Below are 121,896 nucleotides of genomic sequence, written 5' to 3'. Positions count from 1 at the left end.
CACAGCTATCAGTTAATTGTTAGATAATTGTCTGATTAATTGATAATGAAAATAATTGTTCGCTGAAGCCCTATAATTCTCATCCCTGGCCTAAAATCCCCTTACCATTTTCAGTGGTGAAATGTAACTAAGTACATTTACTCAAAATTGAAGTACATTGATTATTTCCATTCATACCACTTAAGGCTTCTACTCCACTACATTTTCAAAGCCAATATTGTGCTTTTTTCTCCACTACTTTTATCTAACATTAGTTACTGATTTTTGCTGCTGAATACTGTTCATATTATCAATACAAAATATAACCTATTATGGATTAAGCTACCATACAGTATATAAAGTGGTAAAAATAAGCTCTGCCTTTTCCAGTTGCAACATTATTGATGCTCACACATCTATCTATCTACCTATCTACCTATCTATCTGTCTCTACGAAAAGACGACACATTCATATGGAAGTTGTGAGTTTATTGATGTGTATCCCCCTGTAACCATAAATCCGTTTCCTTTTGTGTCAATCAATTTTTTTCAAATCACTAATATGCATATTATATTAGTTCCCAGTCCCTTCCCACAATCAAGCAGGCAGTTACAAGATTGAAGCCGTTTGGGTGCATAGTGAGACAGTCACATACAGAGATACTGTCACAGGAAGAGGAAAAAAAATAGAAAACAAAGAAAACAAACTTAAAAATATATATCATATCATTTCATATAAGAACAATGCACACCACAGGTAATCCTCCGGAAAAAAGCCATGATTGCAACATCAACTATACAGGCATACAAAGACAATACTAAGAGAGAGAGAGAGAGAAAAGAGGATTCAAGGATTCAGTTTACTTGTTTGTGTCATTCTCTACCTGTAAAAATACACAAGTTAGCTTCTTTTTTTTTCTCAGAAACCAGCTCTCCAAGCCTTGTCTTTCTGTGTGTCTCTGTCTGCCTGCACAGCCCTCCAGCTCCAAGTTGTCTTCAATTGGCTTTGATCCAGGGCCGGCCCAAGCCTTTGCAGGTACCCAAATCCCAAAATCCAGATTACAAAATTTGTTATGGTTTCCCCATATCCTAAAAAAAGTTTTAAAACCCACCCAAATTATCCCTTACAATCCCCCAATTTGGTATATTCAGATTAAGAAAAAAATGTAATTTTTTGGCATTTGTTGTGATCCAAGAAATAAATAAAGCACCCCTAAAATTTGTACATTTTCACTTCAAATGGGGGGCCCCTGATGGCAAATGGGCCCGAAGCAGCTGCTTATGTTGGTGCCTCTGTGCCGGCCCTGATTTGCTTTATCAAACTGTTCTACGCTTTATGACCAGCAAAGCCAACAGTTGCTCCAAAAGCGTGTGTTACATCATCCCCAAAATTTGTTTCAAAGTTTATGGTACTTGGTTTTTGCTTCAGATAATTTGTGCAAAAAACAATAAACACAAACAAAACAAAAAAAAACAAACACGAAACTTCACTTGTTTGTCAGTTTGTAGCGTGTCATCACCCCTGTCACATTGTTTGTGACAGTGCATTAAAAAAAAAGCCACACAGGAACCTGTCAGGTACATAGTATGGAAAAAAAGCTTCCATGATACATTCAACTANCAAACAAAACAAAAAAAAAACAAACACGAAACTTCACTTGTTTGTCAGTTTGTAGCGTGTCATCACCCCTGTCACAATGTTTGTGACAGTGCATTTAAAAAAAAGCCACATAGGAACCTGTCAGGTACATAGTATGGAAAAAAAGCTTCCATGATACATTCAACTATGTAACACATGTCAATAGGTATATTTAATCTATTGATTTATGCTGTTTCCCTATTGATAAAAAGTTGTGTTTGTGTGTGTAGGAGGGGATATATTATCACATTCACCTTGTAAGTAAGGGTTCAGAGCAGGTTTTGTGTAATGTGTTTGAGCTGGGGGTCTGTGCACACCTTCACCTTCCCGACTTTTTCTGACAGTGTGCTTGCAAACACAACTCATGACCACTAAGCTAAGAACCTTAAGCCGACTCATAACCTCTTCCCTGGGAAAAAAAGGTGGAATAAAAACATCTATTCTTATATATATTTAAACTGTATATGTATATTTTGTCTGTTATCATAACAAAGAACAAAAAGTAAATAATCCATGATTTCATTTTTTTCTCATTTGTTGTTTCACTATACATTTTAATTGGTACAAATAACCTTCATATACAAGCAATCTATTGAGAGGAAAAAGAACAAAATAAAACACCAATTCTTTTTGAGGAAACCATCAGAAACTGCATGAGTGACACTTGGATGATGGAAAAGTGAAGTGTAGTCAGGTATGCCGGTTCGATGATGGCCACTCAAAGACATTTAAATTTTGCTTGATTTGCCTTGCACTTTCAAAAAAATAAAAAGAAAATGTCTGAAGAAATGTTATACATCTTGATCTGAGATAGCTGTATTGATAATTACAGAGAAATCTGCAGAATCACATTTTCCATAATGCAAAATGGCAGATACATCACCTTTTCAAAAGAAACATGATCAAAAAGAGCTCTATAGTACAATAGTAGCAGTAGTAGAAGTAGTAGCATTATTTAAGGATTGTTTTGAACAAACCAGTAAATGGAGTTTGGATGTATGCAAATGATTTTAACAATAGCATATGTTATTGGTCAGTAGTATGTTCCCCCTCGGTTGCTGTCCTCTGTCAGACTCCACAGCGCCCCTGTAGGCTCTGGTTAGATCTGCATCTGCTCCAGGTATTTGTAGGTGGGGTTTTCGTAGCCATGGTTCTGCATCTTGCTGAGGTGGCGTTCCTCTGGTGTCAGCATGGGGTCAACCTGTGAGTCAGACACACAACACTCTTAATGGCTGACCTTAACAAGGGCAGAACACACTGACAACATGCTGTGTGTGTCGTATGCAAATGCTGCCAAGACAATAATCTAATTTGCCTTGCATTTACCCATGCCCCATTTACATAACCCCTGATAATTTAATCTAAATCTGACTCTTGGAATGAGATAGACAGCAGTTCATTGAGAGCACTAGTGTGTGTGGTTCACACCCTCTGCCCAAATCTCCACACTCTGCTCTAAATAACAGGTGGCTTACCTCCACGATGCCATGACTGATGGTGCCGTATTGCCTCTTCCTCAAAAGCACCAGACTGATCACAATCACAGTTGCTATGGCCACCGCGATCACCAGCAAGCCAATCAGTGCACTGCTCCCGAAGCTGAAGTCCTCTCCCAGGGGGCGGTAGGTCTCCTAAAAGGGAGATAGGATGAGAGGAAGACAGAGAGAGCAAAAGTAAGGAGACAATACATGCACAGCTGACTACTGAAGCAATAAAAAGTTGCTGTAATAATAATTATTTTCTTAAGCTGAATAGACGTACAAATTATTGTTATCATGCGGTTATATGATTATTTTAAATGAAGCTCCCATCCAGCCATCTAAAAAATTATCTGAACACTTATTCTCATATTTTTGATTCGCCTTTGGATTAATTAATATTTTGATCATGACCAGTGATCATGATAACAGTAAAGGTCCAGTGTATAAGATTTAGGGGGATTTAATGGCATCGAGCAGTGAGGATTGCAGGTTGCAAGTGTTCATTGTTCAGGAGGTTTTAACCGGTAGCCGAATTATCAGCAGTGGTCTCTTCCTCTCCAAGACAAACGGACCAAGTGATTATAACCAGAATATAACTGAATAAAGCAGTTTGACTTAAAACAAATCATTTTTTTCAACGTTGCTCGTCGCAGAGGGGCTTCTAACTACTGTGGCTGATGCAAAAACACTAATGGCCCTATCTAGAGCCGGTGTTAAGTTTGTCCATTCTGGACTTCTGTGGAAACATGGCGATGTGACATGGTGGAATCCATGGACGAGGACCTGCTCCCTATATAGATATAAACGGCTCATTATCAGGTAAAAAACACAATGATTCTTATTTTCAGTTGATTATACACTAAAGAAGACATACTTATTATATTATGTTCCATTTCTGTCAATATATCCTCCTAAATCCTACACACTGGACCTTTAATAACCACATTTAACTTTTTCTATTTGAAAATGTGCTGACACAAACGATCTTCTGGTGTTTCCTGCTAATTCTGTAACATGCATGAAGTGGATCTGCTATGCAAGGCTGTTCACTTAAACAGCTGCAGGGATTTCCAAGGCACAACCATCTGGGTTTTCTTTCAGTCAGACTCAAACTGTGAGTGGAACTGTTTGCAATGATTTCTGTTAATTTGCTGATTTTAGTTTCTTTTGAAAAGCTGTGGTAGGCTCACATTCCTTGCACAGATCAAAACTGTTCTTGCTAGAATCCATGTTCCCAAATATCTACAGCTGAGGCAATAAGTAAATTGTTATCAAGATCAACAATCATGATGGAAAGACATAAAATTAGCACCCAGGTCGACACATTATCTTATTTACAAGAAAAAATAAGCATTTGTGAAAAATGAAATTGAATTTTTATGCTCTGCAGGTAAATTGATTTTAACTTTGCCAGGCCTGGATGGTAAAAATATCCCTTTCAGAGATTAATCTTTCTCAAAGTAGCTCTGAAATGGGGAGATGAAGTAAATGAGAATTAACCCTTTATTCTCACATTATTTGATAAAACCACAGTGAAACAGGGACAACAACCCTTTTTTGGCAGAGGATCTGTAAGACGTGATTGACTTGTGAATAGTGTGTACACATGCATGAAATGTGTCTTTGTGGAAGATTGTGTAATATCTTGGCCAATTCAGTATATACACACAACCACAGTCACCTACACTCATCTTCACAATGTAGTCTGGCACATATGACACAAACTAATCATATGTAGACAGCCTCTGGGGAATTTCTTTTTGCTGCTGATTTTCACACATAAACTGAATACACTCAGTTTGTGTGGATTCACATTCATCATATCATAATCACTGAGATTTCCAATGTGTACATTCAGATACAATCACATAACAATCATGCACCCATGCAGAAATCATCAAAACATATTAGCCTCAACAGAAAACTTAAAAAAAAAAACAAGAGAGGGGATTCGGGATCTGTTCCAAAGCTGTGTTTTTTTTGTTGTTTTTTTAATTCAGCTGCAGAACTAGTATCTTTGCACACTCCCACACTCCCTCCTTCTTTTTCATCTTCTCCCCACTACTTATAACTACAGTTCCCCAAAGAGCCCTGTGGAGGGCACCGCTATACTCACCAGCTCATCATCATGCATAACGCTGACTCTCTCTGCACTGTAAACCACTTCTTTAACATCCAGAGACTCATCAATCACCTGTCAACACAGACAGGGGAGCCCAGGTTACTCTCACCACAATGTGTGTGTGCGATGGAGTGTGTGTGTGTGTGTGTGTGTGTGTGTGGGATAGATAGGGAGAGAAAGAGAGAGATAGGCAGGTGGAAAGCAAGAGGGTGTGAATGTGCAGCAAAGTAAACTGTAAAGATTATCTGTGTTTGGGTGATGATACACTTGGAACTGTCTTGTACAAACTGGAAGGAGAGAGGGAGGGGGTTTGCAAGCATCAACAACAGACTCTCTTCTAGGCACACAGTTAGCATGTCTTTCTAAACAGACTGTCAGCCACTCATTACTGAGAGCTCTAATCTAAAGAAGAAGCACTGTGAGTGGAAGTGGGTGTGTTCAGGAGGCAGAAACAAAATCTACTGTTTGTAGAGACAGAGCAGTCCAGAGTCTATTTCCCACGAAAAAGTAATCCCAACAGGCATTTTAGGTATCACCATCATTTGTTATTTTTAACCTCAGATTGCTCCGTCTTGGAAGACTCCAAAAAAGAAACATGCATGCATTCAAAAACTTGCATGACTCATATTCACACACACAAATACACAGCTTTGCAGTTGGTGTTGTTGGATTAGCATGCAAAACACAGCACACATTCAGCGGCCAAGCATCGTTTGAAAATCCATGAGGAGGAATGGTGTGTCTGGCAAAAAAAATTAGCATGCGATGACTGCTGAACAAAGTGTGGAGCTGATCTGAATGAGGGTCGATTGGCAGAGACCGGAGAGAGACACGCAAATAGCCCAGTGTGAGATAGTTGTAACTATGACAACATAGTTACTGGAATAATCTGACTCATTAAAAGCTGAACTTAAGAGAGCTATGTGAAAGCGCTGTATATCAGTTTCAATCATCAGCTCAACTGCTTTGGACCGAGGTCGTGGTGATAAAATTAAGCTGTCAAGTCAGTTGTCTGCTGTAAGATATTTAACGCAGATAATACAGTTAAATATCTTTACACAATTTTTCTCGCTTTAACAATGCTGCTCTCAGTTCACGTGTTGAGCAAGTTAGAAAAGCTTTGAGGCACAAACAGAATGATAAAGTGACAGTGAAGCTCTTACCACATTGTCGCTGATCTTGGGTTTGCTGTTGATGATTCTCTCCTCGGCCCCTATCAGACCGTCTAAACCAGACATGGCGGAGCCTGCAGGAGGTGAATGGGCACAGTCAATAACAGCAGAGCAGCACAAACAAACAAACAAACTAACAGGGATGGTGATATTGATGGTGAACAGCTGCACATAGGTATCCAGCTCTTTTCCTCACAGCGTCAGTCTCCTTAGTGCACTGGTGACAACAAAGCCCTTTCTTCCATTCAGCACAGTGTGAGCACTGTGACGCCAACATGACACTGACCGCTTATTTTCTACAAAGGCCCCTCTCAATGTGCTCTGTAAACATCCATTGACTGATTAAATAAAACCCTTTTTAACAATTAGGAGTCATCCTGGCATTTTGCATCCCTCATTTATCTACAATTTCATGGACCAAACTCTGCATCACTGTAGTTTCTCATCTACAAATCCTTCATAGTTCCTTGAGATTTTATTAGATGATAATTTCAAAAAACCTAAGTTTTCACTAAGTGGCTAAACCAAAAACTGGACCAGAGTGTCAGATACGCATCTTAGACTGATGGTTTTGGAATAGGCATAGGATCTATTAATATACACACACCAGATATGCCATGAATAAATCAAGAGTTGAGAGATGAGAGAGCGAGCAGGGCAGTGAGGGCATGGTCCTGAGCGATGTGCAGCAGCAATGAGTCTGGCATCGGCTCATTGTCTAGTAAGCCAATGCCAAATGCTTAAGATTAGCACAACTGCCTTTAGATTGAGCGTGGAACAATGATGTGTGTTTACAAGCCTCACTCAAGCAGGAGTGACATCATAAACCCTGGCAGGTTGTCAGATGGTACTGCAGGGTGCAAATAGTGTTGCAGCCAGCCACAATAACACACAGCACAATGGGAGTGACCTCTATGGGAGTAATGTGACCTCTCATCTGCATGGATTTGAAAAAGTGCTGAAACAACTAGTCCATTAATAGATGCTTGACGACTGATGGCTTGGGTCATTCCTCAGGCAAATGTGCCAAATATTAGCTGGGTCAGAATATTGAAAATATGAGGGTTTTTTTGTTGCTGATTTTCTCTTTTTTTCTATAACTCTGAGGTTGGACTAAAAGCAACAGCAAATTCAAAGGAACACATAATACAAAGTTCTAAGGAAAAAACAGCAGGTAAGGTTGCACATCCATTTTCAAAGAATCAATATATAATTTAGATTCAACAATTAGTGGAAGGTTACTTTGTGTTCAATGAGTAAGATCACAAGGTTAAGCCCAGATCAGACCAAACAGGTGACGTAACCACATCCCTGTCTCAGGTCTTGGAGGACAAATTGGGCCAATTTAGATTGGGCTGTGGGTCAGCAGCGGAAACACTGTGCCTAAGACAGGGCCACTAAATCACACAGCTCCTGTCAGGACAAGGGCGACTGATGAGGGGAATGAGTGTGCAGGAGGAGGAATAATTAAGCAGGTAGTTTGACAAATGTACAGAGGACGGGATGACAATGAACACACGCCTGTAGAGTCTCTGAGAGGGGAGCTGGCTGGGACCTATCTCTACCAGACTTAGAAGCCACTGCTTTGCTATTCAGCATGAGGTGATAATCCTAGTATGATGAAAAGCACGAGAGCAACTAAAACCCAACCACGCAGCCCATGTGAGTCATCCAAAAAAAGTAGAAAATCAACCACCAGATGGCTTTTGATAAAATAGAAATGGTGGGAGAGAGGATCCCAGATTGCACCAATGGAAAGGAGGACAGTGGAACAAAATGGGAGATGAGGAGCAGGGGTGTAGTGGGAGTGGAAAAACAAGATGCAACAGAGGCACCAACCTTTCTTGAAGGCACGTGGGGAGTCTGATAGATCGCCTTGGCGTTAGAAATGAGCAACAGAAAAAAAAAAAAAATAGAAAAGGGGGAAGGAGAGAAGAGAGTTAACTTAGGTGAGAAGAAAAAGGCAGGATTATCAAGATGTGTTAATTGATTAGGAAAAGAGTCCAGAAGGGAAAAGTCCGAAAATAAATTTAACCAAACACAAAAAAAGGGAGCCATTTCAAAACTGGCTTGCTCTGTCTAAGCCCTCTGGGGTGTTGGCATGTATATTAAATGTTCCTTGGGGATTTACTTGTAATTTGCCTTCCATCTTGCTGGAAGCGTTCCATCCATTACTTTTTTCTCCCCTTGAGGAGTCAATCTTTTGTTTGGTACAAATGTGACAAAGTAGAGAGCCATAACTGCTCATTTTTTCCCTAAGCTTTTGGCTGCAGCTCAGCACCAAAGCCTGAGGCTTTGTGCATTTATCTGAACTTCAGTAGTGCTGCGTTGAAGGGTAGGCCGCAGGAAACTGTGCGGCACAGATAAGTCCAAACCCATGGCTCCACAGCACATTTGCATCGGCATAAAATACATTGTAAACCTATTCTCCCTAACTGTGGAACAATTCTGGCATGCTTCGTCACCAATGCCCTTCAGAGAGACTTGTGTGTATGGCCTGTTGTTCTCCACACAGCCAAAGTGTTGTTCATGATGCTGCTTGTGACTGTGTCTGAGGCTGGAGCTGCTCACCCTCTGGCTCTGTACGGGACCCCAAGGATGTGACCTGGAAAGGCCGGTAGGGTTTGCCCTCAGACACAGGGACTTCTACGCTCTCCTCTGACGACACGGTGACATCTGGCTGTGATTCAGAGATAGACGACAGGAACTGGTCCATGTCAGCTTTCTGCTCCTGGAGTAACTCGTCTGCAGAAAAGAGCAAATGACAGAGTATTAGACAGCCTGGCATGTGCTAACACCTGTCAGCCTGGGACATGGCAGCAACGTGCAGACTGAGAGGTTCACCAATTATTGTTAACAGAGCTGCTGCTGCAAGAGACGTCTGTTCCCGTTTCTGCTAACTACCAATTAGTATTTTTCTGAGAGCTATTTTCCGTGTAAATCTGCACATCTCCCAACAGGATGCTGCATGGTGAAAGCTGTGACCCAGTTCTGTCACTGCACCCGCTCCACTTTAATCTGTGCTGCAACACCATGCTGGGGTTCCTTTAATGAACCAAAGGAAACAAAAGGAAATAATAAAACATGTTGGACATTGCCTGTCTTAAATTGTACCACTGGAGATGAATACAGCCCAAATACAGTTTCCAGTTTTAGATCTGATTGTAAAAATGAGAGCTGGTGAGCAGAGACCCTTAAAAACAGAGAGTAGTAACTGCATGAAATCCCGTTGCACAAATTCATACTGAGAAAAAGACAATACTTTTCGTGGTGTCTCTGATAATTGGTTTACAGACAGTGCTTAAGCCTGTCTGCCAGTGTCCTCCAATATTTGTGTTTCTTTTTGTACAAAGAGAAGACAGTTTTTTGTCAGTTTGCATCAAATTTAAGCAAAACAATTCACTGAGGGTCAGAGGGAATGTGATGTATTGGCTTTATCTGTCTGACACATGCAAACTCCATCACTGTTTTCATTTCACTTCATTCTTATTCAGCACTCCTTTCCTCCTTCAAGCTGCCTAGGGGCTTTTGACTGAAAACAACTCACCAATTTCATCTTGAATCTCTTCAGCCACATAAGGTACTTTGTAGAGCAGTGATAGACTCTGGTTCATCCTCTCTTCGATCACACGCAGGTGGGTCATCACCTGGTGTTGGAAGAACAGACAAACAAGGTGAACTACAACGAAAAACCTGTTTTATGATGACATCACTAATTGTCTGTACAGAAATTATGTTTTTTATTCCCAGGATCTTGGAAATTTTCATACAAAAGGACAAAATGATCAAGATTTTGATGCACAATGTTACCATTTATATCCAGGACTGTAGCTATTTATTGCCATTTCTGATAAAACTATTCATTTCATTTAAATGCTAAAAACAAGGACAAATGCCCTTATAAGTTCCCAAAGCTTAGGGATTTGTCTTCCAGATGCTTATTTTGTCTGAACAACAATGTAAAACATAACTGAATTATGTTTATAATGATATAAGATTGAGAGAAGCTGAAAATCATTACATGGGAGAGGCATTTTTTTTTTTTTTTTTTGGATGAATTATACATCATTTATTTTACAACATATGACAAATCCATTAAGTGAATAATTGCTTCAACACTAATCTAGTAACAGCTAATCACAGAGTGATTTGCCAACTATTAGTATAAAATGTTCATCCCAACAGTATTTATTCAAAAGCTAATATTAATGAACCAGAAAATACACTCTTATCCTGGAAAATCCCCCTGAAACTCTCTCGAGTTTACTGGTTTATTGGTGAGGTTACAAGTTTTGTCATCTAATAGAATCACAGCTTACAGTCTTGGCTTTCCTGTTTGGAGATTTGCACAGAGAAGCGATGTTCAGCAGAAAAAACACAGTGGTGCGATGAGATAATGCATATAAGAAGATTGAAATTTATCTTCAGAAACATGTCAGCAGGAAGAGAAAATACAAACCAAACCAAAAGATAACAATGAAGAACACAATAAAGAAGACAGAAGATGATAAGGAAGCAGAAGAAGTTGTTATATGTAGAAGAACCTTAATTTAATTACCAACATCAAACATTACCCCAATGTCACATGTGCAAATAGAAACAACTACAAATCAGTACATATATATATGATTAATCTGTGCAGCCAAGACACAGTAAAAATTCATAAATGTAATAAATGACTATACACTGCAAATGAGACTACAGACAGCTAGCTGTTCTCCACCCAGAATATAAATGTTCTGAGGGGAGAGAGTTGTTCATGTTCACAGATGTAAACAGAACTGTCAGAAATGTGCTTTCTGCTAGAGAGCATATTTTCTTAAGATGAGCTCAGACTAGCTCACAGTCAGCCAACTTGCAGACATAAAACAAGTTGCTGCATGTAATATTCAAATCAGTCGTGAAGCTCTGAACCGACTTGACAGGATCTACTGCCTGTCAGCCCCAATGATCACCACTGGGTAAAACAACAAACTCTTTTGATCAAACACACATACAAAACTTTTGTGTGTTCCAAAAAATCTCCATTCGCTTTCATGGTTTCTACCAGCAATATGATGTTTAGAGAGGAGGAATATTTCCACATTTCAGCTGCCAAAGTGGTTGGCAGAATATAAAAAAATACCAGCTACTGACAAAGCTGACCAGCTCTTGGCAGGTAACTGGTGTTTTTTTCCCAATATGATGATCGACTGTTTTAATCTTCCAACACATGGCTGCAGTGCATCAGAGCCAGCAACAGATGGCAATGACGCACCTTTCCCATTAAAGGCAAGATGCAGCGCCTGTGGCACCTTTTTGTCCATGTTTGAAAAACAATCCTCATTAAGAAAATGACATGTCCCAGTGTTGGAGTAGAGATGTCAATTCATCAGGAAATCTCTACTAAACTAGAGAGATGAAATTTACAAAAAAAGCAAAGAATAATCTTGATCCTAATTAAGTCACATAACAAAGTTACATAGGGCGGCACGGTGGTGTGGTGGTTAGCACTCTCGCCTCACAGCAAGAGGGTTGCCGGTTCGATCCCGGGCGTGGGAGCCCTTCTGTGCGAAGTTTGCATGTTCTCCCCGTGTCAGTATGTACCTACGTGTCCGTAGGTGTGAATGTGAGCGTGAATGGTTGTTTGTCTCTATGTGTCAGCCCTGCGATAGTCTGGCAACCTGTCCAGGGTGTCCCCTGCCTCTCGCCCGATGTCAGCTGGGATAGGCTCCAGCCCCCCCGCGACCCTCAAGAGGATGAAGCGGTTAGAAGATGAATGAATGAATGAACAAAGTTACATAAAGCCCAGGAAGCCTTCTATTTACAAAGAATTCTTTTGTAACACACACACACCCACACACACACACACACACACACGTCAAATCCACAAACAGTTGCAAAAACTGAAAATGCAAATTTGAACATGCCGGATTGGCTGAGTAAAGAAGTACACAGGCTTGACAAATAAAACACAGTGAGAGCACAACAATACAGATTGGCTTCCCATGACTGAGCACAGAAGCTCGCCGCCTCCCAGATCCCATGATTCATCTAAATAGTAACCCTCCGGTCCTTTCCCCTCCTCACTATATTATTTCATCCATCTGCTGTGTTATCTGTAATGGTGGAGGATCACTATAAATGGTGTCGAAGGGCACTGACACAAACAGGCGAGTATATCTAACAGAGGAGCTTCCAGCCAAATCCCTGTGCAGTGGCTCAGAGTCCAGCATTACACAAGACCTGCGCAATGTTAATCTTCGGCTGAGGCTTAAGTGAATGAAACACCCGCCCTCCCTCCGTTAGACGAGCCTACTCAGCCCTCCTGGGCTTCAACTCAGAGAAACACACTCTTTCTACCTCCTACACACTTAGAAACAGGGCAGAGAGGAGCAGGCTGAGACATCATTATCCCTCCTCTGTCTGAGCGGGAATAGGAGAAGTGTGAGATCTTGGGTAGGCTCTGCATGAGGTTTCAGATGTACTGACACAGGCTCTAATACAATACATCAGAAGTGACTCAGGAAGGATGCAAAACTCTTACTATTGGCAGGACCTATTGACCAAACTGATGAATCAAAGGGACTCCACAGTTGATAATCAATTAATGTATGAATCTTAGATAATCAATTCTAACAAAAATGCCAATCATTTGTTAGTTCCAGCAACTCAAATGTGGGTTGATTGGACAAAACAAGCAACATCCAGACATCATCTTGGGCCATAGGCACTTGCGATGGGTATTTTTCCCCTAAAGTTAAATCAGGTGATCATTAGTCTTGCTCATCAGGACTAAAACACTGACCTGTGACTTCATCTGAGCAGCCTTCTCAGGATCCACAGCCAGGACGTGCTGGTAGTGGCGGATGGTGTGCTGGCGGTCCTTGTTCTCGGCACGGACGTACCTTCTCAGAGCTTGCAGGATGCGGTGGGGCTGAGGGGGACATGGAGTGGGAAGAAGAGAGTGTTGGGTAAATGAAACACAGCCATATAACCGATTCTGTGTAATACTGCAAATATTACAACATTCCTGTCTGCGTGGATATAAGTGACATGACAGCTATTTCTTTTATTAAGTCATATTAACAATCAATTGTTTTCTAAAGTAATGTTTATTGTTCTCGTTCCCTTTAAATGTTTTCATTCAAAGTATCCAGATTTCATCAGATTCAGGTCTATTTGATTTTATTTGATAACCCGCAAAATGATGAAATAATATGACCCACATACCCAATTAGCAGTGAGCTTGTCATCAGACATGAGCACATTTTGTGCGACTAAAGATGAAAAATAATGTTAAATTATTCTCTCCTCTGCACATCTTTTATATATCTGAGCAGAAGGATGACAAGAACGGTGTCAAATGTGAGGTGCAAAAAATCCATTGCTTATGACATGACATTAAATCTTCTGCAGCACCTACTGAAATAGCATCACACCACAGATGATGCAACTACCAATTTTTGAGGTGTAACAGAAGCAGGATTAGACATTACTGCTCTCAGGTCAGGCAGCATGATTACATTCGAAAAGAGTACAAAACAGAAATATTTAAGTCTTTCCTTTTCAGGTTATAAGTCCAACTCTGGTGGTTAGAGAGGCAACCAGCACCCTGCAACAGAGTGCCAAACTGTGTGCTGGCAAAAGGATCAAAAGTCTATTAGATAAGAGAAATTAAAAATAAAAAAACACAGGGATTATAGCAGTGGGTTCAAATGTGATTGACTTTGTGCTCATGGAGGATTTTGGGATGTGTGTTTTTTTTGGCTGCAATAATCCATTTTCCTCATGATGAATTGCAAGTTGGCAGAGAGTCTTTTGACAGGATATGAGATTAGCCAGAGGCCATAAGTAGTGTCAGGTGTTAGTGTGGTCTGACATAAGTGCGTGTGTGTGTGTGTGTGTGTGTGTGTGTGTGTGTGTCTGTGTGATTCTGTTTGCACATCGACTGAGGAAAGGAAAAAGCAATAGACAGATGGAGAGAGGTGAGGGGAGGATAAAAGATGCTCTCAGAGGCCAGTGTCTGGTGTTTACCCTGGGGGGGTCAGCCTGCAGGGCAGCCAGGTAGTTCTCCAGGGCCAGACGGCGTCGGTCATTCAGCATGGCCTCCACCCGGGCCAGGTGAGTCTCCACCAGCTGCTGCTTCTCGCTGGCTGCCTCCTCCTCCAGGGACTCCACCATGGCTTGGAAGTGCTACAAACAAAATCATAAACACAGATAAATATGTATATGCACCTTAAACAGTTTGGCACCACAGAGCTATTTTGACTTCTACTTAAAAAAACAGCTCTCAGTTTCACTCATGTCGCCTCTCAGGCTTGTCAAGGGAGTTAGGGACTCATTTAGAAGTCTCCCCATTCAGACAGTGCCCCAATTTAGCCTTAGAGTGATAAAGATAGAGCAGCCAGGGAAAAGGGATCTTTAATGGCACAGGCAGTGAGGGACCCAGGGCCTGTAAGCCATCATATCCCACCCAAACAAAGGGACAAAGGGGGACTCCCAGGGGGAAGGATCAGTGTCTTACCTGCATCAATGTCTGCCTCTCAGCCTTGGGCAGGTTCTTAGCCTGGCGATCAGCCTCTTCCCACTCTTTTCTTACCTGGAATGAAAGAGATGGAAATGAAGCGAGATGCAAGGTGGTCCTACTGCACTCGTTCACTCAAAGTGAGTACAACAGTAATATTTGTAAATGTAGATGGGAAAGAAAGCCTTTTGTTGCACATAGGCAAGAAACCCTTAAGGTCTTTGCACACCAATTCTGTATGTTTCATACGCATTTTTTTTAATCCGTCATTATATGAAAATTGTTTTGCAGAGAAACCTTGCATGATGAGTCTGATCCGCTTCATTGTTATAATGTTGTGAAAACTGGCATCACAAGACTAAATGGAAAGACGTTTTTCCTCCCTTGCTTCTCTCCACCGGAGGTACTCTCCTGGCTGTTTCCACTGTCTGCCCGCGTCTTGCAATTGGCACAGCGACTACCTGAAGTGGCTGACCTGTCCTTACTCTCTATCTCCACACTGTTGTTTTCTCTCTCTCTCTCTCTCTGTCTGTGTGCAGTTGTCATCCTCTATTAAATCCTCCTTCTCGTCATCATCATCATCCATATGAATATTGCTATCTGACTGGTTAAAAGTGGGCTATATCAGTTATGAAATGATACTGTGAGCCAGGTTCCTTTCTCTCATTGCAGAGGTGTGTGTCCAGCAGGTCAGTCCTGAGTTTCTTTACTGCTTCCTCTGAAAACATCAATGACGAACGAAAGTTTTGGAGTCAGTGTGTGAAACTGACTGACACAAAATGAGGTCGTATTTAGTTTTACATGTTCAGCAGATTCAGACAAAAAATATGGACTTGGTGTGCAAAGGCCTTTAAAGTATGACTTTGGTCCTTAGCATATTCTTGGATTTAAAATTTCAAATTCTGGGAAAACTTGGCAAGCAAACCAACTGGCACATTTTGTGGCCCTGAATTCTCAACAGCTACTCTCAGCTGCATCCCAACAAGCTCAAGATAAATTTTAGTCAAATCTTTCAACTTTCTTCCTCTTATTAATCCCATTGCAAAATAACAGCAAAAACAGGTCACAACCAGCATAACAGTTGCTGAGAAACACTGATGCAAAACTAATCCTCATTTTACAGTTCAGTCAAACAAACCAATCTGCCTGTTTTTATCTATGACTCCTCCTTAATTAGGAAAATCAGTGAAGGACAATAGCTTTCACCTCATCAGTGCCATGTTCTGTTCATTCTGTAAATGTAACTGCTTTTGTTTTGTACTTTCTGGCTCAAAAGGGCTGTTATTGGGCAACTACTGCAGATTTTGGTAGATTAGAAACAGATTCTGTTTTAAAAGCCAGAATATTATTTAATTAGCTGGTATTGATCAACACCACAGATCATGTACATTATGTTCATATTGTGCAATTAAGCAGTAAAACCTGTCTGTGACCTGTCTTCATCTGGTAACTCACCCTCTCCATGCGGTTGCGGTGCCTGATCTCCAGCTGCTCCTTGGCCCTCTGGAAACGACTGTGCTCCTTGTCGTCGGCTGGGGTCTCAAAGTAGATGTCCACATCATCGGTGGGCTGAGGAGTAGGTGGCATGGCTGCAAATTCATAACAGATGGTGAGCGGGCAGGGCTGCAAACTGACAACCAGGCAGACAGACAGACAGACAGACAGATAGACAGACAGACAGGCAGACAGGCAGACAGGCACACACACACACACACACACACACACACACAGAAAGACAGAAAGACAGAAAGGCGCACTGGCTGATCCAGGCAGACACAGGTAGGCAGAAACACAAAGACAGACAGACAACTGGGCACAGAGAGGAAAAGAGAGTCGAAAGTGGAATACAGATTGAAGTTGGACAAAAATCCTCACAGAAGCACTCTCATCAGCGTTCTTCCACCCTCAGTAACTCTGATAAATTTAAAAGAATCTGACAGTCTTTCCTTTTGAATTCCTTTCATCTTCCCATTGGCTTTCTGCTGACAGGTCGCGTCTCCAACACTAATGGAAATATCTCTGTGTTTGACGGCTGGGTCATCTGGGGCGAGGCCAGAGGGCTGTGTTCTGGGTTCCTCTCTATACAGTCACGCAGGACTCACTCCCTGCGCCGCTGTTACTCCCAAAAACAATAACGCTTCAGGCTCGCAAACCGGAAGAGACCTCATCGTTTCACTTCACCATCAAAAACAAGAGGCACGGGTTAACGGATAAACGCATAGTTCCTGTTTTGAACATTACTGCTTCAGCTCCTAAGGTCATTTTATTTCCTGAAATAATAACGAAAAATCCAATTGGTTATGACCATGAATATCATTTGAATTGATGAAAAGTGAGCCACTGAAAGGTGCAAAAAAAGGTGCCTGCTGACATATGCTGGTGGGATTCTAGCAAAAGTAGTGGAAGTGCTCTGTGAGCAGACAGACAGACAGGTTGTTTAAAGACAGACAGAAACAAAACAAATGGCAGATGTTAACACTGACAGGACAACAGAGAAGAAAGAAAAACTCTAAAAAGTGTGTTTGAAGTTGCATGCATATGAATGAACACTAAATTAAGAGGGAAGAAGAATGTCATGTTTTTTGATTTGGTATTTTTGGAGTTTTTACTTAAATTCTAATTCGTATCCCAATTAAAATTTTACTTGGAAGTCTTCACTTGTAGTGACAGCTAAGCTGGGTATTATTTGAAATTCTTCATTATTACCTCCAGTATGATAGTTTTGGTACTGATGCCAAAATCATACTTTTTTGATGCATTACTTTGAGTAAAATAAACATGTTTTTCTACAGAACCCTTCCCATTTAAAAAAAAAACAAAGCCAATTTACATAAATGTTTAACACCATCTAAATATTGGCAACTGTACAAGACACTGACTAAAAGAAATAATGTCCTAAAATTGGCAAAAGTATGATTATTCTGATCAAAGTAAAAAAAAAAAGAGCATGAATCTGAGCAAGCATTCAATGGACCACTGGAGTTAACAACCTGATCTCTTTTAGATAGTGTCCTATATTCTATTTAAGTAATTTAATTATTTAAATAAAGCCTATATTTATATATGCCTAGTTTCTTTATGTCTGACATAGTAAATATTGAATATTTTAACAGTTCCATTTTAGTAGAGAATCAACCAAAACTAATGGGCCAATGTTTGTCCAAAAAAAAAAAAAAAAAAAAAAAAGAATGAAAACATTAAGATCTACTTATGAAGAACTGGATTTTAAAGTGGCATTTTATTTAGGGATACAGTGATGAAACCATTAATTATATAATCTATTGGTAGAAAATGAATAAGCAACAGTTTGGATAAATTGTTTAAAGAAACAGTGTGTAGGATTTAGTGGCATCTGGCGGTGAGGGCTGCGGATTGCAACCAGCTGAAATTTCTCCAATGTATCTGAACACTTATTCTTATATTCTTAATTTGCCTTTGGATTGGTTTCTCCTATGCTGTTCAGCTCATACCTGATGGGCTGCTAGCCCAGCATCTGCTCATGTGTGCTCACCTTTTATGTCTGATAACTTAAGTTCAGGAGGTTTTTAACAGGGAGCCAAATTATTCGCAGAGGTCCCTGCCTCTCCAAAACAAATGGAACAGGTGATTTTAATTGGTAAAACACTGACTGAAGCAGTCTCGTGTGTATATATACATATATATACATATATATATATATATATATATCTATGTATATACATATATATATATATGTATATATAAAAAACATGCTAACCATGTGAACTGTGGTGGCCGATGCAAAAACGTAAATGGCCTTGTCTAGAGCCATTGTTAGTTTGTCCATTCTGGGCTACTGTAGAAACACGAAAGTGCAACATGGCGGACTCCGTGGACAAGGACCTGGTCCCTATGTAGATATAAATGGTTCATACTGTGCTAATAAAAACACAACAATTCTTGTATTCAGGTGATTATACACTTAAGAAAATATACTTATTATACTATACTCAATTTCTGCTAATATAACCCCTAAATCCTACACACTGGACGTTAAAGTTGTGAGGCAAATACCAAACAAAATCTGCTCCCAGCTTGTTAAATGTGAAGATTCTGTACTTCGTTTCAAATCACTGTAAATTAGATATATTTAGCTTTTGAAGCGTTGCCCTGACAAAATAAGCAACAAGCAATATTTTCCAGCCAAAACAATTAATTCAAAATAAAATGACACATAACAATCATTGGTTGCAGCACTTGTTATATAAGTTGAATAATAAAGGAAAAGAGTATGATGTTGTGACTGTTGTGGTGAAGGTGACATGGTAATAACAGCTGTAGAAATTTGATGAACGACAGCTGAAGACTGCAGAGCAGATGTTCTGCTTATAAGTCAGTGACAGACTAAACCTATATTATCCTACAGAGTTTTCAGCAGAGAGTCTGCAGCAAAGACACAAACAGAGAGAGAGAGAGGGGTGTTGTCAAACCGGCCTCTGTCTGGTGAGACTTACTCAGGCGCTTGCACACGGCCATGCAGTACTCCTCTGAGTCGAAATTGTTGCGGTTGCCGGCACAGCCCCCGTATATGAAGCGCACACACTTCCTCTGGCTCATGTCGAAGTGCCAGCGGGGCATGGAGGCACGGCAGGGGCCGGTCTCAGCCTCCAGGGTGCACACCGCTGCCAGGGGACAGCTTGTTAGATCATCCCGCCTCTGGGGGCAGCACTTAATTCCAGTCTCAATTACAAACACTCTGAAAACTAACACTCCTTACCTCTGCTACATCAAAAAAATATGATTAATTAAAACTAAACTAAACTCCTTTACATGAGCAGAATTTTGGCAACATATAAGGCAGGATGATTTGTCCTTGTACTCTTATAAAGCAGAACAGTATATCATAGTCTGCTCTGAGCTGAAGAAAAGGGTATTGCTGATGCATTCAGTTATCTAATTACAGTCTGGCAGAGATTTAAGCATAACTGCAGATAGTTTAAAAGTTAAAAAGGTTTGATTATATTTAATAGATAATATTTAAGTGGCAGGCAAAGTGCCAATAAGGGAGAGAGAGAGAGAAAGAGAGAGAGATAGAAAGGATGATAGCACATTATAATTTAAAACAACTCATTACAAACCTTTGACTTCCTGCAGAGTCTTGTCCTCATCTTGGCTCTCTGACATTTTGCTGCTCTCTTTCTTCTCATACTCGTCCTCCTTATCTGCTTCTTCGTCCTCGTAGACGTAGTGGTACTCCTCCTCATCTTCCTCGTCCTCGTCTTCGTCCTCGTGCACTGGCTCCTCCTTTGGTGTGGGCCGCTCATCAGTTGGCGTCTCACTGAGGAAGGGGAGGAGGCAGTGGTGATTGAGCGAAGGGGTGGGAGCCAGGAAGAGGGGTGATTTATCAAACAAGGCAGAACAGCTGCCATAGGTCAATGTCACAACACTTTAATTCATCCAGATGGCCAGTATTACCTGCCCTTCGCAAGAGAGCGGATACTACCCTCATAATATTTCAAAGACATGTCATGATCATGAACACAGCCACATGCAGCCACAGACTGCTCACCTGTCCTCCACGGCATCCTCATCATCCAGGTCGGTCTCGTCAATCTCCTCATCCTCTACCTCCTCCTCTTCGTCGTCCTCCTGGGAGGGCAGGGAAGGTGGAGCGGACTCCCCAGCGCGAGAGGCGGGGCAGCACACGTACTCGGTGCCATGGAACTTGTCAATGCCACAGGGCAGCAGCATGCCATAGCTGTGCAGCATCATGGAGCTCTTTGCACAGGCCTGACAGGGCAGAAGGAGTAATGATGTTATCGACTGAACACAGGGCTCCAGATTAATGAATCTGCTGTGGTTTCTAGGCCTCTTACTACTTTAAAGTATCAACTTTAGCTTTGACAAGGTGACATTGGTTTAACCTTTATTCATCAAGGGGAAGTGAAAGGACTACATCAACAATGATGTCCATGCCAGATGGAGAAGCGTATGAGTCACGGTGGGAGGAAACTGGAGGTTTAGTTAATTTAGTCACATGGGGGGTGTTGGTGGCTTAGTGGTAGAGCAGGCGCCCCATGTACAAGGCTGTTGCTGCAGCGGCCCGGGTTCGAGTCCAGCCTGTGGCCCTTTGCTGCATGTCATCCCCTCTCTCTCTCTCCCCCCCTTTCACACTTAACTGTCCTGTCCATTAAAGGCAAAAAATGCCCCAAAAAATATCTTTAAAAAAATAATAATAATAATAATTTAGTCACATGGTAGTGTTGACATGCTGCAGTAAGGCTCCTGTTTTTTTTTGCTTGTTTGTTTTGTTTTCAAAATATCTCAGATTTAAAGCTCCAGTGTGTAGGGTTTAGGGGGATATATTGACAGAAATGGAATATAATATAATAAGTATGTTTCCTTTCCTCCTGCATACAGTCACACACACACTTACACACATCACATTAGCCACAACTAGACTGGACTGTGGAATGGGCAATTTTATCTTAATCTAATTTCTATTTATGCACTTATTTTAATCTATATTGTATTATGTCTATTTTAATAGCACTGTGTTGTTGTTGATGAGGGGAAGTGTGGTTGTTGTTTTTTGTCTTTTATGAGCTGCTGGACAGCTGCATTTCTCTTCGGGGATGAATAAAGTTTTTTCTATTCTATTCCTTTAGTGTATAAGCAGATTCTCGTCCACGGAGTCCACTATGTTTCTACAGTGGCTCTAGATAGGCCCGTTCACATTTTTGCATCGGCCACTGTAGTTAGCAGCACTTCCGGGATGAGTGTCATCAGAAAAATACTGAACATGATAACCTGGTTTAAATCACCTGGTCAGTTTGTTTTGAAGAGGAAGAGACCTCTGTGAATAATTATAAAAACCTCCTGAAGAATGAACAATGAATGAAGAAATCCTAAGCGGGAGTTCACGCAGGGCACATGGGAGAAGTCCTTACCACTAGATGTCACTAAATCCTACGCACTGGTCCTTTAAAATTAATTGAAGTGATTTTCACAAATTGAACTTTTAGCTGCAAAAAGACGCTATTCATTTTTCATTAAATTTTTTAGTTATTTTAAAAATACAATTTTAAAGAATACACTTGAATTCTAAGATATTTCAAGAAAGAATAAACAAATAAATCAATCCAACAAATGAGGCTTAATGAATACTTCAGTTTGTCTAGTCAGCCTGTGCATTGCTGCAATTAACATAACATGTGCATGTTAGTTTTAAGAGAAACTTGTCATTTTATTTTCAAGCCCACAAAAACAGTTAAGTACATTCAAGGCCACCTTTATGTGACTGAGCTCATGGAGGTCTAGTAAAAAGTAAAATCAGAGCGAATCCCTGTTTGTAATCCACTGTCCTTATTCTTTATTATACGTGTGTACATGACTTCTTCCAAGGTATTTTGATAATATCATATAATTATAATATGGCCCAATTTGATCTCTAGTGGGCACTCTGGCAGGCAGGTTCTGGCTTGTGGGTCATATGTTTGATGCTCCTGATATCCTGTATGTCTTACGAAACTCTTATGCTATGGCAGGATTTGGTATAATAATAATAATAATAATAATGATAATAATGATAATAATAATGATAATAAATTGGATTTATATAGCGCTTTTCAGGATACTCAAAGATGCTTTACAGAAAACAACAACAGCAATAAAATAAAGGTGTATAGTAGCTATCTAGCCTCAGTGACTGTGTTTACAAGGTCTTTAGTATCCCGGTTTTGATTGGGTTTTTTAAGTATCCCGTTTTTGTGTTTGTGCATGTAAACACCATATCCTGAATTCAGAAACCGGGTTATGCCCTTTTCCCGGTTTCAAGAAACCCGGTTTTGCCACCTGGAGTACTCCGATAGAAGCCGGGATACTGGAGCATGTATACGCCTTATCCCGGTTTCATGAATGGTTCAACTACGTCACACAGCCGGCTGAAGGATGCCCTACTCATTCTGAAGTTTTCTCTCCACTCTGAATCTGTAAACTCCATGAGAACGATCCTATCCCACCAGTCACGGCTACGTATTTTCATCCACTGTTGCCTTGTACTGCGTGGTGGCAGTGACAGCCGAATACCTATCAAAGTTGGTGACGTATTCAATATTTGTTGTCGCTCTCTCCTCCCATTGCTGAAGATGAAGTGGATGAGCCATAGCTGTAATGCGACGTGAGTATTTACTAACGCTAAGCCCGCTAGAAGCCACAGAGGTCTCATTTTTGTCTTACTTCTAAATATAATAAATATATCACATTTCCCGCTCAATCTGTTGTAAACAAAAGACGTAAAAGACGTAACACACGCCTGCGCAGATAGGATGCAGTGATCAGAAAACGGGTTACTGGTATTTATCATGTATACAGGGATATGAATAACCGGGTTTCTCTGTGTTCCATGTAAACATCATATCCCGGATATGCTCAAAGCCGGGATAAGCCTCAAAACCGGGATACTAAAGACCTTGTAAACACAGTCAGTGATGCAACCAGCTTTTCATTTTATGACTTCTAGTATAGTGTTAGTCCTTGACATAGTAACAGCTCTACCCACCTATGGTGTATAGACATACTGATTTTAGATCTACAGTTGTTCTCTTGGCAGATGCTGACTAAAGTGATTAATGGGCCACACTTCCAAAAAGTCATGCAGTCTTTTAACTGATGTGCTATTTGTCAACAACACTATGCTTCATATATCAGCTAGGAGCTACTGAGTACAACTTCAGTCTAATGACTGCTGAGAAACTCCACTGGAGCAGTGGAGGATTAGCTGCCCTGCTTAAGAACATCTCAGTGGCAGTTGGTGAGCAAGCTGAGATTGGTTTTGAGTCATTTTTCTTACCCATATTTTCCCGCTGGTAAGATTTATTACTGCTTGGCTGTAGCAAATTTGTTATTGAATGTAGGTCGCTTGTGCCTCTGGATGTCACATTATCTGAAGCTGCAGATGATATTCGGATTCATGTATTAGTGTTACGGAAGAGTAACTGTCCGGAAGCACGAGGCAAGGAGAGACAAGAGCAGACGTTTGATGGGTTTTGTGAGCTGCTGCTCCTACTGTTGTGGTCAGAGTGGCCCCCAAGGGCCGTCTCTGGAGCTGCCCAGGGGGGGATTAGCTGCATTACAGCCACAACACTAATCTGATTAGGAGCTGAAATGTGAGGGCTCCTAGCCAGCCTGTGATCAGAGGGCCTCAGAGACTCACAAAGACAGGTGGAAAGATATCAGGGAAGAGAGAGGAAAGATTGGAAAGTAATAAAAGTCTAACCAGTATGACAGGGAGAAGGCGTAAAACATTTGTTTAGTTTTATTTCTAAAGGTTAAAGGTAAACAATGCAGGTATTGTCACCTACTGTTTGTAAACAGTAGCAGCGAAAATAAATCCCAGATCTGCTATTTGTGCTTTTTTGTCGTTGTGTCCACGATTTTCATGGCTTTCTTGAATGCGTGCTACTCACGGTCTGACACCTGGTCGCTACCTTTTTATTAAGTCCTGACCTCACCTGCAGAGGGCAGGGTCTCTGTGGATAAATACATCGCCACACACTTCTGGTGGGTCATACTGTAAGTGATAATTGAGAGGGATTATATTTGTATCAGTCTATACATTGTTCAAACTTTCTTTTCCATTGCTCTGCTATCTTTGGGATGCAGCCTCCCACTGTTTCCTATTAAGTAATTCCGTCCTTACCTCTTTGGCCACGCCGTGCCACTGCTGATGGCTGACGCACATGTCCTTACGCTCCTTGTGGAAGAACTTGCACTTCTCTGGAACCAGAAGCACGTCACTCACGAACTCGCCCACTGTAACAGCAAATCACACGGACCAATACGCCTGTTAGTCACACCACCAATCTGTCAAAAAAACAACAACAACAAAAAAAAACAACAAAAAACCCTTTTCCCTGCCAGGTCACTGCTCAACAATGCTGCTAGGCTTAGAAACAATAAATCGCCAAGAGGACCTATAAAAGGAATACCAGATGAGATGAGTGGAAAAATGGCATGTTTCAATAATTCATAGTTGCCTGGTACTTTACATTTCATTACGGTGGTATGACAGAAAGGGCATTTGACACTTGAACATCTGCCTGTGCACCTGAAGCTGAGAGGGATTCATCCCTCCTCTATAGCCACAGCTGCAACTCTGCAATCAAAATGGCAGTGGAGAAAATCCGGTTTTATGCTGTGACTCTTTTAAGGTAGTCCAGACTCTTTCTGCAGGTCAATGATATCATTTTCTTGATGAATTAAATTCAGTGATGTTTTATTCATAGAACGAGCTGATAGAATGCAGATCTGGGAAAAAAATACATGACATGAAAGGCATCTTGTGAGTTCCTATGAATAGTTGCAGGTTGAAAACCATGTGCATGTAAGCATATGGTGCAGGGGTCATAAGAAAGATTATAAAGGACAGCGACTGCTGATTGGCTGGCAGTGTGATGAGGCGCTCAGGTAGAAACACTGCCATCAGAAACAGATGGAAAGCCAGGCGGAGAGAGAAAGGATGAATAGAAGGTTTAGGGCAAAGTCCAGATCTGAGTGGCTGAGGAATGGGCGGACTGAAAACACACAAATGAGGGTCTGGAGGTTTCACAACCAGGGCTGGGAGCCGTCCTATAACGGCTCATTTAGCGGTTCACCGTGACCTCGGCCTGAGGCAGTGCTGCTGGAGCACTTCATATGAGCCAGACGAAGCAGGCAGGCAGAGGGTGAAAAAGCAGTGTTTTGGAAAATGAGAGGGTAGGATAGGAAGAGGAGAGAGCTGGAAATAGCAAAGGACTCAGCAGCTGCTTCTCATCTCCGCCCAGGAGATACAGTAACAGCCCCTCATACAACGCCCCCTCATCCCTCCAGACCCTCGTTCTCCTGCGTCTCCAGTTTGTGCCCAACACCGGTGAAAAGTAACTCGAAACATTTTCTCAAGTACTTTACTTAAATAGAGGTTTGCATGTTATCATGCCATTGAAAATTCTAAACATTGTCTGGTTCCAGCTTTTAAATGAGAAATTTTACTATTTTTTTTCTGTTTCATATTGTTTCAACTAGAATATTTTTGGACTAAAACAACAAATTTGAGAAACTCCTCTTTGGAAATCTAGGAAACTGTGGTGGATTTTCTTGTCTGACATTTTAAAGACTAAACACTCTTCTATCACTACTTTTAATTCACTACATTTTAGAGGGTAATATTGTGTTTTTATTCCATTCACTAGACAACTACAGTTGCTTTACAGATTAAGATTTTGAGATATGATACACTAATAGAATATGATGCATTGTTATAGCCTGCCTAAACTACCCCACAGTATATTAAGTAGTTAAACTAACCACCATCTCGACTAGCTGTGGCATCAAAATAGGATAATATATCTAAAATAACACTCTGGAAGTGGCCATTCTGCACAAGTGCTTTTGCTCTTGATATTTTAGTGCATATTGCTGATAATACTTCTCTACTGTATTTTTACATAAGCAAAATTTGAAAGCATGACTTACTTTGTAATGGAGTATTTTTACATTGTTTTATTGCTACATTTGCTCAAGTAAAACGATCCTAATATGTCTTCTTGTGCTCATCTCTCTCCCGCTAAATCCCTCCTCTCTTCACATCCAGAGAAAGAAACTGAGAGTGAGACCGACCTCCAGTAACCTTCAGCTCCACATCCTGCAAATCGGGTGCTAACTGATTCATTCACTCACACACTCTCCTCATTTCATCTTTCTCTCTCTGTCTCGTTCTCTCACATTCACAGGTTACTTTGGTTGTGAGGTAGAGTGGGTTTCAAGCAGACGCCATACGCAGTCACACTGCAGTGGGTGATGGATGGTGGTGTTTGGAGAGCAGCTGTGCCTCGCAAGCACCCCTGCTCTGTGTGTTTCTGTGTGTGTGTGTAGTTGTGCAAGTGTGTGTATGAGAGCATATAGTCCTCCTTCTCTGTGACCTCCTCTCCGCCTACTCTATTCATCTGCCTTTCCTTTAACCTTCTGTCTATCAGGAACCTTCACTAACAGTCTCCAGTCCCCAGACTGGCAGCACTACAGGCATCTAGGGAGTGTGAAGGTAAAAAAAAATACACACAGTACAGTACGAATGATACCCTCAGTACTGTGAGGTGGTGAATTATATTAAGCACCAACCAAGATCTGCTCATTGATAACACGGCTATTGTGTTTCAAGGACTTTCCAAAAGAAGCCTGCTGTTGGGAAATTTATTGTAAACAGTATGAAATCCGCATTTAATGATTCCATCTGTAATGTCTTACATTAAATCCATACTATGTGTTTCTCATCTTATAATCATTCAAAATGTTGAGGTTTTCTACCTCTGACAAAAATTAAAGCTGTAAGAAAATATTAAACAGCCTCATTGAACATTATTAAAATCTAAATAAGTTCAATGTAGTTGTTGTCTAGTGTTAGTTCTTGCCATACAGTTTGAGAATATCAAGTTCCAGTCTTGTGTTTTGATTTTTTGGCACTGCCCTTCTGTTTACATTTACATTATGTATTGTGCCCTTTAAGTGGAAGAAATCTGATCCGCCACCATGAAAGGATTACATGGGGGAGACATGACCAAAACCAGGAGGAAGCTGGAGGCTGATGTTACATAATGGAAAGAGCATTTGCATTAAACTCCTGGGTTCCAGCTCATGTTAAGAACGTTCCAATTTCAGCAAAGATTTATAGTTTTTAACAACAGACAGCACCTTTGCTTTAACCAGTGCTTTTGCCTAAGTCTAAGCATTAGCTAACCTTTCACATACTGTAGGTTAAATCTGTGATACTGTGCCACACTGTGTTTCAAAGTTCAGCCTCAGTTCAAAAACACTTCCAGAGGCAAAGGAGTGAATGGAGCCAGAGGTGTGGTGCTCTGAAACAAGCCTGGGTTTGTATCTATTATCAGCTTATTCACAATCATGAGACTCGGCCTATATCTGATGATATCAGTAGTTGTGACTGTATGCCCTGCCCTTCTATAAATCCACAGGATTAGTCAACAGGAAAGGCAAAGTATGTGTCATGTCTGTAAATGTTACTAATTCAGTTCCACTTCTCACCAAAACACAGCCTTAAACTACTTTGTTCCTGAAAAGTCCACATGGTAGAAAGTAGCTCAAAAGCCAAAATAAAGCTATAATATGCCTGACATAAATGTAATTTATTACTGATAGCTCCCAACAGCAACAGAAAATAAATATAAATTTGCTTTTTAATGGATCCTTATTTCCCTGAAAATGCTTTCTTTGCATGGATGTTCTTTTCTGCTGCAGTCTGTGTTGTCCCAGCAAATTTCCCCCCACAATTTAATCATTGTGTAACAGATAGTCTGCCATGTACACTAACCAACACCCCAGTCACACATCGACCACTGACTCTTCTCACTATACCAGACATAATAATAAAAAAGTCTCTAAAATAATCCTCTGCTGTTTGACAAAGACATCATGCTGCAGGGATTAGAGTGCCATGGAACAAAAATCACATTCATTTGCAGAGCCATTGTTTGGGGACAGGAAACACGGAGGGATTGTGGCTCTGTGACTGAGCCTTTGCATGGAGAGATGGGATACAGCATAACCCATCTCTCTTTTTTACACTGAGCTCCTTCCTTTGCACTTGCATTATTCATATAAACCTATTAACTTGACACGGGTGCTAGTCTGGCCCTTTTAATCACATACTTCAAGCTATAGCCCACCTCTCTTTGGTCTATTTCATTTCTTTTTGATTCAACTGTAATTAATGTACACTGATGAAAATAAGGCAGGATCTCTGATGTCCAACACTATGTGAACATAACAAATAATGAATAATTCAAAAGTAATCTTCATTGCTTTTAATGTGATAGAGAGGCCTGACAAATACTGGGCTGGAGAGGTGTGGTGCGATGAGGTGGCAGAGGCATGCCATGGCTCGTAGCATATGATCAGAGCCCTCCAATTAAGCCCCTAACATGCTCCATTACATAATTAAGCAGAAACCCTCTCAATAGCTTCCTTCTCGCCAACACCTTATGTTTATCTCTCCTTCTCCATCTGTCTTCTCTGTTCTCTCTGTTCAGAATCCTCATTTGCAACCCAGCAGAGCAGCAGAGGAGGCCTTTGTAATTTGATGAGGCATGAGTGCGCAGACCTTTAACAATGATGACAAAAAAAAATGTGCAAGAACAAGCAATGAAGCTATTTAATTATTCCAGGAGAGGTAATGGGATTGTTTCAATCAAATGGCACAGTTGCTGAATCATAATGAGAGGTCAGTTGGGTTGTTGAGGGATGCAACAGCCGAGCACAGTGAAGACAGGAGGACAGATGCGTCGAGGTGTGGCAGGTAGTCAGAGTGAGACAGCTTCAGGATGTAAGATGAGAGCAAACTGGAGGAATTTTGGAAATGGATTCTGCAAGTGAACCTCCCTCATTTGTATTCCTGTCTCACCCACAGAGTAGCCACTCCAGTTGTGGTGTTTGCTGTCCCATGAATTTCCCAAAAGCCTCCTCTCTGCGTTTGCCAAAAATGCTCTTGAATGGTAGCCCATTTCACAGTCCAGTGCAACTGCTAATGGCTTTTTTCATCCCGGAAAGCGGCACAACTCAATCAGCAAGAGGCTCTCGGACAGAGGAAGGGTGCCGGGAAGTGTTTGCAGCATAGAGGAAGATGTTTTTTTTTTTCCTGACATAGCCGGACAAGTACTGAGAGGAGTCTTGTTTCAGAACTGTATTTCTCTGTTATTGCAATCCTCAGAGGCAGCAGGAGTGTGCTGTGTTTTTGCAAGTTAGGGAGCACAGAGAAATGTGGCCTGCAAAGTCTGAGGCTGTATCTAACATTTAATAAACCAGAATATAGCCATGTTGCCACTGCTGATTACAGTGATGCTGCAGGAGACAAAGGAGGGAGAGAGGTGTGTATGACGGCACAGGCGAATGAAGAAATGGGAAGTAATAAAGCAGGCCTCCTCACAGACCTCCCTCTCACTGACCCTGTGTGTCTGTGTGAGTTTATGGCCACTGTCTGAGGGGGGAAATAAGATTGTGCTTTATTGCTCAACAAGCCTCACCAGCAATAATAGCCCTCCCTCCCCCTTAGCCATCCTTTCTGAGAGACATTAGCTCCCATCCAGCCTGGATCTGCTCAATCTGCAGCTCAAGGCCAGGATTAGTCAACTGAATCAGGCTCCAATATTGCTCCATGTCACCTCTGCCTATAGCTAAGATATATTATAATCTCTTCCTATTCTACATTGAATGAAGGACCTATATAGAAGGGTGGGAGGGTCAATGGAGAACACCTAACATGAAGGGTCATTTAAAGCCCTCGAAGCGGTTCCCCCAGCCCTTGAACTACTTATTAGTGTACAAGCTTACCTAAGCATTTGTAAGGCACCACAATGTGGGCATGTCCTTTGCACACCTTCTTCTCCTTCTTGCACCAGTTCTCAATACGAATTGGCTGGTTGGCTTCCACCACGTTTGTGATTTGGAGCTCGGGATACATCTGTTGGAAAAAGAGGCAGAGAACGTATACTAAATAATGACAGATGTATTTTGTATGTATGTTTATGTGTGCAAGAGAGAGGAGGTGTGATAAGTGGAGCTTGAACAGGATCCTTTAATCCACGCTCTATACTCTCTAGATGCCATCTACTCAACCATGAAAGAGCGCGCAATTTACACTTTCCCCAAATGCCATCAAAATGTCATCAATAAATGAAACTGAAGCTTGCGGAGGGGGCTTCTTGAAAATGTACAGCCCTACTTTGTTTCTTGGCCAGCTGCATAATAAACCATGACAGTAGTACCAGCATCTTCTTAGGTTAGGAGATACAGTAGTAGGAACAAGTAAATAAGAGCCAGGATATCCATGTCATGGAAAAAAGTGTCCTTAATTTTAGTGACCGCTAGTGAAAATGACAGTTGCAGGGTCTGCTAATTGAAATGCCACCCACTACACTGTAAATAATGTCTGTCTTACAGGAACAGCTCAATAGTCTCTCTGATGACTAATCACAGTAAAATGAAAACTGAATTTTTCCACCTTAGTAGCCAATTCCCCTCAATATAATCTGTGCGTTAAATCTGAAGCTACTGCCAGTTAATTTATCTTAGCAAAAGAATTGAAAACAGGGAAAACAGCTTGCCTGCCATGTAACAAAATCTGTCTACCAGCACCTCTCAAGTCAACCCATTAATATGCTATATCTTGCTCAATTTATCCAGTGATCACTGCAGGGGAGCGTGGATGTCCAGCAAGAAGAATGTTGAGCAGACCTAAAGTTGTTTGAATATGATTCATGTGGTGACATTAAAAAAATCAACATGATAATCTTTATTTCATTTATTTCAGCTTGGCTTGTTTTGGCATGACAGAAATAGTTTGAGAACCACTGATTTGATCTGATGATCTGTCATTTCGTTGCTTGTACCTAAATGACAACACACTTTCTGCCCTTTTCTAACTGACCTTGGTGCTTGAATTTCACCCCTTCTCTTAAATTGATAGCATGCATGGACATCAGAAATGTGTCTGTGTTGCAGTGACTCACCTCCTGGCAGTACTGCAGCACACCCTCTTTGGTTCCTACGCAGCTCTTAGTTCCTGATGGGTCGGGTTCCCAGCGGCCGGTCTGAATGTTGACATGCATGTTGAGTTTTCCGCAGAACATCGCCACCTGTGGCTCTGCCACGGCAAACCCTGTGCCTGCATTGGCTGCTAGCGCCTGTGGAAAGACGAAAAGAGAAAGAGAAATTGGGGTTAATGCAGTCAATCATTATAAAGCTTATAAAGACTGGGGAGTATTGTGGCTGAATTCACTTGAAACACTGTCTGCCCCACTTGCTTTTCTCATAAACCTCGTTATGAGGCTGACACAGAAGTCTGAACACAGCTTCTGTACTGCAATGGATAACTGCACTAGGTGTGATGGAGCAACATCAAAACTGCCTGTCAACGCTTGGCTGCTACTGCGATTCAAAGCTGCAGTGCTGAGAGAGCAGAGGGGCTCAGACGGGAGACAAATTAAATGCACCTCGGGAATGTTTGGCTAGGTTGATGGTTAAATGAGTAGGGGTTTGATTGGATTTGTGCACAAGGTTTTTGCTCTGTTGCCCATTGAGTGACTGAGAGGCTGCACGCAGAGAGCATGGGAGAAGACAAAAAAACTTGCAGTCCGTCATGCCTCACAAACCAGGACATTCCTAGTTGTGGGCAGAGTTCTGCTCATCCAGGCCTCCTGGGATCAATGTCTTTCCACAAAGGATGGATCATTTATTCTTCTAGGTAAACAATGATGGTTCTTCATCCAACATATGTGTCCTGTGCAGAGACATATAAAAAACAGTATATTTGAGGGAATGAAAATGTGTTCTCAGTTACTACAGGGAAAAAAAGATTTTGTGATTTCCTACCAGAATTTACCATCTTTGTTTACCTCCCAACCCTCTGAACATGAGAGGAAATCTGCTATCTTCCCCCCCGCTGTCCTTCCTGTCATCATTTACTGAGCCCTGCAGTTCCTTTAGCAAGCAGGAAGCAGGAACGCCTAGCCGCCCCTTCCTTTACTCAATATAACTGCACACCACTCCATTGAAAATGGACATCAATTGTCCAAAACAACTGTGTAATCAGTTTTTACACGATTGCCTTTCAAAGGACACAGTGTAGTGCTTGCATCAGTCAACAGCTCCTCATTGAGACTATAAGTCATGGCCTGCTAACACTTGTCTGATGCTAAGGGTGTCACAACACTGGAAACTCTAATGAATCAGTGAGGCGATGTAGCTCTGCATGCCAAACTATCCCAAAACACACACCAGGGAGCTTCCAGACAGGAAGTGGAATGGAACTGATCCCCTCTTGATTGTCATAATGTCATTGGGCTGAGCAAACAGGCTTCAGCCCCAGAGAGAGATCAAGGGAATGAGTGAGGAGTGTTGCACTCAAATGTCTGACTATTGCTGGGTCCTCAGCAGTGCGTAGTGGAGGGTATATGCAGGTATATGGGGTATACTCACTTCTTTTTCTGGCTGTTTACAGTATAGCCACCTATAAGCTAAAAAGGCCTCTGGAATGTATAAATTAGGAGAGTAAACCCACTTCCTTCTCAGTAACCGAACCATCTACCTAGTAGTACACCCACCTCATCAACTACCACTACATTACTATTTCTCAGCCTTGCGGAGACAGCAGCAAAGGTGTCCTCTGCAGCGCAGAGCCAAGGAGAAAACAGCTGAAGAGGGAGACTTGAGTAACTGTGTGTTAGACAAAGCTCTCCATCTAATTCTGCGCAGGCTCCCAGGCTGATAATACGCGCAGAACAGAGTAGAGCGAGGACAAAACAAGTGCTGTGTAATCAGCAGTTGGCTGTAGCGTGTGATGAGCCGCAGAGCCAGCCAGAGCTGAGTATGCACGCATACACACACATAAAACTGAATACAGCTCCAGCCACATGCATATATTTCAGCCGCACAAGCACATTGGTGCCCATGCAAACACATATAACACACCATCATAAAACACACCAAAAAAACATGCATACAGCCACATAGTCACGTGCTTATCCACGCTGGCACACACTGGACTATCTTGATTTGGTCCTAGAGGCACAACAGCCTCAGATTCAACCTCATTTCCCCTCCTTCCTCCATCTCCATGTCTTTGTGCTCCACTCCTCCCTCTCTGCACCACCACAGGCTTATTTGCTCTCCTCCTTCTCATTCCTTTGTGAGACTGGCTCGGGGTGTATGAGAAGCAAAGAGGTGGGGAGGAAATGAGGGACACAGAGAAGCACGTTAGGGAGAAAGACAAGGGAGGTAGTGACAGCCTGACCACAACTAGACTCTGCGGCTGCAGAAAAACAAGTGTTGGTGCTTTCTCTACGCCCCTTCGACTATTCTAAAGAGATAAAGTCTCAGTGTGTCTTTAATTCTTCAGGTGCAACAATCTCAGTAGAGGCAAAGTGGAGACGGTTTATACCACTGTCTTAACTCGCAGTCACATGCCTTTTAGCACTTAAGAAAAGAGCTGCTCTGGGTCAGACTTTGCACAAAGAGAAGTGTCATGGGGGGCAGCAGAGAGCATGAACAGTGACACAGACACAGAGGGCTTAGGTGGAGACAGCAGGGCAGAAGAAGAAATGTATCTCTTTTGTGGTCCCTATCTTATCAACAGTAATCCCTGGACCAGGATGACTGGCCTTTTTAAAAACAGACTGGACAGTCATTTCTGCTGGCTGTGACATCTTTTAACACAGACTCATACTACTGTACGACAGATAGTCTTTGTTCTTAAGACAACATGTTGAGAGATTTGGTCTCATCTTGAAACAGTTTTGTGACTCAGTTTTGAAAAGCTGTGACATGGAAATTTATTTCGATGAGTCAAGCGCACAACTGAAGTGTCACAGTCACAATTTTTTACATCATCTCAGACTGATTTGTTACGTTCGCCAGCGAAGACCAGTGAAATGGAATCGGAGGAAGAAAAATAAGAAGAAATAGAAGTTACTCTCAGATTCAGAGGAAAGCTGCGGATGAATACAAACTACCAGCCGAAATTGGCTGATCTAATTTTTCTTCTTACTGGGATTTGATGTTACTGAACTTCTCCTTAAAGATCACATGAAATAACTCTGACAGTAATTTGCTTCCGCAGTTTGTCGTGTTTCCACATGTAACAGAGGTCGGGCGCAGGACTTGATGCCAAGAGTGATTTCACTTTTGAGATCCAAAGTGGAGAGACATAGACACTGTTGGTAGCCATCAAGGATGGCTTGTCTTCTAGTTTAGTTGGTTAATCTAATTCTAGTGCAGAAAGCTGATCATGGTGTAAACCAACACCCAGATACACACCTTAAGACTCATGTACCCGCTAGTGCTAATCAAGCTTGAAGGTTTTATATGATGGGAAGGGTTGGCTGGATTGCGCCAAGATCTGTAATCACATGTAACTGAATGGGATCAAAAAGATGAGTCATCATCATTTTGACAGCTTACAGGAAGAGAAAATATTGGAATGTGGACATTAAAATACACAAAAAATGTTCTTTTGAGATTTATTCAAAAGATAATGCCAGTTTTCAGAGACATAGGGTATTTTCATTGTTTTCTCCTTTCATGAGACCCCTCTATCATGTATTAATCATCATCGCGTTAAACTGTATAATACTAAATATTAAAAGCTTTAGCAAATAAATCTACCATTGACTGTTGTGTTTTCTCTTGATTTCCAACTGGGAAAAGCTGGAAAAATATGCCACCACACCTAACAAACGTGAGCCATCGAGCATCCATCTCTCATTACTGACTCACCATGAGATGTTATATCATGTGTAAGTGTGAACACCTGCCACTATGTGGAGGTTTTGCAAGTCAGAGGGAGAGACAAAAGAGGGTGAGAGGGATTGAAAGTTGGGAAAAGGGAGAGGCAGCGAGACAGAGGAAACCACTAACAAAAAGGGTAAATAGACAACGGCAAGCAGGGAACGTGTGCTGATTGGCTTATATCCCAGCCTGACATATTATTCTCAAATGAACGCAGACTGTAATGTAATAAAGAATGGCGTGAGGCTATGTGAACGCAGGAGAGACAGGCCTGCCACCACAGACGCTTGTCAAAAGCTATGTGGGCTGAGGATCATTTAGCTCGTTTTCACTCTTTACGGCAAACACACACCAGTCTGTCACTGCTTTCCCAGTCTGCCTCCAGCACACAAACATGTTTTATTAGCCTGCTCTGTGTTCTGAGCCAAGTTTCACATAAAACAAGCTAAGACACGACAGTGCTAGTTGTGAAAAAACGCACGGAACATCTCATGCACACACAAACAAACACTCCTTTTCATCCTTATAACAGATAAATATACCTTATGAGTCTGGATCTCTAATGAGCAACCTGCACACACACACACACACACACACACACACACACACACACACACACACACACACACACACACACACACACACACACACACACTATAAAGGGAAATCTGTCTTCCTTTCCAGTGGAAAGCATTATCCCATAACACTTAAAGCAGAAGAGTGATGTTATTTTGAGTTACAGCTCGTTCACTGTCTATATCTAGTCTACATCGCACCGTCAATCATTTTGTGATGCATATATACTGTATATTTAACTTGGTTTTTATTGTTGCAATACAACCTTGACGGTGTTGCACCTGCATTCAAAATAATTTGAAAAATATTCATGTGAGAGGAAGGTTTCATTTTTTGCAGGATAATTTTCCACTACCTTTCATTTCTTGCTGTAGGTGATTGACAGTGAGCAGAGTGTAAATGGATACATTCATATGAGAATGCTGAATGTTGGAACAATGAAATAACAATAAATCAGAGGCTAACTAAGGCTTTACATTAACTGTGACAGATTATTTAGCTCAGGCAATTGTCGAGTCTGTGGAGGCAGTTTTTTTTTTTTTTTTTTGAGAATAAAAAGTAGAAAAGGGTCTCTTCTAAAAGATCCGAAAGGACAGTATTACTTAATGGGGTTTTAGAAAACTCCTCTTGGACTGGTATGGGTCAATTATTACATGACCTACCACACAGCATCTGGGCAAGATCCAAAGAAGCTAATCCAATCTGTGTGTTTGTGTGTGTGGGAACATGTGAGTGTGTGTGTGTTTGTGTGTGTGTGGTCTCAGGTCAACCACACAGGGCAACAGTGTGTGAGCTAAGGACACACTACAAGAGGATAGCGGGAAATGGGAAATAAATAAATCAGGGCCATAACGTTAAAAACACCAGGTTTTGAGCCTCTGTGATGATCCTCCAACACAAACACAGAAGCTCTGAAATAGCCAAAACAAACTGTGGACAAAATTCCTCAGTGACAGTCTAATGAACAGGTTAGGTGGTTCTGCCAGGCTGACATTTCTGACAAACACAATTTCTGGTAAATTTCCCACGTTGCATACAAAAGCAGCTCCACTGTCAACTTGTCTACAGAGTTTGAAGGCCTCACTGAGCAGTGGCAACTAGTCTAATTTTGGCAGAGGTATGGTGAAGCCATCCTCACAGTCTGGCCCTTAAAAAAGCAGCTCCAGAATGAGGCACTGGTTAGGACACGTGGGTTCCCAGAATGCTTAGTGTCCATGTGACTGTGCAGAGAAATGCCTGGCATTGTTAATCCACCTAATCCTTCCCTGTGGTGACTTAATACTTAAACAAGATAGGCAGTGGTGAGAAAGCAACACACTCACTTGTACTCCTGTATATGAACTGTATATACAATATATTAGGAAAAAATAACATTGATTTCCTTTCCTTATTAGTTGCAATAAAAAGTGTTGATGTGTTTGAGGGAGCGGTGCTCACTACAATTACGGTGTTGTTCTAATGTGTGGAGGAAAGTAATTAAAGCATTTTTATTTCTTTATAAGCTTCTATTATAGTGTTTATACCACAGCTTTTAGAATTACTGCATTGATTGTAGTGACAGGTTTGACATGATAAAAGCTGATATATTGCTGCAAAGAAATGAGCTGTTTTCCACCAACAGTATTCATGCCACCATTTATGAAACAAAGCATTGCATTTGATTCTCTTTGTGCTGATTAAGGCACAGACTAGAATCACTGAAACAGTCAAGGATCTGTACTTGCAAAGAGTAATTTGAAATATGGATGAGCATTCAAGCTCTAATCAACTTTTTAATGTAAGTAAGACAACCCTGGTTAAGATGTTTACATGAACTGACAGTGTTATACATCTTCCTAACAGGACACTATGTGAACAAGCAAACATCACATTGTTTTAGTTTTTCCCATTGAAAATGTCCTAACCTGCTCTCTGAGTCAGTGACCTAACAGGCTAAGTGACACAGGGAGAGCGTCAAACCTTTTCCTAAAATTTAATAAGCGAGAAAACTCTGGCGGATGGAGTGAGAAAATTGTCAGGATATACTACATGAGACAACATTCAGGGAGCCTATTGAGCAGTTGCTCTCATGTGTTAGAGCTGTGTGGGTATCACAATACTAAGATTTAATGTAAAATTTCTCTCTCTCTCAAATACTATCACTATCATTTTCATCATTGATTAATCTGCCAAATATCTTAACAGATGAACCCATTTTTCTTACTATGGACTGTTTTCTGACCAACAATCCAAAAACGAAAGATTTTGTAAAAAAGACAACAGTTAATCCTCTCATTTGAGAAGCTATATCCAGAAAATATTTGGCATTTTTTTCACAAGATTTGCTTGAACAATGACAGAAAAATCCAGGTTGATAAACCAATCATTTAATATAACCAGACTTAACAACAAGCGCAGAAAAAAAGAATAAAATAAAAACATAAAAGAAGCAGAGGGATTTACTTTGACAAAATTAAAGAGTAACGCCATAAGTTGATGCATAAAATGCACAAATTGGTGCATAAAAATTTACCAGAAATCAGAATTAAGTAGGGCTGGGCGATATGGACAAAATTTCATATCCCGGTATTTTCAGGCTGAATGGCGATGGACGATATATATGCCGGTATTTTCTACAAAGTGGGCTACATGATCAGTTGCAAGTTGAACCACTGCTGAAGTCCCCTGTAATTTTTGCTGCATGTGTTTTTCCACAGCAGGGCAGGTAAAAGAAGTTTACCTGTTGGAGGTGAGCTGTTTGCAGAGGTGCAGATAGAGCCTGTTGTCAGCAGCTCTTCAATCAACATCTCAGTGTGTCTGTTTCTGCTTATACTCTTCCTCCCTGCTGTATTATTAGACTTGTCTCAATTGAAGAAAAGCCGCTTATAAAGCTTCGCTTATTTGGTAATAAACATATTTTAATTCCTGTAGAGTCTTAGAAATAAAATTACCCCGTTATATTGTTATGTAAAAACTTTTATTGTGAAGCAGCAAAATAAGGAAATGTCGAAATTTTCCAGCAGAAACGATGTACCACCCAGCCCTAAAATTAAGCACTCAAGATTTCTTGGTGGAGGATCCCAACCCCCTTTTTTATCCCCCACACGTTGAAATGAAACCTTCACCGTTCAATAACGTTCAATAACGGTCCTAAAAGAGCTAATGCCCTTTTAACTATTATCAGGTTCGATGCACACACGCACACATGCAAAATGAGGTTGTGTGACATTGGTGTGATTTCCTCCCAGAGGTGAAGCCCATGGGAAAGCCAAGGCCTGAGCCACTGACACCATCACTACAACAACAGCTCACACATAACAAATGAGGGGAAGGGGAGGGGAGGGGGCATTCTGCGACAGAGGCACAGTGACATTTTCCTACTGACCAAACACCTCCACCACCTTCCACCCACAAAAGGGCAGACAGTAAAAACAGAATAATAAAAAGGAAAAAGGTGTCATGTTCCTAGACTCTGAATCAAAAGGGCAACCCCTCACTGCAATGCAAATGAGCTCCTCTGTCTCAGTTAAAGTGGCCTTTGTCTTCACCATTTGAAGTGTCCTGAGACTACTCTGGAATTGCCCTATGAGTCACTGCTCCCACAGTTAAGGAAACAGTGGAATCCTGTCAGTCTCACTTCCCTCCTAAGAAAACAACCTAAATCTGTGAAATTTACAGTAGCACGTAAACTCTCTGTGGGATTCCTCCTCTTCCTCTTTTAAGAGAGAAATCACTCACTCTTTCAGCTTCTTCTTTGAAACCCAGTCTCCTCTCTTAAAATTGAGAATTGAAGGCTAATTGGCACATTTATTTAAAAAAATTATGTCAATAGTCTTATACTTTGTTATAATATCAAACATTCTCCTACAGTTTTAACATGTAAAATGTGTGAAAAACAATTTACTAACTGTGTCAAAGGAAACCATGAGATTAATTTGTAAGCTTCTCTTTGTGAGTCTTGTGTTTATTAGAGTTTGAGGTGACAGGGAGATGCTCCACAGAGAGCTGAACATAATGTTCCTGTTCACTAGCGGTCACCTCTGCTTGGCTCATTAACCTCCCATCATTCATAGCCAGACGGGACCGGACAGGAGAGGAAAGTCTGCTGTTATTTCTGCCCCAAGCTGTCACAGGAGAGCGGAAAAACACTGTCACCGCACGTCCAACGCCCACCATGGAAGACAATGGCACGGCCATGACACGCCGGTACCAGCCCCTGTTCAGACAGTAAGCCTATTTGTAATCCTTTCCGCTCAACCTGTGCTTGATTGAACATGCCTTTGTTAATGAGACTGTGTGGAGCTGTTCCAAAGTGCAAAACACTGGAGATCCCAATGACGCAGCAGTGTCCTATATTTCCTTTAATGTCTCAAGCCACAAAAATTATTCAGAGGGGAAAAGGAGTTGATCGAGCTCAGAGAGTTCAAAGTGATGAAGGATCTGAAGGAGGCTCAATAAGCACATTTCTAGAAATTGACTGCTGGTGCCAGTGCTATTAGATTAGCCTGCTTCCTTTTCAGTAACTCATTTTGAGTTATTATGAGGTATTATTTGATTTTAACTGTACTGCTCTCAAGTGCAAGTTGCACTCCCTTAAAGAGATTAGACTGAAGAGGACCTGAACTGAGCCGAACGTGGTACTTGTTGTTTGTGTTGCTGCCACTACTGCAACAGATACTAGAATCACCACCATATTTACAATAAAAATAACTAATATTATTACCATTATTAACTCTTAGAATAAGGCAATACATTTAAAAGAGAAATGCATTGGAGACAGGGCCCCGTTCATTCCTATGAAAGTTGCTTAGTGGAACATGAAGTGAATAAAAGCTTGATTTTGGGGGTATGAAATTACCCAGATCTTCCACATCATTGGGTCCACAGAGCAAGCACAAAGAGACTTCTGCCAGCCGAGCGGCTAACATCCAGTTTAGCCCTTGGCTAACTTGAATGGAGATAAATTATTTAATCATGCTATAGACTAATGGAATGTTATTGGACCAAACTGATCACATCACGATAGTGACACAAGTCATTTCGAGGGGGTTGTGACGCTCAGAATAATTTATAATGTAGAAAGTGACTCACACCGAGGGCTGTAGGTGCCGATCATTGGCAGTAGACAAGTATAGGAAACTGTAGTGTTGCACACTCTGGCTTCTTATGCATTTCTTTTATATTCAGATGACATTTTGGCTCTCAGGCCTTTTTTAAGATCAACTATCATCAAAAATAAAATTGTCCATTGATTTATAGACATCTCTTTCAAAATGGAAGTACACTTTTTAGATCCCATGGCATCACACGACAGGCCCAGACGTTATAATTCCACGTTTGGCCACTATGTAAAATTGGCTCTGAGAGCCCAGCACATTTCCTAGGGGCTTGGTTACAACTCCAATGTCTGAATATACACATAAGTATAAAACATGAATACACAAACATATCTAAAATGGTAAAATGGAGGGAAATAAAATGACCCTAATGTTTCTCATAAATTTCTTTCATTCCTTTTTCAAAGAGGATGTTGGTATTTGTGACTGTCTTTGCAAATCTGGGTGTTTTCGAGAGCAAGAAGAAGCATGAAAGTTATCACTAGTTCTTGTTAGCAGTCCTTGTTTAAACTATTTGTAATTAGACTAGGTACATGTAAATGAAGAAGAGTTGTGTATTAACTGCAAAGTAAATGTACATCCTGTTTTGTGGTAATTATTTACTAGCGTTAATATTCTACATGCTCCTCCTTAAAATGAACCTGACTAACAGTTTCCAAGGCAAATTATGATTGAGTTGCAACTTGGTCTCACAGAGCGTCGCCCAAACGTCACTCCGCTCAGCGAAAGGAGATGAACAGAAGCAAGACGTGCTCGTAATTAAGCTCCAGCTAGGAGATGCGTTGCAGCTCGCTGGTTGCAGGGTAACAGTCGTGGTGATTGAGTGGCGTAGGTCTGACTGTGTGTCAGGGGGAGATAACATGGCCTCTCTCTAGCTTACAGGGAAACAGACGTGAATGACAACTTGTTCAAATGGCCTGTCACTATGGAAACCTTCTACAAAAGCATCCCAGCTATTCACACAGAGGAACATTGAGGCTGCAGAAGAAAGAGAGGCAGAGGGAAACCGAGAGAGAGAGGAGGGAAAAGGCGAGGGCAAAAGAGAGAAACAGATTGAAGAAGTGGAGCAGGGGAGAACGAGGGGAGGAGGGAGAAGAAAGCAGGGAGATAGATAATCAGAAGCTCACAACGACAGAGCAAGAAGACAGGAAGGAGGAAGGGGGGGGGTCAATAAAGAGAAAAAAATGATGGAGAAAGAGGGAATGAGGCCACAGTTGTGAGAGACTGGCATATGAGACAGAGAGGGAGAAGAGATGGGAGGTGTAGTGACAAAGGCTGTATGAATGGCACAGAGGACAACACTCACAATAACAGCTGCTGTACCCTTTTGGTGTATTCAGCAACACCATGTCCTTGTGTGCAAAAGGACCCTCAGCTCCATAGGTTTGCACTTATCTTCCCTGACACAGACATATAACAGACATACAGTACACAAAGCTATGTCTGTGCTCAGTCCCCTCCTGAACAAAAACTGTGCCCATTGCCATGGCAGTGTGCATCAGTGTGTTCAGCAATGTCGCTCCCCATGACGAGTAGACACTGCACCAACTGCCACTTGTTTCTTTTAAAATATTTACAAGACAGTAAGTCACAGCTTGACTTCTGGGAGGAATCCTGATCAGGGAAAATAAAACGCGCTAGTGTTTTTTAGAATGCTACTGCTCATAGAAAAGGTGAAACACCAGGAATCTGGGTGACAGCCAGTGTGCACCCAAGTTCATGGCAGGGTAACGGCTTCTGCAATTTTATGTGAGCAGGTTTAGAGCAGAAGGATGTCAGGAAGAAGGGGAGCAACGAAATTACATGCACTCACAGATACACCATTTTAAGTTGAAATTTCACCATTCACATAAAGTGCTCTTGCTTAAAGGAATAAATAACCTTGTTTTTCAATTAGATCCTAATCGTCATTAAACAAAATTTAAGAATTAAAAGTGTCCAGATGAAAACATCATTATTAAAGTGCAAACATTCAACTTCTTTATTTTTTTCCCCTTTGTGTTTCCATCTGGTATTATTGTTGATGCTGCTTTCAGGACAACCTGAAAGCTTTCTGTTTTCCTCAGAACCTTGCATCTACTACAGCTTCCACAGTTTGGTTGTTCCGCTGTCTGCCATTTTTCCTACTGGGGATAATAATCACAAATAATTTACATAAATACTCTTACGGCCAAAATACATGGACATGGTTGCAGCATGGCAAATGTGCTGCAGCATGCCCATAGCAGAGAATAACCCTAATAGTGAATCCCAGCACAGCGCTGTTCAACGTTAACTTTATGTGGCTGGTCTAATTATTTCTCGCTGTGCATGGCTTCACAGCCCCCCAACAGATAAAACTACATAGAACTATGTAAAGATGATTGCAATCTCTCTAAAAATGATATAAATGAAAACATCATTGTACCAGAGGCAATGTGAAGCAGCACAGCAACCCTGTGTGTGTTTACATTTCACATTAAAATATATCAATCAAATCAGTGCATCCTGTTGTTAAAATGATCCAGTTAATTAATTCAGTACCAGTTGATATAGCCTATATGCTTCCAAACCCTCCATAACTAATAGCATTATCACTTGCCAAAACTCAATGCACACACAGTGAAGCTGGCAGCAACTCTCAGTCTCAGTTCCGTCTCAGTACAGAGACGGAATCTGTGTAGCAGGTAAAAAACCCCTGGAGATCCAGGGGGACGGACGGAGGCAGGGACACCCCGCGTCCGTGCCTCATGTATTTCAGCTGTTAGGTAACTGAGCTACTGATAGCTACAGAGGAAAAAAAAAAAAGCGCTATCCTCGTTCTGTTTTGGTTGCGCACTGGCTGACACACCTCCTCATTTTCCCAGGAGATCGTACCCGGTGGCAGACAGAATTGCATAGTTAACATGGGTTGGTAGGGAACCAATCTAAACAAAAGATGGTGTCATTTTGTAGCTGTTACATTGCACGATCAAGTATTTATTATTATTATTATTATTATTATTTTTATTTATAATGATAAGTTAATGCAAAAAAACAAAAAACAAAAACATGTCTATACACACTTTGAGATATATAACTAATGTCTAATCTTGACTGAACCTATGCAATAACCATAGCTGGTTACAAGTGCGGTGAATGCTGCGATTCTGTTGCATCATTAGACTTGAAACGATATTTGGAATCAACATGAATGAAAGTTAAGAGACCATCACACAATGGAAATCACACAAGCTGCAATACAGCAGTCTGCGAATTGAAGTGGGTGTGAAGTGCGAGGGCCAATGGCCCCTTCCCTATTCCCAGTGCCCTGCACACAGAAGACGAGGCGCAGAATTACACAAAACTCTTACCTGAGCTGAAAATGTTTTGACTTAAATGAAATGAAAAGAAATGTAGCTATCATGAGGTGTATTATTGCATGACAGGAGCAGAACTGAGATGATCTGGATGAAAAAAGTGAAAATGGAGTTCCTGGTAACATCTGTAAGGTCAGTCAGGACATTTTGTACTTTTTATAGCCAGAAGCAATGGACTAAAAACCCCTCCAGCTGTCAAAGTGGAACAAAATTCGAATTCTCAATGTATCTGAATGCACTTTGCTTTTGGTAGGGGGTTACAGAGAACACAATTAGTTCAACTAACAAAAAAGCGGCTTCACAATGATTCCTCCACAAGCCAGGTTTACTTGATATTTGGGCCCATTTTTCAGTTCCACAATACACATTGTGATACTGTGAAAATCATGCATCAACTTATTGTTGCAATTCTATTTGGAAGGTGAGGTATGAGGGTATAAGACTATCAAGTGTTGCAACGAGAGGGGGGCACAATGTGAAGAGCTCAAGTTTGCTCTTTGAAAACTGTTCCACTTGTCCAGAGCAAACACTGCACAACAACATGTATGCATTTTTTACAAGAGTTTACTTTGGAGTATATCTCCCCTTACCAAATTTACTCAGAGCTTTTAGAGAGAGTGTAGCTCGTCAAGCAGCAGGGGCCCTGTTAGTGGGCCTCCACAGTCACTCCACAATTTCTGTCAAAGAATGAAAAAAAAATCATCTCTTCAAGAAGAACCTCACGTCAGCCTTTCACTGCTCAATCATATCCTCTCTCTCTAATCTTTCCTCTCTGCTTGCTATAAATTGCTCTTAGAAAGAATGAAACCTTCGATGTCTCTCCTTGGCTCGTTTTTTTATTCTTCTTTCCCCTACACCCTCTCTGTGAGGATCACTGCATTACCACAAGAATAATGTCGGGGCGCTGTCACTCTCACCCCTGCACTCTTTACTGTAGGCCGCCCGTAATCGACGTTGTGATCTCGTAATTATTCTATGAGTTCATTTTAAGTGGCTGTGGACAAGAGTGTCAACTGAAAGCCTGCCATGTAAATGTAAATGCAGTGAAGTGGAGAGATACTAGGCCAAGAGAAGAGAAAAACACTGTTAATTAGAGCAAAGTACTTTTTTTTCATGCTGTGGCACACTGCCTTTTCACTAGGGAGAAGGTGTGTCTGGGCTATTTATAAGCTACAGTTGGTGGGCCAGTGGGGTCTTGTCTTCAAGGCCTGCCCTCACCAGTGGAGCTTGTTCAGAGAGAGATAAATAAACATTTAAAAACACGAGGACAATGCTACTTTGTTTTGGTTAAGTGGTACCGTCCTAATTAGGACCATAATTCATCTTAAGAAGTATGGTAAATGAGCACTCAGAGGGAATTTTAAGGCAATACAGATCTAAAGGTAATACACTCTATTCTTTTAAAGGAAGAATTCTGTCTGATTAAAAAAAAGGTAATAACCTGCTTGTGCGGCATTAATTTCTTTTTAGTGTCAAATTAGGGATTCAAAGTGATTCTGATGAACAATGGTATGCTGTCACAATGGGTTCATACTGCGAGTATCGTGGTTTTATGGTGGGTAGCGCACAAGTTTGGTATAATCTATGTTGGTATTTCATGCAATTATTTTTTTTAAAGAAATATCAGCAATGTATTAATACAGAGCACTCATATTAGGAGATATTGTCCTTTATTTGACATACTTTTAGAGAGTTAAAAAGTTAAAGTCATCAACTGTTATGCAACCACTGTTTTGGATATATTTTGTGTTGAAATAAATCTCTACTGTAGGCCAGGGGTTGTGTGTGCTACCACCGTGACACATGGTATTGACAGCAACTTCTTTTCACCTGCCAGTGATGAGCTTTAGGAGGCATTCACACCAAACACAGGTTGTCAAACAAAGCAGGGGCTGCGTGTGGCTGGTGAAGGTGTGTGGCTTCAGGTACTCTTGGGACAAAATATGATCCAAGAAGTCTAGTTAAAACAATAGAGTCATAGGTTTATCATATGTCAAAGCACTGCACAGCAATTTATAATACTCTAAGACCAGGTTTTACAATTCTGTAAAGGTAGTACTTGTGCATTATTTTCTCTTTGCTGTTATAATCACATGGGAAAAATAAAAATGTGGTGCAGTTCCTTGTTGGATGATGATGTCATGTTGCAGTCCAGCAGACGTTGAGCTTGGTTCAACTTTTTTGCAGGACCAACCCTACATTTTTTAATCCCCTGTGTTGGTGAACCACCAGCATTCAAAAACGTAAAGGGGCTGCTTATTTTCATGCAGGGCTTAAGTTGGTCTGAACACCTAATGAGTTACAAGTACAGCAGCAACGACAAGACCCCCTTCACCCTTTTCCCACCTGTGAACAAAATCAATTGCATTTGCTGGATAGCACAACCAGGGCAGAGGTACAACTACTGTGAGGGAGGTTGGGAGCTTAGCTGATGATTATGAAAAGTTCAAGTGTGTAAACTTGTTCACAAACCACAAATCAGCCAACTTTCTTTGGTCACTGAGCTCTAATAGAAGGAAAGAAAGTGATTTCAGGGTTCTTGTTTTCCGTGTTTTACTTGCACTGCGAATGCACAGTAAAATGAATCAGTGAAAGTCTTTGTGGGAGACATGCTAGAAAAATTTTATGTTCCTGGGATTTTCACAAGTGAGCTTTTACTGCATGATTCTTTACAGAGACATAAACCAATGAACCCATTAACTCATGCAAAGTGCAGCTTTGATATTTATATTGTAGGTCCAAGTGACCGAAGGACAGCCAATCATTGGCACAGATAGCCAAGCTACTATCTGTCATTACAGGGCAAAGTTTCTCACTGCTCCTCATTTCCTTTCCCTCACTTCACACAGTTTTTCCCACTGACACATTTCCTCAGACACCCAGTGCTGTCAATGCCGTGTGGTCTTGCCATCTTTGTCTCTGCCGTTATCTGCAGCACGTCAGACAGACACACAGCACTGCTGTTCAGATGCCTGCTTGTGAACTGAGTGCCTGACAGCCGACATCAGGATGCGTGCTGCATCTTGTGTATCATTACTCTTTTATTCTGAGGACCGGGGCTGCCAGTGAAGTGAGGAGAGCAGGGCAGAGCAGGAGGGGACCGAAGAGCCATTTCCCCTACGGCCCCTCTTGACACAGATCTCAGGCTGCATGCATCTCCCTGGAATATTACTCCTCCCTGTCCACCTCTCCAGCCCCATCAAACACAGCCTCGAGGGTCATCCACAGCCATCATAATATTACATTTGGTTTTCCCTGCCTACCTGGTTAGATAAGGTAGATACAGAGCAGGTTTCTAGCTGGCTGAGAAGCAGGAGGCAGAGAGGACAGGGGATGAAGAGAGGAGGAGGAGCAAGCAAGGGAGCATATTTGTTTCGATTCTGCTGGGGGTGTACTATTTGCAGTATATGCTGCCGAATTTGGGAAGAGACATGTCAAGTGAAAGCAAGGGCTTGACTTCAGCCTTCTCGTTAGTCCAATCACTGTCAAGTCGTGTTGGAAAAGAGGCAAAGAAAGCAGGAATAAAGATGGACTGAAGGGGAGAGGCAGAGAAGGCAAGTGTGACTAATACCCAATAAAACATGGACTCTCCTATCTATCGCTGCACTATCTCAATAATTATCCATCATGAAAAATGTATCTGCTTCCCCCTGTGTTGGCTTGTACAAAACTGCTTTAAAAAGAGAAAGAAAAACTGGGCAAAGCTCTATAAAATGTTTAATAGCTACTTAATTGTTGCAGTTCTGACTAAGGGGTTTATTAGAGGGGTAATTTAATTTGAGCCAATATCATCAAATGTCTGATATGCAAATACAGCTAAACAAGCCAAAATCTGAAGTCTAAGGTGTGTACTTTGCAGAGAAGGTTGGTATATACACACTAAAGTCAGTCAACAGAGAAATAACTGATAACTGTGTACTGTGGCGATAAAGAGATAATTACACCAAGGGTTTTACCCAGAGCTTGTTGTTCAGTTGCTAAGCTACGCAGGTGCATGATCGCATAAATAGGGCGCTGGAGTGTAAAAACTCTTTCTTGCAGGAAGAAGATAATTGCTTTTCATTTTGTGTTAATGACTCGAGGACTGTGATGATTGAGGTCCATTTTCAGGTGAATTTTTTGCAGCATCCACACAGCTGCATGGTGTGCTGACAATAGGTTTGAGCATGCCTGCCTCTTCTGCAGAGCTCCTGTCACTACAATCACCCATTCTCCCCTTCTGCCCGCTAAAAGCTCTCTGCATGAGCAACCCCTCCAATCCTCCATCTCCCTCCTTTCATCTCTATTCACTTTGAGCACTCAGGACAACTCTTTGTGCACCCATCTCCTCTTGCCTCAACGATGTCTATACATTTACCTCTCCACCTGCCTCTTTCTCAGTCTGTCTCTCTTTCTCTCTCTCTCACTCCCTCTGTCTCAGAGCCATGTGAGCTGGCGACCCTCACAGCCCTCTCTATCCAGGCTTACCGTCCACGTGGCCTAGAGCGGATTACATTCTTGACATCACTGTGCCAGATGTTTATGACTAAAATAGACAGTACAACTAGCCTCACCAATAAGTCAAACAATGCATTTAGCCGAAACTTGACACCACATTTATGCTTGAGCAGGTTTCTCTGTTTTAATAGGAGAGATTCACTTTTTTCTAATGACCTCCCCTGTTTCCTTTGTCTCTAACATCTCTCTCTTCAATTGGAATCAGAGCTGCTATCCTCATTACCTTGTTCAGGAGACTAAATTGACTAGCTTTCTCTTGTTTTCACTTCATTGCTTCCTTCCCCCCAAAGCTTGGGTCTCTCCATTCTTCCTCCTGCAGCTTCTGCTCCTAGCTCCCTCCAGCAAGCTGGTATGGAGATCAAATAGCCGATAAGCCGCCCACTGTAACATACACATTAGCATGATTAAATTGGCCATTGCCTGTCCATTTATTAAAAGCCTCTCTGTGCTGGGTGGGAGGTCTTTGTAGACGGCTGGAGTAAGAGAGGGACTATGTGTGTGTGTGTGTGTGTGTGTGTGAGAGTGTACGTAGCGTGTGTCACTGTCGTGTGTGTCTAAGCCTAACATCACCAAGGTAGAAAAGTTAATGAGGGTTGCAGGGGTATTTCTAACACAGCACAGGCTTTTTGTGGGGAAATTTCAGGTGATGGAATAAGAGCCTGTTGAGAAGCGATAGCTGGGCGGGAAAAAGTCAGCGGTGGGCTCGGCTCTGGCAGTGGCTACACAGGAGATTTAGGGCTTAGGGAATTGTTAGACGGGGCTCAGTTTGTTTTGAACTATGGGCCTGTGTTTTCCACGGGCCGCTTTATGTGGACGCTGACTCTTTCCCCACTTTGTACTGCAGTCTCAGCAGTTTAAAAGAGGAGGATTAGACACAGGAGTGTGCCTCTCTCTCGTCTGCCGGAGAGCACAGCCGCCTAATCTCTCGCGCTGAGGAGAGGGGATTTGGAAGAAATGACCTGTGCTCACTTCACTTTCTCTTGCTTCTCTTCCTCTCATACCCTCCAAGTTGAGTGAAAAAACAGTGCCGCATCCTTCCTTCTGTCACTCCCACTCCCGCTTTTTCATTTTCCTGCTGGATGACTCTACGCTCATCAGCATGCAGCACCACGCTGCTGCTCCTCAGGACAAGGCAGGCTGGCAGACAGGCAGACAGCCTTGTCAATAAAGGAACAACAGTAACAGGGCACCTTAGCGAAGCCTCCAGCCCTGTCACTGACGTCTCTCTCAGCTGCCTGGACTCCCTCAGTTAATGAGCACGTAATTGTTGAGCAAGCAAAAGAGAAATTAGGGAAGCAAGGAGGGAAAAGAGGCCATGAGGTGAGAGGTGTAAAAAGATAGTAGAGCAAGAGAAGAGAGGGGTGAGGGAAGCACAAGGACAGAATGTTCCAGTGAACAAAGTAAGACATAAAATAGCCAATTTGTCCTAAAATGTGTGGTGCAGTACAGTCAGCGTCGAGAGAAGAGGGGAGGAAGAACACTGTGTCTAAATCAGAGGGACTGTGTGGGGGAATGCTGCTCAGTGGGAGCTGACATTGAGAGCAGGCGGGGAAAAGCAGTTTCAAGGACAACATGGAAATATCACATTCAGTCGCTACAAGGCAGCCATGAGATGTGGTGAGGCCACGCTGGAGCAGGAGACCAGCCAAAGAACTGCAGGAGAAAGAACCAGATCAAGGACATGCAATGTTTCCAAAAGATCTGACAACATGAAATGATACTGGGTGACAGATGTACTGCGTGGGAATGCTGAAAGAGAGGAGGAGGTTATTGACCTTACTAGTACTGGCATGATACCAGAGTTTTGACTTTGATGCCGTAACTAATTTTAACATCTTTGGATTCAATGCTACAAAAACACAGTAAAAAAGTGCAAACATCAACTGCTGCCTCACTACAAAAAAATTAATGGACAAGAAATTTACCAACAACAGTTATTTATTTAGGTTATGTATCAGGCAACAAAAAAACACCAAATGGTTCTCTGTTTCTCAAATGTGAAGCACTGAAGCACTGAAGCACTGAGGCACGTGAAGCCATGAACTCTGAGAGCCTGTTCCTACCTGGTATTAACATGTGTCTCTGGTGGTCCGACCACAAAAGCTCTATATCTGTCTGTTCACACCTGGCGTTAGAATGCATCTCCACATGCATCTCCAGTGACAACTTGTGATAGGATCTCAATTCACTTTTTATATGCAAATAAACAAATCATTTGTGTTTGCAAAGAACAAATGCATTGTCAGATTGTCATGCTATAGGCACACTTACATCCTTTTGTATGTAAAATGAGTAAGATTTCATTGAATTGTTGGGTTGCATACAGCGTATTGATTCACAGCCCCTCCCTGCTCCCCTCTCTCTTTCTCTCTCTGTTTATCAAGCACACAGAGGACAAGCACTCCTAGGAGACCACTGGGTTGGTGTGAGCTCCGTGCTGGGGACAGTTGGTAAGCGTCCACTCAGCCACACATACATACAGAACTAACATTACGAATCACACGGCTAACGTTACCTAGCGGTTATTGGGGACTTTAACAACAAAGCTGAGCAGTTTCAGCGTTGGTGTGAGTTTGTTGAGACCATTAAACAGCTGCTGCTGCAGTGTTTGCTTGTGCTAACTGGGCAGATGTGGAACTGACTGTTAGCTAGGAGTACAGTGGCTCCCGAGACAATCCTTCAGCTCTGTGTCTGTGCAACTGTACCAGCAACAGTTTTCTGATAAGCAAGGATGTCAGCTGAGTAGGTGGTCCTTCAATGTGGCCCATGAAACATTAGCATACAAACTGCTGAAACAACATGGTCACATGCAGCCACCTCCAAATGTGGTCTGAGCAACTGGAAAACAAGACACACTGAGGATGCAGTTGGTGCACTCACACCTGCACTTCGACCAGACATAGGGACCTATATCTTTTGCTGAATGTTACCTGCGAGATGGTTTTTATCATTCAGATATTTCAAATTCATACTTGAAGCCCTGTGGAGATGATGTGAAAATGTTTTTCACCTCAGAGAACATACTGTCAAGAACATATTGAATTTTCAAAACTGTCAGTTTCAAGAAATTGTATTGCCATCATCTGAGGTTGCATTACAATTTTCAGTCATAGTGATGACACTCAACCTGACTTGGGAGTAAGTTATGGACAGCAGCCGGGTTTGACTCTGGTGCCTGCATGCAGTGCCATTCTCGCACGACCACCCAAGCTGATTTTAAATGAATCTATACTCTGATTGCAGAGCTCCCTGCTTCTTTTTCCCTCCTGCAGACGCAGAGCAGTGAAGCAGAGACACAAGCCACGTGTGTGCATTAGCCTGTGAGGCTCCGGGCAATGAAAGGGAGGCCATCTTTACCAGGGGAAAATGATGGATGTAATGTAGATATGCTTATCTGTCATTAAGCCCTGCTTTGCCCTCCCTCAGCCTGTCCTCTGGGGAGGGGGCGGAGGGATTTCAATCAGACTAGTGAAGAGTATAACTCTAGTGAGACATGCTGAGGCCAACAGCTAATCAGTCATGTCTCTATGGAAAAGACACAGACTTCACAGCAGGAGCATCCATCTCTGAGCCTGTCTACTACACTCGCTTTTTGTCAATCGATTGACCTTGCTCCCCCCACCTCCTGCGTCTTTCCCTACAGTCCACAGCTCAAGACTGACCCCTCTGCTGCATCCTATTACCCCTCTGGGGGGGAGAGATCCCAAATCCAAACCAGCACCATGACAGCGACTATAAGGCAGACAAATCCCTGAGCCCTCGCATGACTGGGCCACCTCTTAGCTCCCAGCACCTCAATAATAGCGCAGTGACGCTAAATAGGCTCCTGAAACATAAGGAGGGGATGTGATGAACACTGAAGGGAGCGGTTGGAGGGTAGGTGGGGAATGGAGGGGGTGGAGTCCGGTGAAGAAGGCTAGCTGCTCAGAAGGCTCTATAATTAGCTGCAGAAGATCAAATGACTTTTAATGGGTTTGTCTGAAAACAGCAGACTATTTCAGATTTGCGCTCGGAGCTATATTCATATCTCATCAAACTAATGGAATTCTCTAGAGTGCTTGATTGGTTTTTATCTCAGATCAAAATGGCTGATAGAGGTGCACGGCTACAGTATTCCTGAGGTGCAGCTTTGTGATGAAAAAAGTGCCATTTCAGGGCACTATTACGCAAAGTGGAAATGGTTGTAACAAAAAATGTACACGTGATGTCAAATGACGAGTACTCCTTCAGCTCACGATCTGACAGCCCTCAGAATTCATGCTTTGATGCACAATCCTTGTTGCTATAGGAGTCATTTCCCATGGATGTTTCAGTGCGAATGGTCTTATAATAAGTTTTTGTGACAGATAATGGAATCCTCTACTGGTCATTAGTTAGAGAATTAATAAGAAAGATACAAGGATAATAGGGTCATAGCTCAGCCACTGCCTGATCTGGCTGGAAGGAGGTCTGGTGGAGAATGCTAAATATGCTGCCTACAATTAGGCCTTGAGCATGCAGTAACACACAGCACACACACAGATACACACACCATGCAATGGGACACGCTTAGGGAACTGTGCGATGCAGAAACAATAATTCCTAGCTCACACTACATGACTGAAGCCCTGATTTTCCACTCGCTGACAGTTTTTGGAGCTCCCCAACAAAGCCCTGGACCTGAGGCAAATCGGCATTGGCTCTGCAAAACAGTGCTTGGGCGCTATGTGTGAACCGTTTTAAGATGCGAGCAAGGCTAACCAATGCACAGCAGACACATCCTAGATATCACAAAGACTAAATATCTGGACCTGTCAGGGACATTACTGACTAGACCTAGAGGATGTGTGGGATTCGGTGACAAAATGTAGTAAAGAGACCAGACATACTCATTAGGTATTCCTCCTGGTGAAAGATATTACGGTGTGTGAACCCACTGTTGCTGGTCAGTCAACAGGTTTTCACATTACAAGTGTGGAAACCTCAACGACTAGAAGACTCCCGATTGCAAGACAACAGCGCATCATGTGAACTTAGTCTTAAGCCTAGTTCATACTACACAATTTTCACGGCGATTCTGACGTCGCAGAGGATCTTGAGAGCCACCTTGGGTCGGAGGTGAGTCGGCAGATAGTCTGCCACGATGAGTCCTCATGTGTGAACAAGCCTACGAGCAAGTCGCCCCCTCGTCTGTGACTGGGACTGGATATCTGGCATGCTAGAAAACTGGAGAAGTCTGACACGACTGACAAAGAGCATCAGCCAATGAGAGGCGGGATATGTCCCACGTCAGCACGCACGAGGATGGGAGAAATGTGAGGAGGACAAGCGCAGGGTTGCCAGGTCCACTAATTAGTCGCGACTTTGGGCTAATAAGTGAAAGTGGAGTTGTTTATTTGGGCTAGCTCTCTAAACGTCACCTTTCTCTCTATATATCCATCTAATAAGTTATTTAAACGCATGATAGTCGCTTCTTTTGGGCTTGTTTCCATAGCCCTGCTTGTTTGTTTCTCTCCCAAGATCTGGCAACACTAACAAGCCAGCGAGCAACAACAACAATGGCAGCGTCCACAGGATCACGGGGAGCGCGTTGTGTTTGGACCCAGGCCCTGGATGCAGATCTGATTTAACACTAGGAAGAATATCCATGCCTTTACGATGTGTCGTGTCCAAGTTAAAAAATGGAGTTTGGTGACGTCACCGCGTTATCTGGGGCTCTGTCAGCGAGGGCTCGGTGGAGAAATCTTGTGGTGTGCACACACAGGTCGTAACGCAGTTGGTGAGACTCCTGCTGACAGAAACGCACGTCGCCAGGTATGAACACTCAAAAGATTATGATAGTCTCTGCGACGCAAAATCAGGGTGAAAATCATGTAATGTGAACTAGCCTTTAGTTGATGAATAAATTAGTCAATTAACTGATCATTTTCATAAATAATTAATCTGTCAAGTCGTTTTGAAAGCAAAAATGCCAAACATTCCTAGTTCAAGTATTCAAGGCTTATCAAATATGAGGATTTGCTTTTTTCTTTCTTTTGCATCATTACAAACTGTATACCTCTGGGTTTTAAACTGTTGATTGGACAAAACAAGCCACCACAGCTCGGGCTCTAGGGCCTTGTGATAAGCATTTTTCACAGTATTGTGAGTTTGCAATTCATTGAAACAAACAAATAAACAAACATAAATCAGTGGTGAAAATAATTGTTACTTTTAGTCTTTCAACTGTCTGTTCTATGCTTTTGACTCCTGCAAAGTTATTCTTTCTGCATAATAAATCTGTATTCCTTAAAATGTATGTACAGTTGATGCAAGGGAAATAACGGGAATTACAGACTGAGGCAGAATAGGGAGTTGCTGCATATGCTCTCAGTCAAATTATATGTCACAGTCTGTTTGTGTGTCTTTGAGTGTCCTTTATTTCCCAGGGTTTCCTGCTAGCATTCAAGCTACATTAATTTCCCCCACTCAGTCATCTGGGTTTTCCTATTTTAGACTGAGGAAATTATGTCCAATGAATTCCAGCCGGGTTTAATTCTCATTTACGTTTCGCCTTCTCCTTAAATTATACAATACACAAACCTCCTCCTTTTTATTGCTTCTATGAGGGCAGGGAGGGGATTGCAGGCTTCGACTCTTCATCATGCATGAACACCTCTGATTGAATTAATTACAGTCCATGAAGGCAGGAGCTTATACATTAGTAGGAGGAAAACTCAAAGAAAAAAAAATCATATAACTTTTATTACAGGAAAAAAATATTGCTGTGCCTCAGAAGTTTAAGGTAGAACGCTAGTGTATCCCTTTGTCTCTTCCCTCCCACATAGGTGAAATCTCCCCTTGTTCTGTCTGAGTCTCAAGTGGACCATCCTACAGAGCTGCTGTTTGTCCTTGGCCACCTTCTCCTTGAGAAAGTGCTGTATCAGACAGCCTGCTAACAGGGCCGTCACATAGCTTGAGTACCAGCAGCAGCAGCAGCAGCAGCAGCAGCAGCAGCAGCACAGCCCTCTCTCTGGGGGTATACAGTTACACTGCACTGCTTCTATCTCTTACCATTCTGACATTTTCATTTCCCCCCACTCTCCTGGGGAAAAAAAAGGATAAACTTCAGAAAAAAAGAACCAGGATGGACTCCACACCACTGTTGGTTCCAGTCTGGATGATACCATTTCCACTACTGGCACGGGGGTAAAGACAGGAGGGATATGAAGGAAGCTCGGTGAGCAGGAAGATGGAAAGGGAGGGAGCTGGAATTAACATGCTCTGTTTTCCCTGGCAATGGATGGTGTATTTGTGCAGCGTTGCTCAGCAAAACAGAGCACTATAGCAGCCAGGCAGCCTGCCAGTCATCCATCCAGCTTATCAAGGCAAGAGCAAAACCTCCTCCCCCCATTTTCCTTCAGCAATAAAACTGTGGCACTGTGTTTGTACCTGGGCATGCAGACAAGTTAAAAGAGGGACTTCTCGTGGCTCTCAAATCACCTCGAAACTACTAAAAAATAGAAGCCGTGGGTATGACAGTCCTCAATCATGACCCTGAAGACCGCTGAAAGTGATACCAAGACACAAAACATCAAAAAATGGCCTCCCGGTGTGCTGCACGCACACCCAGAGAAAAGGAAAGGCGGAGACATATGATGCACAAAGACAGACAGACCCATCCACACGCTCGAGCTTTCACAGAGAAAGAGACAAAGACACAAAATAAACAACGTGCTAAGAAAAGACACATCAATGATAACTGGAGTTTGGAAAACTGGGTCTGATTTGAATGCTCTTGTTTGACAAGTGAGGCAAAATTCAGTTGAAGATGGGTTCAAACACGAGTAAAAACAGCCCTTGAGTAATTTATGCTCTTACCACAATTTCTGGTGCAGTTGAGCATGGAAACAGCAGGAACCAGTGCCTGGCACACAGTTACACTGGCTCTTTGATTGTTTAGCTGCCTGCCTCTATTCTATTTTTTTTTTTTTTTTTTTTTTACAGCCAGACAAATCAGTGCACATGCCTTGCTAGAGCCTACGTATGACTCACTGATCTTACAAAAATGAGAGCTGCACACATGAATAAGACAGGGAGGGGGAAAGCAAACAAAGCCTCCCTCATATATGGACAGACAGGGACTGAGGAAGAGATAGGCGGGGCCATAAGAAGAGGTGCAAGTGCACTATAACTCATAGATAGCACATCAGATATTTTATTCATGGGAAGAAAAACCCAAGCAGCAAGAGTGACTCACTGAGCCACAGGGACACACACACACACAGACTGAGTAGGGGGTGACAGGGTTTAACCCACCTACGTTGAATGTCTTCTCATTCTCAAACAGAAAATGCATTAAAAAATAAAGTCTAGAATGGCAGGACTCCTTTCAAAGGGATTTAAGAGGATGTTTTTGTCTACTGAACTAGTCAGAGTGTATAGTCACTCTCTCACTCTCATAGCGCTATCACAGGAAGAGAGTCGCTTGCTGCACAATACAGCGAGCCGTTTGCACTTCAGGCTATGCATTCCTGAGCACTCTGGCATATAAACTGACAAAAGGAATTCTCATGCAGCCATGCTGAGCCAAGCTATTGTCGAAAACACACAGACTCAGGTGTAATGGCGCTTACGTTGGCTGCGTATACATGGGGAGGACTGTCGAGGCTGTGCAGATTGGCCTACATATGGCAGGAGGCCTAGTGCAACTTAAGCGATGTGCAGTCAGGAGTGTGCCGTTTTGAACCCACTCACTCCGCGCCAAGTCCCCGCCGCCCAGGATCTTTCACTGAGAAAAACTGACTAAATATGTGATGAGCTGAGCGGTAAGAGGATTCAGGCATACAAAAACACACACACATATTTCAGAGGCATACACAGATGCACAAGCATGCATTTCCAGTTGCAAAAAAAGGAGGCAACTCCGCTCACGTGGGATAATTAGAGCGCACGCAGAGCCCCGGAGACAAAGCCTGGCACCGTGAGAACAAGGCTCGCCTGATGAGGCCTCTCTATTTAAATCCCCAGGATGAGCTGAGAGTGTGTCTGTCGATGGAATCGCTCCAGGAGACATGCATGGGCATGGAAGAAGAAACAGCCAAGGCGGTGAAAAGAAAACAGAGACAGAAAACTGTAGATGAACCGAGTGGCAGGAAGGCCTCTTTGAGGAAATTTAAGGACGGAGATTAAGGGCTCAGATTCAATCAGACATCCCTTCCCACTGTTAGTCACAGAGCACAGATCAAACTTCAATGTTGAGCGAACACCACTGATATTATATTACACGCAGGTGACTCACATTGTTCTGTGCTACTTCAAAGTCAGTTTTCCTCTGCAGAGCTTAGAAATGAGGGTTTGACTGAATGAGTGGGTGAGTGGGGGAGTGAACTGAGTGAGCGTATGAGTGTGTGTATGAGCAGACAGAGAAGGGTAGGGCTCTGGGATTAGTACCTTTCCCTTTGCAGATCTATAAGCACCCAGTGTTTCTTGTCACTAAGAGGATTCACAGGGATACGGGGCTGTCCCAACAATTGAAAGCAAGGTTTTAGGTGCTAATCTACAAATTCAAGGGCGAGTGAGGCTGATTCTCGCCTGATGGAGCACATGCCGCTGCCTTCAACTTGACTGACACAGCAGAACATGGAAGTCAAAGAGACAATCTTTACAGCTTAGAGACAAGAAGAGACAGCCTACAGAAGGCTGTGCTCCACCACCCACAACGATCTATTGAGAGATCATTATCAAATGCAAGTGCTACTGATTGTTGTTCTGTTTTTTTTTCCAGGCGTGAAACATCACCAACAGTCTGCCTTTGCCTCCGACTCTGTTTGGTATCTTGATCACCTCTGTATTGTAGCGACACCCTGGGTTGTCCTAGCTTTTCAGGGGGCACACAAAAGGCCCTCATAGGGAATCATTCAGCCCTGCTAACAGATGGCTCCATAGCACCCGCCCCGACAATCACAGCCAACTGGGGGCATTCATTCACATGCAATTGTTCACTATCAGCCCATATCCAGAGCAAATACACACATGGAGGCACACAGGAGCACACTTTAATATCAATGCTCGCCTACAAGAACACACAGTCAAGCACGCATTAAGACTTAAGATGATAAGAGGAAAACTGCTGCTGCAAGAGGGCTGCAACCAAAGAGCAATAAGCACAGCGCCACAGTCATTTTTGTCTTCCTCTTGCTATGCAAAAAGTATCCAGCATTTCTGCACTTCTGTTGATTGGACCTGCTTGTCCACTCCTCTGGGGCCACTCTGACTAGTCTATGTTTGCAAACAGACCCTAAAAAGCCAAAGTCACTCCACCAGAATGAGTTAATGCTGCCATTTTTAAACAAGTCTTTTCCATACAAGCTCAATCTTGCCCTGAATTTAGACACATGTTGATATATGTGACACCAACATTTTTTTTATGATTCTGTGTTGCATAACATCATTTTTACACTGTGTGTCATAATCTCTGCTTGCTTAAGTCAGCAGAGAATAAAATGTACCGAATGTATTAACTGTTCCAGATATTCTGTATTCCATTAATCCAGTGGGAGTTATATCAGTGAATGCCTCAGTGTGATGCAATTCTCTGGGTAAACCTGCTATGTGGTTGTAGCCTGCACCCTATTTCTGAATTAGCTCCAGAAAAGACACAGCTGCTCACCCTACATTCTCCACGAGCGAGTGAAACTGAAAAAAAAAATGCTGCTTGTTTACAAAAAGGAATGTGAAATTATAAGTCAAGACACAGAGTAAAGAGGTGAAAATCACCAGGGCAAAACCTCTTTTGAAGCCACTGCAGACTGTAAAGCCTGCGACACAGAGATGCTCAGATGAGAGGGGGGGAAACACAGCTGAAGAAACAAAAAGCTCACAATCTGGCACTCTCGCAGGTATCTGACAAAACAAAAACTGTTTACACAGCTGAAGTAGCTGGCTTATCCCGAAATGCTTGAAAAAAGGAGGAATTGCGAAACAAGACAGCGGCTCCGATCCGATGACACCCCGACAATCGCAGTACACAAAGAGATGAGGAACAATGGAAGGAGAGAGGTGGAGTGGAGGGAATAAACCACCCCTGACCAACAGTGAGTGCGTCTCTGAGGAGCTCTCACCGGCTCGTAAATTCAAGCTCAAGGTCCAGGGGAGTGCAGTCAGCATGTCAACACAGCAATATCTACCTCAGCTGTGTGTCCACAAGCTCATCAGCAGGGCCCAGTCCGCACACACCAGCAGCTACACTGACAAATAACAGCAACAGCAGGCAGTTTGTTTATGACTGTAGAGCCCTGACATGGTTCAAACAATTGAGAAATAGGCAGGAAAGGGCAACACAGCTTTGGCTTCATTAGTGCCCACTGAGAAAAGGACATGTTGATTTTTAACTTGATGCACTGTGAATCTGTAATCTGTTATTTTGTTACAAGTCCAGTGTGTAGGATTTAGGGGGTTATATTAGTAGAAATTAAATATAATAAGTATGTTTCCTTTAGTGTATAAGCACCTGAGAAAAAGAATCACTTTCTCATTACCTTAAAGTTGCTGTTTATATCTATATAAGAAGCAGGTCCTCATCCACAGAGACCACCATATTGCACCAGCATGCTACAGGAGCCCAGAACAGACATACTTAACACTGGCTCTGGATAGGGCCAATTATGTTTTCACTTTGGCCACCGTAGTTAGTAGCCCTTCAGCAACATCCAGCATCAGAAAAAAACTGATTCATTGTAACATGAAACTGCTGTAGTCAGTGCTTGATTTGAATCACGGAGTCAGTTTTTTTTTGTAGAGGAGGAGACCTCTGCGGAAAATTCCGCACCTGCTTAAAACCTCTTGAACATCTGGATCTTAAGCTATCAGAGAAAAAAGGTGAGCACTCATTAGCAGGTGCCGGGCTAGCAGCCCTTCTGCAGCGTAGGAGAAACACTGATTTGTACATGTAACTTAAAACTGTTTTATTCAGTGGTTTTACCAGTTTTAATTACCTTGTCTGTTTGTTTTGGAGAGGAGGAGAACTCTGCAAATATTTTAGCTTCCAGTAAAAACCTCCTGAACAATGAACACTGACAGAATCCTAACAAGGTGCTCATGCTTGGCACATGGGAGAAGTTTCTGCTGGCTGTGATCTGCAACCCTCACTGTTAGGTACCACTGCATCCTACACATGTTTCCTTTAAGTAAAGATGTAACCTGTCATAAATCTTCTAAATGTAAACAGCCATCTTTTAGGATTTGCTCTCTTCTATCTCAACTGTTCATATATGTGTTCATCCCTACAGGTGTATATTCAGGTATTTCCACTTCAAGTTTTCCTGTAGATAGAGTGCTACGTATTCGTATTTGACACATGTGATGTTTTACTGCAAATACAAATGTCAAATCAAACAAAGAAAAAAGCCTCGTCCTTCAGGACAGCCATTGATTAAACCGCAGGAATCCTCAGCATGCGCTTTTAAGTCAAAGCGCCCAACAGCCCCCATAAATTTCTCAATTTAATCTGGGTGACTGATCAGGAAAATTCATTGATTTCATCCATTAATCATCTCAGGAGAGTCTGTCCAGTATCGACCAGCACGTCTGTGTGGTTAGGAAGGCTGACTGAGGAGGCAATCATTGCAGAGGGGACAGGTCTTTGTAGAGAGAGTGCAGCAGCATAGATTTTGTTGGGGACATAATAACCATTATTTCCCCTCCACACAATGCCAGCCAATACTGCCTCAAAATGGCCGAGGTTTTTGTCGCAAATGCGGGAGAGAGGGGAACATTCTCTGATAACCACTTTGCACAGCAGTGCCAGGAGGAGACGTCTTGTTAAAATGTTTTGTCATGGTCGCTTCAGCAGTGAGCAGTGAGCAGGAGCACTTGCGTTTACCCTCTGAGGGGGAGGGTGGGTGGAGGGGTGGGGTGTTTGCTCTGAAAACGGGTGCATTGTTATCCGATGACACACAAGTCTGACACTGCAGGCGTCAGTGTCCAGAGACAACTGGTGATCCAGCAGGAAAATAGGACAGGTGAGGAGTGTGTGCATGTGTGTGAGTGGGTGTGTTTGTAAAGGAGGTCCTACATGTCTAACAAATGGACTCATGTGCAGTGTTTTCACAGATTAATTTATAATGACAACAAAGACATATAATACTCTAAGTATTATTACTAGTGAGTATGTGGGGTATACCCACTTCTCTTTCTGGGTGTTCACAGTATAGCCACCATCAGCCAAAAAGAAACTGGAACATATAGGACAGTATACCCACTTCCTCATCTGAAACCTACCCATCTAGTAGCACACCAACCACCACTACACCACTGATCCAGTGTCTGGTGTGAGAGGGGGACCAACCTGTTGACACAGGAAAAGCTGGAGTTTGAATACCTAGATAAAGGATTTCCTCCTCTCTGTTTAGAATACATAATACAGGCCACAGGCTACACATGATGGACACTAGCTGTTACACAGCAGGAAGTATCCTGTTTGTGATCCATTGCAGAGGTCCTGCGTGTCCCCAAAGGCCTGACAAAGCGCCTGCTGTCTTTCATTTGATCTCTGCAGCAAACCCTGCTGTAATTCTTGTTACAGCACCTTCCTTTCGGCCAGCACATTGTTCAAGTCACACACACACACACACACACACACACACACACACATAAAAAAAACTGCAATCAGTGCTCAAGAGGGAGGTGAAGAATGACCTGAAAACAAGCTCATTAATATTTAACTAGATCCGATTTTATATCAGCCTCCATGAACAAGGTTAAAGCCTTTAAAACTATAAAACAAAACTATTATGTAAATCCTTGCATTATTAACAGAATCAGTCTGATCAATTCCGCTACGTGTGTGAACCTTGTCGGGAAGAAGTACAAAACAAAAATATACTGTAACCTTAAGATGGATAACAAAGTGTATTCTTTAGGAGACCAGCAGCTCTTAGTCACAAATGCCTCATGTGTATGGAGGATACATGTACGGGCCCAAAAGATTTGCTTTTACATGTGGAAAACACACTGGTGTTTAGATCCGAGTCAGACTAACCATGGCACAGCATAAATCAGAGAACACCTCAGATTACATACCTCAATGTAGCCGGCCAGCGCTGGAACCACAATGCCCAAAATAAGGACAGATATCGCCGGGACTGAACCCATCTTCCAGGATCTCCGCTTGTGCTACGGTAAATAACTTATATATCCTGTGAGCTCTATGTGTCAGGTGACGTCCTGGAGAATAAAGGGCAAACCACGTCCTGGGAATAATCTGATAATCTAATATCCCGGAGAGCGGGACGAGTCCGGCTCCGCTTGTTTTGTTACCCGAGCTCGACAGAGAATGTTGGTGGGAGACAGAGTGTCGGTCTCCTCTGGAAATGTGGACTGTGAGTCTGTGGCGCGGCTGCTCTGCCTCTGCTGCCTCCTCCCTCCTCTGCTCCATCTGAGCCACACTGAGCAGGACGCACTGCGCCACCAGGCGGCCGGCTGCAGGAACAGCCATGAGACACAATGCACACTGGACTCCTCCTGTGATACACATTATTATAATAAATATAGGGGAGACTGGGAATGCTTGCAACAGCATCACTTCCACCATGAAGGGATGACCTATGAGTAATGTCTGACCACTTCCTTTCTTATCTGCATGTGACATTTCGTGGCTGTGTGAATAAGGATGCAGCTCATACAGCCAAAACACTGATTTTCACATATGAAAGTAACTTTCTGGACTGTGTCTATATTTTTGATGACTAGTGATACTGTTGAAATTAAAATTATATATGTGGCAGTACATTAGAGCAGAGGTGTCAAACTCATTTTAGTTCAGGGGCCACAGGGGCTAATTTGATCTAAAGTGGGCCGGACCACTGAAACCACTGCATAATAACCTATAAATATCAATTTCATCATTCATCAATTTCATTCTGAAAACAGTCATCTATTTGCCAACAAAGAAGAAAGAAAAATGATGTGCAAATTCAACAGTATGTCTTTGTTTCTCCACATTCAATCAGTCTGCTACTCACTGTCATTACATGTGACTTTTTTCTTACAATCTGAAGTTTTGTCAGTTCCTCAGCAGCAGGGCTCCACTGATATTGTTTTAATACAGAAGTCTGACACAGATTCTTTTGGATTGAAGCTGCTGGTTGACAATATGTTGCACACTGTTCAATATATAAGAGAGCTGTACTCTGATCAGAGTGGAAAAACCTCTAAGGTAGTATATTACATCAAATATCTGCTCACTGTTTAAACTGCTCCTGAAACCTCTCAGCCTTCACATGTGCATCAACATTTAGGTGTGCAAAGTCATCTAGAGGGCCAGATTGGACCCCCGGCCCCAGGCCGTATGTTTGATACCCTGCATTAGAGAGAAGTCTCTTGGATGAAATGTGAGGCATTTCATTTTCACTCATTTCAAATCACCATTTTGTTACAGTTAGCTAAACAATGGCTCACAGGGATGAAGATGGTTGTAACACCTTTTCAAAAGGTGTTACAACTAACCCCACTGACAACTGAACACATTATCTATCTATCTTAGTCCTTTTTTTCCACAAGTACTAAAATCTGCATCAGATGAGGTGAGGCAGGGAACGACAGTAAGGTCTGTGCCTGAGTAATACTCTATCTGCCCTGTGTCAATGAGCAGATGAGACAAACCTCAGAGAAAGTGGATCAACACAGCTGCAAAATGGTGTTTTGACTGGTTACTTGACTGAGGCAGTATTTTAGACTCACTCCATGAGAGGTTAGCATCTGACAGGTAGAGGTTAGTGAGTTAAACCTTAGTATGAATTGGTTATTAGTGTATATATCAGTTTGTTATGTGTATTATTTGACATCAATTAATGGATTCTGTGTTATAGTATATAGAGAAGTTGAAATTTGTAGTAGACAAATCAGGATTTGTCTACTACAAATTGTAAGGTCTGTGTCAAAATCTGAGTGTTCTAACATATAATTTAGTAAGTTATAGGTTATGACCTGGAGCACACATACATTCAGTCAACGTGCTTTTAGTATAAATATGTAAATACAAGTATTTCCATTCTTTATTCATTACATTTAAAGTTGTATTTATTTGTTGAGTTGTTTGGTATATTTGTTATATATTTGTCACATACTCTCAAATCTCTACATCGTGCTGTGAATGCTTTCTACTGCGCTTGACATAAATAACAATAAAATACTGTATCATATAGCCCACATCAAAAGATAAAGTAGAAACAAAGAATAAAGTACAAGTGGTGCAGGTAAATATATTTCAAAAGTTGACTGAACTATTTTAAGGCTGTTGTTTGATACTTTGCAGGTTAGTAACAAAATATTAATGTGAGGTCAGCCTACTTGTGCTTAACTTACAAGTATTTTCATTTGATGCTACTTTATACTTTTACTTTCATAAATTGAAGGTATGTAGCAATTCTTTCAGTGTTGATGTGAAATTGTTGTTTCAAATTATTTGAGATAATCAAGAGGTACTTTATAATGTGAAAAATGTATTTTGTATTTTATTCTTTTGTGTGTGTTTTTTTTTTTTTTGTATTATCAAAAGATGAATATAAAATAATAATAGTGATAATGGTAAAATAGTGGTGTCTTGTTCTCCCATGTGGGATGGCCCAGGTGTTTGGCATGACAGAGAAATAGAAATGAATTAACTCTATGCATTCTGTGACTCTGAACAGGACACAGTGCTAAATAAATACAGAACAGGTTGTTATTCATGTGCAGGTGTTTGTTAAACAGAGAAAACACTGCTGCTCTGCCACTGATAACTGAATCTTTATCATATATCTGTTCTGTTTGTGTGTGTATAATTATTCAAAACCTAAAGCAAATTAAGTGCTACTTCACCTTGTCTTTAGCTATATTAGACATTCACTTCATACTTAATATTTACTTTGTTTATTTGAAGTATTTGTATTTGAAGAAATATCTTGAGAAGATGTACATTTACCCTTAAAACACACACACACACACACACACACACACACACACACACACACACACACACACACACACACACACAAAACCAATGAACAGTAATGGTGAACATAATGGTGTCCACATTATTTACTATAAGGATGTGTGATAGAAACTTACCATAATCATGTAGTTAAGAAGACTCAAGTCTGAAGGGGGTTTTCTGAATTTCTAAATTATTTTTTCTTCACAATGATCTAAAAAACGACCTAAAACTGTTTATAAATATATATCTTGAGAGAATTATACGGAATAATTTCAAGAAACAATAAACAAAAATGTATATTATATTATATATTATATTATATTGTATTATAGCATTGTTTATTTGTTATTGTGTTTATATTTTTTATTTATCTTATATGACAGACTAATATGAACTATTCTGTCTGATTTAGTAATATTTGGTCATGGAGGGAAATCCCTTTACTCCAATCATGAGTTTACACTGCCCTCCTGTGGTCATAGTGCGTAACTACAACGTTTATCGTTTTATTTTGAAGGATAAAAACAGGAAATACTGTTATACGGTTATGTCTAACTTGACGCTTGACGTCATTGTAGTTACTCACTGTGACCAGTAGAGGGCAGAAAACCTAATGAGTACAACGGGAGACTGCAGAGCGCCCACTAACCGGCGCGGTATTATGTTTTTTAAACAGTTTTAATTTAAATTAAAATTACACAAAAAGAGAAACAGTTGTTGGTAGCTTTGCTAGCTAGACTAATGTGCCGTGTACTACAAGAAGGTAATCAGTAACTGTGGGAAAGTGGGAAAGGAAGAATGTGGAGTCGTTATCTCTGATTAACGCGTTTGAAGAACTTGTATTTTACTTGAGCATTGCCATTTCCTGCTACTTTATAAATGACTACTCTGACATTGCAGGGGTAAATATTGTATTTCTTTTACTCAGAAACATTCATATAACTTAAGTTGCTTTGCACGCTTAGAATAATAATAAAAATTATAAATAAAAAAGAAGTTTATGTATTATGGGGTTAAGATATGATAAGAAGGGAAATGCATCTTACATTTAAGCTGTGTACAAAATAATGCATCAATAATCACGAGTAAATTAATGATATAATGTGCATTGGCGCTAGTGGAGCTCAAAAATGGACTGTTCTATATAATTTGCACTTTTAGTTTTACTTACTGTCTTTAAGTATATACCACTGCAAGGTGCACGACTTCATATCGTTTGATTACAAAATGTACACTACTTATGTTGGAGTTAATTTTATTTGCATTAATAATTATTCTTATTGATATAACTAGATATGAATATTTAAAAAAAATACATACAATTAATCAGTGTTAGGGTCGGTATTATTCCTACTGGGGAATGTGGAGTTATGGTGTATAAATTGTGATCTCCGTAGAACAATTTCTCGATCATTTCATGGCCGTTTGTACTAGTTTGGTCTGATTGCTTTAGTTTGGCAACTGTATTTTGAAAGGAATAACCGGAAAGGCACTGTGATGGTTGACGCTACCTTGATCAATTAAATGTTGCAGTTCCTCCCTGTGACCACCGGAGGGCAGTAGAGTAGCGTGCTTTTTGTATCACCGTCATTTTAACCTTTTTTGTTTATTTTTTTACGGGGAAAAAATAATTATTTTTTAGATATACGGGAAAAAAATATTTTGACAGTAGTCCAAGCCAGCAGTGCCACCTTTAAAATGGAATAACATATAAGAGTAGATCAAATAACATTTTTGGACACAGCTTTAATTCAATTGGACGATGTCGGTGTTTATTTTTTCTGATTGGCTGTACTAAAATTGATTATTAAGTTGTCTTTAAATTGTAAAGACGATTAATAGACACATTCGCAGTAAAATCGGTAACATTGCTATATTATTAATATTTAATCCAGACGGCTGTTTAGACTGTTTCGTGAAAGTAGTGTTTTAAAATAGCCTAAATTGCTTTTGCTCCAGAGTAAATAACCACCAATCAGAAGCCACGCTCCTGCGTGTTGCTAGGCAGATTATGTTAATATATGCAATGCAGCCATCTCTGCAGCTACCATTCTGAGGTAAGAACAACTACGCTTTCCACTAAATGTAAGAAAACCAGGGATTTCTTCACGACTATTTGTATAACTTGACTGTTCCGTTGCCTTTCTGTTGATATATATTAAGTGTGCGGATTGTTTGAGCGCTTATGTACCGGTAGAAAATACGTATTTTTTTCTTTAGGTCTCTCTTCGGATGTGGTTGTTGTTGTTAGTCCCACCCAAAATGGAGCCCGTTCTTCCTTGTTCACAGCAGACTTGAAGGGCTGGGCTCAACTAGAATCGGGGCACGGGTGGGTCTACTCTAATAATCCGGCCTGTTGCCGCTTCAAAATCACTTTTGTTAAATATCGCAGATTGCGGTCTACGTCCTGGGACCTGACAAGTTATGTTTAGCTCCAAGGTCGGCCTTACACTGGGACTATATGGCCGTAATGCTAATGTTGCGGTGCAGTAAATGCCCGGGTTTCTATAGCGCTGGTTTGTGTGGTATGGTCCAGTTGGGACTGAGAACCTGCGGGGTTAAAATAGGGGGGAATTGAATTTATTATTGATTATACCAACTGGATTTCTGAATGAATTCACAGAGTCGTGATTTTTCACGGTGGCTTTTGTGCCGACATGCGGTTGTATTTAGACACCGTTTCCCGGGCGGCCTCGTCAGCAAACGTTAACCGCATTTTCCCTCGTACCCCCGCTGAGAGTCCTGTGTGACCGCTCTGCACACCGAGTGACATGCTGCTTTATTTTGGCGTGCATGTCGTGTCAGCCGAGCAAAACCGTGTCTGGAGACCCAAAAATCTGTGTTGCAGATTGCACGTGGGGTTGAACTCAGTGCCACTTTGCTCAGAGATGGCTGCTGCAGTGCCTTGTTGTTGCAGCCAACCAGCTTTCTTGTGTCCAGTGTGATAAAGCTGTTACAGTAGAGACTCCATCACCCGTTCAGGAGATTGCTCCAGCCCATACACACATAGAAATACACCTTTGTTTAAGATCTCATAATGTTGTGCCATGATTGTTAAAATGATGCATAACCATGCAGTCACAAATTCACATTAAAACCCAACCCCATCATTCAGTTTTACCTTGCATTAGCTACTAACACCATGATGCATTATTATAATTAATATCACCCTCAATGCTATTGTCTGTGTGCATTACAGGCTGTCTCAAGAGTGAAGAGATAGGTGACGTTGCTGGCAACAGGCTTGGCACCGTGCTACCATGGAGACCAAGCAGGAACCCTCAGCTGTGTGGAGTCAGACTTCTAATAATGATTCAGGCAATGGCGCACAGGTCTGAACTGTCCCTTAAGTGCTATATTAGAGTCATAAGCAATAGAAAAGAAGTGCAGCACATTTGATACATCACAGGACAATCTAAGCATCTTATAATTTGTCTTTCCAACACACTCACATACAGAGAAACTCCCCTCTGTCCACTGACCCAAGTTGCTGCCAAATCCTAAAATTTACCATCCACTTAGCTGAGACTATATAGTGGGATTTTCCAAGTCGTCATTCCTTACCCTCCAGAAGGACTTGAGAAGGACATAAACTCACCATCATTTGTTCAGCACTCACATATACTAAGTTAAAGGAGGACTAACAGGGGGGAGACACATACAGAGAGTGTAATGATGTTGCAGCTGGTTCAAAGCCTTTGTGTCTTGTGCACACGTGTTGCAGGTGCATTTTGAAGGTGGCACGGTGGCCCAGATTGTCTACAGTGGTGATCAGGAGGACCGGGGACAGCAGCAGGTGGTTTATACAGCAGATGGGAACTCCTATACCTCTGTAGAGTCTGCAGAGCACACACTGGTTTACATACACCCTGCAGATGGCACTCAGGTAAGAAGGGCTTTTATCAAGTGCAGAGACATCTTAGCTGATATTTAAGCATTTAGATGACACAAGATTTTGCTTTGATGGGCAGGTGGGGTCGAAACTAAGACCCTGCCTTTTTTGGGAGAGTCGTTCTTGACCACCTATTTTGACATTTTTACAAAAACCCAAGAGTTCCAAGAGTTTAATACACTTTCACACTCTTGTTTCAAATGTACAAAGATTGCATGAATTAATATATAAAATAACCTGCACACGGCCATGCAAGATTTGCTCATAGTGCTGTACTACATTTGCTTTCAGACTGTATTTGCTGATCAGCCACAAGTGGCTTATATTCAGCAGGATGGTACAACGCAACAGGTAAGTTTACCAGATACTGTCAGCCATTACCTTGCTATGTACCACCTGTTTTTATTGAACCTTAAAGCATTGTAATCTCATTCATAGGTCACAGTTTTACTGCCCAGTGGACAGAACATGAATGCTGCCAATCTGCATGTTCTCAGTAATGTAGCAGAGGCTCCCCAAGCCATCCTGGAGCCAGTTTCCCAGGTGAGGGCACAGTGTTTTACAAACAAGTGAACTGTATTTATTTATTCTCATTTTAACACACATATGGCATATAGTAGGGAATCATAAGCAAACGTGTGCAAATTGTTTCATGATGTGTTAACCCAATGATAGCAGAAACATCGTCGTGTTGTTATTCCACCACGTAAGCGGTCTAACTTGGGCCGTATACTCTGGCTTGAATAAATATGGCTGAATATCTTAGTCAGCCAAAACATTAAACAATAAAAATATCCTCGTCCAAAACATTCTCTGAACTCATTTTGTTTTATTATTGAAATGCCCTTATAAAAGACCATGAACAAATACTGATACTGAAATTGCCTGCAGTTCTTCCTTGCCTCCAACTCGTACTCGTCGTCCTCGTCGTCCTCCGCTTATCCGGGTCCAGGTCGCGGGGGCAGCAGCCTCAGCAAAGAAGCCAGACAGTCCTCTCCCCAGCCACTTCCGTCAGCTCTTCCGAGGGAACCCTGAGGCGTTCCTAGGCCAGCCGGGCAATGTAATCCCTCCAGCGTGTCCTGGGGTGGCCCCGAGGTCTCCTCCTGGTTGGACATGCCCAAAACACCTCCCAAGGGAGGCGTCCGGAAGGCATCCTTACCAGATGCCTGAACCACCTCAACTGGCTCCTCTCGATGTGGAGGAGCAGTGGCTCTACTCCGAGTCCCTCCCGGATGTCCGAGCTCCTCAACCTATCCTCATCCTATCTCTAAGGCTGAGCCCAGCCACCCTGCGGAGGAAACTAATTTCGGCCGCTTGTACTCGCGATCTCGTTCTTTCGGTGCCTCCAACTCATCACATCAAATGACGGAAGGAAGAACAGCAGATTATGCAGCTATGATTTCAGCTTTCTTAGTCAGTATAGCATGCACAGAGGAAATTATCACTTCAAACGACTACATTTACATTAAACACTGATTGGACAAACACTCAAAGATAAGGTGGCGATTTTTCCCGAATAAGATTTTGATGTCCCTCAGAAGTAAACAATAACTGAACGTTACTTGACTCAACCACAAATAAGTTTTTGCATGCACAGAAGATAATTAATAAATGGCATCTAGTTTTGTAAAACTATTTAAGGATACATTTATTCATCCTTTATATACATTTTTTTTGTTGAATTGTTGTATGTGAACAAGTCAGTCCTGAAGATGTTAACCTGTTGGTGATTCTCACACAAGGATAAACAGAAGAGTTGAGTGAGTATTAACTCTGTTAAATGATCAAACACACAGGAGCAGCTGTCTGCGTCCAATTCGCTCCCTTCCATGGCTGACATGGCGGACCCCCCCAGCAGTCCCCTTGGGGCCACCGACTCCACAGATGATTCTGATGAAGACGAGGATGAAGACTCTGAGATGGATGACTGGGAACCTCGTCAGCCTCAGTCATTCAACCCTCACAATCTGTGTGAGTGACATTCTCCTCAGTCGTAACAAACTTGTTTGGTCTGTCAGGAGTCACACATTCAGAGCAGACAGCAGAGGATGTTGAGTCTTTTTCTGTGTCTCAACTGCTGAAATGAAGCTCTGCTTCATACACTCATCTCAGTGGCTTGGCCTTGACTTACCAGTAGTGTTTTTTGCGGCATTTTTCTAAAAACATACTGTCAAGTCATGATATACATTCAAACAAACTAAAAACAAAGATGCCTAAAAACTATTCCTGTCTTGTGGCTGATATCCTGATTTAATTTTGCACTACAAAAATGTCTTACTCTTTTGTTAAACAAATGAAAATTCATTCAGAACAAGGCAAATGATTAGACCTCATTGAAATCACGGATGTTATGTCATTTGCCTTTGGACCTTTTTAAAGGGATAGTTCAGAATTTTTGAAGTGCAGTTGTATGAAGTACTTATCCACAGTCTGTATATTACATACAGTAGACGTCAGCCGGCACGGCCCCAGTTTGGAGAAGCAGCAGGAATACCGACATGGAAGCTAAGCAATGAGCTGCTGTGGATGGGGGGCAGTAACAAAACAAATTTTAGCCACCTACAAAAAGTCCCATCTAAAATAAAGTTTAAGTGTACACTATATAAAAAAATATTTCTGTCGCTACACCTTTTCGTTAGACAGCTTGTTCCTGACAGAGAAGCTGTTACAGTTCTCGAGCTATGCTCTCGTCAAAGCCACCAGACTCCATTGACAAAAACAGTCATATTGACTCTCAGAACACAGGAGCTGCCGGTCTATTGCTGCCTCTGTCAGTTAGTTAGTTTGTATTATTGTGTGACTTTGGTGTATCCGAACTAACTCTTTTGAATGCCAAAATCACAAAATAACACAAACAAAATAACTGATTGAGGCAGCATTAGTCCAGCAGCTCCTGTGTTCAGTGATGTTAAATCACTGTTTTTCTCAATGGAGTCTGGCTTAGGAGAGAGCGATATAAAGGCTTCAGTTCCCAGTCGGAAATCACTGTTTGACAGCAAGGTTAAGCGCTGAAAATATTGTTAATATAGCATACACATAAACTGATACTGATTTTTTAAGTGGGACTTTTTTTAGGTGGCTAAAATATGTTTTAATGTTGCCCCCATCCAGAGCCTTACATTGCTTAGCTTCCATGTCAGTACCCCAGCCTGCTTCTCCAAACTGGGGGCGTGCCAACTGACATCTACTATATGTAATACACTGACTATGGATAAGCACCTCACAACTTCATTTCAAAAGATCTCAACTATCCCTTTCAGTAGAACAACACAAAGTAGAGCAATAAAATAATAAAGTCATACATTTTTATATGTTTGTTGTAATGGTTTGTGTTTTATTGATTTTTCCCTTTTGTGGCCTCTCAGGGTGTGAGGAGTGCAATAATGCCAACTCCTCTGTATGCCTAAAGCATGGCTCCCTGCACCCCATCCCCAACCGGCCTGTGATGTCCAAGGCCAGAGCCAGTCTGCCTCTGGTCCTCTACATCGATCGCTTCCTGGGTGGGGTGTTCTCCAAGAGACGCATCCCAAAGCGTACACAGTTTGGTCCTGTGGAGGGACCCCTGGTTCCTCAGAGTGAACTGCATGACCACTACATTCATCTGAAAGTAAATCAGCACTCTGCATGACTACAGTTTTTATTTTGGTATTTAGCCACACACAGATTTGTGAAATTATTGCTTCACAAACAGTCAGAAGCAAAGAGGACAAAATGTGAAATTATAGCGTGGATACCAAGAAACAACAAAAGAAGTCTATTTTTTAAGATTAAGTTTATAAGAAAGAGCTGCAAAAACTTAATATGCGCAAGAATGTATAATCTAAGGTTCTTACTCTTACAGTGTGATTTTAATGTGTTTTTTGCCTCTTGTATTAGCTATGCATGCTTGATGCAGAGAAAGATGGAGAGAAGTCTGACGACATGTGGTTGGACCTGTCTGATGAGGACAGCTGTAACTGGATGATGTTTGTGAGACCTGCTCAGAACCACCTGGAGCAGAACCTGGTGGCCTATCAGTATGGCTCAGAGATATTTTACACAACCATCAAGAACATCCAACCCAAACAAGAGCTCAAGGTCAGTCCCATGTAGTGCAGTTTGTGTGCTCTTGCATATACAGTGTGCTCATTTGTCCTGCTTTATGAATGAAACAAAGTTTTCACTCCTACATGCTACGTGCCCTGCACCAGAAAGCAGACAGGCAAAATTAGCGACTAGCTGGTGAGGAAATTCAGTTCAGTTAAGGCTCTCTCTACATGTGAAAAGATATTTTTAAAAACAATTTATTTATACTATATATATTTTGGAGATTTCATCACCCTTGATTCCCCCTCAATAAAAGGATAACAGAGCTCATTCAAAATCCTATTCTCAAAATTGTTGCACCACCTGCTGGCTCAACCTGATCCAGCGCCGACATTTCTGGTGAACTTCACGCTGACTACATAACATGTGGTGCAGCAGACGGCTCCGTTCATCCGTGAAGTGGTGCAGCAATACTAAGTTTAAGTGCAAAGAAATCATTAGACCAAGCAGCGCTAACAAAACATAAATAAATCAGTAAGTTAGTCCATTGTTGTTGGAGGATATGATGTCATCATTTCCCAAACACTCTTGTTTTACATTTCCACACAGGTGAACAGAAATGTGCATTTTGAAAAAACATTTTCCTTATCCGCTGCGAGGGTCATAAGGACAGAGGGATGTCGTATGCTGTAAAGCCCTGTGAGGCAAATTGTGATTTGTGATATTGGGCTTTATAAATAAAATTGATTGATTGATAGAAGATGTTTTGAAAAATGTCACTTTTATTGACTTTAAACCCTGTTTGCATGTGAGGAATGCAGAAAACGTAGAGGAAAACATTTGTTTACAAAAACATCTGTATACGTGTAGACAGGGCTACAGTCAAATGTCAAATATCAAGTAACTTAAGAGCCAGATATTTTTCTCAGGAGATGGTGGACACAGGCCAGAGCTGAAAGGAACATTTATCTGTCCCAGTAAAACAAAAAAAAGAGTATCTGAACAGGCTGTACTAGTTAGTGTTTGTAATGATATATGTTTATTTGCAGGTGTGGTATGCAGCATCATATGCAGATTTTGTCAATCAGAAGATCCACAATGTTACAGAAGAAGAGAGAAAAGGTGAGCTGCACATAATACTTATCTAGCTTAATATCAACATATGTCTCGGCCCACCACCACAATTACAAACTATCACAACAGTAGTAGTGATTATTCCTGGTACTCACTTTTTGTTGTTCAGTGCTCCGGGAGCAAGAGAAGAACTGGCCTTGTTACGAGTGTAACCGGCGCTTTGTGAGCTCCGAACAACTGCAGCAACATCTTAACATGCATGATGACAAGTTAAACTCTGTGACAAGGTAAAACCTGTTTTCATCACTTTCTATTATGTTTTCTCTTTCATTTCTATCTCATAAAAGTCTAAATGAAGTCTTCATTGTTTCTTTGGTCTCAGATCCAGAGGTCGGGGCCGAGGAAGAGGCAGGAGGAGATTTGGGACGGGAAGGAGACCAGGACGCCCACCTAAATTTATACGTTTGGATCCACCAGGAGACACCAGTGGGGACAAGACAACAGTAAGGGACACATTAATATGTGCTGTATTGATTAATCGATTACTTAAGTGGCTTTGGTGTGACTGACCTTTTTACGTTTTTAATCAGGAAATGCTGGAATTGACAGAGAAGCCGCTGGAGGAGCGAGTGGATGGAGTACAGAATGGGCTGAAGGTGGTGGAGATGGAGTCAGAGACAGAGGCTGGGACCGAGACAGAGGGCCAGCTTATACCACCTGCAGGGGAACCAGTTCCAGAGTCTGTCACCCCGCCCTCCACCACAGATCTGCAAGTTCCACTAAAGGAGGACCCGGCACAGAGCAGCCAATCAGACGCCCACCTCACATCTCAGGACATGCGGCGTGCCAAGAGGATACGGGTATGACTGCTGTGTTTACTGAACTGGAAGTGTTTTAGATTTTATTTGGTGTCATAGTGGCCATGATTTGCTTTACAACAGTGTGTCTCTCTTCCTCAATGCGTGCTTCCCTCAAAGATGGATGTGCAGGTAGGTAGGACCTGGAGGATGGCAGAAAAAACATTTGGTTCAAAGATTTGTCATTTTGTCATGTTGTTAATGTTCATGTGACATTTCTGGATATGTCCCCTCCTGCACAATCCATTGCATCTATCAGCCTCTTCCTGTGTCAGAGCAGATCAATGTCAGTCTACACTGGTGGGGTTTTCTGCTAGTAGTTCTTCTCTCTCTTTTTTTAATCTCAGAATGCAGCGCTGCAGCACCTTTTCATCAGGAAGAGTTTCCGTCCTTTTAAATGCACCCATTGTGGCAAGGCCTTTCGGGATAAAGACAAGCTGGATCAGCACCTGCGGGTGCATGGCCGGGACGCCTATGCCTTTTCTTGCCACATTTGCAGCAAGAGCTTTATGAGTGACTCGGCCCTTGAGGACCATCTGTTAGTGCACACGGAGAACCGCTCCTACTCTTGTCTCTTATGCCAAGAAACCTTTGAAAGGCTGGACCTGCTCAAAGACCACGTAGCAGTGCATGCTGTGGACGGCTGCTTCACCTGTCCTTCCTGCAAGAAGACATTTACTGATTTTATCCAAGTTAGTACTAAATGTCTTACAGTGATTTGGCCAGAGCTGAGCAGAAGTCTGGTTTAAATTAGTAAATCGGCCCAATTACTCCATTTTTAGACTGCAAAATGTTCTCTTCCTTAGGTGAAGAAGCATATCCGCTGCTTCCATTCAGAAAAGATCTTCCAGTGCCCAGACTGTGAAAAGGCTTTCTGCCGGCCAGACAAGCTGCGTTTGCACATGTTACGCCACTCTGACCGCAAGGACTTCCTGTGCTCAACATGTGGCAAACAATTCAAGGTAAGATGAAAAGATAAAGCATGACAAAAAAAAACAGTTGGTAATGTTAGTGTATAGATATGTGAGCTCTTGTGAGATAATTGATTTCCTTTGTCATTAAGAGGAAAGATAAGCTGCGGGAGCACATGCAGCGAATGCACAATCCTGACAGAGAGGCCAAGAAGGCTGACAGAATCCACCGCTCCAAAACCCTTAAACTGAAGGTGCCCACCACCGACTTCGAGAGCTTCATGTTCAAATGCAGAGTATGCATGATGGGATTCAGGCGCAGAGGAATGCTGGTGAGCAAAAACTCACAGATAGATTTTTGTTTGTTGATAATGAATTCCAGTACACTCAGCTTTATTTTTTTGGTTTCAGGTCAATCATCTGTCCAAGCGTCATCCAGAGATGCGTATTGATGATGTGCCTGAGCTAACGCTGCCTATTATCAAGCCCAACAGGGACTACTTCTGCCAGTATTGTGACAAGGTTTGTTTTTCCCATCCTATAATGTGAACTTGTAGTTTTGGAGACAACTTGTCATTCATATTTTTTTTTGTTATTTATTAATTAATTAAATATTTATTTAAAGTTCCTGCCTTGAATAAAACATGCAAACATCTGCTTGACCTCAAACTCTGATCCTGAACTTTCAGGATGAAATTCATGAATCAATCTAATGGACTGATTTCTACAGGTTTATAAGAGTGCCAGTAAGAGGAAAGCACACATACTGAAGAACCACCCTGGGGCAGAATTGCCTCCCAGCATCCGGAAGTTGCGTCCGGCTGCTCCTGGTGAGCCAGACCCCATGTTGAGCACACACACACAACTGACAGGCACCATCGCCACTGCACCGGTCTGTTGCCCACACTGTGCCAAACAATACAGCAGCAAGGTTAGTATAACGCTCTGTCAAAGATATTATAAATATTTATACAGGAATTGACTCTAGCTCTGTGTTTGCAGTAATTTACAAATCTGTGCGGCACCTTAGACAGTCCCAGACCAGATCCACACTGATAACTCTCTGTGTGCTTGTATCTTAGACTAAGATGGTTCAGCACATCAGGAAGAAGCATCCAGAGTTTGCCCAGCTTGCCAACACCATCCAGACTCCTCTGACTACAGCTGTTATCAGTAGTACTCCTGCAGTCATCAGTGCAGATGGTACCACAGCTGAGGCTGTAGTGGTAAGAACAAATTATGAACATTCATGTTGAGTGCCAACGCTCAGTGAATATTTTAAATTAAATATTACAGAAACATAAAAGTCGTATTTGCCAATATAGAGGCTAGACGGTGCAAATAAACGTAAATATTAAAGAAGGAGCAAGAAAGAAACTAAGATATACACCAGATATTATAACTGTATGATTTGTTTTCTCCACAGACCACAGATTTGCTGACCCAGGCCATGACAGAGCTTTCTCAGACACTAACCACGGACTATCGCACAGCGCAGGGAGACTACCAGAGGATCCAGTACATCCCAGTGTCTCAGGCAGGAGGCAACCTGTCTCAGCCGCAACACATTCAGCTGCAAGTGGTGCAGGTGGCTCCGGTAAGATCCAGGATCTGATCTGGGACCTAAGTTTTTTTTGTTTGTTTTTTAAACTTCATGTATCCCAGGAAAGCTGACTAAACAACTTAACAACATCCTGCTGCACAATCACAGTAGTTCACATTTGGGAGCTGCCTGATATAAACACAGCTCCCAGTAACTATTTTGACAATAGATTGTTTAAAGGTATATGATGCAGGAATAGTTGGCTACTGTTAGTAAACTGTATTGACAGTCAAAGTGGAAGCCAATCCTCAGCTATATTTGCAATCTGTTGCCACTGTATCTGCAATTTTGTAACTTCTTTTTGCATGCTGCCTGTGGTCTGGTACCTCTTAGCTACCTTTTTATCAAGTGCACTGTGCACTGTGCCGAGGAACGTCTCAAACATAGCAAAATACAGACAGAGGGCAGAGTCTCTGCAGATAAAACACACTGTCACAGACTTCTAGTGGGTCATGAGTAGGGGTGTAACGGTACACAAAAATCTCGGTTCGGTACGTACCTCGGTACACAAGTCACGGTTCGTTTTTTTTGGGTACAGTAATGAAAAAAAATAGACAACTATTAAATATCTTTTACTTATTGGTAACCTTATTAAAACATACCACCACAGCAGTTAACTCTTTTTACACAATTTTTGAATGAAACAAATATATATAAAATCCTGCTTTTTCACATTGTTTGAATGAAAATAGAAATATAAAAGTGAAAAATAAAATCCTGCTGTTTTTTTAACACATTTTTTGAATGAAAAATATAAATATACATTTCTGCTTTAACAGTTTTACTCAATTAAAATAAAAAGTATAGTGCAGCTGGTCAGCTTTAAAGCCTGCTCAGATTCAGTTTTACTAGGAACTTACTTAGCTTTCCCACTTTGTTAAAGTGCAGTAAACAAAACATGCTTATATCTAAAGTGCAGCTTAAACAATTTTACTCAACTCCAATGGCGTTGGTTATTTCTTTAGCGCGATGGTCAGGGAAACGCTCTTTCTTTTTAAACGACGACGATATCGTAGTTTGCACCAGATTGCTTTTTCTAGTCGTGCCGGTTAACGTTCAAACTCGGGTGGTGTCGCTTTAGATGCGTTAGCATGTTAGACGTGTTTCCAAGTACATACCCGACCGCTGTTCTGCAGTGTCGGCACACTGCTTTTGTCTTGTCCACTTGTTTATTTCCATCTTCGTATTTTACCCTGAAACCAAAGTGTTCCCAAACGGAGGACTTAAGGTTTGCGGGTGGGTCTTCAGGTTCGTCAGGCTCACTTGCCATGTTGTCAAAATGCGAGAATGCGCTGCACAAAGTGAAAGCGGAGATTTACGGTCGGACTCGGTCCGTCACTCAGTTATGTCCGTCGGGGAACTAGATATTTTAAATGATTCGGCTCGCAAAAACGGAATTAAAATAAAACAAAATAAAACCGGCTCGCAAAAACGGAATTAAAATAAAACAAAATAAAACAAAATAATATCCTGCGCCCAATAATTTGGTACAGGGTCATGCCAAACCGAAAGTCGTGTACCGAACGGTTCGACACAAATACATGTACTGTTACGGCCCTAGTCATGAGTGATCTATACATTGATTTTAAGGAAAATCCTGCATAGTTTAGCTTTAGTCAATATCTTTGAGTTTGTGGCTGCTAGTCAGATAAAAGAAACTGAATGTGTCACCTTGTGCTTGTGGGAATTTTGTTATGTTTTTCCACAGTTTTTTTATTCTCAAAAGAACCACCAGCCGCCATGAAAATTCTGGCAATTACTGCTTTGACATGTAGGCTTTAAACATTTCAGCAGACAAACTATGTCTGTTTTGGCCTGTTGTATTTTTAAAATGTGGTTTGGAGGCAAAATAGTTAAAGTAACTTGTTTGTTTTCCAGCAATATTCATGGAAATGTGTCCAGTGGTTGATTGAGGTGAATGTAAGAGACAATATCAAGTAGTTACTTTCATTGTGTTTTACAGGCTTCCTCCCCACATTCCCAGCACCCCACAGTAGATGTTAGCCAGCTGCATGACCCTCATGGCTACAGCCAGCACTCCATCCAGGTACAACACATCCAGGTCAATGAGCCCTCAGGCACTGGACAAGGTGCCACCCAGGTAAATCCTCAATACTAAAGTTTAAGTCAGGTCAAGTTAATGAGTAATGTATAAAATATAATAACACACATTGCTCGCTCCATAACTTTAAGCTTCATAACAGACTACTTATATTTCTTTACTCTCTTTCAGGTCACCGGTCAGCCTCTAAGCCCCACCTCCCAGCAGCCCAATCAGGAGCTGAGCCCCACACAGCTGACACCTGTGACCTTAGCTCAGAGTCACACCCTGCAGACCAGCAGCACCCAGCAGCAGCAGCAGCAGCAGCAGGGGACTGTGCAGCATGCTTACATACCTGGGAACTGGAACTACAGAGGCTACTGTGAGTCACACACTTGCTCCTATATCATCCCGTCACTCTGTATGTTTTGACAGCTCTATACTGTAGGATTGCCTGTCAGGTTAATGTGTTAACTTTTTACTATGGCAGCGTCTGAGATCCAGATGATGGCCCTACCTCACGCACAATATGTGATAGCCGAGGCCAGCACGCCTGTATCTGGAGTGAACAGCAACCAGGTGAAAACGGTGAGTGAATGCTGTCTGATACCTGTTAGATTAAAGTGACGTGTACATTTTGCTGTGGTTTGGGAAATTACTGTGTTGCGGTTTCATTTTGTACATGCATGTCCTTATAGGCAAGGCTAACAGTGCAGTTGAAAGAATCACGCCCTGTTCAAAAAATCAAAAGGTCTAAAAAAAAGAAGGGAAAAAAAATGGGGAAATCCAACAATGGCTTTCACGCCACATGGATATGTAGTGAAAAATAAGATTGTAAAGTTTTAGGCCTATATGGGACTTATATTCAAAACACATCATAACTTGTCACTCCCCTGTTACACCAAAAGCATCTCAGGTTGAAGAAGCCCTTCCGCTACTTCTGAAAATGTGAAAATTATTGTTGCCCTGCATGTGAGTTACATTCTGGACAAAAAAAAAATAAAAAGAGCAGAAATGCTGAATTAAACGTGGCAGATCATGGTATGAACTGAACTAATGTTTGTGGAGCTAAAGACGTTCTCATCCCTGTACTGCAGACACACTACGTTATCTCCGAAGGTCAGACTGAGCTGGAGACCAAACAGGGTGTTCAACAGAGCACAACCCAGGCCCACACTGAACATCTGGAGCAGCAATCGACCAATCAGCAAGCCACCACGCAGTACATTATCACCACAACCACCAATGGCAGCGGTACTAGTGAAGTTCACATCACAAAACCCTAAACTGTTAAGTGATGAGCTCTGCAAATGAAGTGCAGACCCATGGACTGAACCTGCATGTATACCTCAGCAGCTTGTATGCACATTAATGAACAAACACACAGTCATATGCACATGGATACAGACTTGTGTACATACAGAGCTGAAATGGGAATGAATTGGTGACCAGCACAGTTTTATGTGTCTATCAAGTGTTAAGTTGCAAGTTGCCAGGGCTTTGTGAGAAAATAAAGTTAGTAGAGAAAAAAATGTTATGATTTTGAACAGAATATATAAACAACAACAACAACAACTGACGCCTTGTTTAAATACACAGCACTGGAAAACATTGTCATTGCAACTGCTGAAAACAGGAACATTATATAATTGTATCAAAAACAGGGTTCCTGTACACATTTGAAAGTATGGACAATGAAAGCGATCATTTTGAGGTCTTGCTGTGTGAGCTACTGGTCTGAAGTGGTGAAAAAGTTTTATTGCTCAGTCCTTACACAGATTTGAGTGCCCATTTTACATATTTGTAAAGTTAAAGACATTTCTTAAAATATAGTATTTGTAAATGAAATCTTGGAAAGAAAGACAGAACTGAAAAATGTGTGGAAAAAAAATACTGTACAAAACAGTCCTGCAGTTGGCCTTCCAATACAGGTCATTGTATTTTTTGCCCAACACACCATCTGTTGTATTGTATGTTACCATATTGTTGGTGATATCTGATGTGATTTGTCTCCATGAATTTGCTTTTGAGAATGTCTCAGACATCTGTTTTTATTCACGTGCTGGATTGTCCTGATTTCACCTGAATTTTTGTCATCATCCCAACTACAACTCCTGTGTTTTTTTTAGTAAAATTCAGAAAAGCAAACATAATCAGTTTCACTTTTCCACAAAGATCACACCGTTCTAATGGATACAGTCGACCTAAAACTTGGGGGTAATTTTATTTTTGACATATGTAAAAGGTAATCGATACAAATGGCACTTGTGTCGTTGGATGGAGTCAGAAATGTGCTTTGGTACACCCATAACTACACCAAACAGTGTTATCACTGGGCTATAGAGTACACCTGTAGATCACTGCAGCAGGACGAGAGTTTAAACTACTGGAGGTTAGAAAGAACAAGATTTCTGAGGAATGTTGAGTTACTTTTTGAAAAGGAGAACGTGCAGTTTTAGTTTGTATTTTTTTCCCCTCTTTCTTTTCTCTGACACTAGTCAGTCTGAGAAAGTTAAATTTCCCTGAATCATTTGCATCCTTTTTAATATAAGCTTGAAGCCAAATACAAAATGTGTTTCCCTCACTAACACACTTTGAAGACAAATGAGACAAAGACAACATCACAGGTTTGCAACTGAACAGTTTAGGAGGTCAACATGATACAGTGTTACAGAGCATTGAGGGATTATTGTACTTAATTAGTCTGTTTATTAACCCACAAAACATGCTGCTAGTATTGAATTTGGGGTTGGTACTTAAAGGGTAGCAGAGTATCTTGTAGTAAAAACCAATAAGGGGTATCGTCACTCAGCACATCTTATATTTCCTTCACAGTAAAGTGAGAAAGGAGGATGTAACTCAGAGGGAATAGCTCAATCACAATCACCTGTCCTGCTGAATTGTTCATGAGCAAGCCATGTCTGTTGCTGGAGCTTATGTTTTACATGTCAAAGTACTCTTTGTCATGTACTTGTACTATAAGTTCGCCATGATGACAACAAAAAGGCTAATACACTGAGTTAAGGCCATTGTAAAATGCTGTTATGTGCCCGTTATTTATATTGGTCTATATAATAGACATGTACAATGTTCAGTATTGCAGGAATATTACAAGAGTTTGATCATGTAAAGAAATGATTTTGTCCTTTTGTCCATGTGTTGAGAAATTAAATTATTTTATATCTGCACATTGTGTTTTCTGTCCACTTCATGACTAATGTGTTTAACTTGGGATCAAGCGAAGCCATAACAATTTCATTGTGTCTCTTGGGGTTAATTTAGGCTAATTGAGGCTTGATGTGTCTCCCTGTTATTCTCACTGTCACTGCTAGATGGCAGCATGGTTTTAGAAACCAAAAACAAGTTCTACAGCAGTGAGACTTGACTCATCCCACAGGCAGAACTTAGCCAGTTGGCCTGCCAAACATTTTCTAATTCAAAATGAAAGTAAATGGACTCACTGGGATTTTTTTCCTCTATTTTGTATGTAGAAAAGGTGTCAGAGTGCACTAAATGCATCAAAAAAGAGCTTGTCTTTAAAAAGAATGTGCCAAAAAGTCCCTTGGAACTGGTCCCTGGACTCCTGTCATTTTGAAAAAGTGGTTCTGTGGCAAAGCAAGTTGATAATCCCTATTTTACAGCATCTTAAAACTGAAAATTAGAAACAGACAGTGTCAGCCTCAATTATTTATGAGTGTTGATTGCTTATGATGGGCTATCTTCCATTTGTAAACGTCATTCTTGTGAGGAATTTAATGCTATTCAGATTCCAACATTGTTCACATGTGATCTAATAATAGCTCTGTGTTAGTGAGTGACTGTTGAAGAGGTTCTTGTGAGCTCCAGGTGTACCTGGGCGGAGCTGGGCTTGTCCTTCACACAATTGTGATCAGTGTGTTTAACACATTCCTTCTTTGATGGGAGGTGGGAAAAGGAAAAAGCCACTACCTAGATAAAACAAATCTTCCCGTAGAACCAGTTTAACGAGCTTGTCGTGTCGCAGAACTAATTATATATGGGGCAGGTGTAGGGTGCTGAACTAATTTCACTGGTGCAGTTTTAACCAGCATGTCATGCCTCTGTTGACAGTTACCCATCCCAAGGGTCAAAGGGGAACAGGACAGGGAGAAAGAGCGGACTGGGCCCTGGGCTGTAAATGGATGGAGGAAGTACACGAGGGCGAGGAGGGACAACCTGCTGAGAGGAGTCAAAAACGACAGAGGTAGGTAGAGCTGTGTGTCATTCAACAACTGGCCTCTCACTTGAATCAGTGTTTGAGTGGCAGGTCTCTGATTATCTGCTGCTACAGGGAGGAAAAGTCTGTAAGAAATGATGGTCCTATAACATTTTTCTGCCCAGACTATGTTGACAGCAAATGTTTTTCTGCTCCATTAGGTAGATATCTGTCAACATGTTACACCTCTGAGTTCTACATCTAACTGCTTACCAGACATGAGCTAAAATTCCTGAAGTGGCTATTACTTTTACAGTATAGTGCTGGTTGAGGGAACCTCTGTGACTCTGCTGGATGCAACAGCTGATCTATTATAAGGAAATGCATGTGGTGAAGCAAAGCATTTATGAAAACTTCAAAACTTTACTTTGAATTACAGTTTGGATCCCAAGATTTGCCAAATTGTATGAAAAGTGAACCACAGGAAATCTGTACCTTTCATCTTATTTCGTGTTGATATGAAAACATACCATCTTAGATTTCAGTCAATTTGAGAGTTATGTAGACCTAAGTGTAGTAAACCAATATGAGGACCAATATGATATATATATATGTTTAAACATTGAATTTAATAGGGGTGGGACCAAGTCATTGTGTTGCAAGTCACAAGAAAGTCTCAAGACTTTGCACTCTAGTCCCAAACCAAGTCCCAAGTCCTAAACTTTGAGTTTTGAAGTCCTAAACAAGTCATCCCAGGTGGCCAAAATGACCTTCCCAGCATCGCTCCAAACTCGGCATGCAGGAAAAAATAGGTTGGTCCACGTCCGTTTACCGGACTTGGCTAAGACTTCAGGATAAATGACGCCCCAGAATCAGGCCAAATAAACTGGCCCAGTTCTGGCAGCTTTGTCTCAGCAGCAATGTCTACAACATCCAATCAGGCCCAGATTTAGCAACCATCAATGGGCCAGAGCATGTTTTCGTGCTGGCCGTTGTTTCATCCAACTGTTGTGTCTCAGCCAAAAAAGGCCCATGTCTGTCAGCTAAATCTAGGCCAGACTTGGTAAAAGTAAACAGGCCAAAGCTGGCTCACATTTGGCACCATGAATCCGGAACACAGCTGAGTCAGCCAACACTCGGCTGCAAATGGTCTGAGTCCAGTGGCTACCTGGGATAATGCCCTCTTCACCAAATGTAATGCTATTTTAACAATAAAGTAATAATAAATTTGCAAAATCATGATTGCTTCTTAAAATGTGTATTTATTTGTTAAAACATGTCTGCTAAACGTTGTTGTGTCTCTGTCATTTTTGACCTGCACATTTGTTTGCATACTGCAATTTGTTTTTTTGTTATGCAGCACATAGTGTTTGTACATGAACAAAATTGACATTTTTCCAACTGGCGTTCAGTAATCTAAGATTAGTTCTTCCTGTTTCCCTCCTGCAACTCGATTGGATAATGTCGGATTGGTTCACACAAAGTAGATCCGGGGAATTTAGTGTCGGCATGCTTGGAATGAATAGTGTTCAACGTTGGTTAATTCAGGAAATTGAGGTAAATTAACTGATTCATGGCACGCTTTTTTAACACTGTACTACTTTTAAATGTTTGAGCTTGGGGGAAGGACTTGAGTATTTTCAAAAGGCTGAGTATTTTCAAAAGGCTGAAGTCATGAGTCATTGGTGTTAAAATCCAAGTTGAGTTGCAACTGTTTTTTTTTATTTGTCAAGTCTAAAGTCATCAAATTTGTGACTCCAGTTTGACTCAAGTCCAAGTCATGTGACTCAAGTCCACCAATGATGAACCAATTCTCACTCTCTGTGTTGCTGTTTAACCATCTGAGGTCCATCTCTCTCTGTTGCCCCATTACAACTGCAGTTCAAACCAAACACCCGCTGTTCATGAGCCACAGCAAACTTCTTGGTCACAGACTCTGAGGACACTACAACCCTGGAGAGGCTGGTACAGTTTCCTTCCAGTAGGTGTTGTGTGGTCTGTCTGCCAGGTGGAGGCGCCGCTGCACCCCTCTCTGTTACTGGTGGATGTGTGCTGGAGGTTCCTGTTGGTGTGTTTGCTGTGGATGATTCTGGGAGGTTGTGTTCATGCCCTGAAGTGCCGCCTGCAGCCAGGACAGAATCAGGTGAGTGCAGCCGCATAGAGTGAATCCCTCCTGACCCTGTCCGTGGATTTAATCGTGTTATGTTTATTCAGTAAGTTTGCTTCAATTCAAGGGGGAGTCTCCACTGAGGATACAGCAGGAGGTTGTAACTGCAAACAGGAGTAACAGCAATTTACGGTGAGATTTGATTTTACAGCCAGTTCTTCATTATTTGATATTTAATTTTGGCATTTTTGACAGCAGATTGAGACAATAACTACCAAAGACAAACAGGGATATTCATGCTATTAAATGTTTTTATTTTACTATTTTATGATATACAGGTACATCTGTAGTTGTGAGGGATGAACACACTTTGCCATTTATGGACCAGAATCAAAAATCATAATCTTTTAAAACAAATACATACACATGCTCACTGTGCTCTCATCATTTCTCCAGGATGTCCCAGCCTAGAGGCCTGGGCCACTGCGGTCATCTGGCCCTTGCCCTGGCCGACAGCCTGCTGCTGTGTGTGCTTCAGGAGCCCCTGCCAGACCCCAGCGTGCCCCACATAAAGGCTCTCCTCTCCAGGCTGGAGGTAGGAGGGAGAAAACCACCTTGAAGAAGCAAAATGCCCGCTCTCTTTTTTACACACACACACACACATACTGCCTCAGGCAATACCTGTCATCTCCTGTGTTTTCACTCGCTCTGTGCATGTAGATCAGCATAAAGTCTTTGTTGGTGATATTAGAGCATACACAGGTATTCTAGCCCGGGGTAACACACACTGCTGCTGTCGTCTGCACTCTGAATCAACCAGATTGGTAGAGGAGAGAAATTGTAATGTTTTGTCTCCTTCTGTAGTCCCTGTTTACGTTTTAGCGCCTAAGCCTACTAAGAACGTGGCTCTATGATAGCAGTTTCAGTTGCTCTGGTAGCCTGTTGGTATTTGACCTGTTTGTCAACATTTCTAATGGTACAAAATTGTAGTTTATGGCAAATCATCTAAAAAAATAAAGACCAAAATCAGCTGTATTTTGTGAGCTTAATGCTTACAAATGTGCTGACATGCTGGGTTAAGAACACCGTCCTTCCCTCTGGCACCAGCCTCAGGCTAAACTTTTTTTTTTTTTTTTAACCTCGAGCATTATAGCATTAAAAGACCACTAGTGAGGCTATAAACTTTTTCTTGTTTGAATCATATTCCTCCCTCTAAGGTTTCTGTTTCAAGGCCATGTATTTTTTAACTGTCCTGTTTTGGGCTGAATCATTTTATTTTTTTGGTATCCATCTTTTCTTTTTAGAATGTTCCAAAATTTTTTTTTTTTTTTTTAAATCTCAATCGCAGAATATTGTTTGTGTGTGTTTTGAAATTTGTAAACTATATGAAAATATGTATTTGGACAGCTGCATGTGTAGAACAGAGTATGTCAGTAGAGAATGGATATAAAATACAACAAGTAGATTCCTGCACACTGTCTCCATCTCAAAGTTTTTCTACAACAGCATTATGCTCAAATAAACTAACGTGATTTTGATGGATGTATTTTTCTTAAGTGCTGCACAGCCATGTGATGCATACATTTGGCAGAGGTAGTTTAATGAAACTCTACCAAACAAAACCAACTCTTTTTCTCTGTAGTCAGTGTCTCACTCACTTGAGAAGGCTGATTTTGGGTCCGAGGCGACACTGGAGGAGGTGGACCAAGACTCTATACTGATAAACAAAGTGAAGCTCATCCGCACCTACCTGCAGCAGAGGTGAAGTTCAACATCTTGTTTTCATGCCATCTGCTTTCTTGGAAACGTTGTTCAGTTGGATTAACATCACACACTTCTCTCTGATAGGATGACGACACTGTGTAGACTCATCCAGGTGCAGGGGGATTTTGAAGCCAGTGTGAAGGACATGATGGTGGGCCTAGAAGGCCTCTGGGCTCAGTTGGAGGAGCTGCATACTGGGGTCACACTCACCAAAGAGGGGGGCCAAGACCACACAGACCTGGCCTCGGCCCAAACAGATGCAGAGGTAAGCTGGTGTGAAGGTCTAGTTTTTCCAGAGATAAACTTTGCCTATAATAATAACAGTTGCTGCCTATTTAGTTTTAGTTTCTTTAAAGAACCATGAATCATTAACAGTGTCCTTGTCCATGCCTTTGAGTGTTGTTGTGATACTCTTATGTCTTTGGCAAAGAATTTGTTTGCCGTGTTGGGGCACTACAGGAACAGACTCCGGTGCTGCGAGGCTTATCTGAAGGACAGCACACAACTACTGCAGGTTAAGCTCTCCCCATGCAACAAAACTCCAGTTCTGATATTTTCTGACATCTTAACTCAGAAATTCTGTCTGCCCTGTCCCACAGGAGTTAACCTGGAGTCACACTCCTATAAGCAACAGTGTGAGTAGCAGCAGTGAATCAGTCTGGCCAGAGCTGTTGCTTCAGTCCAACATTGAGCAGGTACACTAAACTCAAACATTGTTCAAAAGTTAAGAAACCAACCAGGACTAAAAACTCCTTTCTCTTTGCAGTTTGACAAGGTGCAGGAGAGTTTCCTCCCCCTGGAGCAACAGACCTCTACGTTCCAGGCCCACCTGGAGGGACTTGAAAAGGGGAATCAGCGAGGACATGCAGGGCCCCTCGCTCATGCTAACGGGGCTCATTCCCGCTCAGCTTCTCCACAGACTTCCCTACATCTTGACAGCGAACGCACAAGTGATGTTGAGCACAATAACTCGACCTCTGCATCCACGTCTGTCTCCTCAATGGATGCAGACACAGACACAGAAATAGACAATCCTCGCTCACTATGTGAGAGGTCAGCTCTGCAGTTCACCTCCACTATCGGACGCCTGCGGAAATCTGCAAGGAGGAAGTGACTTTTATCAAACTCTACTTATATTATGAACCAGAGATTTTATTGAACTAGAGAGGTTTCAATTAACAAGGGAGAATAATTTCAAATGTTGATCATTTGCAGGTTACCTTAAAAATTGATTATTTGTTGCTTTCTGTGTGGCTTTATTCAGTTTTCAGTTTTTGTAAAAAAAAAAAACCCTTTTATATTTTTCTTTATTTTTTCATTTCAAAGACTGTGGTAAATCAGAGCATACAATAACAGCATTTTCATTCATATATAATAATAATTAATATTTCAAACACAAGGGGGCAGACTGTCATCAGTTATTAATACAAACAAACTGATGACTCGCATTACCTATTCAACATGCTTTATTATAATATCAAACCACACTATACCGTAGAGTCATCTCACATCTCTGCCTGCAATGAGGGACCATTGCCCAGAAAATTTCCGTTTAATCAACTTTATAGGAGGAAAGTGCTGGAAAGGCTTCTCAAACATATGGCCCATAAATGTGTTTCTTTATGATCAGAGCAGTCTGTCACAACTTGTGTCTGAAGAATCTCATAATGTGTCTGATGAATGATATTCAAACATATATATGTCAGGTGTAACTTAATTTCAGTTACCGATTAATTTCATTAACCATCCTTTTTGCACTTGAAGAAAATAATGTCGTATTGGATTTCATGATGCACTTCTTTGGAAGCCTTATCCACTGTATGTTACAACTCTTTTAATCAATGCTGTCAAAGTATAAAAAAAAACATTTTTAGATCTATCTATGATTTTAAGAAGTATGTTCTTCTAATATGAATAAGGAATAGGTTACTGGTTAAGAAATCCCAGACATTTCTCTTTTCCAAAACTATTTCTGTTCTGCCTCTCTCTGTCAGACTGAGTGGCCACGATGACTTCAGCCCTTCAAAGCAGGGATTTCAGGTTGAGGGCAGAGGGGGGAGGGAGGAGAGGAAGGTAGAAGGGGGCAGTGGAGGTCAACGCCGGAAGCGTTTCTGTTATTACTAAAAACTGAGCAGCCCTCTAGACCTTTTTGAAAGACATGAATGTCTTTGATCCAAATTCAATTACCCTGCAGCTTTGACACTGATGGCATACAAGTCAGCATACTTTTCTCCACCAGGTTCCCAACTTTTCTGGCCGGACCAAACAGGATTTCTGATGAGAATTGATACATTAATCGCTGCCGTTTAGCACTAATTGTAGGGAGTCTGTACAGTATGCACGACATTGATGTAATTTGACCATGAACTTGCCTATCATCTGCCAGATCCTGCATCTGTCCTATTCCCTCATACTGGGGCAGTGATTGGGAGAGGTGGGGCAGACCTATGGGGGATCTGGGATGAAAGGAATGCAAGCTGAACGCTGCAGGATACGAGCTGTCACAACACCAAAGACACAAACACACCATGTCTGGATGGACAGAGGGACATAAAGACTATGGGAGGAGAGATGTTGGGTGTTTGGTATTTGAAGTTAGTGACAAGAGCTTTGAATAAAAAAAATGTTTGACATGCCACATGAATATGTAACATTTTCCACGAATCAGTCATGAATACACAGAACATAACGGTCTTGGATGCTCGCTTACAATAACAATGACCACATTTGCTTTGAGGTCCAGCAGTCAAATGACAACAACAGTTTTAGAATTGATTTACTAAGTGCTTTAATAAACGACTAGAAGGGGGAGTTGATTCTAAAAAATGTAAATGAAAAACAGTGCGACAAATACAAAGCAAGCTGTGCTTTATGCGCTGGTGGAGAACGTCCTTGTTCTGTCCAGATGAATCCATGCCTCACATTACTGGCATGTGATGTCACAGCCAGCAGAGGGATGTTTGGGAGAGCAGAGGGCACCAGCTATCTGCTCACTGAGAATATAAGAGAGAGCTAATGAAATTACCACAGGCTTTGTTTAGTTACACTAAAAAGTTGATGACTAGCTTCCTCACAGGCCACTCCAGTCCTAGAGGAGAGGCTATTTCAAAGCTAGCTCAAGTGTGTGTTGTTTTAGAAAATAAGGTTCATGGCAGAGGTCAATCCCTTGCCTTATCCAGACAATTACTCAAGATCGGGTTTCACTGGTGTACACATAGCACACATTTGTGCTGATCCTTCCTCTGATGGCACTGCAAGACACCATGCAGTAGTGTGGACTCTTGCTATCTGATATAAACAAACTCCAGAGCTTGTCACAAAACTTTCATGAGAGCACAGATAAATAAACCACTTCAAACTCCCATTGGGGATTTTGCGCGATGTCAGTGTGCAAAATTTGATTCATCAAAATGTTGAGTAGGAAGTTAGTATGTGGACAAATAAGCATCAAACAGAAGGAGCACACACAGTGCCACCAAATAAAGACAAGAACAACTAAGCAGGCTGATTCTTTACACAGGAGTGTGTGTTTATGTGTGTGTGTCCGTGTGTGCGTGTAGGGTTCCTGTTAGCTTTTTAACTTAATGGCAGTAACATTTCCCAGACTGAGACTGGCTCCAGTCCCATCAAGAAAAAAAAAATCCTATTTTCATAAAAAAAAAAAAGTAAAAAAATCTTTTCAAGGGGTGAGATTATTTCCAATTCATAACATCTTTCTAATTTGTTTAACCCTCCGGTCCCCCTTATAAAAAAAATCACACCTGTCTCCTTCGGGATGTTTTTCGTCCGAGGAGGACTGGAGGGTTAAAAGATTCTCTAGTATGTCTACATACTGACATTTATTTTTTTGTAAATACACAAATTAAGTTGGTTTGTATTAGAAACTGTGACTTGGAATATGGTAATCTTACCCACTGGCAGGTGCTGTTGGTTTTTAGGATTCAATAATGAATAAAAATGACCTGTTAAGATGGAGATTTTGTGTAGTGTAGCAGCCCAGTTGGATACGATAACAATAAATAAAAGAATAAAGTGAAATACTGGCTCATGTTAACATGTTAACTGGCTTCTTGTCTACATTTATATTTAGATTCTGTTAAGTCACTTAATGATTTTGTGGGGCTTTGATATAAGCAAGAAGCACCAAGTGGTGAATAAAGAAAGAAAGAAATATTTCTACGACATATTATGGGTCCTAATTGTACAAGTTCAGATACCTTACAACTAAGATTTGTGTTTGTTTTAATGATTGTTGTTTAGCTTTTCCCCCTCCATTTTCCATTGTTAAACATGTTTGTGTCAAACCTTTGTGCTGGCACTATAGTCCTTATAAAACTACTGAATGGCTGGATGCGTATATGTCTTTATTTTCATTATAGTCAAAACTTAAATGCGCTGGTCTGTGATTTGTTCAAAAAGCAAACTCCTGTGATTACTGGTGAATCACAAGCCCCACGCATAGCTTCTATTTAAGGGTCTGGACACAGATAACGAAGGGCCGTGCCACTTTTAACCAGAGGCTGTTGGAACGGACAGCTGCACGTTGAGACAAAACATCAAAACACCAGCCACAGATGTACGCAATTAGCAACATGGTAGACATTTGGGGAGCAAAGGTCCATAAACTGGCAAGTTATTATGGTTGATCTAACATTGCTGGAGGGAAGCCCAAACTCAACAACATTAATGGGCTTTTAGTTTGGGTTGAAACATTCCACCATTCAGATAGAAGGCTTAACTCCCAAATCTTTCTCAAACCCTTATTATCAGTTTTCTGTTCTGATACTAAATCTTAATTCATCCAGTATATGTATATGTGTGTGTTGGTGAATGTAAGTGAGAAAACAACACAAATAGGCTCAACAGGTTTCCAGTCATTAGTTAAGTCTAAGCTTCCTGTTTGTGTAAACATTTTCTTTTTTTGTTTTCCAAGAGAGCAGGGTAGAATAATTAAGCATGACCTCTTTGCCCTCCTGTTTCCTACTCATCACATGGATGCGGCTCACCTTCTGTGTCGACCCGCCTGAGACCAGAGGTAGGATCCTGTTGTGACCCATCACTAGCTGGTGGGAGAGGTTAGTCAGGAATGGATTCTCCAAAGGCCATGTGACCCAGCCAGTGATACCAATGGATAACAGCTGTGGGGCCAGTTTAGCTCAGCGCAGCCAACTTTGAAACTCCACGCAAAAAAATACCATCCACATTCTTTCAGATATAATTGCTAATATCTCAGAAGAAACATCTCTGATTAACAACCGTCATTCCATGAACTGAGAAGGTAGTTGCAAAATAAATTTGAAAAACTGAGTTTCACTACTTTTGAAAGAATAGGACTCACGTTAAAATCTCACAAACCTCTCCCAGATATAGCTGTCTGCAACTTTGAAATATTACATGATAAATCTTTCAGCTCAGTGTGTCTCTTAGCTTTTTGGAATGATGCCTGTAAAATCTCAGTATCCATTGCATCACCTGCTTTTATCTTTGGTTGATGTTTTCTCTGTGTTACCAAAGGTACTGACAGTTTGATTTCTCAGTATTCCTCCCTATGAACTAATCATTTTTGCAAATGTTCTGAGGCATCTGTGACCAAGCTGCTGCAGGTCTGAACTCTGGATTTCTTGCTTTTGGTTGCTTGGAAAGTTTGTGATCATAATCCTGCACAAATCCTTTTGGCTGATTTATAGTTGTGTGTAGGCTCAATGCAGAGCCTACTCTGGATCCTGCACAAGTGGCAGAAGCAGTTGGCCTACAATTGTGAACATTTAAACTTGTGCAGTGGCACGGTTTCGTTGCTCTGCAATTACAACTCCAAAATGTTAGTTGGTAGTGGGGTTTCTTATATGGTGTTGTGTTAAGTTTCTGAGTTCAGTAAAGTTTGATTGATTCACCTAAAACACACATAAATCATGGCTTCATAGCAACAATATTAAATACAAGCACGAAATTATAACTCACAAGGTTTACAGACAAAACAGTTGTCATATATCAGAGAAGTTTTCCCCACATACACAACATGCTAACGTTATTAGCATGACATTTTAGCATGAATTAGCCTAGCGGTAAGCTGAGTTTTCCTCTGCTCATATGGGGCCAGGAACAAGGTTCACTGACAAAATAATAGTCTTATCGTAGACACGTTTTTCCCACATATAGGTTACAACATGCTAACATTTTAACACACGCCTATGACATTTAATATTGCATAAATTAGCCCAGCGGCTAGTGGACTTTTCTCTTCTCATACGAGGCCAAGATGCTATATTGTGGGGGCTTTATTGTCCCCACAATTTATTGTTTGTCATCAGTGAGAGAAGAAAGTAAAGCTTTGTTTCCACTGAGGGAAATTGTTTTGAGGTTACAAAAATAACAACCATTAAACAAATACAAAAATAAACAGGTCTGTGTTGCAGTGACATGTGGTAACATTTCAGGGAGGGTGCACATCAGACTACAGCATGGCGTTATGCCGAAGGTATAGTGTCGATTCAACGCAGAAGTATAAATCACACTTTAATCTAAAGTTAGTCTAAAAGATAAAATTGATTTATTTTCCCAGTTCAGACAGAGACACCTACATCAAGAAATTGCTAATTTATAGCAAATATTTCTACTGTTAGATTTGGCGGAGATGGCACTGCTGTTTAACCAGCATCTCAAAAACACTTTTTTTTGCCTCCTCTCATTCTTTCCCCTCACCTCTCAAAGCTTGAGCTTGTCTCTTCTGTCCTCTGTATGAGGCACCGATGTGTGAAGCAGCTCTCTGAGGAAAGGCTAAACAAACAGGCTGGCCCAGGCACAAAGAGTCCGCCACTCAGAGACATGTGGCAGCAAAACCCTCTCAATTCACGTCCCCAACCCCCCAGCCACAACTCTGAACCCCTCACACTCCTACCAGAGCCACACATACACTGAGCATGGAGCCAAGAGAACGAAAGATGGAGGAGGAGGGGGAGCAAATTCTGATTTCTATTCACTGAATGTCACCACCTCACAAAGGGGACCACATGACACTGCCACTAAATCAGAGTTAATGGACTCCTTTCTCAGTCCTGCGAACATGACAGGGGGCGTGTGTGTGAGAGTAAGGGGGTGTGGGAGAGGGACGGGTGCTGGTGAGGGTGCCTGTTTGCCCCATTGAAGGGGCACATGGGCCAATGAGCCTTGTGTGATATAGTGCGAGTAGATTGGCGAGGGAAGTGTGTTTTCCAGGGGCATTAACAGCTCACCCAATGGAAAGCCCTGTGTCTCATTCAACACTTATTTGTTTTGAGCAGTCCATAACTCAGAGGATATACTGACTCTGTGCTTTCTCTAAATTGTTAGTGATGTAAAAAAGGTGAGTGTTAATCATGTGGTTTGTTTAAATGTCCTGTCACAACTCTTTCGACACAGCTGATTTGTGTGTAAGAAGCAAAACAACATAACATCAATCACAGGCCACTTTAACAGTAAGTACAGCGCTACACAAACCATGTTGGCGCATAGGCTATCCATCAAACTCCTAGAGTGAAGGTATGGGGAACACCATCCACAGGGCTTGTGGGGCGATTGTCAATTTGCATGTGAACACTTATTTCACAATGAGGAGCCAGACTGGGGGACAGCAATTTCAGAGCCGTTTGTTATCTTCCCCACAGGGCACAACCTAATACGAGTAACCCCTCCCACCCGGCAACCTTGCACTGCAACTCACACTCAAAAAGCGCGGCTTGGAGGCCGGGGTGGAGATGAGTGAAGATGGCATTGGTGTCACTTGGCAGGCATTCATAGTTGCTGCCCCCCCCGACTTTCGGCTGCACAGCGGAGATGAGGAGAGACAGAGGCGGAGAGACACGGAGCCCCAGGTACCGACCTCATTAGCAGATAAAAGCAACCTTTCTCCATGACCCCTGACCCCAGAGGTTGCCATGGAGCCTTCCAGTCGAGGCATAGATGGAGCATGCTGGGATTGCTCCCAGCAGGGTAGAGTGAAAATGGGCTGCTGTGAGAATTATTAAGACCCCCTCCCCCTCCTCTCTCATACACAAATCCATATTCGTCCACTTCATGCTCCTCTGAACTCACTTCTTCTCACTTGCTTCCTGCTTTGTTTCTGTTCAGTCGTTCTAATACCAGTCTAACAGTTAAGCTCATTACATCCCTGAGTTCACCTTTGATGTGCCGGGAGGAAAAAGTGTGATAGTTTACATAAGAACGAAATGAAAAGACTACTCACAACTTTTTTCCTTGCTAGTTTCTTCCCAACAAAGTAACCATGCATGGTGTTAATTTTCAAGCCTTACTGTGTTGCATTATTGATGCTGTTTGTTCTTGTTAGTTCTTAAGGTGCAGAACTAGTTTACATATATTGTATTTAGTCCTGAACCTATGATAGTAATAGTATTTTTGGATAAAGTGGTCTTTTTCTGTCATATCTGCCGTGTTCCATTTGATTAGTTTAGTTTATTTAATTAGTTTGCCTTATTTTGCATGCTTTTTCTGTGAAGCACTTGATAACTTTACTTTTAAAAGTGCTGTACAAACAAAAGCTGTTGGTATTATTTTTAATAAGTATTACCGGTACATTATGTGTGTTCATACAGGGCATAAACCACGGAGGTGTCAGATTGTGCCGTCATACTTTCTGTAGGTAAAACTTACAGGAGAAAGTGTATTAGTATGTTACAGGGAGTGTGTTCACATATGTGTGCACGCATGAGTGTGTGTGTGTGTGTGTGTGTGTGCATGCACGTGTGGTTGTCAGAGAAAGAGGGGGAGGGGGGGTTATAGCTTGGTCATGCTGACTGAGTTTTATAAGCTGTGGCTAACCCCACTCCCCACAGCTGACTGAATATTAAATAAACAGAGCCAAGTGGATGAATTCAGCGGAGTGAGTGCTCAGGCTGGAGAAGCACTACTCCACCAGCGCGGGGCCTCCCCCATGGGGCCCCCACATCAGCCTGTCTTATTCTTGGCAGCTGCAGTGGAGAGAGGCAGCTGAGAGGAGAGAGCCTATGGGGTGGATGGGGTGTGTTTGGGGTTGTGTACGAGGGAAAAGGCAGGGGGAGTCACCTAAAGACGAGGGGGAAGGTGGATGGAAGGGAAAGTTGGAAGGAGTGAGGAAAAGAGGGATGTGGGCAAAAGAAAACTGGGGGCTGGTGTTTGTTGCTGCACAGCTGTGGGATGAAAATCACTACCAGCAGCAGAAGAAAACTTAGTGTTGTGTTGTCGCTGGCTAATTTTTCTTGCGGTTTTGTGGAGAGTTGGTGGAATCTGTGAAAGTAAGGCAGTGTGTCAGTGTCAGTCAAACCTCCTGCCAGGAACACCAAAAGGGCTCCATGCTTAATCCCAAATTGCTTCTCATATCTAATGTTTTCAAGGATGACATATAATATTTTGGGACATGAAAAGACAGTAATGCTGAAAAGACACAAGGAGAGCAACAATAACAAAACATCTGTTTTCATGTCATGATTGTTTCAAATACATTTGATGTATAAGATTGTGCTGTGATGATCCCCTACTCCATTTGGTTGTGCCTTGTTTGCACTTGTCTTGCAGGTACATGTAATTGGTAGGCGGGTTGTCCACTTGGGCTGATTGGGAGCACCTGAGCCCAGTGCTCCCAGTCACTACATGAACTGCCACCTAAGGCCTCTCCAAGAGACTCTTTCTGTGAGTATTGTTTGGTTCCTTTATCTTTTTCCCACTTAAGCCCTCACACAATACTTTTCACACGTCTGCTCACTGACTTTACTGCCATCTCATTTCTGCAGTTTCATTTGTGTTTTTAGATTTTCTGGTGTCTCTCTGCTATATGCCATGGCTCTCTGAAGTGGTGATAACAGTTTTTATGTTTTGACTCAGTTGGCACATCTCTTCATGTGACCTATTTCTATTATTTGCCTTTCAGTAAATCAGAAGCTGACAAAGTAAGAAAAGCACAGGTGTAATTAATAACATACACATCATTCCAAATGAGCCAGCAGTATGTTCAATATCAGGGGTGTACTGAAATGGAATGCACCTATGATTACTTCATTCATTCATTCATCTTCTAACCGCTTCATCCTCTTGAGGGTCGCGGGGGGGCTGGAGCCTATCCCAGCTGACATCGGGCGAGAGGCAGGGGACACCCTGGACAGGTCGCCAGACTATCGCAGGGCTGACACATAGAGACAGACAACCATTCACGCTCACATTCACATTCACACCTATGGACAATTTAGAGTTACCAATTAACCTAGTCCCCAATCTGCATGTCTTTGGACTGTGGGAGGAAGCCGGAGTGCCCGGAGAGAACCCACACTGACACGGGGAGAACATGCAAACTCTGCACAGAAGGGCTCCCACACTCGGGATCGAACCGGCAACCCTCTTGCTGTGAGGCGAGAGTGCTAACCACCACACCACGGTGGTAGTTTGCAACACATGGCCTCTTGCCTGTTTACGGTCAGTTCTGTACCTTGTACACAAAACTACCCAACAGTTTGCAAGGTTGGAGAAGGGACATGTACAAGGGAAACGCCAGCATTTCTGGTCGGAAGGAGAAACAACCTACTTTTAAACATTATGAAAGACTTGAATATTACCAGGTTTTTGGATGTGTGCAAATATCGAAACACTGACCTTTGCAAGAAGGTGGTTAAAAGAATGAAAGAGGGCAGTTGTGTTGGCAGGTTCAAACAAGTCTGTCACTGATGGGGAAAAAAACAACAACCCTATTTTGATACAAAGATGCAAAATGGCACAAGTCCCAGCTATTCCACTTTTCTATATTTTCATAAATGGAATGTTAGGGCATGTTAATCCCAGTATGCACAGCTGCATGTAAACAGGAAATATTAGTAGAGTATTCATTTTCATCAGCCATGTAAACAGTTTAGTAGGAATGTTGAATAATATATATGAATATTTTCAGAATTAGGAAAAAACTGAATATTTTGTGCATGTAAGCATAGTTATTACGAAAAAAATCTCTTTAAAAAGAGACACCTGAGGAAGTAGCCGTACAAATCACAAAAGCAAATTCTTGGAGGAATGTCACTGGTAACTACCAGAGCTAAGATGGAGAAGGGTATAAAAAGGGAAGCTGAAAGTTTTGGTAGTATCGCTTTGTAGATAAAAATATACCAATGCTGTTGTCTACGAGTGGTCAGTGATGTCAAACCCACCAAAACAAAAAGAATGCAGTGGTGAGTAAGGGACTTTGCATTTGTAGTAAAATGTAGAGATGCATGAGGGCACCCTTTCAGTACCATTAGATCTGAAAATGCTAAAGACATAAAGCAACTTTATTAATTAATTTTATTAATCAAATCTGTGATTTTCCTGCCATGAAATGTCAAAAAGTCCACTGTGAAAGAGGCCTGTAGCACAGAGGTTTTAACATGGCAAAGGAGAAAAACCACAGGTGTAAATAATAAAATTAATGATGGCTCAGTTGCAATTTGCTACTTCAATTTCTGGCATTTTGCATGCTGGTTCATTGTTTAACATGAATAAAAAAAGGACTCTTAAATACAACAGAGCCATCATTACGCTAGTAATTGATTAGTAATGCCCCTGCTTTTCCTTAAGTCAACATTTTTACTATCAAAAAAGACCTCAATCAAGCTGTCACAGGTGTTAAAATTCTGACAAATGTCTCAGGTGTGGATTTACTTTTGCATTATGTATTTTGGTTTTAGTCACAAGTTTCTAAAATAAGAAAAATAAAAAGCAGTATGGTGGCTTTTTTCTGTTCACAGTGAGAAAACACCAGATATCTGCTACTTGTAAACATCTTATAGAACAAAAACATATTCCTCTGTTGCAGTGTGAACACAGCCAGTCTCATCCTCTTTACAGGGTCATGTCAAGGTACACACACACACACACACACACACACACACACATGCACACACTACACACTGCTCTGTCTGGAACCCCCTCCCCACCCCACTTCCCAAACATCACTGTCTCACACCCTTGAGAGTTTCCTGTGTTGTGTTTTTTTTCATCTCACAGTTAAAATAAGATCTGTGGCTCAACCCCAGATTACCCCTCCACCACCATCATTACACACACACCCAGTGCTCTCCATACACACATACTCTACTCGGCCCGTCCTTTGAGAACACAAAACCGACCATCCCAGACCGTGAGTTTAGTCATTCCAGACAGTGAATAAAAAGCATTTGATATCAAGCTCCTGCTTGATTTATAAGGCGCTCCCACATGAACGCTATCGAGTCACAGCGAGCATCTGGGCAGGTCATGGGAGCCATTTTCTGGATAGAGTGAATCCGCAGGGCTCCAGCCTCCCACACCCTGCTCTATAAACACAGCTGTCAGTCTCGTGTCTACTGTCATTGCCAGCTCTTGTGTTTTATTCTCTCCTCTTTCACATAATTTGAGCTTTAGGGCTGAGCAGGCAGAGTGCTCCTTGTCAGCATCCTCCTCTGTTGTTGGAGGAAGTGGGAGAGTTTAGCTTACTTGCTGACTGAACTGATTATGTAGCAAAGAAATATATTTGGGATGCAACCCTGTGTTTACAGAGCAATCTTCGCCAGGAACGTACACTGCTTGGAAAACGCTGGCCATCTTTAATGACTCACACCAAAAACCAGCAAAGCTCATAGTGAGAGTTCAGCTAATTGAAGCCAGCATCTGTGTTTTTTGATGAATTGTTGTCCTCTTCGTATCCCTCCCTAAGCGTCCTCCCACACTGTGCTTTAGACCTCCCACAGAACACTACAAACATACATTCACATACACTTGCAGACACACATTCATGCACACATACTCAGCAGAGCAGGTAGGGGCTGTAGTCAGGGAAATGGCGTTTCATCTTGACCCCAGGAAAGCAGAGGCACGAGTGCAGCTCATTGGTTTTCAAAGGGTGAATGAAAAAGGAAACAGTAAGATTGAGAGTGATAGACAAAGAGGGAAAGACTATTTGTGTGTGCGGTGGAGGAGGAAGGGGAATGAAGGAAACAGCGAGAGGTAGTAGGGAGCTTGCTAAAAACTCTCTGTGGACTCCCCTCTGCTTCCCTCTCCTGCAGCCCCATGCAGGTCGTCGTTCCCCCTCGCTCTCCTTGTGTGGTCTGGAGCTCCGAGTCATTCCCAAACAATCGGCATTAATCCAGGGAGCGAGGGGCCTGGAGCACTGCGCTGCCAGACTGCCAGAGCACCCTCACCCTGGCCTGTACTGACGCAAGCCACACTACACCCCCTGTGCACACACAGACACACTAATAGACTCATGCAGCCTTTAATCAGGCTCATAGTGTGTTGTATTGTACAACAGACTCTGACTTAGCATGAACAACAGCACACATTACAAGTCTCGATAAGCAAATTGCAAGTCAAAATGCAGGTCAAAGAGGTAAAGACGTAAATTACAAAACACTTTGCTGATTCAAATAATTTTGTTCAGCTAAGTTCAACAATTCCTAGTGACTATACAGTTCACCATCACCATTTCAATGCTCTTCAGCATGTACAATAATAAGTGAAGGCATCACGATTCAGATTCACTGCAGTACGCTCAACAGTTAGTAAACACATCACCACTCATACATTTGGTCTGTTGCTAGTTCAAGCTGTTTCATTCAGTTCAGTACAAAAATAGGCCTATATAAGCAGTATTTATGAGGTTAATAGCTCAGCAGCCACTTATTTGTGACAGTAATCTCCTCATTCTGTGACTTTTACTATTCAGTTTGAAGATTTAGTGTATAAGTTTTACCACCACTACTTTGAAGTCTCAAGGTCCTGGCTGACCTACTGTACTTACCATAGTTTGTGTGCAAACAGTCTATTAGTGTGGTGAAAGATTGTTACTAGCATTTCCAGTGCGCTCATTTTTGGTTTGAGCTCCAAATAAAGTGGTTTAAATATTATGTTTGAACATTTTGTACAGCCTGTCTGATTGTCTAACTGGTCACGTTTCTTACCCTGTTGCACTCTGCTGCAGCAATAAGACCCAACTTGTAATTAGGGCTGAGTATTATTTTAGAAATTACAATACCACTGCCAATACCAATACCTATGCCCTTAAAGTGGTACCAATACCAGTAGAGTACTACATTTTATACTTTTCTCTACTTCATTTAATTGCCATTATGTGAGTGGGGGGATTCAGTTGCGTAAAACGCCACCAGACACCATAGGTGTAGTGCAGCCATAACTTAGAATGTTTTGGCTGAGTCTCGGCACACTGAACTGCCAACTCTGTCATACACTGTGCTCGACTTCACCACACCACAGACTGTATGTGTTTTAGCTGCTGCTGTAGTGGGCCAATCAAACGTTGCATTAAATCCAAAAATGCTTGTGGTGTTTGGCTGCAAGCAAAACCATACAAATAGTCTTTTTTTCCTATCTGGATACAAAAAAAGATCAAATGCAGGTATTGTTGGACTGGGGAATTTCCAATACTACTTGGTACTGGGTTACTTTGGTCAATAGCTTTTAAAGTTATCGGGTATAACCAGCCTTACTTGTAATGTGCCAATATTATCCTTTAAATTAATTTAAAGACTATAGATATGCATCGTAAATGTGTTTAGTACATTAAACATCACTTAATGAATGACTTATTCATTTTCATTTTATTTTTCATTTCCTTCCTCTGTTCTTTGCAGGTGCACCTAACAAGTTTCCTTTCATGGCTCATCTTTTTCTATTCCCACAGCTCTATTCAGGCGCTCTGCATCAAGCCAAGAGTTTTAAGGCTGGTTGTGCACTCAGCCACCGTGAAGGGCTCACATTGACCATAACCTGCACCACTCCCATCCCACCCCTTCCCTCATATGCAGGCCCAAGCATCTGGGATTAGCCAGCATCGTGTGCTGCGGCCTGGAATGTATATTCCTGGCAGTGCTCAGGGTAAATTGCTGTAATCAGCCATTACTCTAATTCAGTCATTTACCTGACTTTACACATTCATCACTTTCATATAAATCTAGGCACACAGATGATGAATTGAAGTATTTGTGCTCCCCTCCCTGATCCCCCTGCTGTAACAGCCCAGAAAACACGTTTCTCCAGGGGACCAAACTGGACTCCCCCTCCAACCTCTTGAAGCCTAATCACCAGCTCTGACCAGCCATTAGTCAGTCAGTTCAGACACCCTGACACCACGTCCGGTACCCCAACCCCACCGCACCATGCTCCCCAACAAACAGACCAGAAGGTTGGTGTGCTGCTGAGAGGTTGGCTAGATGGAGTTGTGGCGAGGAACCAGGTCACTAGCTCCCTTATGGCCATTACTGTAATTATAGTTGGCGTTGTTAATTGTTTTTTGTTGGGCCTAATGAGGTGGGGGGGCTGGAGCAATGCAATTAGGGAGGCCGAAGAAGGTGGTGGGAGGTGAGGGAGTTTTGGGTGAGACACAGGGTGAGTGGGGGAAGCCGGAATGGGAGGAGGGAGCAGGCGATGGAGTGCGGGATTGAATTGTCAGTCCAGGTTATGATTAGGAGGCACAGATGCGGCCATGTGAGAAATGAATTTCATGCCTGTTGATTCTGCGATTTCTCCTGGAATGTAGGGGTTTCGCTACAGAGAGAGAGAAAGAGCGAGAGAGAGCGGCTCAGAAGGAGGACTAACTCTTTGTGGTCTGATGCAGACAGATAGAGGGATGAGAGGCTGAGGTTTCTTCATGTGGAAAAACTTGTGCTTTAATCTTCTCCTCAAATGTCTTCTTTCTTTGAGGCGTGCACAAAAATCCACAGTTTTAATTATCGTCATTTATTTAAATTGGTTTTATTTTAATATGTGTTTAATACTTAGGGTATTTAATTTCTTAATTTGGTTATCTTTAAGTTATTCAAGTAGTGGCTGTTATTGTACAGGGCTTTAAACTTGTATTATATTCATTATTAATAGCAATATGTATACATAATTGTGAAATGTATCAAATTGTATGCCTCCAAATGCAATATTCACTAGTGTATATTGCACTACTTTAATTTTGCAGTCGAACATGCAAAGCCGTTTTGTATTCATAGACAGGGAAGAGAGGTTATACTACAAGCTTGACCAGATATGTGACAATTAATCAGGGAGCGTCAGACAAATATTCCCTGGTGTTTTTGCATCACTTTGGATTTAAGGGCTGAGTCTGAAGAAAAGGTGGAAAGCATTATGTATCCCTCACTGTGGGAACAACAGAGCCCTATGTACACTTCTCTCCCCTTTGACTCCTCATGTGAGCACGTGTTTTCCATTTCTGTTTGGAGTGTCAGCGAAATGTGTGACACAAGGAGGGAGCAGGGTGTCTGGGGAGGGTGTATGTGTGGAGATGGGCTGCCAGGCACTGTTTACTCTGGCCAGGACCAGTTGTGGATACCAGCCTGTAGCCAACTGCCAAGCTGCCATCTCACCAGCAGCTTCCCGCCCTGTGTTCTCCCCCACCCTGCTCACTCTCCTGAGCCAAGGTTGGACCTAGGCTGCAGGATTACTTGGACCAGACGAGCAGCAGAGATGCCGGCCAAGTGGACTCCTCGACATGAGAATACAAGCCTCAAAGTTCAGGTTTACTCGCCCTAGATGTGAGCAATTATTGCTTTTCAGCATGAGAGGAAAACAAAGCATCAAAAACAATCCAAATGAGAGGTACAGTTCATTATGGTTCAGTGGAAGTGATTAAGACAGTTACAGTTATTTCTAATTACACAGGATTTCCCGTTATAGCACAGTGGTGTTGGAATAAATGATGCTTGTAATTATTTGTCCTGACCAGAGGAACCAGAGCGTAGAGGCTGGAATTAAGAGTGAAGGGTGAGAGTTTTTTGGTTGAGCTTACTGACATGATTTTCCTCGTCTCAGCCTTTTTTTTCCTGCAGCATCTCTCTAGTGCACTAAAGGCAATCAAACGTGAGACAACAACAGAGCCAGCAATGTACTCCCCAAAACTGTCAAGGTTTTATATCGTAGATAATTAGCAGCTATTACTGAGTGAAATAAAAACAACAGCATAAAAATATAAAATATTCAGATACATTGGCGTAGATGGGGGTGGGGGGGGTGGGGGGGGGTGGGGGCACAAGGAACATGTCTCTCTCAGTATTTAGAACATGTGTATTTGTCCCCTCTCACAGCACATGTAAACATGAAAGTATTGGAGGACTTTAATTTTGAGAAATTTCCACCATAAATTGAACCAGAAAAGACACAAATTGGTGCAAAAAAAATCACCAGAATGAAGGAAATTAAATCATGAGGCTCAAAATTTCCTGGCAGAGGACCCCTAAATTCCCCGCCGCATGTGTGTCCCCCCCAGTATTAAAACAAAACCTCCGCCCTTGGTCAGATATATGCTTTAAAGCTAAGCTAAGCAAATTTTCTGTGATCCTTGGCCAGTCAGGTCTCCAGTTTTAAATGTTAATATGTTGTCAATAAATGGGTTTTGATCTGAATATTCTGCTGCTCTTTAAGTGGACTTTAAGTGGTCTAACTGTCCACTGGAGACATTGTAGCAGTGAATTAAAATGCGAACAAGCTATGAAGTTATGCTGGAAAAGGATTTGCACAAGAAAAAATGATTTTCAAAACCTTGCAACCTAAAAGGAGTTACTCATGTAAATGTATAACTAGTACCAAAAACTGATACAGTTGCTTTTGTGTGGAGGTTTTCTTGAGGTACTGTTTTAATCTAACCAGCTTTCTGCTGGTTAATCTTGGTCCAGAGGGTGGTGAGAGTCTGAGCAGTGCGGGTTCCTGAGCAGTGAGGTAGTGCACATGCTGTAATAGGGTGTCGCATTGAGACATAGTGTTGTGTCTGTCCATTGGGGACATCGCATCATGGAAAAGTGAGCACAGAGCTCAGCCTGTGCGGAGCTGGACATTTCGTAAAAGTTTTCAGCAGCCTTGTCGGAAATGAGTCAACATACTCCCGAAAGCGTTCGTCACGCCCTCGGGCCTGTCTACACCTCACAGTGTGGGAGAGCGCACAGGTGCAGATCACAGTTCCTATGTGTACATGTGTTCGTTTGAGCATGTGGCCGTGCACAGGGCCCTGTTTGTACCTCTCCTGCTGGGTTTGTTAATGAAGGAGTCTAATTGGATTTTTTGGGTTGGTGCTAGGGCGTTCAGCAGAGGGCGGGGCAGGTCCAAACCCCCTGAAGAGAGAGGAGAAGAGGGGGACAAACCTACCGGCTGGATCACCACTGTGCCCTTTTCTCTCTCACTCTGTCTTCCCAAGGCAGGGGATTATTGTCCGAAAGAGCAGGGAAGCTGGTGAGAGAGTATTTCATGAGTTCAGCTTGTTAAGATAAAGGGCAGGTCATGCGAGGATACACAAATTCTGCTTTGAACGTGAATGGTAAAGGGATAATCAGGTCAGCTGCTGCTATTCAAACCACTATATCCATTACGTCCATGAGCTTGTGCAAAGTTATTCTCGAAGGTAAATCTTTGCTCGCTGAAAGATTGCTTGTAAATTTAGCAAATTATATTTTTATGACATGAAACTTATGAAACACTTGCATGACCAAAGTCCACTGCAGATGAAAATGAACCTTACTTGGCCAGTTCATTTGCTGATATATTTACTGCCATGCCCATTTCCTGTTCAGTGAACTGACTGAATTAAAAAAATGGAGGTTGAGCCTCTCAGATATGCCATGACAATAGTAAAGAGAAGAAGGAGGCTCTGCAGATTTTTTTTTCAGCAACAAAAGCAATGAAACAGAGGGAGACGTGGAGTGAGGGTGAATACAGGTTCGCTGTCCCTCACACTCCTTCCCACCCTCCCTTGTTCCCTCTCCCTCCACTGGGCTATTGTCCACTGTTCTCGACCTCCCTGTCTTCCGCCTGGGACTGGAGTAGTTCCCGATGGCCGCAAACAGGATTAGGAGCACCCACGGCTCTGGTCATTCTCTGTGGATTTGGGAGTGTTACTGCAGCTTGGCTGGGCTATGGTACTTTAATTACCCCACCACCAGGGGGCCTCAGAGCAGCCCAGCGGGTAACAAACAGGGAGCGGGGGAAAAGCTTCTGTCTTTACATGGGAATAATCCCTGAGTCCCTCTCATCAGGTCAACTTGTACTAAGCACTGACAACCATTTTTAACCCTGACTGCCAGGCTTTAGTGCCAACTGCACATTAGTATGTTAACATTTAAGAAGATTTAGAACAGTGATAAGGGATTAAAATTGCATTCATTACTTTGTTACTTACCCTCAAAAGTAAAAATAAGAAAAGAAAAAAAATATGTAAATGTACATAAAAAATTCCTCGACACACCAAGCTGGTCAGCTGTTGGCCAATGTGGGCCCATTGGTGGGCATCTGTCAACCCAGTTTTTGCGGCTTGTCCCACCCCATTGGGCCTTGTTGTCATTTCTTTTTGGCCGATTCAACGTGTTGAAATGGCAGTGAAGATGGTGGAGCCCACTGGTGAATGGAATCACTCTGATTGGCAGTTCAGCTCAGTGCACCAGAGGAGAAATGGAAGAGAAGAAAGTAAACAAACGGCTAAAGTCAAGAGGGAGTAAGATTGAAACAAACTTGTAATATTAGGTAGGATTATTTTTTCAGGCCATGAGCTCTTTTGTAGAAACAGTTTGTAATTGTTTGTGTTACTCTTCCCTAGTGCATGGTAAATATCCTTTGTTCCTTCAACATTAGATTGTGTTGTTAATGTGCCACCTGGCTAACAAGCATCTTGAATCCATCCTGTTGGTCTTTTGGTATTCTCTTTAGAAAGAAGACTACAGACTAAAGCCATCTGCTGGTATGGAGAATTATTTCCTGATGTACATGCAGTTTGCCATTGGCTGTGGTCTTTGTGGTATGTTGAGTGCATCACGAGGTGACACAATAGTCAGCCCCGTTGCCACTAATTCTTTAACGTTGGTTTGGAATTTATTGGCCTTAATGGTGTTAATTGTTGACTGTTAACTGTAGAAATAATTTTTGCTTGACTTTGTGATTTTATATTTGTGCAGGGGTACGATATTATGTTTGTCTGTGTGTGTGTGTGTGTGTGTGTGTGTGTGTGTGCGTGCAAAATGTGGCAACAGTGCTACAGGCTGTTTTTTGGTCTGTCGTCTAAGTGACAAGATTTAGGCTATATACAATGCCTATTGCTTGAGAGAGGAACATCTTTTGTATACTTAGGCTTCATTAAGTTTAAGGTCTTGTGCCTGTGATGTCCAGACCAGACCTGCTGCCCACTAATGATCAACATACTTCATATGAACTGAGGGAAGACTTTCATCTGAACAGCCAGCAATGATGTCACAGCTATAGGAGCGCAGTTGTAAACGTAAATGACTTGATGCATTTCACTTTAATGCATTGCTTTTATAATACTAGAAAGATACTCTAAGAGTTTTTAGCTTTGTTATTATTCAGAAGATGCAGAGGTGAAATTAAAGAATATTTCTGACAATGTTTTGTGTTTCATCCAGCTTGAGGACAAATGGTCAATAGCAGAATTAGAATTTACGGTACAGACATAAAATGCCAACATCTGGACTTGGCTTAATGTCACTGTTGTGTGTGTGTGTGTGTGTGTGTGTGTGTGTGTGTGTGTGTGTGTACTTGTGAGAGAGCAGGGTCTGCAGAGAAGGAGGCAGAGAGCGGGCACAGACAAAGGTAGGCCTGTGTGCCCCTTCCACTGTCGACCTGTGGAAAATTCCCCGTCAGCACTGTGCCAAGATGCCTGGCCCTACGAGGCGGGACTCAGGAGGAATGTGAGCGGCAGACGTGACCAGGAGTGCCAGCATTTAACCAAAGCCAGAGAAGGTGGAGGGGGCATGTCATAAAGTGGTGGTCAATTTAAATTCACAGATTGCTTTTTGAGAAAAAAAAAACATCAGTGTTTTAGTTTTGTGACATGTATCAGTCTTTGAGAATAACATCATCATAATCGTCAGTTATAGGTCAGTGGATCCAGGTGTATTTCTGTTGGCTGGCAGTGCGAATTCTCAAGTCAGAGTTTTTTTTTTTTTTTTCAAATTATCCACAGTATTGTCCCTTGTCCGCTGCATTAAGTGTGGTACTAGTCTTGCTGTCCTGTGGTTTGTGGCAAACCTTTCTACAAAAAAAACATCCTTTTTNTTGGCTGGCAGTGCGAATTCTCAAGTCAGAGTTTTTTTTTTTTTTTCAAATTATCCACAGTATTGTCCCTTGTCCGCTGCATGTGGTACGTGTGGTACTAGTCTTGCTGTCCTGTGGTTTGTGGCAAACCTTTCTACAAAAAAAACATCCTTTTTTTGTTCATTCAAACAGCTCAAAACCTCCAATCACTTCTCTCTCTCTTGCACTGCAGCCTCATTTTCGGGAGCTGTCCTCAGGCAGTTCACCTGGTTGCCTGGCCCCAAGGTGTCAATCTGGACCAGGTGTCCCTTTCTACCCATCACCCCTTTAGTGAGGCATGTCTGACCTACAGGAAGTTGCCAAAATATCACACCCCACCTGCACTAGAGGCCTGCATTTCCTCCAACCTCCAACCCCCCCACCGCTGACGGCTATACAATATGCTACAATGACTGCAAACTTTCAGGAACGGAACTGTTTAAATGTGCAACTTCACTAATGAGCATGAGTTATTGCCTTGAAAGGACATCAATAATGACTTATGAACAATTATTAGGGCAGTGGGGTGGCATAGTGATTAGAGAGCATGTCTCTCAAGCAGAAAGCCCTGAATCCAATCATGTCTGACGGCAAGATCTCTTGGGGTGCCATTCTGTAGCTGATTTGGTGCTTTGATGGCCTTGTGGGGGTGAGGTAAGCAAAATGACGAGATATTTCCTCTTCTAGAATATCATAAAAAGTGTGTAGGTGTTACTCATATGTCCCTTTATGGTCTTCTAAGAGGTATATCTTTCCCAGACAATCATTATATAGGACAGTGATCAGGTGCTATTGTATTCATTGTGTTGTTAGGGTGCAGAGAGGAAATTGTCCCATCTGCCAAGCCTCTGTGAATCCTGTCAGAGGCTCCACTGAGGCTACCGAGCCTCCCTCAATCAGGCCCAGGAACCGCCAGGACCCTTGCATCTGGTCCTGCTTATGGCAGCCCCCAGCCTCTCCCGAATAACATAACAATCATTTGCTTTTGCTCCAGTTTTCTACCACAGCGAAGCTGCAGAGGGGCGCTAAGACAAACTGCTGGGTGTGCTCTTCTGCCGTGCAACTAAAGCATGCGTGAAAACAGTCAGGGTTTGGAGGAAACACATGCGCAAATACATAAATAAACACACATATGGAGACTCACATACACAATGGAGAGAGAAAAAGGTCAGCTCTGCCTTGCCCCCACCCTTGTAGACATTCCTGGAGCACCTGCACTCACTTAATATTTTGGCAGGAGTGGAAAAAAAGCTCCTCTGCTCAGCGCCTGTCATGTTTGTTCACTGAAGGAAACAAGTTTGGTTTTAATTAGAGCCCCTGCCAAGAGCTGAGGTAACTGCCACTCTGTATGTCTTGCTTTCTTTTAAAATTTTCTTTTCTCTCTTGTAGCCTCATATACTTTAAAACAGAGTTGAGAACTCACAGAAAAAACAGCATTTGTCTGAGCATGTGTTAAATCTGGTCAGTGGGTGCATCCATGCTGGAAATTGAAAATGCAGGAAAAACAGAAGGCCAGCAGGCCCAGAGTGTAGCCAAACCGGTACTGTCATTAGTCACACAGGACATACAGTATATGACGAGGAACATAATAATTTGGATAATTGCTATGTTCATCCAAAACCTACCCCCGTTTGTCTGTATGTCTAACTCGCTGACTGTTTTTGGCCCAGAATGAGGTTTTGTCCTCGAGGGGTCTGGGGGTTCCGCTCTTACTTAACCCTCCCCACAACCATCCATCCATCTAGCCCCCCCTTCTCCCCACCTGTAACCCAGCTGTGGCCTTGTGCAGCTCATGAAAATTCCCACCAAATTATTTTGACAAAACACCAACATCTGCTGCTGGGAGACACCCTCATCATTACACACATGCATACACGCATGCTAACATGCTCATTTACATACAGAAGGTCAACTCTGTTTAGAGTTATTGGTGGTGCACACATGCTATGTACCTACAGTGGCCAAGAAAGCTCAACTATTGTGTTAAAATTTACTGCCATTGTGGTGTGTACAGTTTGGGGCCTCATGATCCTTTTGACCTTTTGCTTTTAAGCAGGAGGTGTCAGATAAGTTACCACAGGGATAACAGACTTGTGACGCCAAACATTTATAGCTACATCACTTTTTGATGCTTCAATGTCGGCTCTTCCTATCATTGTGAAGCAGAGTTCACCAAGCATTGGATTGTTCAATCACTAATAGGGAATGCGAGTAAGGGTTAGACTGTTGTGAGACAGGTTAGTTTTACCCTACTGATAATGTGTTGTTGCAATAGCCTGTGTTTGAACCATCTTTGATATGCTATATGTGTGTTTTCTACATTCGCTTGTGTTTTTGTTTTCTCTCTCTTTGACAACTTATGTTTCTCATGCGTAAATACAATGGGAGAGGAATGTAAAACATACAACAATTTGACAGGCTCAACCTGCTGCTCTGCCGTGTTTCATCACATTTTGTGCAACCAGTTTAAGTGCTGAGATTGAGAGGCTGCGCTTCAGACAGGAAGACACTTTTGATTTGTCTGTCTGTCAATATGTTGATGGGAGTCAGGGATGTATTTTCTTCCGAGTTTTTCTCAACGGGGCCTCAAATGACTTGAGCACATGCTGAGCCTTTCAGAGGGGCTTTTATTTTGATTTGCACCAGCAAGGGATGGAATGGAGCCTGCTTGGTCTCTCTCCATCCCAGCCCCTGTGGACCCATCATTGCCGTGCTTCAGTCCAGAGATGAGACGCCATGGCGCTGATTTACTATTCAGAGGTTATTCATCGCCTGTGGATAAAAAGACAATTGAATTATGCTGTTGGAACAGCCAAGGCTGGGCCAGAGCAGTTCAGGACGGACGATCTGCATGAACCGAGACGGAGAGACAAGAGAAAAAGACAGATAGAGAGAGATGTCTGATCCTTCTGATTGCTCCAGGCGACTTCCTGGTTCTCTGATCAGTTCTATATGCCAATGAAAAACAGAGATGGGACATCTCTTTGCAGTCAAGGCTGCTGATATTTCCTGAAATGTCTACAAAAAGCTCAAGGTCAAAGGTAAGATCTGAGTTTCATGAACACAATTATGGTCAGGTTTGTATTTCAAGTCTAAATGCAGTGAAAAAATGCATTGAATACTCAGCCCATTCTCATTCCAAAGTCATCAAATACCACTGCTTTGTCAGTGATTTTGGTGTCGGACAGCAACGCCAAAAACCACCTTTCGCAGTAGTATGAAACTCCGCTGGGTGGCCTCATTTTGTAACATGGCTGGATTGAACCTTTCATGGTGTTACGATATGCCGGCAGTCGACGGAACGGCACATTTTTCTAAACCTAACCTGGTGCTTTTGTTGCCTGCACACAACCATGTACTTTTATCGACATCTGGGCATTGGTTTCAGCATCCCGGAACATCAGCAACAGATGCAGGAGGATACCTAAAGCGTAATATGTAGACGTGAAAGTCCACTGACAAAGCAGACAACTTGGGATGAGAACATTTTGGAATACTTCACAAAAATCACATCTTTTGAGTGCCCAATTCTAGTAGCTTCTCCACAACCTAGCTAATTCTGTGTTGCAATATCTCCGAGTGATTTACTGGCAAAGTGATGATTGTTTGGAACATGGTTTGAGAGGTTTCTATGGCCAATCTAATATTGTTTTTGCCATGATTCTGTGTCTCCTTCTTGGAATTTATTGCAGCTTCTGAGAATTCAAGCTGACAACAGCTGCCATCCTCCCCAAAGGATAGAGTTAGAAACTAGTAAATGATAGTAAATGTATAATACTCAAAAACACAAAGGTATTAAAACATACGAACTGCTCTAAATGTCTATAAACAGTTTTGAAATGTTGGGTGGTTGATTTTGGAATAAACCCTTAATTTTCTCAGAACATGCTACAATGTTGTGGCTAATAGAGAGGTCTTTGTTTAAACATATAATGCTCCCTCTGCAGATGCTGTGCACATGAAGTTTTTATTTAATGGACATAATGTCATATGTGTAAGATGTCCAACATATATACAGTTGTTGCTGCTGTAATAAGGCAGGAATGCTGTCACGTCTGAAAACTCAAACATTAGTTCCGCGCCCAGCAATAAAATTGTTTCTTGGATGTACTATTTCCTTTCTCTCAATGACATCATGCTGTTAGTGTTGACCTGCCATGAGTGCAGCAAAACTTTAACTTCACAGTGGTACAGAGAATAGCCCAAATTTTTCTCCATCATTCAGGTCTCAGGTGAAATAAACCACAAGAGATGCTCATTACGAAGTGTTCTCCTGGCTCTGTGGCCACATTCCCCATGTTTCCTAATAAATTGCTTTTTAATCACTGTTGCAGAAATGTCTATGCCAGATGTACTGAGGTGTTGGCAGGACATCCCTCGATTTTTGAAGGACAGGGATGTTTTACCCATTTCCCGTCACCCATGTGGACTCACTGATATTAAATTGAAAATACACATTGAAATCCCGGGACACACACAGATTGCAAAAATTTCAAAACATCAACAAGTGGAAAGAACATTTAACAGCGTGAATCTCTGTATCCAGAAGTTAAGTTCATTGGGTGGCCTTTGCTCAGGGGGTGGCCCACAGTGGCATGTTATGAGTGTTGATTGTATACAGTGTGAGTATCAATTGTAACACCCCCTCCTCTGTTCGCCAAGGGGAACATAGCTCCCTGTGCCCCTCACCACCCAGGACACAGAAGGTAAGCTGGACATTGGCCCAGATAAATGTACCGTCTGTTCCAGCTGGGGTTGTGTCAGGATCTCCCGGGCGGCATGGACAGGCCCGTCTTTGTCCAACAGGAGCTGCGTGTGGTTCAGTATCTTAAGAGAGTCATAATCACATCGGTGATCGGGGTGTTAACAGGCCCCCACAGCTGTCAGAAAGCGATGCACCCTGGGAATGCATGACGAAGGAACCACTGGCCCTCAGCGTGCGGGTTGCAGTATGTGTTAATGTCTGTACACACACAGCATGCATATGTCTGTTCATCTCTGCAAGGGTAATATGGGTGGATGCCTCATTTCTTATCCAAACAAACCAACAGCAATGGCAGCACATCAGCAGCTTCATCCTGTAATTTAAGTGTCTTATGAAACGCATCCATCTGGGACGTTGTCTCAAAGCATTCTGTGCGTTGTTGTGATATATCTTTGAGCAAATGCTGAAACACAGTAAATGACTGGATTCAAAAATAAACATAACAACATGAAACAACAATATAATTTCAGAACCAAAAAAACCCACAAAACATCATCTGCTTTAAATCAACCCGAAGACATTCTCTCTTCGCCGAAGAGGCATTTGGAGGCCTTTTGATGCGTGGAGAGTGACCCAAATATAGTCTGGTGGTTAGGCATGGGGATCTATAGGGCATTGCGGGGAACTCTGTTCATGACCCACGCTGAAGAACCTCCTGTCCAGGGGCTGATTCATGAGCTGGGGTCAGTCCTTCTGAGTATATATCAGGTTCTCAGTTTGTTGCTTTTAGCAGCTGTTATTGCATTCAAGAGACTGAGCTGCCCCTGCTGAATCACAGGCATGAGTGGAGGGGGAGGACTTTGCCCTCAAGAGCCCCAGCGTGCAGCATAATAGGAGGCAGGACATTCACGATGACGCTACAGTACCACGGCCCGGCCCAGGCAAAGGTACAGTAACACCAGCCCATGCCATTCTGTCTCCAGGCTGGCAAGCAAAGCAGCACAGGCTAGGTGGTCTGGCCCTGTTTACTCCTTCAGCCGCACGCACAGTCTTGTTTAAACAAAGTGGGTGCCTTCACAAGCTTCCCCTCAGCCCGTGGACGTCATCAGGCAGGCGCGTGTTGATGTAGCCTTTCCCTGGAGCAACCTGGACTGTGTACTCCAGAGAGGGAGAGAGAGATATTGCCAGCTGCAGGAATCAGACCACATGCACCCTTCATCACAGTTGTTTGACCAGATAACTGTGGGCCAGAAAGATGGTGGAACAGCATCAAAATCTTGGCTCTGTGGCAGCCCTGATTAACATTTGGAACATTAAGTCAATCTCTCCAGCCAACGATTCAACATTCTTCCACTCCACAGTGCTGCCAGTTCTGTCTGCGATCACTGTATACTCATTCTATCACCTGTTGCCTGCTTCTTGCAGGTGAGCCTCAAACTGAAACTGAAAATACAGTAAACTTAAAATTTATTTTAAGAAAGGATGTCAACCATGTTAATAATGATTTCTGGGTAACTGTTATTTAGTTCATGAGATCAACAAAAACTAAAACCTACAGGTCCCAATAATGCAATCATTGTATCAGAGAGATGCGTAGTTCAAACACAGAACACAGAACAACATAGAAAAAACATAAAACTGGTTGAAATTATTCTGAGCAACCAAGTTTCAAAAAGGTGTCTTGCTTTTGGCTCACCATTCAAATGTCAGACCTTAAGGCTCTGCACACCTGCACAGATATTTTCAATTATTTTAACTGATCTCTGGGTTATGCTGGTTAGAGCTACAATGTTAATAACTATGGAAATCCCCAAACTTTATGATCTAAAAAGAGTAAAAAAAAAGGTAAATTGTTCCATCCTTACAGGTGAAACAAAAAGCTTAATCTCAAGACAAACAAAACAAAAAATTACCCGCAACTCATTATAACTAATATAACGACTAAAAATACAAAATGAACTTATTATGAATGTTTAACAATTCCTGTATTAAAACTGTACTTGAATCATGCAAGCCAGAAACAACATTCAGCCACATCATGGTACATATGTAGAAGCATGGGCTACAGAAGTAATTTACTTGCCAATGCCAAATGAAGCTCTAGCAAAAGTTCAGTCAGGAAGACAATATTTTCATGATTAGGCTGTAACTTTCTTCCTCACCCTGCTATTCACTCCTTGCATGCATGCTCATGCTCTATCTCTGGTTGTCAGTGTTAGGGGCTGACAATCGAGGTATCAGCTGTTTTACAGCTGATCCACAATCAACCAATAGCACAGCGACACACCTGCTCCGTTAGCCTATCATCTCACTGCCCCTCATTTTAAATATAATTCTTTTTCTGCCCGCAGTCCTTTCATGCTGCTGCTGTGCATACGTTCCACTTCCCCATCACCACCTAGTCTTCTCGGAGGCAGCCTCTATTTGCCTCAGCAGTCATCAGCCACCACCACCTCCACCAGTGTCTAGACTCCATGGGGGGATTTATCCTGCTGCCGCTCAGATGTCCCACAATCACAAATAATCTTCCTCTAGTGTCTAAGCACCAAAGACTTTGTTAAAATCGTATCAGCACAAGTCATCTGTTAATCTGTACACTTAGATTTCGCATTAAATTTCATCTTTATTTTATTCTTGTTATTAAAATATATATGCTAAAAAAATTGTCAGAAAAACAAGAAAAAAAAAGGTCTTCCACTGTAGGTATTACCAAGTTTATTTACAAACATTTCTGTATTTGAATGTGTGTAGCCTATATGTTGTATATGAAATTGAGCATAGCGTTAGTTCAGGCACTAGTGAAGGTACTGGTATGTACTGTATCTCCAGACAAATAGTCTAATCAGCAGAACCATATGCTCTGGACTTCATCTCCTGAAAACAGGACACTGCTCTCCAGTCACGCTAAAGCCTTTTTACTGAGGAATTTCAACAACAGAAAATCTCCTTATGGCGGACCACTGTCACTGATACCAGGCCACATCCATATCAGTCAAGAGCAGTTGAATGACTCATTAGTAGCTGCCATAAAGGCCACTTTGCTGCTCACTTTATCATTAATCAAAGCACAGTATCCCTTAATGGCAGCCAATAGAGTGTAACAAGTAGTGCTATCTGAGTGCTTTGATCAAGCATCAGCCTGTTCTCTATCACCCTGTTGGCCTCGGCTGGTCCTCAGTGGCCCTGGGTGGCCTTGTGTTGTAGGCCCTGCCTGGTCCATGGGGACAGGGTTTAGAAAAGGTGGCTATCTCAGATGTCCTCCCCTCCTCCATGCGGTTCTTCTGCGCCCCCTCCCTGCTTCTCCAGCACATGAAAGCTAACAGAGGGCACGCTAGTCTGATCCCAGCCGCTGACATGAATTTTTGATCAATGGCTGGTGCCTCTGAAGGGCCTTTTCCAACACCGCTCCTCTCGCCAGCCTCCCCGCCCCTGATGGCAACCCCCCCCCCACTCCTCCCCTTTCCTCTCCATCTAAAGCTTGGGCAACTCCAAATGTCAATGATGTTAGTTTAGCCATTGTACACGGCTGGCCGCATCTGAATGGGTGACTTGTCCCCAGGCCAGCCCCCTACAATGGCCTCCTTTCTCACTCTGACTTGTTCTCAGCATTTCCCCCCTTCCATGAAGAGAGGGCTCTCTCTCTGGCTCTCTTAGCTCTTTGGCTCTGCTGAGAATCCTGGAGCCAGAGTTAAACTGGAAGAGAGGGAGCAGGAGATCAAGAGAGAAGGCCAGAAAGAGAGAGAGAGAGGGTGTGAAGGAAAGATGGAGGTTGGGAGGTCAGTGGGGAGGTGGACCGTGACAGAGCAGTAAGCGGTTTTATAACCAGAATTGTTACAGTGTGCTCTGCCAATAATTACCAGCATAGAGGAACGGCGGTAAATCTGGCTTTCACAGACCGGCTAAGCTTGTTAGTGTGCTTAATCGGACAGGGAAAGAGTGTGTTGTAGCGCTGAAAGCTTTGGGGACTGAGAAAATGTGCACTCGCTTCCCTAATGAAGAGTGACGACGGAGATGGGGTGGGGAGGAGGTGGAGGGAGGAAAAAGTCATACATGTATGGTAAATTTACAGATCAGGATGGGTTGAAATTCCTCATCTGCGAGAGAGCACAGCTCGGGCTGATGGTCTGACATAAAGCTGAAGGGCAAGCAGGATATAGAGGAAAAAAAGCAGGGAAGACGCTCAGAGCCCTCATTTGTGCCCCATTTTTTAAGGAGATGAACTTGGGTCCAGCTGATGTGGTTAGTGGAGACTGTTTTTTTTTAAGTCTTTTGGGGCAAATTCATGTCAAGGTTCGAGTCAGCTGAGACAAGTTCAGGCCAGCAGTCTTGTCAAACCAAATGTCAAGTCTTAGTCTTAAAAGGCAATTCCATTCCACTCAAGTTTTTATGAGTTACAATTGTCTCAGGTCTTTGAATACCAACAATTCAGATAAGGATTTTGAGGGTGTTTCTTTCAAGTTGTGCGTATAATGTTTTAGTAATATTATTTATTACTTTCAAGTCTGAAGCCAAGTCAAGTTTTAAAGGAACTGAGTATATACTAAGTCGAGTCTCAAGTTGTGGTCATGCAGAAAGTGAAGCAAATGTTCACGTTGTGGCATTTGCACAAATTTGACTGCTGGGCCATTTGTACAGCCTGAGCTGATTTGCCCAAATTACCAACTGCACTGACATCAACTGTAGGCTAGACACAAATGGAAAGCTTGCTGACGTGTATTTGTGTGGCAGTTCAGCTTTGGACTGATCTCAGAACTTATCAGGAACTCCAGCTCGGTCTGTGATTTACCTCCAATCTCTCTCCCTTGTCCCTCTGGAGCCTAGCTGACATTGGGCGAGAGGCAGGGTACACCCTGGACAGGTTGCCAGACTATCGCAGGGCTAACACATAGAGACAGACAACCATTCACACTCACATTCACACCTACAGCCAATTTAGAGTCACCAATTAACTTATACCCAACCTGCATGTGTTTGGACTGTGGGAGGAAGCCGGAACCAGGAACCCTCTTGCTGTGAGGCGACAGTGCTAAGCACTACACCACCCCTTTTCCTTCTTGTCTCCGTTTATTTATGAAACAGATTCATAAAGTCATGAATGCAATTTTTTTGCACAACAACTCCAGCAGATATGTCTTCCCCTCAGTTTGCATTGCCCTGAGCAAATTTGTATCTATGCGTGCACACTTGCAAATGCGCAGCCCCTGAAAATTGCATTGCACTGAATACACCGTCAGAGCAGCCAGGGCTCAACCCTTAATTTTTGTGATGTGAAATCCCTTTCTCAGTGGATGAAACACTCACCAACACTGACAAAAATCTGTCTTTTTGTATTTACTGTCCGTCTCCCTCCAAGCAGTGTTCAAACATTGTTAAAAATTAAGTCTGCAATGAGTCTGAGAGAGAGACACTGAATAACTTACAGATATAAAAAAAGAACTAACCGCTGTAACATTTTCACTTGGCTCCTTGCTGCATTCTACAGTTTACTAACCTGTTTTTCAGCCCGTCAATAAATTTGAAAGTGACACATAAACAAAACAACAAAAAAAAGAACTAAAACAAAACAGAAAGGCAAAATTTACTATGGGCAATGGGAAAGCAGTCTGTTGACTATTTTTAATGGGTTTTCCTGCATCTAAAATCCTGCATTCACGTGCTTATTTTTGGTTGAAAAAGGGTAAAAGTCTCAAATCTTCAACTTAAATGCCTTGTATTGAATCTCCTTCATTATCAAGCCTATTGTCGCCACTCCTCACTGTTTGCTGAAAAAATTATTATCATTAAATACTGTCCCTTGTTTCACATGTGAAACAGATTAAGTTTAGCATGTTAAAAGAAAAACAAAATAAGAATGTAACATTTTCTTTAACAGCTGCTGGCTGCTTCTCTGCCAGATTTTGGTGAGGACACACACACCCACACACACACACACACACACACACACACACACACAAAAACAACTTACTCCCACTTTTTCCTCAATGAGGTTTTTATAGACACTGAACATCTGGAGAAGGAAGAGAAGTAACAAGTCGCATATTGCCGCTGACTTTCTTTCAAAGGAATGAGGTCATTATTTTCTTATTTTATGATTATGTTATAATTTTTTTCAGTTTTGAATCTTCTTTTATGCTTTCTTATTCATTAAGTGGTTGTCATTCCCCTTTAAAGAATAGTTTTACTGATAATCTGTCACATGTGTGAGAGCAAAGTGTTGATTACAAAATAGTATCTGAAGGGATTCAGCTTCTAAACTGAATGTGTGTAGTACATTTTAACATAAAAAGGAAGCCCAAACATATCAAATTCATTTTTTAAAGGTGACTTGTAAGAATTGCTCATTTTCAAACACTGGTGTGCTTTCTGCAAGTAAACTTTGTGTGCTGCCATCTACTGATGCCCCATTGAATTGCCTGGATTTTTGCTGTCTGGGAGCCAGGTATGTCCACATCTGGAAGGCACATGCCTTCCAAGACAGATGCATGAGGGGTCAGGGGTCACCCGGGCCCTTTAATGCAGATTAAAGAAGAAAAGTGAAGAACAACAGAGATGAACAAACCTCTGAAGTGGCTCCAAGGCTGGCCGGCACAGAGTGAAACTCTGATCAGCATCACTCAGGTATGCACGTGATGACTAGCTGGATGATTGCACAAAAAGACAGGAAAGAGGCTGCAGAAACCGTCCAGGACTGAAAAACACTCCCATTAAACTGCCTGTATGTATGATTGCATTAATGAAATGAGGCAAAAGCTGACTCATAGTGGTTTTGAATTCATTGCAAACTTCTTTTCTGACCGTCTTTCTTAAAATGTAGATGTGTTTCGTGGCGTGCTGCTTGTGTCGAGTCTTTGTTCCCTCTGCTCCTCTGCTACTTGCTCTGCTCAGACATGTTTCTCTCTCCCTCCCCTAAATTCCCTTCTTTCAGAGAGAGGTCAGAGGCCAGGGACTGTGACCTACCCTGGGGGTGGGTGAAGGACTCATCCCTCCCTCTCCTTCTTGAGAGGTGGGCCATTCCTCCCCATCTCTTTATTTTGTATACACCTGAGTCCCTTATTCTCTCTTGGATCAACTGACAGAGTGCAGAGAGAGCTGCAGTATCCAGTTTCCAGCTCTATTTTGGATTGTTCGGACAGATCAATAAGTGCTCCACAGCCGGTTGTATGGAGTCATTGTGCATGCAAAAATAGGGGGAAAAACATGGAAACTTTACTGATCATGCAGCTGAAAATAAAGCAATCAGTTTACAAATCCGAAGGATATAATGGCGCCTGTGTAGAACTGAATTACGCCCATTTGTGCGATTACGTTTTCCAAAATATGCGTCTAGTTAGCAGTAATGTCTTTAAGTTTTCCACATCCTAAAGAGGGGTTTTACCATCATTACCTGGTACAGGGAAGTTGGGTCTCTTAAGTAACATCAGACACTGCATGACTGTCCTCTCCGGACTCATACACCCATGCGTTTTAATGTTGACCACCCTCCCTCCTCCTGTATCCCCTGCCTCTCCTTGGCACTGGTCCTGCATGTGTGTTGGCTTAGAGGAATTTTCTGGGGCCTGCAGGAGAAATGAGTTGCATTACACGCCACTGTCTCCTGCTCGCTCGGTCCAAAGCAAAGTGTTGCTGGCCTCTGTCTCTGCTTGTGCTTCTCAAACACGTTTAAACAACTTGCCTCTTCTCTGCTCCTCATTCCACGTTTTGACAAGCCAGACAAGCAAAGTGTTTGGGATGAAGCTGGCCCCGTCTCAAGCTTGCGTCTCCTCACAATGCCTGCAGTGATCTGGACGATTTTTACAGTCTCATGTTAAGTTCCCAGGAACTTAAATGTGCCTGCAGCCTGTTTTTACTTTCAAATTTCAAAATGTTATGAAACTGATTTCAAGTGATCCATTTCAACATGTTTCTCTCTATCTATTCTTCTATTTATTTTTTTCCACTTCATCTCTGTTAAATAAAGATGTTTATCACTATTTGCCTCCACTGTGACAGATATTTTTCCACTTCACTCACATGTTTTATAACTGTGCAAAACAATATACTTTTCCTTTAAAGTCCTGCGTCAA

The 121,896-nt window shown here is 42.1% G+C and overlaps 3 protein-coding genes across 8 annotated transcripts; 2 read left to right on the top strand and 1 right to left on the bottom strand.

The window, feature by feature from the left end:
• Positions 1-1,600: 1,600 nt before the first annotated feature.
• aplp2 (amyloid beta (A4) precursor-like protein 2) lies at positions 1,601-63,051 on the bottom strand. 4 transcript variants are annotated; one of them, XM_050060862.1, is made up of 18 exons: positions 62,733-63,051; positions 31,411-31,584; positions 30,233-30,362; positions 24,558-24,670; positions 20,427-20,647; positions 19,996-20,195; positions 19,372-19,539; positions 16,355-16,488; positions 14,900-14,974; positions 14,410-14,568; positions 13,181-13,309; positions 9,941-10,040; positions 8,965-9,138; positions 8,233-8,268; positions 6,385-6,467; positions 5,216-5,293; positions 3,094-3,249; positions 1,601-2,819 (listed from the first exon to the last, which is right to left on the bottom strand). In XM_050060862.1, the coding sequence occupies exons 1-18, from the start codon at positions 62,802-62,804 to the stop codon at positions 2,718-2,720; spliced, it is 2,304 nt and encodes a 767-aa protein (XP_049916819.1). In that variant the 5' UTR covers positions 62,805-63,051; the 3' UTR covers positions 1,601-2,717. The 4 variants fall into 4 exon arrangements, with proteins under 4 accessions (XP_049916819.1, XP_049916796.1, XP_049916803.1 ...); XM_050060839.1 differs by lacking the exon at positions 8,233-8,268 and having other exon boundaries at positions 62,733-63,050; XM_050060846.1 differs by lacking the exons at positions 5,216-5,293; positions 8,233-8,268.
• Positions 63,052-67,246: 4,195 nt separating this feature from the next.
• Positions 67,247-82,134, top strand: prdm10 (PR domain containing 10). Of its 3 annotated transcripts, none has more exons than XM_050070546.1 (23): positions 67,247-67,682; positions 68,825-68,957; positions 69,350-69,511; positions 69,809-69,868; positions 69,956-70,060; positions 71,314-71,488; positions 72,883-73,124; positions 73,394-73,594; positions 74,593-74,665; positions 74,787-74,904; positions 75,000-75,120; positions 75,208-75,477; positions 75,822-76,166; positions 76,281-76,436; positions 76,538-76,717; positions 76,797-76,907; positions 77,116-77,316; positions 77,468-77,611; positions 77,812-77,982; positions 79,952-80,089; positions 80,222-80,411; positions 80,520-80,617; positions 81,127-82,134. In XM_050070546.1, the coding sequence occupies exons 2-23, from the start codon at positions 68,886-68,888 to the stop codon at positions 81,313-81,315; spliced, it is 3,522 nt and encodes a 1,173-aa protein (XP_049926503.1). In that variant the 5' UTR covers positions 67,247-67,682; positions 68,825-68,885; the 3' UTR covers positions 81,316-82,134. The 3 variants fall into 3 exon arrangements, with proteins under 3 accessions (XP_049926503.1, XP_049926497.1, XP_049926490.1); XM_050070540.1 differs by having other exon boundaries at positions 67,247-67,710; XM_050070533.1 differs by having other exon boundaries at positions 67,247-67,954.
• Positions 82,135-84,200: 2,066 nt separating this feature from the next.
• si:ch211-151h10.2 (uncharacterized protein LOC567699 homolog) lies at positions 84,201-90,626 on the top strand. The gene is made up of 9 exons (XM_050069383.1): positions 84,201-84,251; positions 86,085-86,346; positions 86,438-86,502; positions 86,767-86,905; positions 87,953-88,071; positions 88,159-88,339; positions 88,505-88,588; positions 88,674-88,769; positions 88,841-90,626. Exons 2-9 carry the CDS (start codon positions 86,287-86,289, stop codon positions 89,186-89,188), a joined length of 1,092 nt encoding a protein of 363 aa, XP_049925340.1. The 5' UTR covers positions 84,201-84,251; positions 86,085-86,286; the 3' UTR covers positions 89,189-90,626.
• Positions 90,627-121,896: the final 31,270 nt, after the last annotated feature.

This window comes from Epinephelus moara, chromosome 2 (genome assembly GCF_006386435.1).
Source record: "Epinephelus moara isolate mb chromosome 2, YSFRI_EMoa_1.0, whole genome shotgun sequence".
Lineage (NCBI taxonomy): Eukaryota > Metazoa > Chordata > Actinopteri > Perciformes > Serranidae > Epinephelus > Epinephelus moara.
Note: the sequence above shows the minus strand (reverse complement) of the source record. Positions and strands in the feature narration are given on the sequence as shown.

Excerpts from the sequence above, each read along its gene's own strand:
- si:ch211-151h10.2 (XM_050069383.1), top strand. The coding sequence starts at position 86,287 with ATGATTCTGGGAGGTTGTGTTCATGCCCTGAAGTGCCGCCTGCAGCCA. Across the intron at positions 86,503-86,766 it reads AGGAGTAACAGCAATTTACG|GATGTCCCAGCCTAGAGGCC; the intron begins GTGAGATTTGAT and ends TCATTTCTCCAG. Across the intron at positions 88,340-88,504 it reads CGGCCCAAACAGATGCAGAG|AATTTGTTTGCCGTGTTGGG; the intron begins GTAAGCTGGTGT and ends TCTTTGGCAAAG.
- prdm10 (XM_050070546.1), top strand. The coding sequence starts at position 68,886 with ATGGAGACCAAGCAGGAACCCTCAGCTGTGTGGAGTCAGACTTCTAAT. Across the intron at positions 76,908-77,115 it reads TCTGCCAGTATTGTGACAAG|GTTTATAAGAGTGCCAGTAA; the intron begins GTTTGTTTTTCC and ends TGATTTCTACAG. Across the intron at positions 80,412-80,519 it reads CTGGAACTACAGAGGCTACT|CGTCTGAGATCCAGATGATG; the intron begins GTGAGTCACACA and ends TTACTATGGCAG.
- aplp2 (XM_050060862.1), bottom strand. The coding sequence starts at position 62,804 with ATGGGTTCAGTCCCGGCGATATCTGTCCTTATTTTGGGCATTGTGGTT. Across the intron at positions 19,540-19,995 it reads GACTCTGCAGGAAGTCAAAG|CGGTGTGCACCCTGGAGGCT; the intron begins GTTTGTAATGAG and ends GTCCCCTGGCAG. Across the intron at positions 13,310-14,409 it reads TGCAGGCTGACCCCCCCAGG|CCCCACCGCATCCTGCAAGC; the intron begins GTAAACACCAGA and ends TGTCCCCCTCAG.